General features: G+C 41.5%; 1 protein-coding gene and 3 long non-coding RNA genes across 10 annotated transcripts; 1 reads left to right on the top strand and 3 right to left on the bottom strand.

The window, feature by feature from the left end:
• Positions 1-28656: 28656 nt before the first annotated feature.
• On the bottom strand, positions 28657-44944 carry LOC110364023 (uncharacterized). 2 transcript variants are annotated; one of them, XR_010466753.1, is made up of 3 exons: positions 42675-44944; positions 34180-41072; positions 28657-32007 (listed from the first exon to the last, which is right to left on the bottom strand). It is a non-coding gene; the product is annotated as an uncharacterized LOC110364023 (long non-coding RNA). The 2 variants fall into 2 exon arrangements; XR_010466752.1 differs by lacking the exon at positions 28657-32007 and having other exon boundaries at positions 34090-41072; positions 42675-44871.
• A 240-nt stretch (positions 44945-45184) lies between these two features.
• WNT7B (Wnt family member 7B) lies at positions 45185-142803 on the top strand. Of its 6 annotated transcripts, none has more exons than XM_005509524.3 (4): positions 45185-45753; positions 100025-100251; positions 127997-128268; positions 139392-142803. In XM_005509524.3, the coding sequence occupies exons 1-4, from the start codon at positions 45683-45685 to the stop codon at positions 139869-139871; spliced, it is 1050 nt and encodes a 349-aa protein (XP_005509581.1). In that variant the 5' UTR covers positions 45185-45682; the 3' UTR covers positions 139872-142803. The 6 variants fall into 6 exon arrangements, with proteins under 6 accessions (XP_005509581.1, XP_005509580.1, XP_064889341.1 ...); XM_005509523.3 differs by lacking the exon at positions 45185-45753 and adding an exon at positions 52953-53479; XM_065033269.1 differs by lacking the exon at positions 45185-45753 and adding an exon at positions 52954-53726.
• Positions 50624-52373, bottom strand: LOC135575626 (uncharacterized). Its single transcript, XR_010466755.1, has 2 exons — positions 52185-52373; positions 50624-51189 (listed from the first exon to the last, which is right to left on the bottom strand). It is a non-coding gene; the product is annotated as an uncharacterized LOC135575626 (long non-coding RNA).
• On the bottom strand, positions 125960-137195 carry LOC110364024 (uncharacterized). Its single transcript, XR_002422479.2, has 4 exons — positions 136836-137195; positions 134801-134896; positions 134331-134444; positions 125960-126555 (listed from the first exon to the last, which is right to left on the bottom strand). It is a non-coding gene; the product is annotated as an uncharacterized LOC110364024 (long non-coding RNA).
• Positions 142804-144179: the final 1376 nt, after the last annotated feature.

Raw genomic sequence — 144179 nt, 5'->3', positions numbered from 1 at the left:
CTTTCAGTCGTAACTTGGTGTGCCACCAGGAGCTGTGCAGCGAAACTGTGGGGTGCAGAGGTCCTCACACTACTCCTGACCAGGAGAGGACCATCATGGGCAGCAGCAGAACCCAGCTGTGCCCACAGAGGCACTGCATCCCATGGGAACAGACCTGCTCATTGTGCTTGGTTTTCTTCTCACTATTAGCTTTCTCTGCTGGTTCACTCTACCAAAGCAATCAGGATCACAAAAAAAAAAAACCATCATGGCACTTCACTCCAGTGTAGATATACCATAGGCCTACAAATTGGACTAGGCTGTTATCAGTCAAACACAGATCTCCTAAGTACATAACACTTACTTCTGTCTGTATTCAAGAACTCCTCCAAATCTATCTGCCTGTCTCATCAGCTTGCAATGACGACTCACTGATTACGTTAATGAAACATAAGAGGGCTCTGTCACTTCATGAACAGCTAGGAAAATGCAGCTGACTACAAAGACATTTTCCATCCTTTTTTTTTTTTTTTTTTTTTGCAACAGATTGAGCAGGTTTGTGTTATGGTGCCTGCTTCCAGGACAGAAAGCTCAGGCTGGGAAATGTTTGTCTTCCAGGTTTTCAATCAGTCTCCTTGTGATTCCAGATGTGCCAGGACAGCTGTTTTTGCAACCTTCATGATGAACAACATCACATGTGTTGAAGGAGGATTGAGACTTCGCTTGGATTTAGCCTTGTCAGAAATACTTACACTAAGATAAATGGCTTTGTTCAAAGATAGCAGTGGTTGCCATCTATTCTCAGGAAACTGAACACTCTGGGTTCTGTGACTCCCAGGCTACAGCTCTCCTTTCGAGGAAGACCACAGGATGGAGCGCTAGGGGAAAGCTGATCAACTGGACACAGGACAAAAAATAATCTCTCTCTGCATTAATAATAGTATAGCTTTGGGTCCTGTACTGTGAAAGCCCAAAGCAGGAGCAGGATGCTGAACGCCTTATTAATGTGGCCAAAACAAAGCTTTAACTCAGTTTTCTGCAGAGAATTTATGTACTCTTATGTACACTTATGTACTCTTAATGTAATGGCTACTTGTAAACAGAATATCAGCCAAGAAAGACGTCCACCTACTCTGAATTTTTTTTGTATTTATATCTACTGTACATATTTTTACTAGAGTTCCAATGGATCATAGTTCTGCCTCAAAGCACATTGATTTTGCATTGGCAAAGTGTGGGCAAAAAACCAAGCCTGGATAAAAGCGTCTGATTCTATTCCTTAAGTTTTGTCATTATACCATTTAAAATAACCTTTGTAAGGTTTTTAAATTGACATATGTATATACATTTGCTTATTTGCAATTGCACGTAGAAACAATATGAGACAGAAATGTCTTTGTCCTTCCATGAACTACAAAGGGAGCTTAGATGGTGAGATCATCTGTCAACATCTATCCCATAAATGTTTAAATATGGACAGACGAGAGTGTCATTGATTATCTGGTTCCTTTATTCTGTAGATTTGAGACTAGATGGATAGCATTATGCCAGGAGCAGCATGAACCCAGGCAGTAAGCTGTCAGTTGCATCCAGTCAATGGAGAGCTGGAAAACTATCTTTGTGCTTCATAAGCAAGTAAGGAGGGAAGTTAAGGATTGGTTTTGTTGAATACAGTATCATTCCTTTTCTATCCTGAGCTGTTGTACTGCACTGTCACCCTTGTATAGACTTCACAAATTCTTTGTGTGCTTCGTGTATTCTGAATTTTAAAACTGTTGTATAAATGGCAATTAATTAAAAAAAAAAAAAAAAGTAGTAGAAAAGAATGTTTTCTAAGGCTCATAGGAATCAGTGTGCAGATGCCAGTGACTTCAGAGGGCTCTGGATAGGGCCCTATGCCTTTAATTCTGTTCAAGGTGAGAACATGAATCTGAAATGTTTTACAAAAGAAATCACTTCCTATGCCAATGTGATAGAACTTCTAACATGTGCCTGCTCAGGAAGTTTGGCTTTTTGTGGGACCAAATTAACAGCTTCTATCCCTAAATGAAAAGCTGAACAGAAACTCCTTGTGGAAGACTTTCCAACTATTTATTAAAAGCATACAGAGCTGTTATGATAATATTCTGCTCCAATTCATTGTTTCTCCAGACTACTGCACTTTTTTGCTGTCCCAATATGTTTTCCAGGACTGGTCTTTTCCTTGCTCTTTTCCTATGCTGGCATCTTTTGGAGGTCTGTTTCCTCCATGCTACAGCAGTACACATCTGCGCTTAGGAACATCATATCTTGCTAACTCCATTCTAAACTTCATTAGTAAATGACACCCATCGTCAGGAAGTTTAAATTACTTGTAGACATCAAGAGAAATGTGCTTGGAAATTCTGTGGAAGAAAATGAGTCTAGATGCCAGGTTCTTATGCTCATATAAAGAAAATAGTCACTGGCTTCAGGTGATTTCTCAGTAATGGTTTAGCAGTCTATCTGCTACGTCTCAGAGTTTTACGGTGGCATCATTCACATATAAACCTACAGACTGAGATGTGCAAGTAGAAGTATTTGGACTACGTCTATGAAGGCAACAACTTAAGCCTTCTTGCTCATTCTCTGCCCATCTGGAATCAAATGTCTGAGGAGAAATAAATTGAAAATTTCATCTATAGAGACATTTTAACTACAGAACCCCTAACTACAGAACAATCCAATGCTTTCACATGTCCTCCCTCTTCTTGAACTCCGTCTACATAATAGCTTTTACCACATCAGAAAATCTTTTAAAATGCTGATTAAAAAAAAAAAAAAAAAAAAAAAGTGGTTTCAACTAATAAGTTGTTCTGGCCACCACAGAAAGAGCAATTTTTCTGTTAGTACTTCCTCCGCATTCCCCTCTCCACCCCCAAAACCCACAGTGGGATCACTATATGTTTGAATGTGGTGTAGCCTATAAAGCACAGACACAGAACAAGCAAGGGCAAAGAAATAAAGGAGCAAGGAACTGTTTGAAGAGACAAAGATCATAAAATCGTTGGCTCTGCAGCTTAAAGATGTAGCAACAGGTGTTGCTGTAGCAACACGCATGGAGTACCTGAAGATATGTGTGGACTGATGGCGATTACTAGTAATTTCTCAAAGGATAGAGCACAGGAGCTATGCATTACTACAAAGCTGATGTTGTTGAAGATGGTATCATGAAGTGATACAAATATGCTAAATAAATATTTATTAAATAAGTATTTATTTTTGTGTTAATTATATTTATTATTATTATTAAAGAAGTATTTCTTTATTTCCAATCGTAAACACTTAAAAAATAATAGGCTTTTCTAGAAGGAAAAATTATATTAGTAACTCTGAGATTATTTAAAAAAAAAAAAAAAAGGAGAGAGAGTTTTGGGATCTTCTTTGCCATCTTTTTTCAGATGTTAGATTTCACATACCCAACTTTCCTTGAGAATCAAAAATGGTTAAATGATGGAAGCTGCAATTCTGCTTTCAGAATAAAGTTTCTTTGACAGGAGATGCAGAAAACCAGTAAGTTTAAGACCATCAGGATTAACACCACTGTGAGTAATTTGGTTGCTTTTTCCAAGTGTTCATTGTAAGGTTCCCATTTTTTATTGTATTTTGTTTTAGCCAGCCATGATTTCTGTCCCCCAAAATGTTCCCCAAATGCCTGTCATTGTTTCTGCCTTTCTATATTCTTAACCAGAAAACTTCTCCCACTCTCATTGGGTTTTACCAAGTAGGGGGGAGTGCCTCTGCCTGCCAGTCCCTCTAGTCTGGAAGACTTTGTACTGAATAACTCCAAAATGAAGGGAACGGTTGACTTGTGCTGAGTTATACAGGAATTGTATAAGTACGTACAAGTATTAATAACATAAGGAGTATAATTACATACAAGTAACATGAGGGGAGGAAAGCACACAAATCTGCTTCTCTGCAGTCATAATTTTGTCGGAAGCCAACGAAGGGAACAATTCCAAATTGCCATCTATCTTTGTCACTGCCTCTGTATCAGAAGTAGATCAAGTACTGCCTGCTGGAGAGAATATACAGCAAAAGGTTCAGTCCTACTGACACTCCTACTAATAATAAACCATTTATGCTACTGTAATGCGAACCAAAAGGGTCTAAAACCAGAGCAGCATGTGGCGATCACACTACTTGAAGTTTGACTTGTTCACGCAGTCACAAGGGCTAAAAAACAGAAGAGAGGGCTGAGCTATCACATGTTGATGGACCACCCCAGTCATCAAGCCTAGTGCAGAGCATCTTTAGATACTGCTGCTTTTAGATATTAACACATTCCCAGCTGGGTGCAATAAGTGAGATAATTTTACCTGCTCAGAATAAACAACCTTTTGGTGTCCATGAGGTTACACACTCATTGGCAGAAGCTTGCAATAAATCTTGGGTAACAAACTAAATGATGATTGCTATGTATAAAGGATTTTTTAAAACAAAATCCACACTTAGAAAAGTAAGTGTAATCCTAGGTGCTTAGAGTTAGGCATCTTTTAAGAAGAAAATAATCATGGCTTCGTTTTTTCTGCTGATAAAATGGGAGTAATACTACATAGCCATTTTCTAGATTACCACAGGATGTTTAGTTGGGAGCCCATTGGGCATGATGATGCTATTCTCAGTCTCTCTCCACACAATATTAAGTGCAATGCTTCCAAAAACATGTCCTGCCTACAGTACCACATAGTCAAGTCTGATTTTAAAAAAATAAAGGAGAGTGAGTGATCAGGCACACATTACAGCTGTGCCACTGGGTCAGTAAGTGAGAAGTTAAAATAAGAAGTTCATTCAATAAAATATTGATTCTGGAAACAGATTACAGGAAATCATGCCATACCACTAACTTAATTTATGAGTATTTATATTGCAGGAATTATACCAATATATCAAACACAATGCCTTCAACCTTAGTTCAAAAGAGAATTTTATCTCTAAGCTTTAACAACAGGGCTGAAAATAATTCAGATTATATGGGCAGCATTTTAGCAGCCCATTTTCATCTTCTTTAAAAGCAACACTCTAATGCATGATGGTTAAGGATCAAGTTGGGATTATGTGGAGAATGTTAAACATATACCAAATAATACATCTGTTTTGAATAAAAGTTGTTGCATAGAGTTCCAGTTCATTTTTTTCAGCTCTCTGCTGTACGTGTTGTAGCTGCTAAGTGAAACCACGCATCAGATAAATACATCATTTCAACAACAGATTGCTAATCAGTTGTCTGACATGTTCTAAAATATGGGGGTTAAAAATACTTGGGGGCAAAGGTCTTTCTAGTTTGAAAAACAAAAAAAAAGTTTTATCTTCTCTTGTGGTTCATTCTTCCATCTCTGAACTCCTAGGAGTGCTACCACTGTCTCTAGGCTGGTGTGAGATCTTCAACACAGCAGATCTTATACAATGTTCTCTGCACATTTACAAAAGCTAGTCTGGCTGCAGTCAATATTTGCTGATGTGTCAGTCTCTGGCTGACAAACAGGTTGTTCCCAGTAAGAGAACCACTAATATAGCCTGCTTCACTGCTGTATCTTATGACTTGAATATAATTATGAAGCAACCAGTTCTTCAGAAAATTCATTTAGAAATTCTGATACTTGAAGTTTCATTTTTTTGAAATCTTCAGTTGGAATTGAAAACTAAAAACTTGCCGTAGCACACAGTTTGCCAAAAGTACTGTCTTTGACTCACTAATAATTTCATTTCAACAATGTCAAAACATTACGCTATAACATACAGATGTTAAATATCTAAATTATAAAATTTGTACTATGACAATATCAATAGCTAGCATGACCAGTTCTGAATATTCAAACAAAAATACTTTTAACACTTCAACACTTTCATTGAAACAACCATGCAGCACTTTTCTGGTCTTTGCAGGAGGCAACCAAAAAAGACATCACCTGGCATCAGGGCTGCTACTGCGGAAGACCACCTGCTCCTCTGCTCCCCTTCCCCTGCTGGGTGACCTTTGTGTCCAGACCTGCTACCCGCCTCCCTGGGCACAGCCATGCAGAACTGCAGACCTTCATCTCAGGCACAAAAGTAACAAATACAAATCACAGCCGGTGCGTGCTTCTCTTGTGGGATTAGAGGCCCTCTCTAACATCTGAGAAGGCTGCCACTGGGCTGCTGGCCAAGACCCTCCTGAGGACAGGCCAAAGGCTACAGCTGCTCCAGCAGCACAGGCTGCTGAGAGAGCTATGGAACCGTGTTTGTTCCCATCAGCAAGGCCTTAACAGCGATGGTCTGTGGACTGGTGGAAGTGTGTTCTGTGGGACTGAGTGGATTCCATGCTGCTCGCCCAGTGCACTGTATGAGCAGCGACTGCATCTCCCACAACTTACTCTAGAAGATGAGGGATGCTTTGAATCCCTCAATCTTCTTTCTTGGTTGACTCCTGTGCCATAGCTCCTCTACCTCATGAACCTCCCTGATCACTTCCTACCCAGCACTATCGTAAGCCCCCATGATGCCTGTCCAGTGCACCTTCACACTGTGCCCCCAAGACAGTTGTACAAGCTCATATTCCTCTCACTGCCTTTTCCAGGAACTAGACCACCACAAGAAGCTGTTCCTCTTACTATTACATGACTGGTGAGGAGCTTCAGTTGGCCAGCTTGTACTCCAAACTACAAGCAACTTGGTTCACTAGGGACATAAGCTGGAGGCTTCTTTGTGAAGCAGTAGCTGTGAGCACAATCAGAGAGCTCCTGGACCCACATCACTTCCCAATACAAGGGAAAATGGATGCACATGAACAGTGTGTGTGCTGGGCTGCAACCATTCTTCTGATTCCTCCAGAACATCTCATTGCATTTCTGGCAGCATTCCTCTCCTTTTCTCATTCTTGATACCCCCCCCCATCTGCAGCCTCACCTCCTTGTCTTCACAGAAACCCTATGTCAGCCTTCTTCAGGGTCAGAGTAAGAGGCGGTTTAAGTTTTTTATTTCCTAATGAGGAAAAAAACTGTAGGAACAGCTGCCCTGCAAAGGCCTAGAATCCAAGACCAATGCAATTATACAAATACTTGCCCTGAATACTGATCCAGCCTCCAACTGACTCCACTCAGGAGCCATAGATATTTTCTATGTATTAATTTAATCTCTATTTGACATCCTCCACTTCTCACACTGGGAAAAACAGTGAATAATCAATGCCTCTTCAGTTTCTTCACTCATACCTATTGTATCACCATTCAGTGACCTCTTTTCCATGCTGAAGTGTTTTGAACAGTTGATTTTGATAATCAAACAAGTCAATGTACACTGAGGGGTCCTGGAGCTGCCTGCTCCCAGGAACACAACCATTCCTCCATCAACACATATCAGAGCCAGAGAGCCAAGTAAAAACACAATAATCACCTGTCACCCAGACTGATCCTGGGCTGACCTTCAAATATTTCCTCAGTGGTGTAATTCTCTGTGGTTTTCTGATAACCTAAGGCAGATGCATGTGTTGACAGAATAAATACTTTGAACCTGATATACTGCTGGGTTATGGTTTTGTGCAGTCCTTTTGCTGTGACTGCGAAGCAGGCAGAGAGAGTTCTTACTGACTGTAATATCTGCTAAACACCAAGGCCATTTACAGTCTCACTGGAATCTGGATCCTTTCTCCTATCTACTATCCAGCTCCTTTCTACTACACAGAGCAGCCCTCCTAGGATAGGCTCTTTAGCATAAGAAATCTGCCAGCACAATGTCATAAATACTGAGGCAAGGAAAAACCTAGTTATATCAGCAGATGTTCATGCAGCCAGTAGAAACTGGCACATGCAAGAAATGTAACTCTTAGCAGGGGAAAAGAAGTAATTTATGGAGTGGGCAATTGTCAAAGGGGCTCTTGCAGTCCCAAGGGACACCTACTACCAGCCCTGCCAACGACTTTTGCTGTCTTCTCAGCATCCCATTCTCAGCATCTTTATCTCCTCCTTGTTCTTACACAAAGTACATCTCAGCTACTGGTGTAAGTAAGCTTCAGACCAGGATCTGTCTCCAGGTAAAGTCACCATGAGTGTCACGCCAGTGCAGCCATGACAGCTGAGCTCTCCAGCATGGGTGCAAGGTTTGCCAACTGACGGAGATTTTGAGCCATTGTAGTTACACTAGGTGGTGAACCCAACAGGTTAGTCTGGCAGCAGCTTCCTCCTGGTAGCACAATTGTGTCCACAGCAGGAACTTTGCTGACTGTGCTCCACTGGACAGGTGAGATTTATGTTTTTTAGATCCTGGCTAACACTATCATGTGAGCAAAGTTGTCTAAAGCAGGCCTGGTCCTAAAAGGAAAATCTCAACACCAATCTGAAAAACTCAGTTATCTCTGCATGTATCAATAAACTTGCTTGCCCCTCAACTCCAACCATTAAAAAAAAAAAAAAAAAGAGAAAAAGAAGATGAGAAGACTGGTGACACTGATGGATCACAGGAAAAGTCAGAACCGCTTCACTAGTTTTTCTGTGGTAGCAGCATTTGATTGCTGCAGTAACAAGACAATCGGCAAAGCTTCTTACTGCTGGTATGCGAAACCATGGGATCAGGATGCACATTAGAACAGAATCAGCTTCAGATTCTGAAAGCAGAGAATAAATACTCACTTTTTTTAGAGCCTATAGGACCACTGCCATACAAAGTCCTTTTTTTTTAAAAAAAAGGCATTTAGTTAATTTGTTTGATTGCTGGGCTTGCAGATGTTCTACTTTCAATTCCAGTACTGGAAAGTTATACAAAATTAATATGCATTTAGAAATGAATCAACACATTGAACATTAATGCCAGATTATCTGTTTCCTTGTTGATATTTAGTATCTTTTTGCTATAGGGCCGCTTTTGCCTTGCTGGGGGGGAAAAAAAACAAAACAAAACACCCCCCTCGCCCAACACCTCTTTGTATGAAGCTCCTCAGAAGAAATATCATAACCTGGAGATCTTACACTGTTTGATAAACAGCTCTGAGTAGGAAAAAACATGATGCAAGAGAGCTTTTCTTCACGTGCCTTGTCTTAGAGATGACAGTTTGTTCTTCCTTATAGTTACACGTGGGTTACTTCAGTACTTCATTTTGAAAAGTCACAACCACTTCAGAGAGCCAGATATAAAGATTAGTAAAAAAATATCCCCAAAAAAAGAATAAGCAAGCAATGTGTCATCCCTATGCACGTGTCAGGCTCATACCGATTTACTCATCCCTGTTTTGAGCTTCTGTCACAAGGTGCATACTCCACAATCCTTAAGTGTCTTGTAGCCTTTTACAGGTATTTTTTTTTCTGATTCACTTGATTTGAGAAAAAGGAATCTTCAATGAAAGATATTCTGTAACTCCTGTGACAGATACCTGGAACAAGGACAAGTCACGTGTCAAATAAATAAACCGGTGTCAATAGTAACACTGATCATTTTATAAATTAGGAAAATCAAAAAGATCTTGAAATAGAAAATTAAACTTTTTGTATTTAGGTGGTACATTACATGTCTTTGATTACTAAATGTGTGCATTGACCTGATGACTGTTATTTCAAGGGAAAAATCATTACATGTACAGGATATGTAGAGCATAGTTAAAGTCACACCTCTGTAAAAAGCCTATCTTTTGCATTTCCTGACTTAAAAAAACACTTGAGAACTTGATACCTTCATAAAATCCACAATATGGTACACTAATAATAACTCAGTGTTACATAAAGTTAAGGTTGTTATAACCATTATCATGGTGGAGAGTTTTTCCTGGGTAATAACCGAGTTATGAAAGTGCAGTTTTCACAAATCAAAACAATGAAAGAGGAAATGCGTTGATTTTGTCTTCTAGTTCTCCAGGTAACTATTCACTGGGCTGCTAGTAAAAGGAGGGAGAAAGGAGAAATAATGAAACCAAAGCATCATTTGTTTACCTGGGTTTTTTTGTTTGGTTGGTTTTGTTTTGTTTTAATCAATATCTCTAGTAATGCATTTTCCAGGTCTCTCTTCCTTTAGAAAAAGCTGTCTTGCAGAACACTGCCACATCCAGAAAAGCAGAACACAATCAAGTATACCCAGGTTAGAAAAATCTCGTTGCTATGCATATGAAGGAAAGGAAAGGAAAGGAAAGGAAAGGAAAGGAAAGGAAAGGAAAGGAAAGGAAAGGAAAGGAAAGGAAAGGAAAGGAAAGGAAAGGAAAGGAAAGGAAAGGAAAGGAAAGGAAAGGAAAGGAAAGGAAAGGAAAGGAAAGGAAAGGAAAGGAAAGGAAAGGAAAGGAAAGGAAAGCTGAAACAATACTAACAATCAAAAACTAAGAGAATTAACACACAGCCTAGCTTTTACTACAAAACAGAGGTTACAGGTGCTATAGGCAACATATTGAACACATTAAAAAAGCAGATTTTTATCAGTTAGAATGCTTCATTTCCAGATGCAATACAATTAAAAAATACAGTCAGCATCTGAACCGTCTGGACTAACTACATGGTGATCGATCAGACCATCCACCTTTGCTGAGATCAGCCTCCCTGAGCAATCCTTCCTCAGCTGTGTTTAGAATTAATCCCAGATGATCCAGATTAGGGGAAGCTGAAACCCGCATTAGATATCATTCCCATTTAAAATATAAACTCAAGAAAATTATATTAGTATATTTTAGAGGCTTCTAAAACAGTCCAAGTCCATTTAACTGACCAAAGAAACTGACCAAAGAAATCACAACTAACAAAGAAGGGACCTGGCTGGGAACGTGTTTTTCTGGGTTTTGTGGTTGCCTTACTCATATCACTGTTTTCTTTTCTTTTACACATTTTCTGTTTTAGACCTGTTAAGAAAAAAAATGTCTCTGAGATGTAAAAAGAAAAAAATCTTCTCAAGAATCAGCAATACTCTCTAGGGGTTGTTTTAGGCAATTCTAATTTTACGGTTTCCTCTTCACATTGGATAAGGATCTGGGATAGTGTCAGAGATTTGGTATGTGCACAAGATCTTGGCCCTGGAATGTTAAGTTGTCATAGCTACTTTGGATGGTTTCTAAACATGACTGAATCCTCCACAGCATCTTTCCCAAGTTTAAAGGGCTCTTCTGCAAAAGCTGGTTCTGAGTGTTTCAAAGCAAGTCTCGCTGTTTTGCCTATGTATATCTTTACAGCTAATACAAAGAAAAGCGGTCTCTAAATCAATGACAAGGCAAGCTGAAAAATAAATAACTAACTAAATAACAAGAGTCCAGGACTGCTTAAAAGCAGGATTCCTCATACTTGAACATTTTCAGGATCTGCAGGGGACTTCTCTTGAAAATACAAGAATTTGCAAGACTGTGTGTAACACAGATTTCCAGTTTGTAATTGTTCTTTTACATATACAACCTTTAAAAAAAATATATATATAATAGGAAAAACAGAGGAGAGAGCAACTATAGACCAACTAAGAGAAACTCATCTTCTGAAAATTCTTTGATGCAGAATATAAAATAAATTCTGGTTTCATCACAGTAATGTAAAACTGGAATAAATTCATCAACACTAGAGGAGCTGAGCAGGAATTATACTGGAACAGCTGAGAGCAAAACTAGGCCTTCAGTTCTACATTCTGTTCAGCTCTCTGATAACTTGAGTAAACCAGCAGCTTATCATCTCTGGAAGTATACAGGAAACCAAGCCATTTTCTTCTGGGCCTAAAGATGGAAGAATTGTTTAATTGGCTTTAGCTTCAAAGCAATAATCTTGATTTGAAAATATGGTTATACTTTAGAATATGGTATTATAAACCCTCTGACAAAGGAGAAAGCAACATTTTTCAAACTTTATTTTACCCTATATCTTCAGGTTAGTCTCCATTATTTTCCATTTTCAGTGCAAGAGATAAGAGCAGAATAGATGGTGAACCTGAATTGTTAGAAGGAGAACAGAGATTGTTGATTCCAAAGGTAGCTATGGGGCAGGTTAGTAGCAGAGCAGATAAGAAGGGAAATCTAGTAAATGGAAATTAGTTTGGAACAATCTCTTCAGCCATGAAATACTACTACTGAAATACAAAAATAAAATTAAATAAAACAAAACAAAACAAAAAAACAACAACAACAACAAAAAAAAAAACAAAAACAAAACAAAAAAAACAAAACAAAACAAAACAAAAAAAAAAAAACAGTTCAGTAGGTTAGGTCTACTTTCAGTAAGAGATTGGACCAAATGACCCCCAAAGTCCCTTCCAATCTGAATCATTCCATGATTCTAAACAAACTGAACTTTTTCTTGTAAACATATTTATTCAAGAGATTAAAAGAGATTTTAAAACTGATATTGATTGGATAGGTAGTTACTACCATAGCAAAACTTACAAATAGCTAAATTATTGCTTCCTTGGAAATACAAAAAATAATGACCTTATGGTTTGATTGTTCAAGTAAAGTCTGGTCAGAGAAAAATACAATGTATAACTCTTTTAAGGTGTTGCGTGATTTTCATCATGTACATCACTGCTTCTGTCTCAATCACAGTCCTCTTGCTGCATTCCAAAAGACCTTAGGAAACAATGTTGTTGAATACAAATTTTTATTAATGTTATACAGTAAAGGCCTGTTGGAAAATGTTTCAGTGTATAACTTCTAGGAAATTTAGTCTTAATGTGGGATATGTATCACTTATGAACAGGGCACTTAATTTTTATTGCCTTGTTGGTTAAGTTAATTACATTATAACTGCTAGCAATTTTTCATCAAAACAGAAGGCTGTTTTACCATATTTTTTTCCTTTTGCTCCACTGGAGTGCACTGGAAAGTATCACAAAGGTAGACAGAGGAGCATTGTTAAATGGTGGCATTTGTGCTCATAAATTCAATCTAAAATAAAGTTGCTGTAAAGCAACAATAAAATGGAATGTAAGGCTGACATTCAGGTAAAGGAGTGGAATTTGCCACCGTGAAGTAACAAAAAGAGGAGTACTTTAGCAGCCTGAGCTTCACATGTATATTAGGCAAAAACCAAGGAATACATCAAGTTTTTTGTGCTGATTCTCCTATTGCACTTGTGTTACTTGACAGTGCTTTGGGGTTCCAGTTGCAGATGTGAACACGGTTAGGTGAGGTACTAAACAAAAGCAGCAACAACAGAGTGGTGGAGGCTCTTCTGATGCCAGTTTGTGTGTACAGGCCCAGTCTTGCATTGCTTCCCTACATGAAAAATCCCATTGAGATTTCTACTTCCATCCCGCTCAACCTAATATCGACAAAGATAATTTTTCTTCCAGGAAAAGGCTAGAGTCAAAATGGACTATGTTGCAATAATTTGAACAATAAATACAATATTTCTTCCTAATACTGTTAGAGTGTGCCCAAGGATCTCTATTGGTAAATAGCTGGTCACTTTTATGCTTGCATATATGTGTAGGTCTATAATCCTATGAGCTGTTTTGGTGTTCATCATACCCATCTCTGTATTTTTCCTGTGTTTTGATGTGAAGCTCAGTTTTTAAATCTTCTTGCAAGTCACTGAATCAGCATCAGTTCAGGTCCTGAGGGCACAACTGGCTGTAATCACTAGCTGTACATGTCAAACTCACTCCTCTCCAAAAGAGAGACTGAATCACCTTCAGTGATTAAAGGTAGATATCAGTAAATACTTTTTAGGACACAACTGTATAGCATTTTCAGTGCTTTGATTGGAGGAAGCAAGCTGCTATTGACTCAATGTGGTTTGAGCTTCTGCTGATAGTTATCTTCTAGTTTGGACCACTTTTGACCCACAACACATGGAACGGTGATCCATACAGTACCACTGTGGTCCTAGGAGCTGTCTGGTTAAGATGTTCTTCAAGTTCAGGCCCAAAGCACAAGGAAAAGTTACTCAACTGCTTTTAAATGCACAAGTACCATAATAGAAGTATTTTCTGCAATAGAAGTATTCTCTGTTTTCTATGCTTTCATCGTGGTTTTGTTGGTACTGTTTCTTTTTTCTCTGAAAAGGCCACAGTTTAAACCCTCTGACAGAAAGATATGTTTCCTTCACATGTTTTTTATAGCTTGAATTTTTTTGCTTTGTTTTCCCTTGTAGTACACCTTTAAATGCTTTTAGGCCACAGACTTCTTAAAAGGAGCAGCAAATGTTGCCTGAGACAATGTAAGTGCAGAGACAATGAAGGTCTCCTTCCTCACCAAGGTGTATACTGCCCTCTCACCTTTTTTTTTTGTTTTGTGTTGGGGATTCCTCTTTCTTAATCACCATCTAGTTGGAAATATGGCTTTAAAAGATTGATCTGTCTTTTCTCAGATGAGGGCAGCTTATCACCAACATCTATAATCCTGGGCCACTACTCAAGATGTTGTCAAGACACCAGCTATAGAGACAGTTTCTCTCCTGAAGAGCTTACAATTAAATGTCTGACAAGAGACTGCAGTTGAACAAAACACACACTGACACAAAAAGAAAGAGAGACCTGTAGTGGCATCTGGCAAAAGGTCAGGTATATTGTGATCTGGACAATACTCCCCTGTTAGAAGATCACCAATAAGACCTGAATGACTACATGAATGCTGTTTTGTTGTGCTTCCCGAGCCAAGCCAGTTCCAGGGAAAAACAGAGACCGAATTTATAGAAATCGTGTTTCCCTCAATGTGTCCCTGGGTGGGAAGATGGGGTGCTGGACAGCACATCAGAGCAACTAAGGAGCAGAGATTCAGTTTTTAACGCTAGATCCCCTGTATATCTGAAGAAGTGTGGCGGATGCACTTGATTCGCGCCCCCCAGCCAAACCAGCAGCAGTTTGGTCCAGGCTCCAGAGGAGGGAAGGGCCTGAGCCACTGCCAGGCCAAGAACTCCTTCCAGGAGACCCACAGGGAGGCAGAACGGCAATGGAACACCAGTGACTTGTGGGCACAGGGAGTCTTGTGGATACTCTTCCTACTATATGCAGTTTGACTACAAGTCAACCACTTCATTCTATAAATAAGAGAGCCTGGATGAGCGCACTTTGAGCTCTCCCTGCTAAATAAGTGAGCTGTCTGGCAATGGTTTTACTACTCACAGGTCAGTGGATGAGCCCAATTCAAGTTCAGCGTTGATCACTTAGCTTAAGTAGATGCACACCAAATGTAATGGATTATTTAGAGACACAAGGTTGTATGATTTTTAATATACTCTTTGATTCATGTTACTTGATAGACTAGATTTGCTAAAATTTTAAGCTTGTATTCACCAAAAGCAACTGCAGACTACACTAAACTCCTGTAAGATAAAGTCTAGCTTGCAGTTTGCTGGGAAAAAATGGAACTGACTGAGAAAACAAGGATTCAAGGCTAATGCAGAGACATCACAGACATCTGCAAAGTGGACCCTATTTTGCAGTTCACTGGGAAGAAAAGATTTATCCAGACAAAACAGCACCTTCAAGGATATGGACCAAAACCACCGTCTACAACTGAACAAAACAGAGGCCCACGTGGAGTCAGGGAAAAAAGGTCCAATGGGGAGCAAAGGACCTGGTGGTGAAATTTTGCTATTGGACTGGATCTTGGTGTGAGTGGTCTGTAAAGAGATAAAAGTTTGTAGTTTCCTATGTTTGGGCAGACCTCTGCTCAGGTACCCAGCTTGAGTCAGCCCTCCTTCTCTTCTACTCCATTAAATTTTTATTTTTCTAGGAATTTTGTCGCCTGGAATTCTGCTCTGCATATGGTTATTGGGCCTTGTCTGAAAGTTTGCTACTGGAGTTCTAAAATGCAGTCTCCAAAGCAGATGGTTATCAGGGAAACAGGAATCCTGACTGTATGCACTTTGACTGATACGTCCTCCCATGAAGGTTTGTCTCCAAAGTTCCAAGGCGCAGCCCATGGAGTGAACGGTTATCAGGGATGGAAAACACCTGAAAGTTTTCTTCATGAATGGATGCAGGCATCTGCAGAGAAGGTAAGCAGCATTCGGCTTGGCATATTTCCCCCATGCAGTAAATAATAAAGTGAACCCACCACCAAACTCTTTTAAGTCACGCTTCTCGCTAAGAAATCTAAACATTCTTCTGCAGCAAGCAGAACCCTAAATTACTCTCCCTGCGACAAGAAGAAAACCTCCCCGACCTTCACAGAGCACAATATTTTGAAGGCTTTTCTGCCAATGTTTCTCTCACTTAAGCCTTTTTGAAGCCACCATCAAGGAGAGAAGAAGATCCAAAGACGAGAACTTACAGTTCTCTGAAGTCCCTCAGGTAGAAGACTTGGCACAGCTGGAGAAGATTATTTCTTCCTTCTATATCCCTCCTCCCTCTTCCTACCCCTGCCTTGCCACATAGTGCCTCTCTACTCTTGGAATATTTTGATTTCAGCTGAACTGTAACCAAACTCTATGCTACAGTCCAGTAAGGCTAAGCTAAAAGGCCTGGTGAGGAAATGCTGCTGGGAAACATCTGTGCTTTGTTTTATGCAAGCCAAGAGTTAAAATTATTTTCATAAATATCATAATATATAAAAGCTGTAAACCCCCAACTGTAGTGTCAGACTTCCAAATTGTATAAATCTATTTGTCTGTCGTATTAGTAAACGTTATTTGAACAGAAATAGCACATTGTAACAGCCTAACAAGAAGCAGTCTTTCTGATGACGTTTGAGACTTCTTTGCTCTGCTGTATGGAAATATTTAAGACTTAAAAGATTTATATTACAACATAGCATTTAAAATGGCTCAGTCCTGTTCCCAGTAAAGTCAAAGCGGGTTTTTACCGTCAGCTTCAATGGAAACTGCATAAGGGCCAAGATGTATTGTAACATTATTTTAATGTTTTTTCTATTTTGCTCTAAGGGATAAGAAGTTTCTCCAAAAGCCTCTTCCTCTCTAAAATATAATTTAAAAAAAAATAATAAAATCAGGCAAGTTATGAAGCATCAGTCACTGTCATGGCCAGACATTAATATCCATTGAGATCTCTGCACAGGTAACAGTCAATGGGCCCTGAATATCAGAGTTCCACCATGTATGGCACATTGGACACAGAGAAACACAGTGTATTTCCAAGTTTATTATTGGAAAGATTCTCTTGCCTTTTAGGATCCCTTCCCACAATGTCTGATACACTGTCTTATTTGCTCCAAAACAAAAATTCTCGCCTTTCACACGTATTTCAAAGATGAAATTCAACACGAACTAGTAAGTAATAAAATCTGATCTTTTAAAGGGAATGAGTATGAGTACACTCAGTAGCTTTTGATCCATTTTCTTTTTTATGATGGATAAATGCCAAATTGAATGAGAATAAACTAAGAAACATCCCATCAATTTCTAAAATCCATATTTTAATTTAAATAACATAAGGACAAACAACATTTCTCTTAAACTGAGTTTTTCCCTACCTCTAGTGTTAAAATGTTTTTCTTCGTTGTTTTTTACATTTTCTGCCTTTTTCAAAATAATTTTTCAGATAATTAATTTTGCATTTATGTTGAAATATATAAATATAAATAGAAAAAATGTATTTATTAAAAGGTTACAGGAAACATGGAAATCACATGTCCTACTATTAAGTCTCTTCTTACTTTTTCTGGTTTGGTTTTTAGGGTTTTTTTTCCCCCCTTTCTTTCTCTCTCCTGTCTTTTAGATGTGCCTCTGCTGCAGCTCATATCTGCCTGTCTTTCTAAATGCATCCACTGAATTTATCTGACTAGAGACATTTATCTAAAACAGCTGGTTTTTAGTTCTTTATATTGGCATATCTAAAAGCTGAAATGAAGAAAAAAAACTGAGGAATTAAAAATGCTGACATTTCTCAGCTGTATAGTTTCCTATATTTAAAGAAAACTAAAGAAAAACTGAACTTGCAATGAAGCAATGAAGTTATGGAGCTGGGACAATGATTTTTTTTTTAATTAGTGGTTTGATTGAGACTTTTGTATAAACTTAAGCATCGGCTAATATGAAATTCATTTTCCCCAGAATCTCAGGTGTGACTAATAATACTTTATTTCTCTTCCTCTTCATTCTGACCATTTATTTAGAATTATAAGCTCAACTGGAAATTACCTGCTGTGTATATGTCCAGTGCCCACCTTGATGAGTTCTCAGTCTAGTTTGTTATTGCTGAATGTAGCACAAATATATTGGTAATGAATGAAGAAAACATGTTTATGCTCTTCATAAGGGAGTCTGAGCATTTTTTGTGATAATATCCTTCATATTAAAACAAGAGTCACCAATACACACATGCATGAATGTTGGTTCTTTTTCTTTTCTCTTTACTGTGTAAGCAGCAAGTAGTTTCTGAAATACTTGTATTGCAGCTTTCAGCTGAGCATATTTTGAAGGGTAAATGGAAGGTGCACAGCATAAGCAGCTAAATTGCTTCCTAAATATTCCAGCGGAAATTAATACTTGAGGAGTCAACTGGTCATCAGAATCTGGAGTATGATGTTTGGAAACAAACTGCAATAATGAATGAGGTAATAATAAAGATTTGCTTACTTTTTGTTATCATTTCTGTCCAATACCTTCATATATATATATATATGTATATATATGCATATCATGTATCAATAAAACAAGTTACATTAAAAAAAAAAAAAGCTAAACAAAAACCACCACTTTCAAATTGTCTTCCTGATTTTTTTTCAGAGAATAATCAACCTACATTGCCATGAAAACTGTGTCTCAGTGGGTAAGCAATAATATTTACATATGCAGATAAACACAAGAAAAGCTCCTGCTGAAGTTCAGGGTTTATAATCCCCTCTCACTGGTAAAATCCTCTGTAATTTCCTGAAGCATGTGCTCTTTAGGCTGAGGTTACTTATTCTTATACGACTCTACGAACTGTGGCCAACGCCTCTAGCCTGATCCTTCCCTCCCCCCGGTTTAGCAGCGGGCAGGTGCTCATCCCAAAACACAACGCAATCTTGTATGTGTGGAGTTGTGCATATGCCAGCCTATGGGTCCAAAATTAAGGATATAACAACAGCCTCAGAAACAGTCACTAAGGCACAGAAACACGTCGGGCATAAATATAACGTACTTGTAACGTGCCCCTGCTACAGTTGCCATGGGAAATCTAACTTTGAATTTCCTTATGCTTCTGTTTAAAAAAAAATTTGACCGTGTAACATTAATAAGGGGCGGTGGTTTTCGCACCCATCGGGCACAAAGATAAGCACTGCGGGTGTTAAAGTGAAATCGTTTCAAGCGTTTTACTCTCTTCTTTCTCTTTGGCGTCCTGCTTCACTGCTGCTCTGTTTGAAGAGCCCTAAATGACCCTTTAAGCCTAAACACAGTCAGACAAACTTTTACCCCAGACAATTACGAGGGAAAACACGGTAATGTCACGCAAACGTGATCCGGTGACTTAATGAGAACCAAGTCAGCGGAGACGGAGAGAAGCTGTAAATCTCCTGAGACTCCTCGGGGGGGGCTGTTGCGGCGCTGGGAAAGGGCAATACAAGAGCGGGAGAGGGAAGAAAAATAAGATCGGCGTTTTAGAGAAAGGAAAAAAAAAAAAAAGAAGTTGGAATGAGGCTGTATATTTTTAAAGAAAAAGGTTAAAAAAGCCGTTAGGGAGAGAGCCTGAAGAGTTAATTTCCAGCGGCACTGGGAGGCCTGGGCGGGCTCCCGGCGCCCTCTGGCGCCAGGCAGCAGCAGCAGTGGAAATTTCCTTTGGAAAGACGCTTTGTTTCAAAGTTCAGACAGATTAAAATGATTCTTAAACGTGCCGACGGGACGAAGGGTAATTTTCCCGAGTGGCGAAGCGGACAAGGGGAGCGTGGCTTAGGGGAGGCAGCTTAGTTTTGGAGAGACGGCGAGAGAAGGGGAAAGGTTGCTTTCTTTTTTTTTTTTTTTTTTTTCCCTCCCTTATAATGATTATTTTGTCTTGATGGGTTTGCTTTTTGGTTTTGTTTTTTTTTTTTTTTTTCCTTATTTCTGCTCCGGAGTCTCAAGTTGAGCTGGCTGCGATATGAAGAAAGGAGCCTTCAAAAATGGGCGGTGAATGAAAACATCGCAGGCTCCTCGGAATAATGGTTGCAGCGTGACAAACATATTTAAAAATAAATAAATAAATAATCCCAAAACAACTATGCACCCCTGTTTCCCTCTGGTCTGGAGTTTCCCAGGGAGGGCTAGCCTAAACCGGCACGAAGGAGAAATGTCTTCATCCTACATGACTTTAATACTAAACGGGAAGTGTCTAAATAAAAAGCATTCTCGATATCAAGCACCTCTCCCTTAAAACTGAAGATATTGCAGGCGACACCCTTATTTTAATTGCCAGAAGAGTGAGAGAGTGAGGAGCCTTCTCTGCTATCAGGCTGTGAACTCAGATCAGATTTTTTAAAACGCACAAAAACGCAGAAACAAAACGCACAAACACACACACACAAGCCTACCTATAAACGAAAAGAGGCCGACAGCAAAAAAGCGGGAGAGCAAACCACAGGGTTATCCCTTTAGGTGTCTGCTGGGGCAAAACATCCTGGTTTTAACCTCTAAAAAAAGGGGGGGGCGGATGGGTGTGAGTGATCGGGCGCGAGAGGGAAGCACCTTCCCAGCTGTTTCTCCTTCATTCCTAATACCTCCCAAAATGGCCCATCTTCCAGAAAATGTATCTTTCATCACTTCAAGAGACCTGACAAAAAAAGCAGGGACCGCTTTTTTTTAGTGTGGGGAGGGGTTAGGGGGGACCTGTAGCCGGGGCCCCCCATCGCAGCTGCCCCTCCGGGTTGGGCGATGATCCTCGTCGGTACCTGGTTCCAGCGGTGATGTTAACGGGGTTTTTAGGTCGCCTCTGCACGCCTCTCTTCCTCTCGTCATCCTTACCAAGGGGGCAGCAGGCACTAGGTTTCTCCCGCAGTTAAGGATAAATTCACCTTTTTAAAGCTGTGTTTTCTTTATTTTATTTTTTTTTCCTTAAGGAGGCTTAAAAAAAAAAAAAAAAAGAGGTTTTGGTGGTGGTGTTTTTTGTTTTGTTTGTTTGTTTGTTTGAAATGAGACTTGAAAAATAAGTACATTCACCTCCCGCCCTGAAAACGCTTGAGAAAGTTTGGAGAATTAAGCGACAAGCCCCTGACGGCCGCTCTGCTTTGTGCATTGCAACCGAAATACATTTCCTTGGGGAAAAAAGATAAAATTAAATTTAAGAAAATAAACACCATATATTTAATAAAAGACAGAATTCTGTTGCCGAGGTGCGGGCGAGTCTCCGCACCTAACCTGGTTTGTAGACATACATGAAATGCGACTTTTCCATCCCAAGTTCCCCACCGAAATGCCGTAAAAAGGAAAACAGATTTTTTTCTTTTAGTGAAAGGACCCATTTTGCAACCAGCGATAAGTCAAAGGAAATTGTCGCCGAATATTTGTAGGAAAGGTCATGTGCAGGCGGATTTGTCCTATTAATAGGACACAGGAAGAGCCGAGAGAGCAAACGCCTGCCCTGAAGACAACGTGGGACGTTATTTGTGGTAATAAAGACAGACATTGGAAATCAGTACGTCGTGGATGCTCAAGCACGTCGTTATTTCACGTTAAATAACATTTCAGAAGAAGCTCCCCCGGCTTTACTGCTGGATCATTTGAAAGCAGTAGTAAAATGGGGGGGAAAAATAATAAAGACGAGAGCTCCCTGTTGGGAAGCCAATCAACATTATAGATTATAAATGTTCAATTATCAAGGGCTACTTTGCAGCAATTTGTTTTAATTCATAAACATATAAATACAGGATCTAATTAATAGACCACATCGGAGTTTATCTGGAAATGACTGGAAAGTAACAGACCATTCCCGAAAACTGCCGGTACCTTCCAGGGAAGCCTGTTGATGCTGAAGAATTGATAGCCGGCGGCAAAAAAAATAGGTCGCGGGGGGACACCAATGTCCCCGGTGCTTGGAAGGCAATACACGATACGTTTATAAAAAATCCCGAACACCTAACAGTTATATTTGTAGTTAAAATATTGGGTGAAACCGTAGAGGTTTAAGACTTGTTAGTAACACACTAATACGGACGTGCGGAACATTTAAAATATGACCTTAACAGTTTCAGAAGTAAGCGTTTTAGGTAACAAGGCTACGATAGCTATTATTTTTCACTTATTATAAATAAGTGACTTTTAGTTAATTATTCTTAGAATAGAGATTTCACAAAACAAGATTTCGGTATTTTTACTCGTAATTAGTTTTTGGTGTTGCTGATTTGTTTTTTTTTTTTTTTAATTTTGGTTTTGAGGGTTTTGTTTGTTTGTTTGTTTGTTTTTAATTCGGGCTTTTACTGTTTTGGGGGTTGGTTTGTTTGTTTGTTTTTCCACTTTGTGTCTGTGTCTATTACCGTTAATAAGAATTTCCAGAAGGAAAAAAAAAACAAAACAAAACAAAACTTGAGGCGACGAGGAGGGCCTGCCTATATTTCTTTAATGCAGTGAAAGACAAAACTCCTATTGACTTACAGAATGAAGCCCCACCAGAATTAATGCTGGGTGTCCCCTGTAGAGGAACCACGTTTGTTTTCCTTTCTCCTTTCAAGCCTTGGGACAAGGGCTGGACACGGACGCAAATACACACGGTTTCGTTCTCCCACGCCGCTGCATTAGCGTCAGGGGTCGGAGCCGCCTGCCCTTTCGCCGGGAAGGGCTGTTTTTCCCCGAGGAAATGTACACGGGTGGCAGCTGCCCGCTGTCTGCAGTTGCCGCGTTAGTTTGCTGGGAGCTGAACCAGGACCTGCGGACGGCAGGACAGACTGACAGACGTGTCAAGCAGGCTCCCAGCCAGCGTGCCCACTCGTTTCTCGGTAAGCGAGTATTCCCACGCAGCAGAAATAAGCCAGGGGCTTGGCAAATGTTCTTTCCACGGCGGAATGAAAGGAGTTTAAACTGAATTATCACGTTCCCCGAAATATCCTGCTTTCATTCACGTTTCAAATAAATTATTTTATTAACGACCCATTAACTGTTTTAACGACCCATGTTATTTAACCACCAGTGCTTCACGAAAGTTATTATTTGTTTGAAACTTCATTACAATTTCCAGTCACTCTCCGCTTACCGTGAGTATAATATGCACTATTAGAAGAAAGCGAGAGGGCTCTCAAATAGAAAAACACAGAATTGGTCACACATATTGCAAGACAAACACCACACTTAGGCACCTATTTCCATTTTTAATACAAACAAAAGCATTTTCTTACTTGCTAAGTACTGTTTGATCTCTCTGGAAGGTGCTGGGTACTGAAGCGTTAGGAGAACACAGACCACCTTTCAATAAAGGCCTAACTATGGATTTAAATAGCCTAACTTTAAGCACCTACATTAACAACCAAGAAGCCCTACGACTTCATTTCAATTCCCAACTCACTGTACCTCGCTCCAAAGATGACATAAACAGATGTGAGCTCTGTAGAAACAGCGTGTGAAAGTTAAAGGAATAAACAAAACAAAACAAAAAACCCGCGACAAAACCAACTACAAAACTGGCTACCATAAACCAAAACTGATTTTAGGGAATGTTAGCACCGGAGCAGCCCCATTTCGGAGAACGATCTGCAAACTCGTTTATTCCCTCTGGAAACACAGCCAGTCCGTTCCTATTGCCGTTCTAACAGGCATCTGGGCAGTGTTAAACTCCTCTGTAAATCCCTCTCCCCGCGGAGAGGGTAGTTACAGAGCAAGGGCCACCAACTAAAAACCCTGTAGCAAAATTACCGGGGGACGAGAACCGAGCGATGCGTCCCGACACCCACGGTGTCTTTTCGTCCGAGTCCGGCCTTTTGCGACCGATAAGAATTTTGCTCCGAGGCGGGAGCATGAAAAAAATAACCCCCACACAAAAACCACCTCGGTATCCTAAAATTTAATGGTGTTGTGTCTGAAACCCAGCTCTGCGCCTAGCTGGCAGAGTCCAGAGGCAATGGAACAGATGAAGCCCACGCGGGAAGCGAGGAAACCACGGCACGAAGAGGGGAGTGCCAGGAGCAGCAGCCGGGCCTCCCCGACGGCGGGGTCGGGCAGCGCTGCGGGATCGGGCCCGCACGCTGCGCTCCCTGCTCGTTACATTGGCAACAGAAACAGTTGAAAGAATTACCGCAAAACTAAAAATCAACACATTGTGGATACATCAGTAAAGGAAAGGAAAAAAAAAATAAGAAAAGGAAAAAAAAAAAGAAATCTTAGGACGGGTAGTCAGCAACACAGCAGATGTTCCTGATGACCGAACTGTCGCTCGGATGTTCCCCCACGAAGCTCCCACTGTGGAGGGAACAAACCTTTTATTATTTTTTTTTTTCCTGCAATGTCTCTTATCTTTTTTGCAGAAAGCAGCAATTCCGTATCTCTGCGCTAGGCCTTGTACAACATCCTGAACCAGCTCAGTGTCAAATAAAGTGTATGCCAAAGATTTAGATATTCTGATTGACATTCATTTTATGAAAAACTGCATCTTTAAATATAACAGGGACAAATTAGACCCGAGGTAATGCAAAGTCAGTAGCAGAAGCAGCTTTTCTAGCCAGGCATTGTCTTTATGTCTGGTTTATACAGTGCTTAGTAAAATGGATTAAACAGAACGATCCCTCGGTGAATCTAAGCAGTATGATAAACCACAGTGATAAAATCTGGCCGTACCATTCTCTACATAATACCTCCGGATTATTTTATAATGGCACATTCCCCGGTTATTACCTCTGATCATGACTAACGACCACGGGGTTGGCTGCCAGGATTAAAATGTACAATCTAATCCGGGGAAAGTTTTAAATCCCAGAACTGACCTTCCTCTTCACAAACAGTAAAAAATGCAGAGTTCAGGAGGTGTAGCGATAAACTCTCATTAAAAACTGTGACACGGGAGCAATGTCTCTATTTTTAAATAATCGGTGTGATTACTTTAAAATAATCAATATGATTTCATCAATCTTGTCTTTAAAATACACTTCGGAGGCCCTGAATATTATGTGTTCAATCACCTGGGAGGCAAAAGGCAGACCGGGGCACTCTGGCTGTTCGCATTTTGGCAGGTTTTTTTTTTAATATAAATAAGGCAGTACAAAACGAAAGGAGACCAGAAGCAGGGACAAGCGGCACGCAGACATCCTCGCCATTTTAAACAGCCACCACGAAGGCCCCGGTTCCTGCCCATTAAAAAAGGACAGTGGAGGATAGGATTGCATCAAATAGTAATAGAAGCATTAACTTGGGGGCCGAGTAAGCGCTCAGGGGACGACATCATCCCTCCGCGCTCCCTCCGGGCGCCTCCCCGCCCGCCTGGGGACCGGGGACCGCGGCCCGGCCCTGCCCCGGGCGCGCCCGAGAGGAGGGGGCCGCTCCTGCTTGCGGGTTTCCCCGCACAGGCTTGGCGATAGGAGACGGGGCGGGGGTATATCTCTGTTTAGGGTGGTGACACTGCTGTTGGGCTCCCAGAGCGGCAGTCGCAGCTCTGCGCCCCGCCGCACCGCACACGTTCAGCGAGAGCGCTGGGGTTCAGAGAGCCGAACAACTGAAAACAAAAAGGAATCGCAACCCCTTCGAGTCCGTATTCCCAGGGCCCTCCAAGAAAATCAACCAGTCAGCCAGCACCCCGCCCGACGGAGGGGGGGGGAACCGAAAATAAAGATGTCTGCGTGCTGCCCGTCGAGTCCTCCCCCCTCCCATAGCGAGGGGCCAGCGGGGCGACAAGCCTCCGCCTCGCAAGCCCGGCGTCCCGCTGGCCGGCACCTGGCGGGCCCTGTCGCCCTCCCGCGGCACCCGTGGGCCGGGACAGCCATCAGACTCCGCTCCCCGGCCCGGAGGAAAAGGGCGGGCTGGGAGCGGCCGCGTCCTGCCCCTGCGTGCGTGCGGCCGAGCAGGGGGAGACGGGGACATGTGGCTGCGGGCGGCTGCCGGGGGAGGGGGGAAGAGGAGAGCCGGGAACACCGAGGAAAGCCCAGCGCCGCAAAGGGCGGAGAGAGAAAATGGAGGGAGGCGGGAGCCGGGCCGTGTGCCATAGGGGCCGGGCAGAGCCGAGGCGGCTGCGCCAGCACTCGGCAGCGGCATGGCAGCGGGCGGGGCGGGCAGCTTCGTGGCGAGGGGAACGGCATGGAGTGGCGCAGCGTTTCTTTTCCGCCTCTGAAGGCGGAGCGGGGAGCCGGGCTGGCACCGGAGCGACCCCAGCTTCGTGCCAAGGAGCGAACGAGCGAGCCTGCCGCCGCACTGCCGGGAAACTACAACAACCGGGTCGTGCCGGGCCAGAGGGTGCCCGAGGGGGTCAGCGGCACGCCAGTGGCCACCCACTCGGCCGCCCCTCACGGAGGGCACCGAGCCAGCGGGCGGAGACCGTAAACAAGGCCCTTCCAGAACGTTCTTCCCGCGCTGAGTGACGGGCCGGCACAGCCTGCGGCGGGCGGAGAGCGCCCCCTGCTGCCGCCCGGGGAGCGCGCCGCCCCGCAGCCGGGAGTGACGAGACCCACGACCGCGACGAGCCCTCGGGGCACCGAGCGAGCAGGGGGCGATGGTTACAGTTGAAATGGGGGAAGAAAAATCTTTTAAAGCTGACTTGTCATCCTGCAATATGTGTTCCCCCCCCCCGTTTGTGTAGTTTTTGTCAGGATTTTGCCGAATTTATTTACAGCCGGAGCGTTTTAAGGCAAAAGTGCAGAGCTGCTGAGTAAAACTAAAAGTTGACTTAAATTCAGTTGATGAGCACAATACAGATTTTTTTTTTTTCATTCATTTAAAAAGTACATTCCTGTTTTAACACCACTTTGTGGTGGTTTATAGTTCCTTTAAACGTCTCCGAATATCAGATCACAAACACTGAAAATGTAAATCCGGCTTGTCTAATCCAGAGTTTAAAATATTCTTGTGATGTCACAAAATGAAGGCTTATAAAATATTTTCATTTAATTAGGAAGCACTAAGAGGATTTCTGTGAGGGAAAAAAGAAAGCGAGGAAGCTCAGTTTGAATTATTTATGCGCTGTGAACTATCATGATTGCTGCTGAAGCTTTTCAAGTACAAAAATGCAGGCTTTGCTTGCTTTTCATTTTTAGGCCCTAATTCTTTAATTATTCAGGCATGCAAATTCCTGTGAAAGGGGATTAATTATGCAGGTAATCAAGGTTTTATTCTAAGTTTACTTTTAAAAAGCAAAGATTTATCTGATACTACATACAGTGTTGCTGACACCGTGTTCATACCCTAAGGTACTGTTTTAAGGTATGATAATGTTTGGGGATTTTGTAGAAGTAAAAAGGTCTGGATGAATTCACACCTTGCCCAAACCAAGGAACGCAATCATCAGCAGGCACAACTCACTGGCCTGCAAGAGAGAGGGATGTTCTCCATCAGGATGAGTGCTCACAGTCCCCTTCCCATGATCAATGGGCTGAGGCAAATTGTATGAAGTACAACACGGTGAAGTGCTGGGTCCTGCACTTGGGTCACAACAACTCCAGGCAGCGCTACAGGTTCGGGGAAGAATGGCTGCCTGTTGGAAAAGGACCTGGGGATGTTGATTGACAGATGGGCGAACATGAGCCAGCAGTGCGCCTGGGTGGCCAAGAAGGCCAACAGCATCCTGGTTTGTATCAGGAATAGTGTGGCCAAGAGCACTAGGGGAGCGATTGTCCTCCCCTCACAGCACTGGTGAGGCCCTACCTCGAATCCTGTGTTCAGTTTTGGGCCCTTCAGTGCAGGAAAGACATTGAGGTGCTGGAGAGAGTGCAGAGGAGGGTGACAGAGCTGGTGAGGGGCCTGGAGCACAAGTCTGATGAGGAGCGTCTGAGGGAACTGGGGCTGCTTAGCCTGGAGAAAAGGATGATATTGCTGTCTACAGCTACCTGAAAGGAGGTTGTAGCTTGGAGGCTGTTGGACTCTTCTCCCAAGTAGCAAGTATAGGACAGGAGGAAATGGCCTCAAATTGCACCAGGGGAGGTTTAGACTGGATATTAGGAAACACGTATTCACAGAAAGGTTTGTCAAGCACTGGAACAGGCTGCCCAGGGAAGTGGTGGAGTCACCATCCCTGGAGGTGTTTAAAAGATTCATAGGTGAGGTTCTTAGGGACATGGTTTAGTGCCAGTGCTAGGTTAATGGTTGGATCCAATGATCTTGAGGGTCTTTTCCAACAAAAATGGTTCTATGATTCTATGATGTGTACAAAAAGATGTACTGCAGCTTTTGCGGTGAGGTCAAGAGGTCAGAGACTTTTCTGGATTGGGAAGAGTGGGCTCAGAGCTCACCTCAGTTCCACCATGTTGTAAAGCTGAGCTGGCCTCTGTCAGAGTTGCCACTCGGTGCCTTCAGGGGTCTGTCCCCTCCAGGAAGGTGCTGCTTTCATTACACAGTGTTGTGATTCTCTATTTAGCTGCCCTCTTTCCACTTAGTTCGCCAGGGCTCGGACATTTGCATGACATTGAGTATCTCGGTTTGGGTGCCACAACACACCATCTAGCAGTAGCAGTCCGTAACATGGCTGTAACACTCAACTTCTGTACCTAAATGCTGCACTGTATCATTTAATAAACAATACTTGCTGTCAGAAGTACCACAATATAGCACCAACAGCGAGCACTGTTTACATCTAAAAAACCCCCTGAAAACAGTGAGGCTCAGGGCAGGGAGTGATGGGGCCCTGTCAGGCTGCTGCCATCCCACCCCAGGCCGTATATCCAGCCATCTTGTTTCGAGGTGGCAGGCAGGTGGCCAGTGCCTGTTTTGGGGGTTGCTCACAAGCTGTTGATTCTTTGGTGCTTCTGGCTTTAAGGTACTGTGAGTTATAAACTCGGGATGTCTGGATTGGCCTGATTTGGGTACTGCTTAAACATGGGTCGCTTCAATCAGTTAAAGAAATAAAGCCATACCCTACAAAACACCTTTTTGGAGTTGGAGAAAGTGAGTTGTTGTATGCCTCTGTCAAAAGAGCTGGATCTGAAGAGTTAAGGAGTAACGTTACTTTATGCATGCTCCGAGGAGAAGAAAATCAGGTTTATTTTAAATGCCAGAGGATTATTTTAAGGTGTTAGAACAAGAGCTAGAGGTCTGTGGAATGGGCAGCCCGAGTCCTTTGGCGGCCTTGTGGCTTTTTCATCTTCCCCCCCATCCGGAATTCCCACTCCAATTGTTTGCCTCTGGGCAGCAGGGAGGGATCCGCGCCATTAGAAAAGCTATTTCATTTCAGACTGACAAAAATATGCTACAGCATCTGTCTCATGCACATACGGCAACTAACAAAATCTTTTAGCTTCTTCCTACCAAAGCGGCTTCCTCAAGCCTCCCTCAACAGCCACTCCTTACAGCAGGAAACAGAAAACTCAAGCCCTAACCACCTTTCCCCCACCAACTAATCTGCTGGCAGATACTCAAAAGGAGAAATGGACCCCCTACTTTCATTGAAGTTTTGTCTTTTTAACTCACTGACAAGACTGGTGATTAAGCAGCATTTACAGTGTGGCAGTTCTGACAATGCTAGCGGGAAAAGACAGCATGGGGGATACCACTACAGCAGGGGAAAAGTCTACACCAGTCCCATCCAGTTAGATGAACATCATAATGCAATTAATTCTGTATAAAATGTTACAGAAAGGTATAGTAAATACACATTTACTATTTACAAATAGTAAATAGCCACCTCAAAGAACAGAAATAGTAGTGCTCATAATAATCAGGATTAGCATTAGTCTTGGCAGTGTTTTTCAGCCAGCTTGAAGGAAGACTTCCTGTGATCAACAGAACATCCAAGTTCAAGCTCATTCTTTGTTCTGAAGATGACTTCTGCAATCTGAGGAAAAACTGCTTAGAAAAGGAACATGATTAAAAGAAATCATGACTAGAGAACCTGCATGCTTGCATCTTCTGGTGACATTTACTTGAGACAGGAAAGGAGGGGAGAAAGAAAGAGAGGAATTAAGCTCATAAAAAGATCTGATTCACCCCCTTATTTTGTCAAAACGTGACGAAACATGAAGAAGAAAAAAGCCCATCATAAAAATGCACACAAAGGAGAAAACCATTAGCACTTAATAATGGAATTAGGACATTCTATTTACTTCACTGTAAAAATAAGGTATGATATATTGTTCTGCTTTTAGGACAGTTTACAGAATGCCCACACCCAGGACTCGCAAGCCATAGGGTTGCATGCTGTGCTGTAGTTACATCAACATAGCCATCATGGGGCAAAGTCCTTTGTAGATACTGTGGTATTGGTGAAGAAACTGGCTGCCTAGGGACAAAAAGGGGTGGGGGGATCAGACATCTCCTCTTCTCCCTTATGTTACATTCAGTTTCTCAAAGCATTGTTTCTGCTGCCCCAGGGGTGGAAGCCACTTCCAGATTTGGGTGGCTGGAAGAAGAAAGGCCAAGGAGCTGATCTTCAGTTGTATGGAGTGAACAGCAACAGATGGAGAAGTAGGAGACAAATGAATTTTTCCTTCCCTTTCTGGATCTCTCTCTGGATTTAATTATCCAGTGATTTTGTAGCTGTTAACTGATGGATGTGCAGTCTACCACTGCCTGCTGGCTAATCCACTTTTGGGCTGTATTAGATTGGTTGAAAAATTATTGAATTAGAATAATATTCTGCTGTAACATAGAACAATAGTGGGAGAAGGAGGAAGTCTATGGGAAAAGTGTAATTTGTATCAACAGAAGAAACCAAGTTTCAACTTCTAAGGGCTAAATCTGAGTTTTCAGTTACATTAGTGCAGTACCACAGAAAGAGTTTGGCTTGTTCTTATGAGATTGATAACTACATAATGAAAAAATAGAAAAAAATTATATGGTCTTGTGGTTTGGTAGGAATCCAAACAGAGGATATTAAATTTGGTTTGTGTGGTCAGTAGTAAACCCAGATGCAGGACATAGAGAGTGGTAAAACAATAACAACTGGAGAAAGAGAAATGGAAAGTTGTATACCTATCAAAAGAAATACAAGTGAGCTCCTTTAAATGAGTACTTGAGGTCTACATAGCTGAAGATTTGTCTTGTGCCACAAGAATTCTGTGTATGTGTAAATTTGTTATTCAATGTATCATGATCAAATGTGAAAAAAACCCACCAAAACCCAAACAACAACAAAAAACCAGCAACACCACCAAAACCCAGAATAGTGCATAAACCTGAGTGTGTTTTGACACTGTTTGTCTATTCTCATGTTCTTAGCTCTGAGTAATGGTTTACTCTTAAAGTAGTGATTTGGAGTTGAGCCCTGAGTAAAACAAGGGATTCTCTGTATAAGTTAAGGTTCAAGGAAACTTGTTTAATATAACTTGTTTTGTGCTTAGTGCAACAAACACTGTGTGAAAATTGTTTCTGCATCGACAGTATGCCTTTATCATCCTGAATTGTGTCCTCTTAGATATATCTACATATCAGTATCACCATTGTCTTGGTTGAATTGAATCTGACTCAATCTACTCTTCCATTTTGTGTGAGTGACTGGAAAAGGAAAGTATTTTTTTCATATAGACTGCATACTGGGAATAGCATAGCATAGCATAGCATAGCATAGCATAGCATAGCATAGCATAGACTAGACTAGACTAAACTAGACTAGACTAGACTAGACTAGAATCTTTTGGTTTAAAGGAACCTACAACAACCACCCAGTTCAACTGCCTGACCAGAAGTTAAAGCACATCATTAAGGACATCATCCAAATGCCTCTTAAACACTGACAGGCATGTGGCATCGACCACCACTCTAGAAATTCTGTTCCAGTGTCTCTGGAAAATTCAGTTGTCTTAGGAAAGACAGTGCCACTCTTTACTGCAGGGTGACAATAAACTGTGGCAGATGTGCTCTGTTAACCTCCTCCCCATCCCACCCCCCACTAAGGAAAAGTAATAGGAGGAAAAAAGAGAGAGACTTGCAAGACGGAAAAGGTTAAAAATGCTTTACTAATGCTACTAATGAATAGAGAAAATAATACAAAATATACAAAACCAATCTTGAATTTCCCAGGCAGTGCAGAGCTGCTCTGGTGGAGCTGGCACGGTTCCAGGGCAGGCATCCAGAAGTCCTGGGCTGGAGCCCGCAGCAAACTGGAACTGGAATCAGGGATGCAGGGTCTGGAACCAGGCCTCAGATTGCAGGCACGACAGGCAAGGTCCTCTTCAGATGCTGACTATGGTCAAAGAGAGCGAGAACCTCATGATCTCCCACTTTTATAGGGTGTATGACATAGTTGGGATGGAATACTCGGTCAATTTTGGTCACCTGTTCTGTTCACCCCTCCTTGCAAATACGCCCCTCTCACTTAGGGGACGTGTGAAATTTTATCGGCAACCTTGGCTGCCATAGCAATTAGTCTAAATCTGGGTCTCTTCTGCATTCCATTGTTTCCGTTATCAGCTCTTCTCTGCAAAAATATGCAGCCAAATTCAGAAAAGTGCAGTTACCTAGAAAAATTTAGCTGAAAGGAAAATTCACTAAAAGAGAAACTGGTCTTGTTTTTAACAAAACCAGGACAGATAGGTAAATCATTATTTTAGGATCCAGTGTTTATGAAGGGAGTAGAACCAGACACTGAAATCAGGGGCCTTGTACTTCCACAGAAGTCCCTGAAAAAGCCAAATGTGGTTCAGGGAGTATCAGTGTATCTCACAAGATACATGTGGTGTTTTCAATAAGATAAACCTTATCTCCTTACTTGTGCTTGCCCCTGGGAGGAAAAAGCCATTTTTCCCTGTTTCATCCATATCAGTAGTCAGATAAAGAAAAGAAGGCTTCGTAGGTGAGAATACCAATAGCAATATTCCCTATAAGAAGCAACAACTGATGGAGTCACTAGCACCTACAAATAACTCCTTCAGAAGATCCTTCATTAAAAATTGTGCAAGAGTGGCCAATACCCTGCCCTTTATGTAAGAAAGTGTTAATAATCTTGTCAGTAATAACATCCAAAAAATCTGTGTTGCTTTTTGCAAGCCATGAAGACAAAGGTCTAGCTTGCAGTTTTTGTATTTCCCATTCAGGAACACTGGCTCAAACATCCAGAGAAGGTGGTATATTCATATTCTTTGCCTTTTTTATTGCTTCTTTTGTATTAGTCAAATCTACTGTGATCCATTTAGATTTTGCATCACTAATAATACCACCACTGTCTTCCACAGCACTATGAGCAGATAGAGAAGAGTATGTAGAGAAGGAACTAGCATGAATGTCCCCATCTCCTTGCTGAGGAAGGAGTCACAGTGAGGAAAATGACTCACGTAATATCATTCAATAGGCCAGTGTTGCAGTGATGACTAGCACTAGGCATTTCAAATGCAGTATACTCAAATTTCCTAAATGATGTGACAAACTACATGAACAATGACTAGCTGAAGAAACCTGTGACAAAGAATTAAAAGACAGAAGGCACCCACTTGCCTGTTGTTAGATTTCTATGGGTAAGGGTTGTATTATTTCACATTATCAGCAGGATGCCTTGACAGACAAATGATGTGATACATTTAGAAACAACTGGAACTGACTTGGTCTGTCAACATCTACAGGGAAGACCATCAGAAAAGCCAGACCAGCCTGAAGGAGAGAGGGAACAGATGCTAATTTCAAAAATGGAACTATAGCCATGGAAATTGTTAGTAGAAACATGATCTTGTGGATTCCAGAAATACTATATATGCTGTAGGATTACACTCTTGAACCCAACTTTCATTTTTATTTTCAAAATATAGTTGTTGAGTCACAAACAAATTCTTAGAAATACCAAAGAAATGTTGTATTTCCTGTACGTTTTTAATACAATGGCCCATTTTGCCAAAGTGCTTCTGTTTTGTTTGGTTCAAAGCCCCTTATTTCCTTTACTCCTGTTCCAATTAACACATCTGTTCTTTTTTCATTGTGTACTGATTCTCTTCTGCACACCATTTTTTCTCTTATATCACTGTTCTTTCCCAGTTTCTCTGGAAATTACTACCTTACATTTTCTGTTCTCTTACAGTATTTTTTGGTCAATGTTTGAGTATGATACATATCATCCTATATCAAATTATTCTGAAGTGTGTACTTACAGAAAACAGATTGCTCTGTATTATGACACCAAAAAAGACAGATTTTTTTAATAAGGCAGTCATTATAAGAGCTGACACAATGCAGTTCTAAGGAATGACAGACAATTAGGATTTGATTTCCACATTACAAATTAAAAGTACCCATACAACAATAGGAAAATTGAAAAGAACCTTCTAGAAAATTGCATGTCTTTTTTTTTTTTTAATTATTATTATTTTTAATTGCCTAAAGCAAATGGACATCTACAGCTGTCAGCCAAAAGAAGGGTTTTCCCCCTTACCTTTATGGTCTGCTGACATTGTCCATAGACAAAGTGGGACATTGCCTTTAGAATCAAACCAAGTTATGTCTTTCTAAAAGAAATAAAAACGGAGTGAAAACTATAATAAAGAGACTTTTAGCCAATAGCCTGTGTTTGGTAAAAGTAATAAATAGGTTCTCAGTTTATGGCTCATGGAGACTTGGTAGACAATAGTGTAACAATCAATTGTTGTATGAAAGATCCCTGTTATACCAGTTAAAAAGCAAAAAGACCATATTAGCTGTGGCATGCACACAAATGAGCCCGTAATGATTCTGTGAGTAAAGATTTCTATCACTTTAGAGGGAATAATTTACTCAGCATAAAACTCTCCTGCATCCAGAGACCCTGCAGACACAATGTGATGTGGTGAGGAACATCTCACAGACTGGTACTAGATTTTGGGGATCTAATCTGGATCTGAAAGGATGTTGGGGACTAATCATGTAAGGTTGGGAATCAGCAATTCTGTGTTGTCATGCCAGCTTGGGGAGGAGGAAGAGGATGTCTAATAGGTTAATGGAGGAACCAAGAGACAGTACGGTAGTCAGGATTTCCAGAGTCTTGACTGCCTTTATTCTCTAGCTAGACCACACAATAGACAACCATTAAAAAAAAGGAAGAATTATCATTGGCTTACGTGCATTGTCATATAGACAGAGACCATATAAAAACATTTCCTGGTGTGAATTACATTACCTTTATATTGATGCATTTTCTTTGTTTAGGACTCTATGAGTTAATATAGCTGTTTTACAGGTACTCTTCTTTATATAAAAAATCTCCATGGACAGATTATATTGCCTTACCATTTCCTGCTAGCACAAATAGCATTTATTATTAATGTTTATATAATAGTGTCACGTTAAGGTAATGAAGTTAGTCTCCAGTTTGCTAACCCTTGTAGGAACATGTAGAAGGAGTCCTTGTCTGCACTCAAAGAGGAGTGAAGAATTTAATTTGTACCTTGGTGTGAAACCTGTCTGTCCTACAGGAACTGGCTATAATTTCTCCAAAGATGCCCCAATTCTTCACTTTTCTGGAGGCACAGGTATGGGTGCACAGGTACAAGCACTTATATACTTATTTCCTCACTTCTTTTAAAAAAGCAGAAAGATGAGTTGATTATAGAAGCCACAAGGAATCAAAGACTTTGTACTAAGGCAGGGTCATGGAGACTTTGTTTGCTTAAGACATTTAGTAACTGATTTGTGCCCCATGCTTTATGTGTTTTGTCATTGTGGATGGCACCACAGGAGCCCAGCATCTGCCAGCCCAGTGTCTTACAAGAGTTGTTTTCCATGCTTCCTTGCAGCCTTCAGGGAGCACACTGGAGGGGGAGGAGGGAGTGGGAATACAGGGGCTATGGCAAACACACTATGGTTTCAGATCATGCAGGAGTGCAGATGTCACACCAGGAAGGCATAAGGGGGAACTTACTGCCCTTTCAGGCCCTTGCTTGGTAAGCCTGCGCTTAGTTTGGAAAAAGTTTTCTTAACGTCTTTTATAAAGCATGTAAGCTATGTTAGAGCCGCATCCAAAAAAATGCTGAGAACCTTCAGCTCCAATGAAGGTGATGAAAGAGTAGAGGCAGTCAACATCGCTTAAGATTTAGACCCTCGTCTCAACAGAATTTTTGTACTGAGATGAATCAGACACTGGATTCAAGCAAAGAGTTAAATCTGAAAACTAAATTATGCACTTTTAAACATCTAATAAATTGCTTATAACTGCACAAAATACCGCAGGGTGCATGTGAGCACCCCCACATGAAGCTGAATTGCAGCCAGATAAAATATCCTGCAGCTTTTGCTAATAATCCTGATGAAAGAGAGGCTTATTGTAATAGAAAGAAAATGTAGGAAAGATTTGTAGATAAGTGATCATTATAATTCAGTTACCTGAGGGAAGACATGACACAAACAATATTATTTGATGAATCGTTGAAAACTGTAAAGGGAAGAGTGGCAAACCTTGCTAGACTGTTTCCAAAGTCTGGCAATTTCTGTGTAACTAAGTTAACATATCCAGTACAATTATATCATAGAACTGCAGTGCGACAACATAGCCAGGTTAGTCAAAACCTGATACACAGAGGCAAAGATTAAAATATCAGTATAAAAGGGGCAGATATATTGCAAAGCAGACCCAAGAGTGGGCATAGTAAATTTGCCTGGGCACAGCTTTATAAAACTACTCACTAGGCCTTGTCTTCGCCTGAAAACCTCTTTAATGGGACAGGTTTTGTTAGATTTAAGGGAGTAGCAATGGGTCAAACTCTTAAGAAGTAGGCTAATTAATGGACATAGATCTCAACACTGTTTTTACTGTAGCTTTAAATGAAATGCAGTCCAGTAGATGGTCCTTGATGATGGCTGGGTGGAAGAGACAGGAAGCTAAACAAACCAGTGTTCTTACATTTAGATTGGCAGCTTTAGTATCATCAGTCCTGTGCTTTCAAAACTAATGCCTGGAAGCTTCCCTAATGCCTCCCCTCACTTCCATTATTAGATTTACGTTAAAAATCAGGATAATTTTTAAAATGGCAATTTTAGAAGAGTTTTCTTTTCTTAGAAGGCAACAGTTTGTGGGAGGAGGGAAAATAAAATTCACATTTAGGAGTTTTTTTTGGCATGTCACATTTATGCAAAAAAAAAATCCAGAGGTTCTCATCTCATCTCTTATTTAAAAATAACAAGCATTGTAAGGCACGCGGTTAGCTTTTGAAATCTGGCAATGAAGTCCTGTCAAGTGGATATAAACATGGATCATCAGAGTCAGTTTCAAAAACAACATACACAAAATTGAGAGACAATACTTTAATTCCAAATAGGAGAGCACCCATTCACACAGATTTATCCCAAAATCATTGGCAGTATACAATTTTAAAAGCTAATAATTTCAGTATTAATAAAGCCTTTCAAGTCCTGCATTTTTATGCAGAGATAGTTATCAAGTCCTTTAATGAATTAGTCTTAGGAAAGAATGAAGTTTGAAAGCTCCCTTGCAAGATATAAAATATGACCAAAACATATGGCTGCTGTTATAAAGTTTCTTACTGGTTCTGAAATCTGTTTGATATTTTCTTAAAATAGAGGTTAAAAAGTTGCCATTATATGGTTTTCTTCACTTACTGTTTGCCTTTCAGGGTGTTTCCCTAACAGGCAATTACACCAGACAGCTGGAGCTGTTAAAGCACAAGACAGGTGTGCACTTTGATTCTACACCTGAGATTTCTGGGAAATGTAGTGGAGAAATCAGAAATTAAAAAAAAAAAAAGGCAGGTTTTTATATGGTTATTTGCAATTAGTGATTTTTGTATGCTTAAATGCAGTGATTATTTACTGGTCTGGTGGCAATCCCACAGAGGCGTGTGTTCCTTGTGATGACAAAAACGCATTTAATGATTTATCTGGGAGATTATGAGTAATACCTTTGAAACCAATAAGATGAACTGCTAAGCAGGATTCACATGATTAAGCTGTATCATCGGTGATGTATTGATAAATTAAAAAAGGGGTAAACTCATCCATATTGTGGTCAAGCCAATGGGAAGTGAGTAATCTCCACGCAGCTCAAACTAGAAATGAGTAAATTCTCAATCACTGTCTGGGAATGGGACCAGGGCATGTACGGACAGAGATGGGGCAGAGTAGGTGGAAACCTCACTATACTTTAGAGCTTCAGGTGTTGACATCTGACTCAATTGGAGAAGAGCACCACTGTATCATTTTGTTTATCACTAATGCTTCCCCCTCAGTATTTCTACCACTTCCTTTATACTGAGTATTCCCACTGTATACTTTTGGTGATTCTTACCAAGATGCCTCAGCTTCTTACAATGAAAAGTACCTCTGATGAGGGTTGCCTGAAAAAGGCATCAAAAGGACCTACAACTCTAGACTCCCAATCTAGCTACACGTAGCAGGGAATGAGGGGACAGCTACGGTGGCAGAAAGGCTTCTAGGTAGCGCCTGATAGAGTTTTCTGGTTTGTGATTAAAGAGTAAGAATGTTTCTCTCATATTTCTGCAATGAAGCAATCACCCCTAAGGACTGGTAGAGAGTGTCATGCTCTCTGTCTATAATCTCATCCCATAATTTGGTACTGTGGCCTACACTGGGATGCTGCTCCTGTGACAAACACCTTGTGTGTCTCTCTGTATTGAACCAAGACAAAGATACTCTTTGTCTTAGCGAGATTTCAAGGTTTGTTCCTCTGATGCAAATAATAATTTCTAAGTCATCTTTGAGATCTACAGTCATGCCATTTCACTGGGGCAAAACATCAGGCCAAATACATAGGCTAGGCATGGCTTTAGTCTTTGCAGACTGATTATCAATGCTCATTGGTTTGCAACTTGTAGAAGCCAAAAGTAATTTTTGCAACAGATAATGTAAAGTTACAATAGAAAATCAGTTAGGAAAAAAGACTCTCTCCTATAGAGTCCTTAACAATGTATCGCTTCTCTTTAATGCTATAAACACACTATAGGCAGAAAAAAAAAAGCTGAATATATAATTCAGATGTCATAAAACTATTCAGACACCTAGCTTTTGAAAATATTATTTTAAGATGTACGTGTAATTTTAAACCACCATAGTATCTTTTGTACTCACTGTTTCAAAAAGATAACCGAAAAGTTGTTTTAGAAAAAAAGAACCTGGACATTTCTGAGAATAGGATTAGAAAATATGACTGGAGCACGTAAACCACAACAAAAATAACTCCCGAGTCCTGATTTTCCTTTGTGGCATCATAGGTATAACAGTTGTTGACTTAGAAACCTGCAATGCCTTCTAGAAAAAAAGAGAAGAGGAGGGAGTCCTCTTTAAATACCACAAAAACTAAAATAGAAGATTGTACTGATTACAGATTAAATCACAGGGCTAAATTTGTTTTATCGTGATTCCAGTATAAACCTTGCTGAACTCAGTATTAGGATTGCATTCATTTGGGCTGCCTTGGTAGGGCTACCTTAGGCAAACAGCAGGCCTGAGTTTAATGAGGTTGTCTCACCCTAATACATTACGTGAAGGAGGGAATCAGAGTTTTTCACAGAGTTTCAAAACCTAAAGTTTGAAACCCTAAGTCTCTGAATTGCTGATCTAATTAGAAACGTGCAGAGACTCATTAGATTTTTCGTTTGGTTGGTTGATTTGTTTTTGTTTGTTTGTTTGTTTGTTTGTGTGTGAGAACCAGTAGTAATGCTTGTTAATGTAGAATTTGGGTGAAATGTGTCCCTTCATGAAATACACCCTAGACACAACTGCTTTGGGTGTTCCTCTGAATTCCTGGATACAAACTACATCTCCTTTGGTCAAGACAGATGCTTTCCAAAACTCTTTCTGACTAGGTCAGAAAGGCTTATTTTTGTCTCTCACCATTATGGAAAACAGAATTTTTACATCACAGTGACTGAAAGCAAAGTCACTGAATCACAGGCATTGTAGCTAAAAGGGACCTTGTTGCTTTTAGCCTCCAGTAGGAACTTGTACTACTAAACAATCTGTGTAGATGTTTACTGAACCTTATCTTAAATCTTGGGAAGACTTTTCCTGCTTCTTAGCCTAATTTTGTCTAAATGCTGCTCAAATCCATTTTTCCCCTGTGTCTGTAGACCACAATTTCTTACCTTGCCATCTTTCCAACGTATTTTTTCACATTTGAATACTATTATTCTCTCTCTGCTCAGTCCATATTTCTGTAAAATAAACACACACAGCTGATTTGACTGTTCTTCATGGATCATGTCTCCTGCACATCTTTCTGTTTTTCACCTCTGGGTGACCTTCAGTTAATATATATCCTTCTTGAAGTATGCTGCCCAGAAGACACAGTTCATTCCTCAGTCTGAGCTTCCTACTGCTTCAAAGAGTAAAATAATTAGTTCACATGGGCCATGTACATATGACACGGTAGTTTATTCATATTATTTAACTTTTTTTCAGCTATATGATATTAGTGACTCACATTTCATTTTAACCACTGAACCTTCTTCTGCAGAGAATCTTTCAGACTAACATAGCCAATGGAGTAAGAAGCCAGTTTGTGAAGAACAGGAAAGAAGATCTAAAATTGTATTTAGTGCAATGCAGTGCAACAAAGCCAGTAAATATCCACTTAGCAAAGGAGGAGTTAGTGAGAAAGTCTCTTAATGCCATTTCATGCTGGTACCCCAGATGTGTAATGTATCTAATTACACATTTCTGTGGCTCGAACAATGGCTTTCAGCTTTGATGAAACAAAAGGTAAACAAAAATTTTCAAACCAGGATTAACCTGAAAATATGAAATACATGAAGCAACTGACTAGGGACTCCTATGTTACTTATTAATCTAATTTGGTGTCTGTTAAAGAGACAAAATGTGATCAGGCTTAGAAATTACAGGAGGACAGATACCCTGAGAAGCAGAACATCTTCCACGTAATGAGATGTAAAAGAGACAAAAGAAGAGGGAACAGAAAATGGAGAAGGGAGGTGTCTACCAAAGGTGTAGACAAATGCTGTTTTGTGTAATAGCGAGTGAGAGAACAACTAAAAGCAGCAATGAAAATTTTAGCTATTACCAGATTTAGATAACCAGATTCAAACCTTGACCTCGGTCCAAACTTTCTGTTTCCGTTAATGAGCACTGTGCTGGACATCTTGCCAGGTGTATGCCAAAAAAGCATAAGTAGCATGTAATTTACCCGCTCGCTCTCATCAAATAAGTTTCATGCCCTTCTGCTGAATCAAAGCTCCAAGACCAGATGACTGAGAACAGGGCTTGGCATCAGAAACCCACTGAAGGATATCCAGATTCTCAAGAAAAGCTCCAGAGGCAGAGAGTGCATTTGGTAGTCTCTCAGAAAGAACAGACGTCTTGGACCTAGGAAGCAGTTGGGTAAATGAGAGAGAATCGTTTAAGAGAAAATTTCATGTGTGAAGGCCTGGTAACACAAATACAAAATATGAAATATTTTGTATATGCATATATATGTATACATACTTAACAGACATTTGTAAAAAACACCAGTGAATTGTGTGTAAGATCCTGGTCAGCTATGAGATACTCATCATTGTATGCTTATTTTCACTTTTCTTCTTTTAGTTCTTTTGCTCTCTTTCTTTTTCAACCACATATGCACTGTATATTTTCTCTGAGGAACATTTTCACACTTTTATTTTCTTACTGTTAAATGGGGGGGGGGGGGGCGGGGCGCGGAGCACGGATCTTCATTTACAATTGCACGGAGCAACAGTGCCAGACAGTGGCTGGCTGGGATAAATGCAGCTGGATTTTCCCTTTAGTTAGCCTTTGAGACCTATGACAAGCACACTAGTTACCAGTAATTGATTTGAGCAGTACAGAAAGAAGAGAAAGACATATAAAGAGTTGCAGAAGAACTATCCCTGTTGTCTGCATTCCCCAGAAATTTCATGGGATTTATTCTGATTTTGAACACTAGGCTTGGAAATAAGCTCTAGGGAAGATGATGTGAGCTGTGACCGACAGTTTAAAGTTCCTTTCCCCTTCAGCACTGTTCATACTTCCATTTACAGCACTTTACAACAGGCTTTTCCGTCCTCACACCGTGAGGACTGTTCCTCCTGCTTGGACAGAGTCCCATATCTGTAAGGTCCTGCAAGCTGCAGTAGCCCAGGTCAGACTCACAGCACTGTGTCCCTTGTGCCATAGCATGAGCGATGTGCAGTCTGGAATAAAAAGAGACCCATGCCCCAGCCAGTGAATCGTGTTCCTGTAATCTCCGTTTTTTAAGAGACTGACACCCGAGTTACCCTTGAGTAATTACCTTCTGTTGACTAAGCTGTCAGACAAATTCACAGCCTGACTGGTGACTTCTGAAGTTCACTTGGGTTCTCCTGCCTAGGTGCTGGAAAAGTCTCTCCACTTGAAGGAGGGAAAATAAATGTGTTTGTGATGGACTGTGAAAGCTGAAGCCCAACAGGTCTTTGACATATTTTACCACGGGAGCCATTCTATCAAAACGCTATGGGGAGGTAAGGGCACCAGGCAGTGGTGTGGTATAGATGACCTTTCCTTCTGTGGGTTGAGAGAAGTGAACGTTAAGCTTTGTCAGCACAAGGTCAATGGGTGGAAAAAATGAATCACTACATTTTCAATTGACTGTATCACCTAACGTGCCAATTATTTTGGATGAGAAATAAATAATGATTGTGTACTAGAAGAGCATTCAGCAAATGGTTTCAACCCACATCTACCAATACTTTGGTGAAATGAACATCACCTTACTTTCTGGAAGCCTTTTAGCATTACTAAGGTAGTATTTGTTTAAAGTACTTTAACAAGCTTTACATATTTTGCCTATAAAGTTGAAATAGCTACATGAATTTATGGATACTAATGCCCTGAAAATTAGACTATCTCCAAGCTAGTTCAGACACAATCTAGTTTCGTTTCTTTTGCTGAAACTTCTTTGTTTTGTGTAGAAACACGAAAAAGGCTTACTAGTTCAAAGAAGCAAGTAGTACTGGTCCGATGGTTAGCACACAGTCATTGAGGACACGAAGATCTGCCCTACTTCGATGGCTTTTGTAAGAAAAAGAAAAAAAACCAACAAACCCAAACAGGTGTAAGTGATATGTAGAGAAGCCACATAGCAACTAACAGCTGTGTTGCTGAGCCTCTCTTTCTTATCTCCCTGGCTCAGCAAAGGCCTAATTCCTGCCCACGCAGCAGCACAGCTTTACAGCAAGAGAAAGGGTGCCCCGCCACGCTGGACTCAGCCCCACGCCCGGGTTTGTGCGCGGATGTGGGGTACGTGCAAGGGAAAGGAAAGCAGTTCACGGCGAACACCCAGATTTTGCGCCGTTCAAGCCAGCGGCTGCGGCGAGGGTCCGGGACGGAGGGCACAGGCCTGCGCTCGGGAACCGCCGTTTCTGATCCCATCACAACCCGGTGGGAACGTGGAGCACCCCACTCTCGCCCCGCCGCCCTCGGACCCCACGACTCCCCGCAGCCGCCCAGAGCCTCGCCCCGGCCCGGCCACCCCCGCCGGCGCCACCGGCTGCCGCCCCTGGGTGGCGGTGTTACCCCGCGGGACGCAGCCGCGCCCGGCGCCGGGGCCGCCCCGGCCCCGCTTTCCGTGGCCTTCGCGGGGTCAGAAGCTGCCAGAGACTGCCCGCTGCCGCCGCCTCGGCTCGGCAGCCGCGTCTCCTCCCGCCGGGGCTGGACGGAAGGCCTGTGCGCCTCCCACGCCCGCGGGCATTGCCCGCTCCGCGACCCGCGGGCGCCCGGGGCTCTCGGGAGGGAACCTCGCTTGCAAAAGGCTTCAAACAGCGGGGAAAAAGAGGGAGGGGTAAGGAGAAAGGAGGCTGCATCTGGAATGTCCTCTGTGTGTTGGATGCCATTTGGATGGCAGCTCTAGGTAAAGTCATGAGGCTCTTGGGGAAATGGGTTTGCAAAAGTGAAACATGGTCTCACCTGAAAGTCCTTAAAAAATAGTAGGGATGCAAGAAAAAAAAAAGGTGTTTGGTCAGAGGGGGAAAAGAGTAAAGGACATTTAAATACAAGGAAAAGAGCGTGAAGGGAAAACGCAGCATTTTGAAAGGACACATTGATCATAGTTAAGTATTAGGAAAAATGTAGCAGAAGCGGTCTGGAGGGGGGCTGGCTGCCTGCAAGGGCCGGAGCATTGAGTATTAAAGAATAAAACGTGAGGAATGCGGGGGGAAAGGCAGAGCCACACCGATCAGCAGGGAGAGATAGCGGAGGGCGGCCGTGCGGTGAGCAGGCTCGGCCGTCTCCGTCCGTCCCAGGGAGGGGCCTCGACATGAGCCGCCACACAGCAGGGCCCTTCTCTGTCCCGTTACCCTCCCGCTTCCCCCTGCCAGGGACAGGCTTGGGATCTCTGCGCCATGCCCCGAGGAGACCCTCTTTTCGAGAGCTGGGTGGGTGACGGCAAGGTGCGGGCAGCGCTGACTGTGGGAGTCATCTAAACACGACCTGCGATTTCACACTGCATCTCTTCAACCACGGCAGCCTGGCTGGGCTTTAAAAAAAATCCTTTGTTTTCTCCATCAAGATAGAGGCTTTCTGATGAAGTTCTGTGTTCAGCCTCTTTTGCTTGCTTGTCACTGCCTGCTTTCCCTTCAGCATTTACTGGTGTGTGTTTAGCCGATTCTCTTTGAAAGATGCCTAGAGCTATCCATGTTTACTGTTACTACATGTATATAAATGTATGTGTGTAAGTGGGCATAGGTGCGCGGGTTTATCCCTATCTACATAACTTACCACAGCCCACAAACTTGTATTTGAGTGCTATTTAAGCGTGCATATGCATGCAGATATATGCCTCCAGACACGCACACATTGTGTAGAAGAGTGAAACAGATAATTCCACATAATTCAGGAATAAAATGGGCAGCTCAGAAATCGGTGTGAAAGAAAGACAGAGGAAGAAAGAAAACACAGTGAGAAAGACAGAAAGAAAAGGAAGCCTTGCTTAACTGTCTGAACACAAAGTGAGGTTTTCTCTCACCGATTAATCTCCCTAGCAGCGGCAAACTGAATATCCTAAACCAGTGTTAAAAGCCAAGTATATATGTTTCTTAAAAAAAGAAGAATGTTTTCTTACTGTGGAAAATGAAATCAAATTTAGTGTCAGGCATTTATGTTCAGCAAGGTTGAATGGCCAAAGAGAAATAGTGTGGACACACACACACACATACACATCGCTTTCTAAGATATGGGGTTGTAAGCAAATGTGGGTTAGAAAGAAAAAAATTTTGATTAGAAAGAAAAAATTTTTAAAAAAGGAAGAAGAAAAAAATTTTTTTAACAATCTCTTTTACGAAGTCCATACATTGCAAATCCAGCCGCGTTACCATACTAGAGGAAATGAAAAAATGCTTCGGTTTGAGAGGACGAATCCTTTATTTCCCTTATTGGATACGTTTCATGTGTTTCCCCCAACACTCCGACTTAAGGACATGCCTTCTGAAACACAAAGACACGCATAACTCGCACACGAACATGCACAGAGACAGATAAGATATGTATTGGATCCTGACACATACGGGGAGGAGGGAAGAGCAGGAGAGAGAGAGAGAGTGAGAGAGAGAGATCCTCCTACCTGGAGCCACAGATTGCAAGATACGTAGTGTTACCTGGGGAAGTCAGAACAAGTAAAAACACATTGAACTTCAGGGCTCTATGAGGCAGTTGATCAAGATCAGTGCTTGCTCATTTTCTCCCTCAGACTGTCTGTCTTGGGTTTTTGTTTTACCGTTTTGAGCAGCTCTTTCTATTTTTTCCTCCCTCATAGCTTTAATATCGTAGCCGCTTTCGGTCACCATGGCTCTGGGAAGAGCTGCTTACCTGCACGGTGCTGATTTTTTACAGTTCGGCCGGCTTTGCTCCTGGGTAGCTTCAGCAATGCTCTTGACTGGGATTTAACCGACAAGATCAGTTCGACTTTTTGTGCAATTTTTATGGCTCAGTCCATTCCCTAGATCATGCACAGAAACTTTCGGAAGTGGATTTTCTACGTGTTTCTATGCTTTGGAGTCATCTATGTCAAATTAGGGTAAGTCCTTGTGCACGACAAATCTCCTTGGCTTTTGGGTCACGCTATTACAGAGTTGTGAACAAAATGTTGCAAAGGAAAAAAAAAAAAAAAAAGAAAAAAAAAAAAAACAAAAGGAAAGAAAGAGGTGATTATTTCTCTCTGTCGTCCCCCCTCCCACGGGTGTCCAAGCGGTGGCAGCTCCCACAAAGCACCCGTGGGTTTCTCCCGGGTCCCGAGGCTGCGGGGCCGCTCAGCCACGGGGAGCTCCAGCAGCCCCGAGCCTGGAGGGAGCCGGTCGCGGGTGATGACGGGTCCTTTTATTTTGTACTGCTTAAGCGAACTTAAATATTATCTCTGGCGTAGTGTACCCTCAGGAAAAAAAAAAAAAAAAAAAAAAAAAAGGCAAGAAAAAAAAGCAGCCTGACAGAGTTAACTCAGCCGCTGCTGCTGGGACAATAGAGTAGAGCTTAAGTATTAAAAAGGCGAAAGGGGCGGGAGGAGGGGAATCCCTGCTCTGAACCTGCACTCAGGGATTTGTTTTATGCAGGCCTAGACACAATTTGCGTTTCTATCCATCACACGGACGTGTTGAAATTATCTTGACAACTGGTCCGGCTACCTCCGCTCTGAAGCGCCCGGGAAGCCGAGCGGGCTCCGCCGACGGGACCAGCCCGGGGGCCCGCAGGCCGGCTGGCAGCGGGGGCTCCCGGGAAGCCCGCTGTTTGCTCCTCGGTGTTTGATCACCGCGATCGAGATCACTCCGTTCTTTTAGTTGCCAAGTTTTCCCCTTTCTCCCTCTTCCTTTCCCCACCTCGTACCTGTATGGCTTTATTAATATTGCTCGTCGCAGTAGGCTGACTTGAGTTGAATTTCCACATTCCTGAGCCCCAGCCGAGTCCTTACCTGTCGAGCTACAAACTCTTTAAAGATTCTGTCTTTTCATAGCTGCGGGATTTTTTTTTTTAATGATCAAGAATGCATAAGGTGAGTTGCAATCCAGAAACGCTCGCTTCTCACCTTGAAATCAATGCGGGCAAGACGAGGGGATCCAAAGAGCAGCCCCCAAAGGCGGGAGAGCCGGGATAACTCCCCAGAGGGACAAGCAGGCCGGCCGGCAGCGCTGCGCGGCGCAGCACCCATTCCTGGAGCACAGCGGGAGAGCAGAGGCTCAGCGACAAGCGGGCAGCTGCCCGGCCCTGCCCGGCCGGCTGCCGGGACCTGCTGGGGCCGCAACAGCCCGGCCGCCTCGCCGCCTCTCCCGCCCGCCCCGCCGCCACAGCCGCGGGCGCTGCTCCGTGCAGGGTGCGCGACGGGGACAACCCCGTCTCCTCTGTCAGCAGTCCGAGCAGCGGTGGGGAGGAGGGGGCTGGCGGGGGAAAGGAGGAAATATGCGAAAGGGAGCATGCCAGAGGCGAGGATTAAGGTTACTCCGGGAGAGGGGGCAAGAATTAAAACAGGTTCCTCGGGGATGAGAAGAGAAGCGACGGTTGCCCAAGCAGGGTCGGTGCCCACCCACCGGGAACTCCCCTTGCCCGCTCCTTCCCTAGCTGCGGGCAGCAAGGGCTGCCTCGTTTGCAGGGCGCCGTCAAAAGCCACGGGCCACCTTCCGGAAGGTCACCAACCGGGTTGCATCCCTATGTATGCACGCCTGTTTATTTATTTATTTATTTATTTATTTATTTAATTAATTTTGGCACGGTTCTCAACCCGCCCCAACAGCCACAGGTGCCGCCGCGGGGGGGCTGGCGGAGCGCGGCCCTGTTCCGCGGGCGACCCGCGGAGGATGCGCGGACGCGGAGGGGGCACGGGAGATACCTTCCTCACCGCTCCCTGTCCTGGCTGGCGAACACGCCCGGGGATAGCCCTAAATCGTGCCTGCTGGAGACATTGAGGTAGTTATCAGTGCTCTAACCTCTGCAGGGCCAAATACCTGCGCCGACCTTTGTCGTAGCTATGGTCGGCAGCGATGGGCTGTGTCGTCCTCCAGGCTCAGATTGACAGGGGTTTGGATGAGAAGTGAATTTGGTGAGGCTATACATCCATAAATGAAGCTATGACGGGGGGCACTACTTCAATAGCTGGTGGACTTCGTACAACACATCCCTCACAGAGAGGCAGGCGAGCTCAAAGAAAATGCTTTGCAAAATAAGGGTAATGATATTGCTGTTCGCTTTCGCTGCGGTTTTATTTTTAAAGGGAACAGAAGCCTGGGCACATGTTACAGTCTGGAAGGCAGATCTCTTTTCGAAATTGATTGTGGCTGTTTTAGAAGGGTATTCAAAGCAGAAATCACAAGAAAGCTGTTGGACTGAGCCTGAGAAGTAAAACTGAGTGGACAGCAGATCAGTAAAAGCCGTTACAGAAACCCCATCAGATCCATCACCATGCCTGTAAAGCGATGGAGACACTTCACTTTCTCTGAACAATAGGAGAGAAATTTGCTATGAGATCCAGGGCTACTTCTAGGCTAGGCATGTGGGATGCAATTATTTCCTCTTTCATCAACCACTGGAACTACCATTTTGTTGAAACCATATCCTTTGAGTGTAATGATACCTTTTCTAGTGAGCTTTTTGCATAGAACAGGGAGAGAGATGAAGTGAGATAAAACGTAGTTTGTCTTCCAGTGCATTAGGTTTATTTTGCAGCGTCAGGGAGAGAGCCATTGTGGCTGCGATAGCAAAGAGGTTAGACTTGACAGGTTTGCTTCTTTCTCTTTCTCTCTTTCTCTCTTTCTCTCTTTCTCTCTTTCTCTCTTTCTCTCTCTCTTTCTCTCTCTCTTTCTCTCTTTCTCTCTTTCTCTCTTTCTCTCTTTCTTTCTTTCTTTCTTTCTTTCTTTCTTTCTTTCTTTCTTTCTTTCTTTCTTTCTTTCTTTCTTTCTTTCTTTCTTTCTTTCTTTCTTTCTTTCTTTCTTTCTTTCTTTCTTTCTTTCTTTCTTTTCTGCGGAGCACGTGTTCATGTCTTAATAGAACGTGCTAAAAGCTCCATTTTCAGTGGCAAACATGAGACCGACGGGAGAGAAAATTACGCAATAAATACATAAGTATTCACTCAGCGGTTGGACGGGGCGGGGGGTGTCCCATGAGGTGACACTGCAGGATACCGTAAAGAAGCCGCTATGTCCAGCCAGGAGGAGAGAGCGAGATATGGCTCAGGCTGTGTTCCCTCAGGGAATTCCCATTGTTCCCGTTTCTATTTCCTATCCCCGAGTTTGCCGGAGGCGTGAGGTGAAGCATCCCTTGATATTTCTGTCGGTGACGTTTCCGGCCGTGCACCCAAGCGTAAAGGGACTGCAAACCTGCTGGCTCAATGTAACCCCTCGCGAAAATAAATCACATCAAATATTGAGACCGGCTAGCAGCAGGATTGAAACAGAAACGTTTCCTGCGAAGATCGCAGAGAACTCGGTTCCAGTTTAATTAATAAATACATCGGAAGTTAAAAATCACAGCTGTACCGCAGATGCAGATTACAGCGGATGCTCTGGGGATGAGGGATGAACGGGGCGGCTGCGGGGCCGGGACCGGGACCTCCTGACACCATCCCCCCGGTGGAACGACACTCTCCCCGGCCACTCCACGGAGTTAAAAATCACAGCTGTACCGCAGATGCAGATTACAGCGGATGCTCTGGGGATGAGGGATGTGACCTTTGGAAAAACGGAGCCGCGGGGATCAGGGCTTTGGGGGCAAACCCCACTATTTTCCTCTTAATCTTTTCTGAAGGGAAAGCAGGGGGGCAGCCGAGGCAGCGCCAAGGGGAGCGGAGAGGGCTCCTCTCATCCCGTGGGGCGGAGGACAAGGTGCGGTTCGAGGGATAGAGGCAGTGGGACCTGGCGCTGCCCAAGGGAACAACGAAAGGCGCCGGCACCCTTTCGGGGTGCTGCGCAGACGCTTCCTCCTTGCCCCTGCAGCAAAGGCGATCCGAGCTGGGGGCGCACAGGGCTGCGGGCTCCGGGCACCCCGGCCCCGACAGGGAAGGCTGGAGCACGCTGCTCCCCTTCGGGACTCCCGGGGACCGTACGGCGGGGACGGGCCAGCTGACCCCGCTCCCCGCCCCTAGGGTGAAGTTCACGCTAGCTTTGCTGCTTTTGGAGCAAACGAAATCCCGCTCCCTTTGCCCATCCCCGGGGCTGCCCGGCGGCGGAGAGCCCGGGCACCCGGGCCGGCCCTGCCCGGTACCCCCGGCCCGGCAGCAGGCAGCAGCTGGGGCGCAGCCTCGAAGGCGGGCACCACGTGGCAGCGCCAGGAGCCCCGGCGAGGCCGCGGGCTCCCCGGGAGGAGAACCGAGGGATTTACGCTCGGAGCCCCGAACGGGGCGGCTGCGGGGCCGGGACCGGGACCTCCTGACACCATCCCCCCGGCGGAACGACACTCTCCCCGGCCACTCCACGGACGCTCTCCGTTGTGCCGCTACCGCCGCCACTCCTCGTTATACCCACCACCAGATGTCCGCGAAATTTAAGAAACTCATAATTCCTTCCGCTTCTTTCCCCTGACACTAAACTTGCAGCTCGACGAGCTACAAGAAATACCCGTTTCCGATCAGAAAGGAGGGCAGTATGTTCCTAACCGGGCGGACCTTCAAAGCTCTTACTGGCTTCCGACGTGCTCTTGTGCCGGACACTCCGCAGGTTTAAGGAAAGAAAGAAGCTGCAACTGAGAATAGACAGATAAAAGGGGAAAGAAAAGATATATATATATACACACATAAATATTCGTGCCTGCTCTGCTTCACCTACCCGACGATGGTGTCGGCAACCATTTTCGGTGCCGTTCTGCCTCTATTTTGTCAAAAATACACGTGTTTGTGGAAGGAGGAACGACAGATGCTGAAATGCCCATATTAGGCGTTCCCGACAATACCCTCTCCTCCAGTGACACACGACTTTGTTGAAGGGAATATATTCGGCTTCAATCAACAAAACAAGTGCACTTCTTGCTACCCCTGGCTGACATGCGTATAGAAACCTTTTGGATGGAATGTAACGGGTTATTCTTATAATCATACTCATCATTATTAATTCTCCGAAGTAACAACCAGCCCGTGGTTTTAGAATAAAATTTAACTTCCGAAAAGAAACGGCACGTTTGGTTTATTTTTATACAAGTTTCCTCCCCCTACGCAGCTAAACTGTGGATAAATCAGCTTCGATCCGAAAATTGCGGAGCTTGGTAAACCGTCTTCGTTTCAGCTGGACTGGGTCAAACTGCCAGCACCAGTTCGAAGTTTTCCAGCACCAGTTCGAAGTTTTCCAGCGCCAGCATTTACTTTTCAATTTTACAATTCACTTTTCTTTTTCTTCTTTTTCTTCTTTTTCTTCTTTTTCTTCTTTTTCTTCTTTTTCTTCTTTTTCTTCTTTTTCTTCTTTTTCTTCTTTTTCTTCTTTTTCTTCCTTTTCTTCTTTTTCTTCTTCTACTTGTTCTCCTTCTTTCTTCTTTTCCCCAGGCACGTCTTTAAAAGCAGATGCACATTTTAAAATATATCCGAAGCCGAACAAATGTTAGAAATAAAACATCAAAAGTGGCTACCCCTTCTCCCAGTTCACGTTCAGCGCAGCTGCCCCAACCACAACCTGCATGTCTGAGAGGGAGAACGGGGATTACAGGAGATACGCATCTATATGTCTGTATATATAAATACCCACACACATACGTACATAAGTACAAATACGACGATTTTATAAACTTAAAGAATTATAAATAAGATTATTTTGGGATGCAAATAATCGTTGAGATGCTTAAGCTTCTGTCCCTTGTTAAATGAGATCAGCGTTTCTCAAAAGGACGTTGACGGTACCAGCTTCTGCACTGAAGTTGTAGATGAAAGTGGTTAAATGAAACCAAACTTCGAGAAGATTTTTATCGCGTATTCAGCGGCAGACAACGTTTTACATCAATTCTGCAATTCCCATTCCATGTGGAGGAATATTTCGTTGTGTCACGGGGACAGCTGCACCCATGTACCGGGACTGGTTAACTGGAGGAGGTGTTCCCAGAGTGTTGAGAAGAACTCTTGGCCAAGAAAGCTCCTTCCCTCATTAGGAAATTAACCTGAGACGAAAGTTTACAACAAACTCTACGGACAGAGGACACTTCGGAGTCCGGTTCTTTCTCATTTCGGCTGCAGTTGTGCTAAATTATCTGCCGCGCACGTTTCTTTTTCGGGGTTCGTTTTCAAACCCTAACCCCTGCGTCCACAGCGCACGTCTTTACACCACCTCTTCCACGACTAACAACTATTCAACCCCCTCCCCGAAAATAAGGACGAACGCACAACGTAGCAAAGAGGAAGAGTGACTATCTTCTGCACGGCTGAGCTACACGGGGTGAAGGGCTCCCTCCCGCCGGAGCGGGGAAGAGTCGAGCATCCCTTCGCCCCGGGGCGCGGCGGTGCCGAGGGGCAGGAGCCACCCGGATCGGGGGAAAGGCAGGGGAGAGGCAACTAACCTGCCGGGAAACGTCTCTTCTGACTGGCATCTTCTCAGGAAGGAGAGGGGGAGAGAGAAGAGAGGAGACCACAGTTCTTCCTGCGGGAGCGGCGAGAGGTGCGGGGTCCCGGGAGCCGCCGGCAGAGACTGCGGCACCGGCGAGGCGCTGCGCCCCCTGCTCGCCCCCCCACACCGGCTGTTTCACACCAATCCTTTCCCTCCCCTTTCTCTCACGCGAAATCCAATCTCGCCAGGAAGCTACGAGTGTTCATGTTTTTATTTCCCACTCAGGCGGGTTACGACAACATATATGTGGGTTTTTTTGTTTTTTGTTTTTTGTTTTTTTTTTTTTTTTGAAAGATCCCCTGAAACCGGAGCTTAATTTTCAACACCGGGGACAACAAGAGCCAAAACCCTGCCGAGGCTGGAGGGACGGCCGTGGTCTTCGGGGAGAAGTCAGGCAGCCGCCCATAATAAAGCAATTAACCGAGAGCGGAGCTGCGAGCTGCCAACTCCTTCAGGATCTCTCCAGGGCGAGCTGAAAGGGTGCCGCGGCAGACACCGGGACCCCGCCGAGCGAGAGCTGTGAAAATGCAGTATGAAGTGGGTGAGGAGCGCCCTCGGAGTGAAGAGTAGGGAGAAGGCTCAGCCAGGGAGCGAGAATTCATTGCAGCCCGGGCGAGATCAGTGTCTCTCCATTGTCAACCTCCCCTTTAGAAAAAAAAAAAAAAAAAAAAAAAAAAAGAAAAGAAAAAAAAGAGAGAGAGAGAGGGAGAGAAAAAAGTAGGCGGATTGCAGTGACTGACTGCCCAATGGCAGCCCCGAGTCTCAGGAGAGTTACAGAGAGAGGGGGGGAGAGAGAGAGAGAGAGTCACTTTCTGCCATCCAAATCCCTTAAACCATCCTCATTCCAATACGAGAACCCACTGTAACAACTTCCAACCACTGAGACATGACAGGCAGGAGCCCAGAGGCAGCAGCAGCAGCAAGAACAGCGGCAGCAGCACATACTCTGCCCAGGGAGCAGCATTAGCACCAGGGGAATACTAGACACAACAATACAAACAAACAAACAAACAAACAGACAAAGCCCCCCCAAGCCCAAGGGACTGGATTCCAACTCAGATTCAAGCCACAGCTGACACCAAAAAGGGTGGGGAATTACGACCAGGGGGGCCCAGAAAGGAATAACCAAGGAAGCGAACTCCAAGAGTGTAAACGGGATTCAGCCATGATCCTTTTTTCATCTCGCAGTGTGTTACTCTCAGTGTATTACCCTCAGATTTTCCTCATCCTTACCAGTGGGAGTTACCTGTAAGTGATCCAGATTTTTTTTTTATTTTATTTTTTTTTTTTCAAAATCCTGTTTGAAATTACCCCGCTAGCAGCTACCTAGGGGGTAACGCGCAAAGCAAGCAGAGGGAGCCGGGAGAAGCCAGCACGGGCGGCAGCTCCGTGCAGTGCGTGGTGGTGAGGATGGTGGTGGCGGAGGTGCTGTGCTGGTGGCGGTGGTGTTGGCGCCGCTGCTTGAACGCTGCCGGGGGAAGGTGCGCACCGCCAGGTAACTCCCGGGGCTGTCCCTCCGGCGGGGCCGGGGCTCGGCGTGCCCGCAGCGAGGGCGGCGCACCTTGGAGGGCGGCGGGGCACGGGGCACGGAGCGGCCGGCGTCTCCCCTGGGGACTCCGACCCCGACTCCTCCTCCTGCCAAACCGGAGATGGGCATCAATTCGCGCTCGTCGGGGGAAGTGTGTGTCTGCGCCCAGCCCCGCAGCCCGGGGACAACCCCCGGCCGTGGAGGCCCTTGCTAGCCGGCTGCTTTTGCTCCGGAGGTATCTCCAGTCCCGCAGTTAGAGCTGGCTCCAGGACCTTTTCCTTGTGAGGAAGGGGGTGGAGGTAGGGGTGGGGGAAATGAGAGTCGGTGGGTGGGACTGCAAGGAGTTTCGGTCTCTCTTTTTTTTTTTTTTTTTTTTAATATCTATATCTGTATCTAACGTTGCGGTGGAAAAGTAGCGGCTGGGCTAGTCCGTGCGGGCTGCGGAGAGAGTGTCCGCCGTCGTGCTCCTGCAGGTCCCCCGGCAGGTCTCTGTCCCCGCCGAGTGCCGCGTTAGGGGGTCGGGGGTGGCGGGCCGGGGGTCCCGGAGCCGGCCAGCCGCGGTGCTGAGGGGAGCCGGGCCCGGCCGGGGCTGCATGTCGCAGCCCGGAGGAGCTGCCGGAGAGATGTCAGAGGCTTCTGCTCTCCGCGCCCGGGGCGAGACCTGACCACGCTTTGGGCCAGCTGTGGGGGGAGGAGGGCGCTGGGGGCGGCCGGTCCCCCGGCCGGTGGAGCCGGTCTCAAATCGGGACCCTTCTCCCTGCCTTGAGCATCCTCACAGCCCCGGGGCACGGCGTGTTCCCTTCTTGCCGGGACTCGGGGATCGGGCCCGGGGGAGCTCCGGGAAGCGCAGCAGGCGGTTCGTGTCTGGGACAGGCGGCCCAGGGGCCACGGCAGAGGGCCTCACCTCGGCTAGGGCGAGATCTGGTCGGTGATGGGGAAAACCCGCCTCGGCATCCCCGGCCTTTCATTCACCTCGGCTGCGGGGTCCGGACGGATTTCCCCTTCTTTCCCACCCCCGTGCCGAGCTCAGACCTTTTTCACTCCGGCGGGTGCAAAATTTGAGCTCCTACCCCTGAGCTGTGTGTGGATTTTTATACCCATAGATCTTATTTTTTTTTTCTCTGTATGCATGCAAGGAAGCACATGCACATAACAAGCACGTGTGTGTGTTCCTCTATGTGTGTGTGTGTGTGTAATTTCTGTGGGCTATGGAAAAATATAACCCACCGCTGTGGAAGTAAAGTAGGAATAAACACACCCATAAAAAGAAACTAAACGCCTGTTTCTACATTCTTAATTCTTAATGAAATGCACATGCCTTGGCTACCGATTTTTAAAGACTCTTGATTTATGGAGGCACGTTAGGTTTAATTCGGTTGGATGCTACTGATTAAACCAAATAGCTGTCTGTTTCTGTTCACAGGAGAGATACGTCTGTTGGTAGGTGACCAACTGCTTGTAAAAAAATTGCAGTCCTATCTTTTTTTTTTTTTCCCTAACAAGAGGAAGGAGTCGTAATAAATAAATAAATACACCCTTTTAATATAAGCGTAGCCATATTTTTCTCAAAACCGTAGGAAATTACTATCCTACAAAGTTTTCGTTCTATAAATAGTTCAAATCTTGAAACAAAAGTTTTAAACCGCACACCAGATGCTGGGATGCTAGCGGTTTCCCTTGCTGTGTGACATAATTATAAGGTCCGAAAGCAAAAGCTATAGAAGTATAATAATAATACTAAGGCGACTGCTGAGGGGAAATACAAGGGAAGCAATGCCTGCTTTATTTAGAGCGAACTGCTTGGGGATCTTTTGAGCGCTGCCCCGCGACAATGAGAGACTGTTGGGGATAAATAATGCTCCCTCGCTTTTCCCTGTGCCATCCCCAGTTCATCCCCTCAGCGGCAGGTCACTGGGAGCTGGACCCGCGGAGCCGGAGCCGAGATGGCTATTGCAATCCAGCAGAGCAGAAGGGAAAGGGATCAGGAGGTGAAACCCAACAAAGCAGAGCCCCAAACCAAACGCGCACCTCCCTCCATCCATCACTCCGGAGGCACGGAGCCTGTTGCCTTCCCGGAGAGAGAGAAGCGCACCCGGCGCCGGTGGGGACAGGCTGCCCGGGGTCCCCCGGCTCCCCGCCCTCCCTCCGTGCCGTCCTCGGCCCGGCTAGCTGTGTCTCAGCTGTGTGCCCCTCCTTTTTGCCCCCCCAAGAAGCGGGGAGCAGCGGCGGAGAGAGCCGGGCGCGCTGTGATGCTTCGCCTTGCTCCCGTTGGAAGGTTAAAAGAAAGAAGAGTTATTTCAGTGCTTAATGGATAGTAGCCTAGCGAACTTGTGGTGTTTATCTTGTGGGTAAATATACTTCTCTGGCTTACTAATGGTAGCTTTTGAAGATTAAAGCATAGTAGAGCCTGTTCGAGCATTATCTTCTGGTGTCTGTTTCTGCTACCCGCGCTCTCTGGAGAGGAGGATGCTTCCCAAGCTGCTATTTAGCGAGCTCTCATGCACTGTCAATGGTTACGTTAATTTTGCCTGAGATCTCTATCATCTTTTGGCTGTGGGAACAACTCCTCGGCCTCGGAGTTGCTGGTCCTTCAGGGATAAAGACGAACCTATCGGGGGAAAGATGTAGTGGATGAGCAAACTGAGCACAGGGTGTCCATGCTCTGTCTCTGTTGGTGTGTGTGAGTTGGGGCGAGGCGGGGGGACATACAATGCAGCTCGTTTATTCTGCTAGAAAAGCTGTAAAGCTAAAATCACATTGTGATGAAATGGTATTTTCAGAATTAAAAAGGCAATGATGAAATTAAATTTAATTTTTAGAATAAAAAAGGCACCGGGACTCAGTGTTTTGTGTGCACTAGCTGGGAAGAAAGTGAAGTTATAGTAGACTGCATCCAAAACTAGGTTAAAGAACCGACTGCTCTATAAAACCAATTTTTATATTGTAAACATGCTATCTGATAAAGTAATCTTCTTTGGTGTGCTTGCCCAGTAACCTTTGGCTCTCTGAGACACTGTAGACATTTTTACAACCAGAAGCAATTAGTGTCTGACTTTTCAAAAAATAAAACTGACTGCAGCTAGAATAGCTGGTAGTAGGATGATTGATGCATTTTAATGCACTGGACATATTTTGGTAATCCAATTACATATTTAAAGTATAAAACTGACATTTAGTAACTTTGATGTAATTAGTATAAATGTCTAAAAACCAGGATTATATATAATACTGTCTGGCACTGTTTCTGGCAGTGCATGTTTGAGTGTGCATGTATATGTACACATATACATATTTAGCTTCTTCTAAAGGAAATGGTGATAGTCCAACTTTCCTTCTGTGTACTCCTTTCACTGCTCATCTTCTTTAGAGCTGGATGTATTCACCAGCAACATGAGAGTCGGTTCTTAAGAAGCTTATTTCAGGGATTATCTGCTGGTACATAGATGGAGTTAATTCAGTTATTTGCTATAAAGCGATTTGGAATAACTAGTAAGAGAGAGTGTGTGTACGTATTAATAGCAGCATAAATCTTCCAAGTGGTTATGTATTCTAGTACCACAATACAGCAAATAATTTATTACAGTGAGTAGATATTACTGGCTGGTTAGGAAATGTATAGAGAGAAAAATCCTCTGCATGTTTTTCATCTGTTCTGCTGATGCTTCCATGTCCTTACAATTTCGCGTCCTTTACAACAGGGATTCTCTGCACTTGTGGGAAGCAGTTAGAAGGAACGCATCTATTTCATATACCTACAAGAAAGTACTCGTACCTATATTGCTGAAGATTAGAGCTGCTGGAGACAGTCCCTAAGTCTTGTCTATTAGTCTGTGTAGTGTGGGAAGCAGCTACGCGAGCAGAGAACACCAGCCTGCTCTGTGGTGCAGACCCTTCAAGGGGATGACAAGCACAGCTTTCCTATTAATATAAACCTGTGTGACTGGTGCTCCTGCATTAGTTGATACAGTCAGGGCTACACACTCTGGGTCACTCTTCCCATCCCAGTTACATCAGGGCTGTATTGACCTTTGCGATAAAACTGGCTGTTATGGGGACAGGATTTTCCCTGGTTCAGTCACTGGACTGCGGAGTAAATACAAAATTCCCCTGCTTTTGCACCTTATTTGTATTATAACTAAGACTGCACATGCTTCAGGGCACATTTGCTTTCTCAGTCTCCATTTGTGCAGCATCCTATGCCCAAGGAGAGCTCTGCTGAGATCTTTAGATACTCCTTTTACATAGTACTGTTGTAATAGTCATCTATGAGAGGCTTTGGAACAGGTCTTCAACTTTACTGTCCCACAGAGATGTGTTTGCTTAGAGACAGGACAGGTGAACCACCGAGGAGTATGGACTCTTTGCAGGATCACTTAAAATTAATGCTGTCACTCAGCAGAAACAAGAAAGACGAAGAATATTTGTGTGCTGGGCTGTCATAATCACAATAAACTTAGCTTACCTGCCTGATACAGGCTATTTCCATGTATTGAAGATGTCACACAAAGATGGTAAAGTTACTGTGATATGACTTCTCAGTAGCTTTAGAAGATAAAGGCCATCATTTCTCTGAGAGACCCACACTAAAATCCCCTGTCTAAAACTGCAGGGCTTTGGTAAATGTGTGACTGGCCACCCCTCTCCTTGCCCTGGTGCAGGCCGAGCACCCAGGTTGTGAATATCCTTGAATCTAAATGTATTTGGATGTAGGCACCTCTTTCAATCTTTCATGGCAAGCAGGTTCTGAGAAATAGATGTCTAACACACCTTAAAGTTGAAAACAAAGTAATTACTTAAATAATTATAAGGAAAGGTGGCAGCATCCAGAATTCGTAGGATGACAGTGTGGAATTATAACGTGCTGCATTACTAACTTAATCTAACAAGTGAGTATAAAGCAACGTGAAATATTCAGGTGAGTAGGTAAGATTAAATGTAGATAAGCTTACATATTAAACAAAGAACAAGGCTAATCCCTCAGAAGACAATCTTTCAAACGAGGTGTTAAAGAGCTAAGCAAAATGAGCTGCAATTATACAGTTAGACTGGCAAACACATTTTGTGCAATGGAAAAAACGCACTGTGCGTACCTGGCAATATAGCATGCTAAAGGTAGAATGGTGCCAAATGTTTTCTCAGTGCATGGGACTTTGTAATTTGGATTGAAATACTGTCAGAGAGATTCCTAATCCCAAAAATACAGTCTAACCCTCTAGTCCTCCCAAGTTACCACAAGCAACAGAAAGCTGGGACCAGCTATAGACCAAGGAATTTCTGCAGGCATGCTGACGCCATGCATTACAGAACTGGTTAATGTTGCAAGCCCGATTTCTTCAGCCTATAACCTTTGTGTGTCATTTTACCCTTGCTGGATTCCCGAAGATGTCTTTCATGCTGGCAAAACACCTTTATCTGCTAACTACCTGGCAGATGGCTTTTGGCAACTCCAGGTTCGTCTGTCTGCTTGATTCTGCTTATTATTTTGCTCTTTCCTTCTGGAAACTTCACTGCCCTCCTGTACAGCATTGTCCCAACCTGCCCCAGGTATATCACTTATATACTATTACAGTAGCACTCTACATGAAAGAATTCTATGGGAACCAGCCAGACCTCTAGGCATGAGAACCATGACCAAAATATCTACACAAATGTGAAGTCTCCATGACTTCTGGTTTCTGGGATTGTGCCGTGTGCATGTCAATACCCTGGCAATGAGCTAAACAAACTTGTCTCTGAGAGTTTCAGGTTTATAAGCCCAGACTTACTTGTGAGGTTAAGAAAGACCAGGAGCTCAGGCACAGGAGTGCTCTGGAAGAAAAACAAAGGCAGACAGGTTCCTGAAGAATGTCTTTCAGTCCTTTAAGGCTCATTAACATCCTCTCCTTCTCCCTTACTCTCCCTTCAGGCCCCCCAAAAGGCGAAAGGATACGTTTTCCCTGCATTGTGGAGAGCTGCATAGGACTTGCTGGCTACTTCTTGTGAAGACAACTCCTATGTATTTACTTTTGCTACAACACATGCATAAGGAACATTGCAAATACTTCAACTAGAGCAAATGTGAGGAAATGCTAGAGACAGAGACTTGAAGTCTGTTCTCAGTAGGTTTTTCTGTCCGTATGCAATATATTTCTATGACTTCCCACTTCTGTTACTGCCTACATGTTGTTAAGACAAACCTTTAGGTAAAGTACTGAGTTGTCTTTTCCATGTTTTCCTTTTGGGCTTTATTTCTGAAAGGCAGTTTTCTTGATAGTGCAATGGAGTTGAAAGCTGCCTCATTCAGTTTTATTGCAGTACAGGCAGCTTTTCTGAAGTTAAGATAGTTAAGGCCTAAAATAGTTGTTCTCATCATAAAAAAATCTTTCTTCTATAAGGGTCTGACAGCAAGATGATTATCACCTATTAATTATTTTACAGCAAATCATACCTTCTTTAGAAAATCTGAAGACAGGCTAAATTAGAGACCTATTACAACTTTTTTTCTGGAAATAATTTTAATAGTGCATACAGTTTGTACCCACGTTGTAGTTGCAGTTTTGAACATTTATTTTCTTTTCAGCCAATGCTTGTGGATCAAATTTCCCTCGTGGCAGGAACCCACAAAGGATAAAATTCACGTTTATGCAAAAATCCCACTTAATCATCATGGTGACATAGTCTTTGTTCCAGCTCTTTGTCCAAGGTCAAATTTCACCCTGAGTTCCTAAGTAATAAGAGAAAAGGACATCCAGTGGTATAGTAAGTGTGCAAATGAGGGCAAAAGCTAGCCTCAGATTTTTAAAATGTGGCAGAAGAATTTCCCACTGTGAAGTGGCATCAAGTCCGCTGGTCACTGTACTGTGTGTCCCAAATTTTTTATTTGAAGGAGAGCTACCCTGTTGCTAGTCAATGGCACCACTTTCAAAACTGTTTGAACTCCAGGGATTTTACTGACAGATTTGTGGTCCAAAGATAATGCTGATGAGTTGTATCTTCCACCAGCACGTACCTGGAGTACACAACAAAGGCATATAAAAATATATATATTCTTCTGGATGGCCATCACTTTAGATCTGTGCAGCATTTTGGGAAGCTCTTACATCTTGTATTTTCAGCTCTGAGGGCCTCCCCCCTTGGGCTTACCTCCGCAGATCAGTAAGTTAATAAAGCAGGAACAACTCTGCTGCAGTAAATGGAGTGATTCTGGTGCAAGTGAGAGGAGAACAAAACAGAAAGTCAGCATAAGCCTTGTTCTTCCAGTATCCATTTGAGTACAGCCTTGGCACAGGCTGCCATATTACGCAATTTGAAGAGAATGTGGCCATATTTCCCAAGAACATACAGCAAAAGCAATATTAATAGAAGGCCATGTCAGACAAAACCCGAAATCAGTTCTATGGGCTATTGAAAGAATCATTATGGCCTCTGATGCCAGTAAGAGCTGACATAACAACAAAATGTTATTTATTTTTTGAAGGGAGAAGCATTTCAAAAGCACTGAGGCATTTGCTCATTATGTGCAAGGCATTGTGGGGTAGCCCAGCTTTCAGAGCTGAAAGTAAGCATAAGCCATAAAGATATAAACCACTGTCTGCCTGGAAAACAAATTGAGGTGCATTTAATTTAAAATTGTTTAAGTGCTTCAGTACTGGGACTGGATATCATATCCACCCTCCTAATCTGGCTAAAGTGAGACATAATTATGAAATGTGACTACTATTTAATAATAGTTTCTTTCATTCAAGGATTGTAAGTGAATTAATCCTCCCAGTATTCAAGTGAACTGGGCAAGGATCATTTCACTCCCATCTGGGGTGGAATGCAGCAGCTACTATGTAGCACCCCGCAGAGCTGTATGGGCATGCAGGACCAGCACTGGTCCTAATATCCCTGGCAGCAAGGCAAGAAAACATCTGAAAAAGCCCAAGTGCATCTCTAATTGATCCAGACCCCAGCCAGGGCAGTGGGATATCCCCTCTAAAGAGTGTGCTTTTCCATTTGCTCTGTGGTGATGACAGGTGAGGTCCAAGATGGGAGCGATGCCTGAGATGCTGAATAGCAGCATCCTGACTTCTCCATGCCTCAGTTTCCCACAGCTTTAATAGGGTAATAACAATGTTGGCATGGCTTGGAGGTCAGGGAGGGGCAGGAGAGTGAAAGCTGCCACAGCACTTTGAAAACAGAATATGTGGCGTCAGTGCCATGTCATTACTTTCAGTGGCTCTTTTCTGACCACAACCAGCGGAGATGGCATGATTGCATCTCGTCTGAAACATGGCATTGCCATCACCTTCTTCACCACCATGTCCAGTGCAGCCTTGAGGAGAGGGCAAGGGGAAAGTGCCACTTATCAAGGTCATGAGCATCATTTCTGACAGTGCCTCCTCTTTCCATGGTAGCCAGCCAGTTACCCATGGGCACAGCCGAGCAAGGCTTGGCCAAGGAGAGCTGCTGGCCTTGGGGTGCAAGATGGGTGGTGGCAGGCTGGGTAGCAGGCAGGACACGGTTAAGGGAGTGCTGAGGGGAATGGCAGCATCTCTCATGACTCCTTTGGCTGCTCGCCAGGGAGCCATGTGACTCCTCGGTGAAAAGAGTCCTCTCAACCATGAGACACTTTTTTTTCCCCCTCCGGTTGTACCTTTTATTTTCTGAATTTGAAAGAAAACAAAACGTACCCACAAAACTTTCCACATTAAAGTTATATTGTAGTCTGGTGTGACTCAGGGTGAGAAATTCAAGGGGAATGAAGAGGAAGGAGAACATTTCTGAATCAGACCTGTTGTGCTGAGTCTTAAAGGAGAGAAGGATTTTGCTGGATGGAGAACAGCACTGCTGTACAGCACAGTGAGCAAGAAGCAAAGGACGGGGCTTAAATCTATTCCCTACTGCTGTGGGCTACAGCTAAGTCTGTTAGGGTAGCTTCAAATCCAGTGGACTTTGATGCTATCAAAAGGGCCAAGGAAGGGAGTGCAAATAAATATGGCTTCATCTGATTCACAGTAAATTCCTTTTTCTCCACTCCCATGGCCTAAAGGGTACACCATCTAGCTTTACAGTTTTTGGTTGTTTTCTTTTATTGGCACCTCTCATCACAGTATCTGAGCACCACCCATAATAATGAGATTGGCACATCCCTAATAGACTTCCTGGAGTCTTTTGTTCTTCTCCCTTCTCTGTCTCTGGGGAGCTCTGCCCAGGGTAGGTGCTTCTGAGGGGAGGGATGTGGGTCAGGTTATTGTTGTTAGTGTCACTCTGGTTATGTTGTAAAAGGTGTATCAAAGAGGAAGTTCTTGCACTATGACCTAAAGGTCATCAGCCTCTGGATTAGTCTAATCTCCGAAAGTTTTTCACCCAGACAGATCCTTTCGACCGAGAGTAACTTACCTCTGGGCTTAGAGCTTTGTCTTGTGTTTTATGATTGTCTTTGTTCCAGAGGAGCTCAACATCCCTGGTAGAGGCAGAGATTTGGTCTTCTCTTGCTGGGCTGTGACCCACTAATTGCTGCATGGTGGTTATGCTTCACATCTCGAACTGGGGATGAAAGAGAATAGGAAAGATGAAAAGGACTTGCATGCAGAGGCAATATGCACAGCATAACCTCACCTGGACATGTGCTATCTATTTTGAAGCTGGCATGTTCTTTTCATGGTCAGACCACTTTGCAAGTCATGGATCCTGTGTCTCACTTTGGCTATGTTCTCCTGTCTTGGGAGAAAAGGGCAAAACATTTTGAAAATTGCCAGCGGGGCAATTTTTCAGGCCCATTCATCTGTTTGGGTCTCTAGTAGACTGCACTGAGTGGCTGGAAAAGCCATGGCTGAACAGTAACAAGTTCAGGGATGTCCATTAACCAGTAACACACAATGCAAGCTGTGCTGACAATGTTATGGGTGCAAGACAGGATTTAGAAACAATAGCTTCTTCTCTATAACCCCCAAATGCAGCCATGTGTCTGAGCAGAACCAAGGCATCATCTCAGTGTAAATACTCAGTTTTAAGGAATTCGCTTGGGACAAGCATGTGTGCCTGCTCCTGTGTGCACCTCTCCTCTCCCCACCCCACCCCAACTACATGGTGTGCCAAAGCGAGCTCCTCAGCAACAAGACTTGGCAGGTGGCACCTGATGAGATAATCGTGCCCTTGGGACATTAGGAGGCATGAGGTGCAGCCAGGTGCTCCTAATCTGTCCATGGGTGTGATTTTCTGTGGTAACCACACCCTCAAGTGCTGTCTTACTGCAATTAGGAAATTTGTTCAGTTTAGGTCAAGTACTTCTATTAGGGTGCTCTTCACATCTAACGTGTTGGCATGGCAGGAGCAAGTGGACGTCCAGGGTCAGGCAACACACTGTGCTGAGTGGTGCTCCTGCAACTAACAGGGAGAGATCCTACTTCTCACCACTTTGCTCTCTGCTTGCTTCTGAACCCAGACCTTTCCTTCATGAAGACCCACTAATCTGAGCATTAATTCAAGAGCAAATAAAAATAAATGGAAATGGCTCCCTGGGACAAGACACTCTGTTTCAGATGTGTTGCAGACAAGGAACCATTTAAGAGTTTTCCACTTTTGCTTCCTGGGATTTCCATTTGCAAGAAGCGCTTTTAAAACTCAAATGTATTAGGGCTGTGCTGCAGCAAAGATCAAACGACAGTTTCTTCTTGTAGGTAGAAAAATGGCTTGCATTTCAGTCTTACTACAAGCAGGTATGGAAGCTAGGTGTTAAATCAGCCTGATAGAGAAGAATACCAGGTAGATACACAGGTTCCTATCTTCTTCTGAAAAACTTGGTGTAGTAATCACTGGTAGATAATGAGGCTGTGGCTAGCACAGAGGTGAATAAGGGAAGGGTGGCCTCCAGCTGCTTGAAGAATTTGTTCCCACATCTTTACTTGAGCAGACCTGTTGCTTGCCATGAATGCTACAATACTGTAAGAGGTATAAAATGAAACAGTGGCTTCAACTGGTGTCCAGGTCCCTCAGTGTGACTTTGGGGAAGCCTTATCTGCCTGCATGTTGCGTTCCTCTTCCAACCATTCCTGCGTAGAGTGCAAGGGGGAGAAGATCTCTCTGTGCCTTCACATAGAGAAGCATGTGCAAAATTTGTGCTATTTGCTCTTCACTCAGCCAGCCTTGTTGCTGCCTAATTTTCAAGTTGAAATGCTGGCTTCATCCAAGCATTGTCTGCATAACTGCAGGATTTAGCTTACAGTATTTTGTTAGGACAGTGCTGTTTATTGGAAAGAAATGGTAAAATCTGTCAACTCACTGGAGCAGGTCTCTCATGCTGGGTAAAGATAAATCAGAGGGACCGGTATATTTTACCTCTCCAAAAATGAAAAACACTTCCAGTGCCAACAAAAGTCCTGCTTTTCTTCATATCGCACAGGTATGTTTTTTGAGGTGTATCAGATCTTTGCTTACATGATAGATGCCATTGTATACCTAATTAGAAATCAGCTTGAGCTTTCTGACAATAGCTGGCATGGATTATGTTCTCTCTAAGACATCTTGTGAGATAATTAAAGCGATGACTGACAACATAGCACAGCAAAAGGAACGTTTCTCCAAGTACAGCTGCTTTACAGGTTGCTTGTATGCATTTTGTTAAATGCAGCCCCAGTAGAACTACCCTGATCTTGATGATTTCCCCAGAAATAAATCTGGCCCCTTGTTTTCTGAGAGTACATCCTGAAATTCTCTCAGTTTCTAACTCCGTTTAAAATTCGTTCTTAAATGCATGGACATAAATATACTGCTTATGAAGGGTGCCTGAATCTCAGCCCTGGAAAATGAATTCCTCTCCTTGCCCACAAAACCAGTACAGCACAAGCAGAGGGTGTGTGAGCTTCCCCACTCCACCCCATCCTTGTGTCTCATCCATGACCTAGAGGGGCAACCTCTAGCTAGGCATAAGCGGGTGGCTCAGTCTCTGTACTTATTTAATCTTTGGCCAACCTGCTAAGGCTGCCAATAAGGGTGCCAATTGTGGTGGTGGTTTCTGTGATGTGGATAGTCGTCCACTGGGAACTGGATTAAGACCATCAACTCATTTCAAATACTCTAGGCCACAAAGCATCTGCCAAACGGTAACCATTTTTTTTTGGTCACTACTAACTTGGGTCATGTTTGGATCAGCGATGATAGGCTCCGTATCCCGATACTAATCCCCTGAGCCATACAGTTTCCCAGAATAAGTTTTTTAAAGAAGGAAAACATTATGTATTGTCCTAGATTCTACTTCGATCTGCTGATTTTTAGTGTGCGTATTGGTCCTTTAAAGTGCATAATTTTCATTACTTGACTGTAGAGAGTTCACATGCTGGGAAAGATTTTTGAAGGTGGCAGGTGGCGGATTCATGTGGTGAGATCCAAAAAGAGCTCTCAAAGATAGTGGTTATACACTCTGGCATTGCAGTTGACACTATATTTGGACCTAAAACTGACCTTACACCTTCAAACTTATCACACAGTCCCCCAGCAGGGAAATGGCCATTAAACTGAAGAAGATCACATTGCTTCCTTCGCTCTTGTTCTTTTGAAGATACCTAGGTATCTGTGTAAGCTCTGTGGTGTCAGCCAGTTTTGCTCGCAGCTTTTCCAGCAGTTGGTTATGTTGTCAGTGGTCCCTGCTGAACCCACCACAAACTTTCATGTGTGCTCACTAGCACCCAGCATTGTCAGGAGATTACTTATTTCACAGATGCTGCAGAACTGCAGCAGGCAGAGACTAAATCATTTGGCTCAAATCACACAACCCAGCAGGGCAGGGAACTGGAGTGGAGTTTTGCTGATCTCAGCCTAGCTCTCAAACCATTAGCAGTCCTTCTCCTCAGCAGAGAGTGGAGCTAGGGCCAACTGAAATTCTTACTTTAGTTGGCCATGAATAATATTACTTCCTGTGGTCGTGTCTCTTGCCCAGAAGAGACCCAGTCTCAGAGAATGCCTAGGATGAGAAGCACATTGCCAGCATGCTGAAGGAATGTCTTTCTGGCCTCTGGATAATACAAAGCTGCGCAACATTGCCACCAGCAAATCCTAAGAGGTGACTGAGTTTTTCTTTGCTGGGGGTGGTATACATTTGTGCTAGCACAAAGGCACTACTTTGCTTTAGTTCCACAGAATGGTGAGTCACCTACCTTCTTCTCTATTACACATGGAAGTGAGGCATGCTGTGATATCAAAGGACTGACTGTTAAGATGATAGAAAATTCTGAGCAAATCCGTTACAGATCCAGATGTTCAGAAGCAACAGATAGAGGAAAAAATTACGGTATTGAGTTGATGATATTGTGAGGCTGTGGTATAATCTCTGTTCTTTTGCACAAGAAAAGTATCAGGAGCATCTTACCAGTAGATATCTCACAGTGTTTTTTTGGTGTTAGATTGTGAAATATGTATTTTTGATCTACTTTTATTGTATGTTCATATTATATTTAAAATAATAAACAAGAAATTATTTAATTTGATGTATTCTTCCACTGTGAAAAATTGTTTCTGTTAGGAGAAACAGAAGAAGCTAGAAAAAAACTTGGGAAAAATTGTGTTTGAAAGGTTATAAGCAGTCATATATATATATATATGTATAGAGATCATAATTCTTAAAAAAAATGCATCACTACAAAACTCTCTTTTTTAAATTTTCTCTGCTTGTTTGTAGCCCTTTTATGTATAGTTTCTCTTTGCAGAATAGAAACTTCCCTTTCAATAGCAGCCAAGACTTAAATTCAAGAAAACACATGGAGAAATATAAGCATACTGGCTTAGAAGAGCTTGTAGTTACATGCATATATTCAAGCAGACCACGTCCCAAATGTAGAAAACATAGGACATATACAGTTCCTGGCACCCTTGTGTGTTCCCCAAGCACAAAGAGATTCCAACACATGCTTAACTCTTTCCTAAACCAAGTTCTAAATTCAGGTGATAGCTCTCAGTTTTAGTTTTTCACTAGCAAACCCATGAAAAGTCATCTGAAAACATACAGTGTCAAAGTGTCAGTGAAATCTCAGCTTTGGATGTGTGCATTGATATAAGAAAATCAGATTTTTCCTGTCAGTCTATTGGCTGTGCATGAGGACCAAACTTACTGTCTCAAGGGTTTTGAGATGAGAGGTGATGGGAGGTGATGAGTAGCAAGGGAGGGACAGCCAGGGCAGGGCCCATGTGCTCCCTAGGGAGTAGGAAATGCAGGGATGTGTGGGGTGGAAAACCCAATGGGAAGGAGAGTGAGCAATCCAGGAATTGGAAAGGAGAAGGAGCCAAGCAGATGGAAAGAAGAAAGTGAGAAGTCAGGGAAGGATGGAAAACAGAAAAGATGGAGCTGAAGAACAAAATGGGCTTCTGGATGGTTGTTAGAGAGGGGGGCTGTTCTTGGGAGGTTCAGCATTTAGCCAAATCATCATTCAACCTGTCTTGTTGGTCCAAGTCATAGCCCCATTGGTTCGTCAGAAATTAATCACCTGAGAGCCATTTTTTTTGCAACTCAGCATGAGGGCCACAGTCTGGAGAGGAGCATAGCCTGGAAGCAAACGAGTGTGGAGTTAGGAAGTATGTTCAGAAAGCAGAGCAGCTCAGGAAACCAGCCTCAGTCCAGAGACACCCCCTGAGCTGCCTAGGCTCATTTGTCCCCAGAAAAGATGTGCCTGACCGTCACTGGTAAGGAAGAGAGACAACAAAGAGCACAACTCATAGCTGGCTAATTTCAGCTAGCAGAGGATGATCCCCCTTTTGAGGAGGGGACAAGGAGGGGACAGGGGGAGAGGTGCGAGAGAGGGAATGTAAAAGAGGTAAGAGACAAAGCGCAGTTTACATCAATAAGATAATTTGGCTTTGGAAGAAGATTTTCTGCATGGCTGCTCCATATAAATTGTGCTTAGCTCTACAGTTGTGGGATTTTGGGGTCTCCGATGAGGCTTTTGAACTCCTAAGGACAATTTTTCTGTTTAGTATCCCAATATGCTACCATGCACGAAACCTAAAGCCTTGTGTGGGTGCACTTTTAAGTTTAGAGATTCAGAAATGCTGTAATACTAATGGTTAAAAAGGACATGTATTAAAGACTCTCTTTACAGGAGCTCATTTGTGAGCGTTGGGGTAGACGTACTCTATGGCCTGAGAGTCCACAACTGGAGTGTATAATGACAATACACAATATTACAATTCTTCAGTCACAGCAAATGCTGTGTAATACCGGTGTGCAAGGCTGAATAGAGACAGTCACTGCTGAGGGGACACTCAGCTTTTCCTTCCTCTAGAGCATGAATTCATTTCAAAAGCCAAGCTTTCAGGGGGTATAGCATTGTTTGTGTGCAGCCAAACCAAGATGGATTTTCTTCTCAGATTAAATTCAGCTCTTTTCTTCCCGTCTCTAGAGCTAACTCTTATTAATATTTCAGCTGACTGGGATCCAGTTTTTAAAATATATATAGAAGCTATTGCTTGGCACAGAAGAGAGAGCTTGGCTTTTATAACATCTATGCACTACCAGGGCCTAATTTATTACTTTGTAAAGTATTTTTGGGGATATATCTTTGTTTATACAAAACTAAGTCCAGTGCCATGCACATTTCACATGTCTCTCTTATTTTCTATTGTTTTCTTCATGGACACAACACATATAAAAGGTTTATAAGATATAGAAAGACTCCAGAGAAGATCCTTTATGACTGACTATGAACAGTTTTGTGATCTTCTTTTTAGCTTTGTTTAGATCTCTTTCCAAACTTGCATACAGTTTTAGTTGAAACTGGTGCCTCATACACACATAGATGGTTTCAACCTGTTCTCACAAACCTGATTCTCAAAGTTTCGCTCAGCAGTTTTCACTAAGGACATATATACATAGATCTAAGGCCAGGCAAGAGTTAATGTAAGCTGGCTATTGCATCTCATCCTTCTGAAGAGCTCACATTAAACTCCTTAAGACGAACAGAGCAAGATTGTAATCTGAAGTAAACTATTATATTGAAACTAATCTCGGTGTAGCTATGCTGGTTTCAGTCTTGTCATACAATCACAGAGCTGTACTTTTCTTTGTCTCCCTCTCCTCTATTCCCCCCATTACTGTTTCTAAAATGAAATGACTAAGGAAGGGGATGACTGATGGAGAAGCACATGAAACTAAAAGGAGGCTCAGAAACCACCCACTTTCCCTGAGATGTGAACCCAAAGACAGGCTTCCCAGGGCCAGGAAGCACCTGGCAAATACCTGGAGAGAGACTCTCACTTTTGCAGCAGCACATCCTGGCACACACATGCAGTCACCCAGACAGAAGAGTGAATGCTAGCTCCAGTGCTTCCAAGTTGAGAACACATATCTGGGCAAACATAGGTTATTATAACTATAGACAGCAAACCACAAAGGCATTCAAAGAATCACCACCACAACATTTTACAGAATATTATTACAACTGTCACCAGTAGTTCTGTCAGAAATCTGAAAATTGCAAAGGACAAATTTAACTACTGAGGAGCAGGGAATTCTCAAAAATTGTCTGACGGTATGCTGGCATGTTTCAGACCAGAGAGAAAAATGCTGGGTTTTGCTGCTAACCATCCTGCAGAGCACAGGGGGAAAACTAATATGAGAACAATACTCGTCTACACCTTTTACTTTGAGATCCTACATGCATTCTCATTAGTATTTTTAGGTCTGCTTACTCTCCCACTCTGTACTACACCATCTCTGAAGCTGGACTAGCTCCAAGGGTTAACTTGAACAGTTTCTTTATCAAAATCTCTGATCTCAGTAGAGCTGTGACTTTGGAAACAAGTTTGAATTTTATGAGAAAGAAAATAAATGGAGCTGTGCTCATCTGGCCTATACCTGCACCAACAAAATGTGTCACAGCAACATCACAGTTAAATTATACCGCTGAAGTCACATAAAACATCTGGTTAGGCATGTCCTCTTGTTGTTAAAAGACTTATTTTGTACTTTTATGTATTTTGATATAAAATACGTGGTATTTTTGTTTTGCTCCAGATTTTAATTATGCAATATTCTTTCCCCATGACTCCTTAATTCAAGAGATTGTCAGAGGAGAAGTAGAGATTTGAACACAAGAATCTGAAAGCTGGTGACTTTGAAGCTTGGGAAGCTCTCACAGATGTTGGTGGCTTGAAGCCCTGGGATATCTTCTAGACAGGATGTGGAGCAGGGCTGTTATGCAAAGGTGCAGAGCTTGAACTCCTTAAGTCCCACTACCAACAGTGGCTCTGAGGAACCTTCTCCCTGCTGCATCCATTTTAGCTGCTACTTCAACCAAAGGTGATCCGTGAGCACATTGCCTAAAAGCTCTTGCTTACATTAGCAGGAGTGAAAGGGTAGAGCACACTAATTGCTATTTTCACCAGATTTCAGAGTGTAAGCTTCTGCCAGCAAAGCCCTGTTGCCTTTGTTGTCATGTATTCCAGGAATGGTTTTCCTGAAGCCCCACACAGGGCACAAGCAGACCCTGTGGGTGCTCCTGTATGCTGGGGTGTGACTGCAGCCAGACAGTGCCCAGAGTGGTGCTCGGTGGTGCCTGCCTTCTGTGTTCTTGTGTGATGCCCTGTACAGAAAAAGGATTGAACCTAGAAATACCTGAGAGAGTTATATCCTCAGGGAAATGGTGGATTGCCCAACATTGGACACTGAAGACTCAGCTGGACAGGGTACCAGGCCATATTATCTAGAATGTGCTTTTGACAAGAAAGGTTGGACCATGTGATCCTTGTGGTCCCTTTCAACCTGGTCTTCTATGAATCTATGATTATTCTTTTTACGACTTGCCATGCCCGTCTCCCTCTAAAACCAGATGCTTTTAATATGAGGAGTTCAAGGACTTGTCTGTAATACAGCACCAGTATTTGTGGAGTTGTGAAAGTATCCACTTATGAAAGTGTCCAGTTGTGAAAAATCCTTTCAGCCGACACTGCCCTAATGACTTGGCAGTTGGTGTAGATCTGGAAACTGAAGTTCAGCATCATGTCCTCTCAGTTTGGTCCCAATGCTGGATGGGATGTTTTGTTATCTAGTGTAGTTATTTGCAACCAGGAGAAAATGTGGTGTATTTTTCTAAGTGTAAAAAAGCCTCCTGCTTTACAGGCCAGAGGGCAAATGAGAACATGTCCTAACAGGAGGGGTTTTTAGGCAATGTGAGGCCACTATCTACATAAAAGTGCAGATTGCTCCACAGTAAATGGGATTGTATAAGGCCTAGAAATGGACAGAAGACAAATCCTTGCTCCTCAGTGTTACAGCGTGCTCCTTTCTAGTGATAATGACTTATAAGATGTTACACATGAAGCCTGTCAATCATCCAAGGCTCACTGTTGCATCTCTGACGTAGGAAATACCGATTCTGGGGGGAAATATGTTTATTTATGCACTAGTGGTTTTATAACTGCTTCTTAGGTTTGGAGCTTCAGAAGTGGCTCCAGCAAGCCTGGGTTAATGGACTGGGAGTATGAGAGGTGCAGGATAAGTAACACAGGAGGCATTTCCGCAGCTTACCAGCTGATATCACCACAATGTAAGTGATATCAGTGTATGTGCTGAACAAAGCAATCTGTTGTATTGGGTTCCCGCCTAGCTCAGTTCAGCAAAAGGCTTACATTTTGTGGCCTAATTTCACTAAAGTACTTAAGCCTGGGAGTATCCCACTGGCTCTGGCTTGAACTCAGTGGGAACGTATTCATGTTTAAAACTTTCCATACACGCTTAAGAACATGTCTAAAGCCCGTGCCTGGTGTGCTCCATGGGATGAACACTGAAAGGCTGAGTGTCATCAGCAGCCACTGGTGACGTGTGTGCTTCGGTCACAGCACGTTCCCTTGGGTGGGTGGTTGCTTCACCAGACTGTTTTCACTTACATTTTTTTCCTGACCAGAGTTGTTTAGTTTGTCCCTTTGCTCTCAGACCTTTGCTTGGACAGTTTGTGTTGCTTTTTAGCAGCTGCCTTTAATGCAGGATCTCAGACGTCTTTGGGAAACCTGCCCATAATCATCAAAATCGAGGGATAAATTTGCATATGGAACATGCTAAATGTGTAATGTCACATAGATGCCTAAAGGAGATATGAGCTCTTTAGGAAATCAGATTGCTTCTGTGCTGGAAATCTAGCTTTCGACTCTTTGGAGAATCGGGGTGTTGGACATATTTTCTTTTAATTATCTGTCTCTGCTGTCATCCCTAGCACTGTTAAAAGCTTACTGAAGGTAATTACCTGCTCATACAAAGTAGCTTCCAGCAGGGCCAATCACCAGCACCAGCAGAGTTCATAATATACCACCCATCTCTTGGTCCAGCAGAGAAGGAAAAGGAAAAAACATTTACACAGGCGAGGTCCTGCGCAGGACAGGAACAAAAACCAACAACAGTCATCACCGATACTGACCCTGATTTCCTATATACATATTGCCAGTGAGAACAGTAATTTCTTTGGAGTCCCCAGAGACTCTTGTAGACTTAAACGGACTTTGGCTCAGGCCACCTTTGTTTGATACAATCATTTGCTTTAATGGAGTCAGATTACTACAGTTGCATCCCAGTTTTATATACAGCTGATTGAAGAGGAGAGTGTGGAGTGGGAGGGGGGAAGAAGGAATAGTGTCCTTTGAAAGCAAATAAATGCTACCACTTCTGCTAATTGCATGAAAGTCAAAAGCTAAGCCATAAATGGTAATGCAAGTCTGACATTACTCGACAGCCCTGCTATTCCAATGCAGAATGCTGTATGAAGCAGATATAGAAGAGCTTAGTGTTAGAAAAGGCTCTTATCCTCACTTGTTAAACCACTCATGTGTTATGACAGGTCATCCCCAGCCTAACAAATGTAGATTAGTGCACCACCAGCAGGGCTAAAAAGTATAAATATTAGAAATTGTAAGAGTGGACCCAAATGACCCCTGATTTCTGGAAAACTGACACCTCAGTCCGGTCATGGATCATACCCCTTCCTCATGAAACATCTGAAACTCACCTGTCTGTCACATATACATTAACATGCAAAGTAGTCTTTTTTGATATGAGGACTGACTTCCCAGTCCAATCAGTCTAGTGAAAAGAATCTTGCTCTTTTCAATAGGCTTTGGATCGAGACTAGAAGTGGCTGATAGGGCACACTGAGCACCAGCATGGGGCCCAGAAAGATGGCAGATATGGCAGCTTGTGCTCATATTTGGTAGCTCCTGTTAAAGCCAAAGCATACCAGAATGGCTTCTCAGAGACGATACACTGCAGAGTGGCAGAAAATTGGCTTTGGTGTTAATAGCCAGAGTTGTTTTCAAAGTCAACTGGAATACATATTTGCATGTAGGATTTTTCCTTTGAAAAATTCAATATGCAGAAACCACAACTGCTCCACGATAAGAGGTAAACAAAGAGAAGAACAAAGTATCTGTGAAAGGCAGTGGCATGTTGCAATCCATTTGAATGTTTATCTGCAGCAACATGCAAAGGTGGATTCATACACCCAAATTTAAGCAATGAGGAGAGGCTCTCAAGTTAGGAGTCTGGTCTCCCTGGATGCCTCCTATAGTTAATGGAGAAACAGGCAGGTCCATGGAGTAACTCAATCCACCTCCATTCTGAGTCATGCTGGGAGGTGGCTGGCTCTTTCCTTGATGGTATAGGGAAGCTGGGGCGCCTGGTTACCTAACTCGGGCACCTCTGGCAGCATGGTGAGTGACACAGAAAATGGGGCAAAGTGAAGAAGGCTACCAAACATCTTTAATTCCCATTAAAACAAATTACATCTACTTTGTCTGCCTGAATGCTGAGACACAAGAGAATTAGGAGGGAGCAAATGGGATGGATGCTAAAGAGGCAGAGGACCAAACTCTGCTCATACTCCCATACACGTGGGTCACAAGTAGTGCAAGCAAAAATGCAGCACTGGCAGTCTTTGTGTTGCATGGATTTTCAGATTGATGAACGGGAGCTGTGGGAGCTGCTCATAAATTAAAATAGTCCTGAGATCCTGTAGCAGTGGTATGATTTTATAGGCTGTTGGACTGAGTAGAGTGATGGCACTGATAGACAGCGACAGTTCTTTGAAGGTGCAATAGTGAAGACCCAGTTCTACTGATACACTGCTGTCCCTGAAAAAACAAACAAACATCTTCTGAAACTTTCTTATTGGTTATCGATGCCATGGTCAATGTACAGCTGAGGAGGAGGCAGAGCAAACCCATTTTCTAATTCAGGTAAGGGGTTCAGCAGCAGTTCGGGTAGAGGTAACACAATCTCTAGAGCTGCCAAAGTGTGCTTGGGACTTCCAGGCAGCAAGAGTGAGTCACAGGGAGGGCCAGAGAGAGAGAGAAAGAGAAGCAAGCTCAAATCTGGGAGGGTAGAGAGTGTGGGTGGAAGGCAAATACCATGAAAGAGCAGAGGGCTGCTGTGTGAGTCAACTGAATCCTATAGATACTAATATTTATCATAAATACCAAAAAGGTTTAGCAACCACAGACTCTCAGAAAGTAGTAAATGAAAACTGTTTCCTGCGGTTAGGAGGACCAGAGAAGAAGATGTGAGTGGAGGAAGAAGAGGTAACAGGACTGTGAATGCATGCGAAGAGGTATTGCGGAGTATGACATAATGGAATATGGATTAGCAGCAATTATGTGGCATGGACAAGAAGGTCAGATGATTAGCTTTTCCAGAAAGATGCTGTGTTGTTTTTCCTGGTAATCTCTTATTAAAAGGGTGCTAGAATGCATGAACAATGCAAGAAAAACCCTTCTCATTCTAGTGGCTTTTGTTTCCATAACTCCATAAGTTTTGCACAAAAAAGCACTACAAGGTATTTACAAGGTTTTACTTATTTATTTTTTTAAGTGCTGCTTCATTTCATTTTTATGTGTTTTGCCTTGGTTTTCAGATGGCACTGAAATGTGAGGCTTATGATCTATGAAGAAATATTTTTAACTTTGAAATTTGCTTTTGGGGAGCTCTGCCAATGCAGAGATCACTGTTTACTACTTTTACTTCACAAAGAGCTGACCTGTGAGGTGCAATAGCCTGTCAATTATTAGTTTTTCTTCTTTCTTCAGAAAATGCACTGACGGGTGCAAAGAAATGATGAATACTGGAACAGACTTCTTACATAGCTTTCTGATTTTAATAGCAAAAAAGACATTGTGCGAAAAAAAAACAGAAATGCATCTTTGAAGGTAAGGTAGCAAAATAATGTTTGGGAAAATACAGAGTTTTCTTCGACTCTTTTAGAAAGTGATAAAATAAAGCCCAAAATGTGGGCATTCCCAGCGTACAGAAATTATTTTTTTTCTCCTTTGCTGGAGGATAGATTGCAGTGAATCTCAAGTATAATTGTCAATGCTGGACTCTAAACCTTCTCAGATGGTTCCATCTACAGGTTAAGCAGAGCACTATTCAGAATAGATACAAGGGTGTGAAACTGGGCTGCAGTTGATATAAGCTAGGGCTATGCATATAAGCTAAGGAGAGGAGGGAGAATTTTTATCTGAAATTATAGGAGAGATTATTATGTATTTAATTTGGTGTCAAGGCTTTTCCTGTTCTGTGACTGCCTCAGTAATTTCAGACAAAAAAGTTCAGAAGACTTAGAAAGAGGCTGCAGAAAAGGATGCTGCACTGATCTTCATGACTGTTTATCTCATAACCTCTAGAGTGCTCTTGAACAGCATTTTGCAGCTGGTATTGGTATTGTGTCCAAATTTGACATTTGAAAGCTCAAAGTTTGGGCCAAAATTTCAGTTTAGTAGTGTTTTTTATTTGTTTGTTTGTTTTTTTCCCCCTGAGATCTGCTAACCAATCCTGAGTGTGCGTTGGTATGTGGTCTTCAATTTGCAATTACATTTTTCTACAGGATCTCTGCCTCAGTAGTGCATGCTCTGGAACATCTGCCTAGAGTGACTTTGGGTCAATAGGCTTTCCTCCAGGGGTATGATTGAGCACAGGCTGTCCGGAGAGAAATGTGAGTGTCCTGTGAGTCAAGCATTTGAATGTTGCCATTGGGAACTATGTCCTGTTCCTTTCCCTGGCCTGACTGCCTGTGTATTGCTAGCTGAGTCATTTAAACATTTTTTTAAAAATTACAATTTTTAGGTTAGTGGTAGCTGTTCCCTGTATTGGGTTGTTTGATTTGGGTTCCCAAATATGTGACTTGCTGAAGTGGGGAGAAATCCCAGCTGCAGCAGAAGTCAGAAGGATCAGGGTTTCAGACAATTATTTTGTAGGCTGGTGTCCTAGGTGCTGTCAAACTGAACTCCTTGGATCGGCAAATACTTCATAGTTAAATCTTGCTAGATTTCAGGTGAGAGGAATCATGTCTCCTCTCCTCAAAGGGGTATTATGAAATTATATTTCTGTGATTCTCTCACACATTGCGTTGATCAGCACTATACAAAAGCCGAAGTCAAGATCAGAATTCATCAATAAAACGTAGTTTGAAGCACTAATAAATGCTGGGCTGTTCACAGTGAACAAAGAGAAAGCAAGACAGAGCAATTCCTCATCAAGGGAGTGCATCCGCCCTGTGCAATAAGTGGAGTGCTGGGTCCTGTGGAAAAAAGGTTGTGTTACTGTTGAACTGAAGTCTTTATCACTGTGCACACACAGAAGAGAGATAAATTAAAGCTTCACTGTCACTCCTTGTTCTCGGTTTTCTTAAGTTACAAGTGCTTGACCTCATAACCTTAAAATATTAGTGTAGAGTTGCCCTCTATCAGTTAATATTATGTTTAAATGGAAAGTCTGATAGAATGAAGTAGGACATGAAACACTGGTGTAAATTGTTTTTGTTTTCAGGGAAAAGTTATTTCCCTGCTCGATTTTCTGAGGCTTCCTCTATGACACATCATAATGTATTGGTTCACTCACTTTTAAATTAACAAATTAATTGAAGCCTGTTAAATCCTAGAATTTAACAGTTTGGGATTTTAGAGTCATTGGCCAAATTCATCCCTCATGTTACTCTAATGACTTTGGTATTTGGCTTATTGCACCCCTTTCATTTTGGAAGGTTAATCCTGCTAGCCTTACTCACAATGAAGAGATACATCAGCTTGGCCTATTACAGTGGACTCCTTTGTGTCAACAACTCACTAAATGAAGAGACATATTTGGATGCCTTTGCAGGGCGAAAAAAAGAACTACTTTGTGTCTTGCCAAAGAAACAGAAGCATTCACAGGGCAAATTAAAACTTTGCCACGTAGGAAATGGAAAACTGTAAAGTGATAATTTCACACGGCAGTTTGCTGAAGACTACACCCTGCTTATAAGCTCTTGTTTAAATCCATCCTAACTCTTAAACCATAGGTCTTATTAAAACAAAGTGTATTTTTAGATAAAGATGTTAGAACACACTGTAATTTCTACAGCTGATTACACTTTGCAAGAGAAGGAAAGCCAGGTGAATGGCTGGGTGTGTACAAGCATAGATATGTGTATATGTATATGTACGTGTGCAGGTACCTGTAACAAAGGTGGAGCTAACTATTATTTGAAAGAAAATATCAACCCTCTCAATTCCTGTGTTTGCTTGGCTGTGTTAGGTCAGGGCAAATGAGGAAGGGTGGAGGCTGAAGTAGGATATAGTGAAATACAACTGAACTGAAGAGTGGTGGTCTGAGGTAGATCAAAGCTTGTGGAACAGAGATTTCCCAGCTTCATAGTGATCAGCCCAGATTCTGTCTAGAGCAGTGTTGACTGGAAGATACCACACCACAGCTGCTGGATGACTGAGGAGAAAATGGATGTTGTGGCTTGACAGCAGCTCCCCCATGGGTACCACCAAGCTCTTCTGGAACTAGCACTGATTAACACCCTTATTTCCAGTGTTTGCTCCAAGGCCAAGAGTCAGGCCTGGAAAGGTGAGAGTTCTTCCTCTGAGAGGCACCCAGGTTGTGGCTAAACTTGTAGAGTGAGCACTGTAGTACCCTCCAGCCTTTGAACACCCAAAGAGAGTGAGCAGCTGGGAAGAACCTGATCCATGGGAAGCAACGGGTTAAATTTAATATCTTGCCATTTAACTACCCTGAGGACAAGCAGTGAGATTGGTCAGCAAAAAGAGAGAAAGCAACTATAACTTAAGATACTACTGTCATGGTTATAGGGCAGAACTAAATTTTGTATTGCAGAGGTTTCAGTTTTCTTTTTGGCTGTCATTTGCTCTTTTGTGACAAACGTGTTTGAATCAATGACTGGAAGCTGAAAACAGAATAATTCAGATTTTATGACAGCAAACATTAGAGCAGGAGTCACTAGCACAAACTGCTAAGGGGAGTGATGAGCTGTTCACCTTGGGAAGAGCTCGTGTAAAGTCTGGATCCTTTCTGGCACCTGCTTTAGTTGCGAATTTCTCACATGAGTAATTAATGAACTCTTCAGGGGTCAAAAGAGGATTTGGGTGATGTTACGAAGTTTTAGACGGCAGCATGCAGCCACTTGGTTCCTCCAACGTGCAGGAGTGAGAGGCAGCACAGGTATGTGTGTCCCATGGTTGCACTAGCCAAGGCAGAGTGTAGGAGCTTCAGTTTGTTGGTAGGAGCTCAGCTCCTCCAAACCAAGGGGGACATGCAGCAAGCAAGGAAGGAAGGACAGTGAAGCAGGGAAGACATATTATTGCCAAGTGAGGAGTCAACATAGTCAGCATTTATAAATTCACAGAATTTCTGCTGTATTTATGCTTGGGCTGCATCTATGATAAGAATTTGAGATACAATACATTCAGTGTGCCTTCCTTGTCTTTAGTAGGAGATGACTGATACACAAACTAACATTAACATCTTAGGCATGTAACTAACATGTTAGTTAATGTTTGTTTAACATAGCTGAATTTGAAAATGGTCCTTAAGATGTTACTGCTGAATCTCTTAAAGAAGACGTTTAAGATTTGCTGTATTTACAGTCATGTACCTTCTCTGGAGCTGGAAAACACTGACATATATTTGGCAAAATTGAAGAGGATGGTTTGTTTTAGAATTACTACTTTAACCACAACATCAGCTCAGTTAGGAAAAAAACCTGTGGGCAGCTATAAAGACAAAACAAAATCCTGACCCAGCATCTTCCATGCAAATGAATAACAGCAACTACAGCAAGAATGATCAGGACCATTTGAAATAGTTTTAAAAGAATAATTTGGATGGCAGAAGAAAGCACTAAAAATGATGGTACTCTTTAATTTTTTAGTGCCTCCCTTCTTTGTTGTCAGCTTGTTTGTTACTGGTGGTACCTATGTGGGAGTCAGCTGGTATTTGCCTTCTAATTATTTTTTCAACTAAATTAGTGCCTAGCACTGAGTATGTACTGTGGAAGAGCTTATAAGAACAGGCAGTCACCATCCTGGTCCATATACTGTCTAAGAAGGTAAAAAGATGAATGCAAGGAAGCAGGAAAGAAGCACAAGGCAATGAAGTAGCTTGTACAAAGATAGACAATAAACCAGAGCTAAGAGTAGGACAAGATCTTATTGTTTTGATCCAGTATCCGAGCCACTGGCAACGTGGCTCTCCACCTCTCGTCTGTGGACTTCCTGGAAGAATAGATAAGCAGGGAGAGCCAGTGTAGGCTGATGTTTGGGACCAGAAGACCCTCTATATCCTGTACCTACCTGGTGTATCCCTCACGCAACCTGATTCAGGTTGTGAATGTGGTGATATTAACACTCTAGGTGTAAACAGAGCAGCGTGAGAACTGAGTCAGGTTGCCTGATTTTCTATGAGTCTGTGACTCCAGAGAACAGGTTTCCATTTCAAATCCTAAACATATGTGATGGTCTGGCCTATCATGTCCCTGATTTGACATTATAGTGTTAAGGTTTCTTACTCAGAAAGACAACAGGAAGGTAAATGTGGTAAAATACTGCACTAAGTATATGCCAAGGAGGCTTCCTATGCCATTTAGAATTTGTAAGCCACCACAATGTGGAGGGTATTGAGGCAGACAACTAAAACCAGCAAAACTTAATTTTGTGTCCAGAAACTGCTTGGTTTTGATTCTGTCTAAGGGTGTGCATCTGTTGGAAACTGTAGCTAACAATTCTCTACAAACTCCTGTGTGAGGTTTTGATCCCTTTCTTTTGCATTGTGCTTCTATGGTTGGAATCACTCAGGTGCGAAAAGGAATTGGTAATTCTGCAAGTTTCAGAAAGCACTGAGGCGTTGAGTAAGAGTTTGCTTGGCAAAGATACTGCATGTGAAAAATTTCACTAAGTTAAGATGGTAGGGAGCTATTTAAGATATCCTTCTCCAGCTTTTCCATTAAAGTTCATTAAAAGCTTTGTGAATCAGAGAATGTTTTGGATTAATTGCCACATTCAAATTGAAAACAAACAGCTTTTTGCATAGTTCTGTGCCTTGGTATTCGAACGGCTAACAGTACCACTTTCTCATCTATTGCTATTGCTAGGAATTTTCAAACCCTGATTTTTTAAGACCCCAGGCTTTTATTTGTTTCACACAGGACAGGTTTGAAAGTGATTTGGTTTGCCTGTACAATGTATCACCGTGCTCAGAGGAAGGTTCAAAATGTGTTGGATCCCACTGACAGCTGATGCCAATTCAGAAAAAATAATGAAAACAAATGCATTGAAGTGAGGATAAGTGTAGAGTTGCTGCAGTGACACTTAATTCCTTGATAAGATTGCTGTACAGAAATTGCAGAAGTCCAGTTTCGATTCCTGGCTTCAGTAACTCACAAAATCTTCACAGAGACCTACTTCTTGAAGTTTTCTTTTTAGTCATCCATACCAGTGTCAGGTTACAATTTGGCTGCTGTCTACACAACTTTCCTTATGACTTAACACAGGCCAAGACAGCTATAAGCTTGCAAGTCAACAACTTGCAATCAAACTCAAGGATCTCAGCCACTAGGAAGACAGTCTGTCAATAAGACAAAATAAAAGCCACCCAACAGTTTACTATGCTTCATTCTATCCCCTCTAGATTGAAGTATCAACATTTTGAAAATATTAGCTTACTTCTGTGTGAGTTCACAGAACTAAGTGAAGTACAGGTTATATTGGCAGAATCTGCAGTACTTGCTGCAAAATTTTAAACCCACGAAGACATACGGACATTGCAAAGCACTGGTGACCAAGCAGACAAGTTGCTGCAGGTAAATATAAGACAAATTTTTATTTTCACATCATTGATTCAGATAATGATGAAATTAGTAGTTTTGAATGATGTGAGTTTGACTAGCCTTGGGATAATTTCCAGCAGCTCAAAACACCACAGCTGCCACTATCTGCCATTCCCTTGTCAACAGTTTCTACACAGATTCAGGGACTGAATGGTTACAGAACAGGAACCATCTTTTCACCCTCAGAGGGGATTTTTCCAGTTCAGCACTAAGTACTCTTGGAAGAACTAGAGGAGAATTTCTTCTGTAACATGGAAAAAGCCATCAGGCAAACATCCACTACTGAATTATCACTTTTTCTTGACTATGTAGACTTTTTGTTCTTTTGCAATCCCTGTTTTGTCATGCTGAGTCATCTAAGGTTGAGAAGCTCAATCATCTCTGCTGTAATGCATATCTTTTCTGGGATCACTATTGCCGTGTTTGCACATTTAGTGGACTAGCAGTCCTACCAAGCACAGCTTCTTCAGATCAGACTGTGACCGCATTTCCTTCTGCCTCCTTTATATTGCTTGATCTCTTACATAGACCTTCCCATGCTGCTGTCACAGCTGTGACTACATTATGGACATTCGTAACACTCTAGCAATGAAAGGCAGCAGGTTTAGTCTATGAGGTCTCTTTCTCCCAAGATTACCAGTTTTCTCTGGTCTTTCCTATCTCTTCCCTGGAAATCATTAGCATTTCAGTCAGACCTTGCTGTAGAAATTACTTCAGTGGGCTGCAGTGTGTTAGGACCTTATACCACAAACTATTTAATTTCTCTTTTGGGTTTTCATTTTTCTTCTGAGTGACCGAAACATTTCTTATTCTTGAACTTTTTTCTGTGTTAGAGTTTTATGCAGTGACATTGTGTAGACATGGAGGATACACTATGCTGGACATTTGGCAGAACCAAGAATAATCACTTCACCAAGAAACTGAGCATTAATGTTTATGTCTTTCACTGAAATAGCACAAGGGTGGATTTGAGCTAGATAATCAAACTGGGTAGAGGACTGATCATGACATTTCTGGTTCAAAAGGGGTCTATGACATAAAAATTATTATAATGTCAGGCTTCCCGTTTGAAGTCTCTGGTTCTGTGAGTCACATTGTTCTCTAGCAGCAGAACAAGAAGGGTGATCATCCTCTTCTGTGCAGTGTGGATCCATTTATTGCCATTTCTAGAAAGCCCTGAGATCCTCAAAGTATGTGATTTAAGTTTAAAAGTATTAAACCTATTTCATAAGTCTGTCCATACTATAAGCCAGCTGTTTTGCCACCCACAATTCCTCTGTGGTAGGTCATGGGCAAGATCTGTCCTGGCATCACTTCACTTCTCCAGCCAGAGGACATCCTAACAAACACATAAATTCATATGCCTTTTTTTTCTGAGTTAGAGACACATCCACCTACACTTTGCATGTGTTGTATAGACCTAAGTCATGAATATACGATATTTCTGTCCCTTATGAAGAAGTCCTAAAACAGTTGCTGTTCTCTGACACTTGTCCTCAATTCTACATTCATAGGGTTGTCCCACTGGACTATACAGTTAAATACCAAACCATGTCTAAATTCCTAGATAGATTCATTCAATTCAGAACTGGAAAATATGAGCCATTCAGCAGGAAATGGTATCACATTTACTCAAGTAATCAGCAGGTTTCTTGCCCCCAGCTTTACCAGAAAAAAGCTAAGACAGTCATTGTGCAGACCAAATGCAGAAAAACTGTTTAAACATGAAGAGGAGAACACAATATATAGTTAATACTTACAGGAATTTTACACAGGCAAGTATAATTATCTGACTTGCCATCAGTTGTCTGAGTCCAAGAAATGCCAGAGGATTTTTAACACCACAAGAGATCAAGCCCTCTATTTCATCCCTGGGAAGCAACATCAAACTGGAGGACATGCGTCATCATCTATCACCATCTATTTTCAGTGTGAGTTAGGTATTTGGTATCTCCAGAGGAACTGGATTTTGGGTTAGGATGACATTGCATTGTTTTGTTCTGCAACAAAGATGCTGATTCTTGTTAGCTTTTGGGAGTTGGTTTGTGATGTTTGGATTGTATTATCAGGATCATGCACCACATGGGTTAGTTATCAGATCATTCATGAAGCTATAGTTTTCCAAACACTAAACAAAAAACCCCAAAGGGGTGATTTTCTTACTCTTGTATAAGACAGAAAGAATGTTCTGGGTATCTTTTATTTATATTATTTATTTTTTTTTTTATGTGTGGAAAGTTTTGAAACATAACAAACAAGATGCTTAAGAGATGTCTAAGGTATACTTTAAGACTTGGCATTAAGATACTATTTTATAATACCTTTTTTTTGTGAAAGCATTCAAAACATTCTCTTTATTAAAGTTACTGAACAAATATGTATGGTGTTCATCCATTGCACCTATTTTTTTCTATAAAGCAATCTCTAAGCACTTTTTAGAACACACCAGGAATCAGAATAGAAGCACTTGAGTTGGAAAACACTAGCCACCACAGGAAGAACCTTAGGAGGATGGATTTTGAACAGCATGATCCTTGATTTATTTTTTTTTTCCCTGGGAATCTGTGGGGTGGGCTTCCCCACACAGAAAGGCAGTTTGTGTCTCATGGTCAAATTTTTAAAATAAGTGAGATTTCTGTTGACCCTCCAAATGGGTGGCCAACTCATCACAAAGAATTGTCTGTCAACTGAGTAGATTTGTGACAGGGGTGAGTGGTCCTGCTTACAGACTGAACCCATGACCTCCTAATCCTATCTCATATGTAGTGCCTGTTAGACTGTTCAATGGTCATTAGACCTGGGTGAACAAGTTGGACAAAAAAATAAAGTCATTCTGGGGATTAAGGATCCAAAGAAACCAAAACCCAGCTCTCGAAGTTACTTCAGGTTTTCAGCTGCCAGGTAATTTTGTATTACAGTGCTCTCTTTTGCATGCTACGTGTTTGTTTTGTCACAACAGTAAACTTTCATCCTGGATCCTATAGGCTCAGGTAGGAAAGCTTGAGCATATGGTACAAGTCTTTTGTTTTTTAGCAAGAGAAACCTGAGTTTAAGGGTTTACTTTGATGGAATAAAGCCATGGTAATCCATTAAAATAAGGCATTTTGATTTTTACTAGGATGAAACGCTCAGAAGTTGAATAAAAAATGTAAATGCTGGCTTAATTCTAGGGTTGTTTATTTAAAGTGGTATCAGACAGAAAGTTTGATACAACATTCTATAACAAATCCACAAATCATAGCGAATTCAGAAACATCTAGTGATTTGGACTCTTGATCTTAACTCCTAGGGCCCCTTGAGCATACAGACTGGCCTAGAAATGAAACAGAGACTGCATTTCAGCCTGAAACTGAAAGACACTTTTTCACCAACACATGTCATTCCTTACAACAAAAGCTTCTTTGACTTTGTTTTGGGACATGAGAGAAAGACCCAATAAGGCTGGAAGTGATGCCACCTCATTTCTCTTAACCAGTTCATGGATGTCCGACTGGAGAAATTCCTCTGCACGGTTGTTCTGATCTCAGAAGTGCAATTAAACCAAAACACGTCAAGCCTATTTTGGCTATTGCTTACTGGGAAACTAGTTTCCTTTGCTGCGATTCTACTCAGTACTACACCAAAACTTAGTTTATGTTTATTCAGACTGTGTATCAGTGGGAGCTAACATACGCAATATTTCTAAGACTATTAAACCAGATTATTTTAAAACATGACCTTTCTGTATTTTAAGTGTTTAGTGAGGATACTTCTAGTTGCAGGATTTACCCTGTCTCAGACACTAAAAGCTATTAACGTAAATATCAAACATAATCTATGCAAATTGTGTTTCTACACTTCTATGGTACTTCCCCTCCATCTGCCCTGTGTTTTCAAAGTCAGATGCTGCAACTCCCCTTATTTGCAAATCAAAGGAGTGCTGATAACTGGACGCTAATTGCACAGCTGGTACTGTTCCATTAATGAGGGAGTGACACACAAGTTCAAGGAGTCAAAATATTTTTGCAGGGCCCATTTGACTCAGCTACAAGACAACCTTACCCCAACTCTGCTTCTCTCCTGCTTTCACATGTATCTATTTTCAGATTTGGCAGTGTTTTGCTTCATTTTTCTCCTATACTGCTGTGAAGAATACAAAGGAAGATGTCAGTGTTGAGCTAGTATTGGTTTTGATACCCTCAATATATTGTTTCCATATCAATATGATACTAATGATTTATCAGGTCAGCTTATTTCCCCTCACTTACAGCTGTCCCAGAGTGTGGTGGTTAATCTAACATGGGCATTCGGGCAGCCTCAGTATTGCAGGTGGCCTGAGGTCTCTGGTCCTTAATTAAGTCCGTGGAGTCACTCATCCCCCTTGTACAGGACAGCTCAAACCTGATCAAACCTGGATCAAACCTGAGGGGAGCAGCACATCTGCCTTTTCTGCTACATGTCTTTTCAGACTGTGATATTGAGGGAGGGGACACTTTGGAGTTTGTTTTGGGGTGTAATGTTAGAGCATGATACAGAAGATACCCACTGATTACAGCTGTGTTAGGGTATCACCCATATTAAAGCTAAGCCCAGGATCAGTGGGTAGCAGGCAGCATCCAGAATGGCACTAAATGTGTGGGGAAGGAAAACCGGCTATCTTATTGTTGTGCCTCTGTGAGCAGGAGAGGGGAGTGTATTTCCTTCAGTGCCAGTCATATCAACTTTTAGTGCCTTCTTGTGCAGAAAATCATGGACCAGTGAGAGAGAACATGGAAGAGAGCAATAGAAATGATTGGTGGTCTCATGCCTAAGAGGAAAAGTGGAATGAGGACTGTTTTGCTCTGCAAAAATTTCTAAAAAAATGTAAAAGATGGTGCAAGACCTCTGGGGACAAAATATTATCTGTTTCCATAGGGCATCAGAGAAGAAGCACTGAGCTTTAATTGTTGACAATTAGTGAGAATTAAGTTAGAGTGTCTTTATAAATAGTGCTAAGTCTCTGTTGGGGGTGAGAAGTGTCCTGCCTCAGGAAAGGTGGATGGACTACTGTCTCCTTAAGGTCACTTTCTGTCCTATTTACTCCCTTCTGTTGTTAAAACTGTGCCTTCCCATCACCATTCAGACAGAAGTGATTACCACATTGCTTTCTCACAAAACTCTCTCCAGGGAATGCAGCTCATTCAGTCTCCAGCATTTGTGGTCTTGTCATATCCTAACAGGAGCCTTTCAATGTAAGCATACAGTGGCTGGCTCTGCACACTGCTGTGCGTACATATGCCAGTCCAACAAAGTGCTTTGGCATGTGCTTGTCGATCCTTTGATGCACATGTTCTCCTGGTGCACTTAAGGATAAGTGTGCACTTTGTTTTGCCAGGGTTGGCTTAAAACTATAGACAGAGGCATGTCATGTCATCTGGGTACTCGCTGAGAGAAACTAAGAGTGCAGGTTGCAAATTTCACATCTCAGAGCATGTCCATGCATATCCTTGGCTATAATCACAACCCTTTTTAACTAACCTCACCTTCTGAGTAGGGGGTAAGGGCCATAGGGCTTACTGATATTTAGTTTGTAGGATTTTAGAAAAATTTAGTAGTTTTGAGACTTAATTATAGTCTATGACGTTATTGTTAGTTTGAGTTTTTCTTCTCTAGAATGATTTAATGTAATTCAGGCAGAAAGGTTACAATTCTTTATCAATTTTTATTGCACTTACGGGTTAAAAGGTTAAAAAATCACTGGCAAAAGAGTAACAGAATTGGGAAAAAACCAGAGTGAGTGTTTGTCAGCAGTTAAGAATGAGTTATCTAAGAGTGTGAGGCTGGTAGAAGATGAAGACTAGCGTGTGACTCAGATGTAGCTGTTAAGCCACACTTAACCTACTCTGGGTGTTTGCTGACTGACACTGCGTGTGCCACACCATCTGCCTGTATACCCTATAGATTTCATATGCTTCATTTCTTTGTAGCTGTTTTAGTGCCACCTCTGCTGGCTCAGCTGTGAACCCCAAATATTTATTATCACTTACCTCTTAAAATACATTCACTCTTTGGATTACATGGCCATAAAGGGACTTCTTTGATTTGTTAGATTTAGAAAGAGAACTGGAGGAAGAAGGCATGCAGTTGCCCATAGCCAACAGAATCATCAGTTTGAAGGCAGGAAGGAGCTTAATTTGAGTCGATACACACCATAACAAAAAAGCAGGTAAATGCTTCATATGTATGGTTGTCTCTGTGTGTGATCTTTTGGGAGAAGATTTTAGAAGAAGTATTTCATCCAGCTGCTTTCACAAGCTTATAGCGATTTGCAAAAAGCTTGGGACACACCCAGCATTGGCCACTGGGATAATAACACAGATGCACGATTTTTATGGCTGCCTACCAAATTTAGGAACTCCCTCTGGGAAAACAACTCAAAATGGCTTTTGCTAATCCTTCTGAACACCTGGAATAAGCTAAATAAGCCAGGGAACTAGAAGAGTTACTATGTGGTTTACCATGGCGCTTACATCACTCAAAATTAAAATTTTGAAATGAGCAGCTGAAAGAAACCTTAGAAATTCATGGATAGCTCTGTTGGGTGTTACATTGTTTTGCACCAGTGTTGACAGTTCAGTTTATAAAACACATCGTTTCTATTCACAGAAACCCCACATGCTGAATACAATAATGCTCTGAATGTTTGGAAATCTACATAGGAAATATATTTTTATATTCTGCAGTTTTTGGGGGCTTCTCCCCCTTTTTATTTTACCCTCAAGGCATTCTCAAATTGCAGCCATTTCAGAGCAAATGTCCAACCTCTGGGAACAGATCTGAAGATTTGATGAGTCTGGTAGTGTACTCACAACCAAACCCTCTTTCATTCTATTACTAACGTGAATAACCTCACGTACACAAACTGTCTTGCAACTTCAATGGGATAATTCACGTAAGGAAGTTAAACATAAATTATCTCCCCTATGGATCAGAATTTCTCATTGCATGATTATCAAGAGCCAGTGGGAGTTTCGCTGGGTGCAAGGAATGCAGGCCTGCTCCATAAAAAAGACAAAGAGTTTCGCTTACAGTTGGTTATGACGGTGCAGAAAGGTTGCAAATAGGATTGTGCCTGAGAAAGAAATTATCACCAGACAGGGTCTGAAGAGAAAAGGCAAAATTAGCTAATGCACTAATAGGTATGAAAAAAAAAAAAATTACAAGAGTAATGCAGTTTGGTATTTGTTCAAAAATACACTCTTTTTGTTTGTTTGTTTGTTTTTAGGCAAATATTTATTAAAAATATAAAAAGCCTACCGAATGCACTGTTTTTGCACTCTGTATTTCTTAGGTATCCACCTTAGTGCAAAGCTTCTACCTCTTCAATTCATTTTTGGGATTTGATGTTGACTATGAAGTCTTTATGCAGGGATGTATTCGGAGACATTTACTTAGGTTGACTTGCAGTTTAACAACAAATTTCCTGCTGAAGCAAATAGGACTACAGGACCAGGAAAGCATGAAGTGTGTCAACTATGCATCTAGCACATTGAAATCTGTGATAGATCTCTTGTATTTAGTATCTTGCTCTGCAAGATATTATCTGAGCTGTGCAGACTGAAGGGGACTTTCTGGCCACCTCTGTTGGAGGAGCATGCTCACATCACAGTCAGTCTAGTGAGCTCATCTAAAGATACCTGTCTAGCCATAGCTACCTGTCTAGCCATGATGTCCTCATTGCCAAACCTGTCCTGGGAGCAGGACAAGTACCCAGGGAAGTGCTGGGTATGTCTGCACAAGGCTAAGCTCATGGCAGGGTGATGGTGCAGAAGTTCTCTGGTCCAAGAGGTGGGTTAACTGTACAACTTCCCTGCATCACCAGCACCAATGCCAGGAGAGAGACTGCATCTGCCATGTCACTAAAAATTAAAGAAATACCACTCTGTTGGTTCCATTAGCTTGTGCCTGTGTAATTTTCTGTGGATTCTTTCTGGCTGCACTAACCTGCCCCTGAGTAATGTGACATGGCATTTTACTTGCTGGTAGGAACATGACAGTACCAACCACAGAATGGGTGTGGGGCCTCTTAATCAATAGAAAAATATTAGAAGAGACAAAATATGTTGATTGCAAAAGTAGATCACCTGGGAGAATGTAATCACCTGGAGTGATGTAATTAATTGCTCTGAAAAAGGGCAAAGAATACCTGTGTTCATGCCAGACCTGGAGAAGTCAATGAATTCTGCTTCTAGGACTTTGTGTTTCTTTCCCAGTTTTTCCCACATCTTGGAAACAATGCAAATGTGTTCACTATAAATGAGTGTACACCAACTGGTGTAGTTTGAGGGAAAGGTAAAAGTGGGCCATTAAGGAGGAAAAGGTCTGGGGCTCAAGGCTCTGCAGCCATCCTGGGAGTATGCCAAGGAACCAATGATCTACCTGGTACACTTGGGTGCTGTCAAGGATGCGGCCAGTCCTAATGCTCACTTGCTTACCCCCTGCACACCTTTAGAGTAGGGACTGCCCTTCCACTGGTGATGTGTCATCCCAAAGCTCCATCTATCGTTGAGAAAAATCCAGGGAAGACCTTATTCTCTTCATCCTCTGTGTTGGTAGACAATGGTCTTGCCTTAAGTGGAACAATTAGAGCAGATGGGAGCAACAAACGCTACCACTGGTTTGAGCAATGAGCCCCTTCCAGATGTAGAAACTGGCCAGTAAATAAACCTGACAGCATCAAGCCTACGGGTTTTTTGTTTTAATTTCATTTGCAGCTATTTAATTTCATATCCTGATATCTCATGACCCTAACAAAGATTTACCACCATGAATACAATGGTGAGGAAAAGAAAAACTATGTAATGACTCAGACTATGTTGGTGTATTCAATGTTTAAAAATTAAATGTCACTGACAAAGTGAATTTAATTTTGTTCTCTTCTGCTGCTAATTGAAGACCAGTCAGACAGCTTGATTTATGATCATATATCTGTGCACAAATAGCAACCTCCAGTGGTCATTTAGTTCAAATTGGACATTATGTGTGGGATCAGCATATCCCCTCCACATTCCTCACTTAAAAGGACCTCTGAGACTACTTTGTATGGCTTTTCAGGAGAATCTTAAATCCACATATATGCTTTCAAACTCATGAAGAAGAGCCACTGCTATGTAGTCATGAAATTAACAGAAAAGACTAAATTTTCCAACATAATGGCTCATTAACAGATTTTCAGAATATATTCTTATTGACTACTCAGATCTTGGCTAAGAAAAATGAGTTCCTACTTGAACTACCATAGCAGTATAGCCAGATCATTTCCTTTTAGGAAACAGATATCTTCCTTTCCTGTAGACCCACTATTACATGCTTTCCTCTTTTATTTTTTTTTTTTGTCTCATATCCATGAAAGCCCTTGCCATGGAAAGCCAAAAAATTAAGATATATCATATACTTAAATGTTACATGGAAAATATAACAAAGCATATATTTTAAAAAAGATTCTGCCGATAGTCCATCTTTAAGTTTTAAACCCGCAATGCATATCTGCTATTAACTGAATGACATTTTAGAGTGAGGTAACCAAGGAATATATGCTTCTGGGCATAAGAACCATTCTACCACACTTTCAGAGCCACACCATGACTGTGACGCACTTTCATCAGATCTCAGAAGTTAAGCAGGGTATGGTCTTGCCAAGTCTTGGACTTGGCCTGAAGGACTTAGTCTTTCTTTTCTCCTTTTAAGCTTTTCACAGGAGAGAGCAGACTGCTAAACTTAGGACAAAGATGAAATATGCACTTTATTTATGCTTAATTAAGGCTTGGAACTGGTAAAGTTTGGAGAATACCCATATCTATGCATATGTCATGTAAGAGGGAGAGAGTTTATTTATTCTTTTTTGCTATTATATATGAAAAACATAACAAAAACATGGATTTTACATCTTCAAGTGTGAAATTTTTATTTCTCTATAATATTGAATTGCTTTTGTGTAAACACCAAAAATCTGCAGCTTATCTCTTCCAGCTGTTTTAGTATTTCAAAGCTGTATTCCCCCACAGGGGAACTGCAGTATCCCACCATAGTTACTCTGCAAGGTAATTTTGCTTTCCACCGTGGTGGACCGCTATTCAGCAAACAACTCTGCAACTCTCTGTCAGATGTCAGCATGATTCTTCCTAGTGCTAAAGGAAAATAGAAATGGTGTGGAAGGCAAATAGCAGCACTAGTTATCAATACCAACTGCACATGCTCAGCAGGCACCTTGGCATTCAGAAATGGACATATTTGTTACTGATGGTGAAGTTGCTTGGTATTTTGCAGGGCATAACACAGGTGTGTGGATGCTTGCGGAACTCAAATGGCAGGTCCTGTTAAATGTGCTTATACAGCCATAAGAAAATAATTACATGAATGAGAAGTGTTTCAATTTGATTTCCAAATCTGATAAGGTCCCGGGTTTTTAAAAGGAATCAAATCATTTTATATCAACAGCACTTTTCATTAAACTTGCTCAGATAAGTTCAGTTATGCCATGTGTGTCACCACCTTCATCACTGGCGAGACCAAAGCAGGAATATTCCAGCCTTTCATGAATTGCTCTGTGCATGCCAGGAGAGCTGTTGCCTTCCTGCAGCTTACCACACAGGCCACAGCTTGCTAAAGCCTATCAGTTTCCTCTGGTTTAGCAAACCAAGTGCTTCTTGAAACCCAGATTCCTTTGGAATCAGTGTTTTCCACACTTCAGATATTTTGACATCCTATTTTACTGTTATTGATTTTTATATATATAAGATGTGAATGTTTTCCACCATATAACAATATGCGCCTAGAATAATGTGAGTGGAGTCAAGAAAGAAAAAGCTTATTACGCTGTAGTTTGCCATGCAAATTCAGAATCCCTGCTGTAAGAAAGTAAATATCCAATGTAAAGGTCCCGTTTGCCAGTGTTATCTATACACCTTGGTATAAAAAAATTGAATACACGTAAACTAGAGATGTAAAAGGTCTTCGAGATAACCTGTTATATATCAATTATTGCCTCACTGACTAATAAATATCACAGTGGACCAGCCATACACTAAATAAAACATAGATCAACTTATAATGAGATTGGACTGTCATTTTTGGGGACAATTCTCAGAGGCATCATGCCAGAAATATGCCTGAGATGCTTTTGCTTTCTCTTGCTCTGGCACTAGCAGTAAGAATTAGCAAAAGGACACTACCAAGCACTGATGGGATCTGCAACAGCTGGTGAGTAGGACAGTCAAATTTTGTCTCTAACCACTCCTAGCCTTCCTATTTTAGATAAAGCTGTTTAGATGAGGAATAGCTCCTGGGCCTTCTGTTGAAGCTTCAGCTGTCTTGCGTTAGGAAGCCTCAGTGACTACCACTCCACAGCTATCCTCCATTTCAGGCTCAGGACCACTGGTATTCCTACATTTTTCTCGCAGCAGCTAAAGACACAGTGCAAGCTTCAAACTCTGCTTGTAAAGGAAGGTGCTCCGTTGAGTAACGGGGCTTTTGCCATCTCCATTTTGGCTCATAATATGCACACCTGGACTGCTGCTTCTGATACTCAGTGCAAGCTTTTCTTTAGTAGACGCTAGAAAACTAGTGGATGGGGTAAATGGAGCATCAGCAGTTGTTTGCGTGAAAGTGTCATCACTAAGGAGTCAAAAACATGTGGGCCCTGAGGAGACCCTTCATGGAAGCCTGTGCTTGTTGCTGTGGTGCAAGCCTGTCAGCATGGGTCCCAGGGGCGGCACGCAGGCCAGCACCACACTGGTGCTGTGACCTGGGGACATCTCTCTGCTGGGCAATGATGTCTCCCCTCCTTCCTCCTGAAGCCTAATCATTCGCTTCTGGAATCATGGCAGCCATCCTTTGCCTCCCAGCTGGCAGGTAGGGGAGCACGTGAATTCAAGGCTTTGCTGATGTTTCTCCTATCGCTATAATGTGCAGGGATGGGGTCCTTGTTCCCACTCCTCTCTAAAGCAGGTGTTTAGTCCAAGGTCTGCCCTTGTGTGAGTTACCCCTCAAGCTCACCCATCCCACCACTTCCATTCTGGACCATGCCAGCAGTTGCACTGTATAATCTACCACCTTCTTTTTTGGGGGTGACCTCCTCAGAGAAGTCTCTGACTTTCATTTTAATGGGAGTGAACACGTTGCAGACCACAGCCCCCAGGTCTGAAGGCTCGACTTGGAGCTCCAGCAAAGATAGGTGCACTGTAGGACAGTACCAGGCAGGCCTGTTTGATTTACATTTCAATAACGTGTGCCGAACAATGATTTCCCAAAGCCAGTGGTGGAAAACAAAATTGAAAGCCTAAACGTATGCAGATGGCATTCAAAACCCTGGACACAGTTTATGGAACTGATGCATGCTCCGAATTTTTACCTAGGAATTCTTAATTAAGTAAACCATTCAGTAGTGGTGTATTGTTTCAGATGAGTTGCAGTGTCACCACAAAATATCTCAGTGGTTCCCTTCTAACAAAGAGTCTATTATGGAGATTTGTATCAGAGATGGTGGGGTGAGTTTTTGGTACAGTGTGCTGAGGTTTAAGCTTTGCAGCTTCTTTGCTCTTAATGGGATTTGTGCGGCTAAATCCCTTCATTCCTTGCTGAAAATGAACCCCCTGCCAAACAGCAGCTTCAGGTGAATATTGAGTAGCAGGGTTAGGGGGGAGATCATGGTGACCCTATGGGCACCTATTCAAAAGGCTTGCAGTAAGGCTGACTTGGGGGTAATATGCACAGTGCTGCTGTGCAGCCAGGAATACAAATGAGTGAGGGTGTTTGAAGACAAGGTGTAGCTCCTGAAGCCACCCCTGGCCTGCAATAAAATATTTGCCCAGGGAGCAAGGATTGCTAGAAAAGAATTTTTTGGGTGATTTTCTTTTTCTAATCAAAAGGTTAAAATCAGTTTGATTAAGTGCTTCATCTGTATGAAATGTGTTGTTGTTCTTTCTGTGTTACATCTTCTTTTGCTGTACGTTTTTTGGAACTGAATTTTAAGCTCCTTGGAGAGATCTTGGTACACATTTCTGCCTGTACAGGAGCTTGGAGTCAACTCTGAAGACTGGTTAGTTACTGCTGTTTATCTATATGTAGACAGTTATATTTTATAGTTTTGTCAAAATTCAGATTCTTCTAACAACAGTAAAAATTTTCCTCATGTAGTGCATGTTGTTGTACAACTGTCTATTATGAGGATTAACTTTACGAATTTTCCACTTGTGCAGTCTCTATGACCCTCTATAAACTACAGTTAAAGTGATGATGTTTGTATATGTGAAATTCATTTGAAGTTGCAAGAACATAATAACAATTGAAATAAATGAAATTACTAAGGTACTCAAGTTAAGCAAATGCCTACATTTGCAAATATTAGAGACTCAAGAAAGCAGATTATGAATGACGAGTACATTTCTGACAAGCGATACTGCAATATATTTTATGTTCTTAAAACTCACATGTTTTAGGCCTTAGTGTTTAATTACTGAAGAACTTTACTTTTTCAAAGAACTTTACTTTTATGAATTTATTGGAATACATAATTTTTATGGTTGTGAATTTTCATTTTTTCCATATAACTTCGTGAAAAGGAAAGCTATAGTTGTTTAGGTGCTGAAAAGAAGACACAACCATCATAGGAAATATATTTTGAGGGAGAATTTTCAGTTTTTGTGACAGTAGTGATTTGTCTTTGCATAACTAAACAAGCATTATTTTAGAAAATAAGCTGAAACTTGTCTCCCACTGCCATGGACTTTTGCTTGCTATGACTGCAGCCACAGTTATTTTTTCAAAGAATGAAAAACTTGATGCTTCATGATTCTGATGCAGCAACCAGGCCTTCCAGAGCATCATTCCTCCTGTTTAGTTTGCTGGAAGTTCGAAATGCAAGATCTTATCCAAGCCCAGATCAGTGTTTTCTTTTCTTCTTTTTTTATTTTTTATTTGAATGTAACTCTGCTTATAGCTATTGCTCAATTTCAGTGCTGGTGTTTCTCTTGGATTAATGACTAAGTGGTGAAGAAAGGTGAAGGCTCTCCATATGCCAGTCACTACTGCTAATTGCTAAGAAATGTGACATTACTTCGCTAGTGCTGTTTAGCTGGATAACCCATGTGGATGATGTTTGATTGGATAACCTATGTGGACGTCCCAGCATAAAACTCTGAAGCGTATATGGGCTGTTGTGGTATGGGACGGTTACAATTACTGTAAACTGCACCAGAAATCTTAACAAAATGCTGAACTCATGATTTCCTTGTGATAAGAATCAAGGAAGTTTGCACCGCAGAGAAACATTAGATAGGAGAAGGTGCCAAAATGTGGCGTGGGGATCTGCCTTTTGATAGTTATAAAGTGAAACATTCTCCATCTAATAAAAAAATAAATATGTAGCCTTCAACCTGCCAAGAGGCAGGAGCAAGACACAACCCTGCTGAATGTGTGATGGATGCACAGACTGAGGGGTGCCGCAAGAAATAGTGGAGAGAAAGCTTGAAATGCTGTTGGGTACATTTCTTTAATATAAATAAAGTTTTCCAAAACCTCAGTTTCATGATTCAGCATTCCTTTTGGCACTGAAATTACAGTAAAATTTTAAAGTAGGTTAAACAAGTCTGAGGGAATATGCTGATAAGTTCAGGCCAGAGAGGGGAAAGTCCCTGGAAGTAATAATAAAAAAAGACCCCCCTCTACCTCCAGTAATTTCAGTTTAATTCTTTTAATGATGAATGTCTTAAAGCACTTTACAAACACATAATAATTATGATATCCTCACAATACTTTCTGAGGCCAATATAGTCATGCTTATTTTCTGGATGAGTAAACTGACCCACTGTATTAAAATGCTTTGACCAAGGCCTGTTTCCAAAAAAAAAAAAGGGGGAGACACAAAAATGCACTCTTTAACCTAATTATGAGATCGTAGCAATGTGTATGGAGGAAGCAACTAAAGTGCAAATTATACAAGGGGTAGATACTGTAGCCAACTCTTTCTTGCTTTCCTTTGTTTTGAAAGTCAAGTCTCAACTTGAGATAATAGTGGAAACTTGGGGGGCTGAGCACCTTTCAAAAAATTGTGTCAGAAAGTTATCTTGTAGCTTTTATTAGTTTCTTTTTTTTTTATTTAAAAAAATATATACAAATAATTTGTGTATATAATTTTTATCCGTAAGTTAGTTGTGTGGCATCATTACATTAATGACCATCAGGCAGCCAGGGGACCAGAAATGCATGTCTTGTGCATGTGTTGAGCATCATGTTAGATTGTGAAAGTTTGTGCATGTCTGTTTCTGAGGACCCAAGCCTGCATTCCTTCAGGATGGGTTTTCCTAGACAGGTCGGTGTCTGAAGCAGTTCCTGCTGCAAGGATTATGGGATGGGGAGGTCTTGCAGGATGCTTGGGCACCTGCTCTGTCCCAAAGAACTGGAGAAGGCCAGGTGGAAGGAATGGGGTAAGGCTTGGGGCACAGCCTCAGAGGCACCCAGAGAACCGCTGCATGTGCCCAGCTGGAGAGGTGTTGCTGCCAGGGAGCCCTGGCTGTTGCTCTGTTCTGAAGAATGGCTGTAGGAATTCACTATTTCTTCAGCAGGCCCACTGCCTGTGTGTCCCAGCAGAGAGCGAGTGGCTGATCTGGGTTCCCTTCTGTTTCCGTCAGGCGGCAGAACCATGGACTAAGCTGTAGTGGCAGAGTCCCCTGTCCCCACAGTATCCCCAGCTTACTTACTCTGTACAAGATACCTTTCCCTTGCTATAACTCTAAAAGCATGGAAAGACCAGTCTTGGATCCTAACATGATTCGGGAGAGGATCCTAGCATTTTAGAGTAATCAGAGAGTGTGTGTTCTGAATATAACACATCAGCTATTATGGAAAAATACTCTTCTCTGCGCTTTACTATAACATTTTGAAAATGTATGTCCTACTTGATGTGGAAAGTCATTGAAATCAGAGAGATAAAAACTCCATGAGCTATGAAAGAAAACAATACTTTTACTTTTCAGTACTGAGAAGGATGTGATTTTTTTTCAAAAATTAAATATTGATACTTTCCCCTGTGATTTTCATTAACTTTGGAAGACATAGGTTTATATATAAAGTACCATTGCAAAGGTCAGTGAATCTCATTATCTCTACATCAAACTCATAATGCTTTTCTTGAAGACTGTCGTATCTCCTGTAAAGTTCTGATTTGAAGACATCATAATTTAAATATTTTATTCAATTGTATAAGTAGGGGTGAGCCAGAAACAAAACCTTAGCTGAAAACCTGCATGAATCTTGGAAACTTGCTGGTTCCAAAAGATGATCCAGCTTTGTTGCTCAGTACCCAGAGGAACATGAATTAAAGCTACAGGTCTGAGCGCTCCTGTTTCAAACACTGTGAGTGGCTGGAGTTGCAACTACAATTTTTTCTTATTTTTATTTAATAGGTAGCACCACATCGCATGCATGCTCTGTGTTTGCAATGCCTTGTCTCTTTACCTATAAACCTCCCACAAGCCATAAGTGAAAAGACACAATTGGCAAATTTCTCATGGATTGTTAACTTTGGAAAAGATGCACAAATACCTATTAAAGGCAGAGTGAATCACCATGGAATTTTCATTCCACAGTAAAAGCAGTATTTCATTTTGGCTAGTGAAGACTTCTCTATTTTACCCTTTTTGCTCTGGCTTTACTATAGTTTTTTGAAACAGTAAAATGAAACACCTTGATTTCTTCGAAATGTAACATTTGTGCAATTTTTCAGTTACCTTTGTGATGAAGTTGATAACTTCTATAAAATTCTTCAGTTCTGTTTAGTCAGCATTTTCCAAAAGAAGGATTTCCAGTGGGAAATTTTTAACATTAATGAGAAAGGCTTAAGTCAGTGTTCAAGACAGAAAGAAAGGTAATGGGGAAGTTCGTCTGTATCCTGTTACTAACCTGTTTATATATGGTGACTTCTCTTGCTGCAGCAAGAGCAAACATCTTCACATTACAGAGTCAGTCAATAACAGCATTTGATGGGAAAATGAGTTTACCCCCATATGATCCAATACGAGGCTGAGAGATGGTGAAGAGTGGAGAGGGTTTGTGGAGATGCTTCCTTGCAGGTGTTGAGAAGCAGCGATGCTCTCGCCATCCCAGTTTGCCAGACTTGGGGCAGGGCAACCAGCTGGGCAGCATGGCAGGGGCTTTCCCAGGCCTTTGGTCACTTAGCTGTCGCAGGGTCTGTCACACCATGGTGGGCAATGGTTGTTTTGCTAACACAGCTGTACTGCTTTCTTTGCTCCTGCTGATTTGTCCAGAGCCAGTTGAAGCATTTGGCATGGGCCTGGCTGGTATTTGGTAAATGTGACCCGAAGCACCATTGAACATGTACCCATCTTGTCTTGTGTTTCAAAATATTACCACTTAAAATATAGCCTGTAAAGTTGTTGAAAAATGAGCCTGTAAAGATGTTGAAAAGTGAGCTGAAAAAATGAAAAATAAATGCACTAAAGTGAAAACATATGACAGGTGCAAGTTATATGCAAACTTTATAATGAATTCTGAAAATATACTTAAAGAATAAGAACTACAATTGTTTCTAGTCTGGATGGTATGTATTAAGGATATTAAGGATCACTCTTAGGTGCTCCATGATATTTGCCAGGACTAGAAGTACGATTATGCTAGTGAACTTTAATTAATCACTCAATACCCTGAATGTAATAACAGGCAAGGGGGTAGGTAGCATGAAGTCAATCTCCAAATTGTGCCCAAGGGTTTCACATGTGGGATGGATGAACTGGCTGCAGTAACTGAAATGCTAAGCCTGAATTTATGTAGGCCATTCAAAGCAGACATGAGCTCCAGAGATTTGTGAACAATCAATTATCACTATTTTTTTTTTTGAACATGTCTTGCTTCCCACATCTCATCAGCTGATGGCTGCGTGTAGGAGTGGAAGCGAAAGTGCCAAAATTCCATTTGTTTGTTGTTTCTGGCACAAATCAGATCAGGAATTACTGCAAGATTTCCAACTTCATTTGCCAGACCAGAGAGGTTGGGATAAGTCTGCATAATTCTAGGAACCCAACTTCCAACCCGTTCCCTTTTGCCCAGCGTCTTGACTGCCATGCAGCAGCACATGGCAAAGGCAATTAATGGCCTCAATTTGGTTATAACATGCCTTTCTGCTTTTTTCTTTTCTTTCTTCAGAGCTTTGTCATCCGTGGTGGCTTTAGGAGCTAATATCATCTGCAACAAAATCCCAGGCCTGGCCCCTCGGCAGCGAGCGATCTGCCAGAGCCGCCCTGATGCCATCATTGTGATTGGGGAAGGGGCACAAATGGGAATCAATGAGTGTCAGTACCAGTTTCGGTACGGGAGGTGGAACTGCTCTGCACTGGGAGAGAAAACAGTCTTTGGACAAGAGCTTCGAGTAGGTAAGGGTGTCTCTAATATGGTTCTGAAGTTATATGTTGGGGCTGTGTTTCTTTTAGCTTTCTCACTGTGGTCCTGCAAAGGTTTATATACCTCTGGTATTTGCATACTGGAGTTGAACAGTGATGCTCCCAGAACTGTGCTCTGTATGTTTTCACTCATTGAAAAGTAACTGGAGAGTGACAGGAGGTGTCTAGTGATCTCTAGATGAAGTCATTCATATCTGTGCAACTTCATACCCAGCAATGGCTGAGATGCCTGTGCAGGTCACAGTCATCGCACCCCATAAAAAAATATTTCCAATTGCCATCCTTTTAGAAATTGCCATGATAACCATGCTGCATGTTATGATCAGTCAAAAGAGAACTAAAATCAGCTCCAAAAAGCCCTCTGCACACTTGCAAAAAACTTAGGTAATGGGAGAGTCCCAATTAACTGATGGAAGTACAGTGCATATGACTCTGACCTTCCAATATACATCAGCGACACATATCCATTTTAGTGTTGCTATCATATTGTAAAGAAAACACTGCAAGTGATCTGAGGCAGGAAACTTATTCAAAGAAAACAATACAGGACCTTGGCCTGATAAACTGTTAGCTGGCAGAAGTTAAATTAATCACTTTCAATTTACCCTATGTCTAATATTATTTCATAGGAGAGATTATGCAAATTTTTCCAGCACTGAGGTAATTATTTTCCTCATCACCCAGCTGAGTATCCTTAGCCTGTTCCTGACCTTCCCTCTCTCCTCCAAGGGCTGTCCACTTATCATCCTCCATCCTGTCTCCTGCTCAGTATTGGGACAACATTTTGTGGTGTGTGGCTCTCACAAGGGCCATTCAGCTTCTCAGCCTGTTAATATTGTGTCTGATTCTTCTTTGGGTGACACCTCTTTCTTAAGTTCAATTGTTCAGGTGAGTCTTGCATCCCAACACAACTGAATGTGATCAGGCATAAGATCTCATCAAAACTGTGAAAAAAAAGGCATAATATTTCATCCCATCTGTGCAAAGAGGAAACAACTTATATGATTCTTTGGTTGCTATGGAGATCAAGGCTTTGGGGTTCTTTTCCAACACCTTTGTGAAATGGATGCCAAAAGCTGAGGTATGCTTAACTCAATGATAGAACTAAATATTTTTTAAAAGAACGTGTGAGTCTGAGCATCTGGCTGAGGTCTGGGCTTTTTAAGGGCACAGTGGCCCGGCGGTCAAGTGTTGTAATTGGGTAAATCCATTAGCATCAGGGGAACTGACCTACAGCTGCTGAGAATCTGTCATATTCTGTGAGAATTACTCCACACCAAATCACAGAAGGGGAAAGGGCTAAAAATAATACTAAAAAGACCCAGTAAATCAAATTAATGGCAAGAGAAAAGTCCAAACTTTTTGAACTTCAGAAAAAAGTTCAGTAGAATTTGATTTTGATGTTGATAAGCTGGTGGTGATGAATTTGCTCATCGGAGTCGTCCCCCACATTTGTCTTAAGATATTTCTAGTTCTGTTAGATAACACTTCTTGCCTAACTTTTGTTTCTTAAGAAGAGAAAAACATCTAGTCACTTGTCTTGACTATTAGAAGCACAGGTCTGGTCCTTCTTGGTTGGTCTTATGCTTGTTTCTCTTAATTTGATGCCCAAAATGATGTTGCCAGAAAATTTGTAGCTGCCAAGCATGCTAGATTTTACTTCTTCATGCTATGTTGTCTTATCTACAGACGCTTGCAGGCATGGTCTGACCCTTCGACAAGTAAGTCATCTTAACTTTTGTGAGATCATTTATGTCCTTGAAGAGGCACACTCTGGAAGGTTGTACCAGAGTCAGTGTCATCACTAAGCTTCATGGTGAAAATGCATTCTCCACTTCTGCTTTCCTCTTCAAACTAGGAATCTTGTGACACCTCATCAGTTCTATCCTTGTACTCATGAGCATTAATCCTCTTCACCACTGAGACACTCCTTTCATTCTCAGAAACCTTGTGAGCACAGTCCAAATGCCTAAAGAGGACAGGTTGTGCCTGTGCTTTCATTCTGAATGTTTCTATACAAAATAATAGCTACAGAGAACAAAAATTGTTTGGCATAAGGATGGACCAGGTAGGTTGGTCAGACTACACAAAGTTTGAAAAAACAAGGTTTTCTTGAGCTACTGCTCAAGCCATTTTTGCCAAAGTATTTGCCAGATTTTCGACCTCTTCACTGAACCTGGGTGGTTTCTTGAAACTCTGAAATGACTGAAGTGGAATTTGGTGGGTTCTTTTATGGCTTAACCCAAACACAGATGAAACTTGGCAGTTGCATTTGACATTTGTTGGGTGTGAAACCACACAAACTGTAACGGATGGAGAAGGTTTACATGACCCCTGCCAGCTGAGCCAGATATGTTCCATGCAGGTCTATAAAGGATCCCATAATCCACATGTCTTTATTTGTTTTATTAGTGGAGTAGCACCCAGAGACGATGTGGTCAGTATCTAGGAAAAGGACATGGTTTAGGAAGTGGTGTTATTACACTAGCAAGGGGAAAAAAGTAAAAAAAAAAAAAAAAGAACTAAGCTAGAAAGAAAGAGTTCTTCAAAGGTACAAAATACTTGTAAGCATAAATATTCATTTGTGTAACAAAACACATCTGTGTTTGACACATGCAGGAACACTAAACCAGGCATTTGGTTCTGCCTGAATAGACTGAAGAAAGGATTAAGATTAAAAAACTCTTAAGTACTTAAGTACTTCACCCCAATTGAAAGTTCATCTAACTTTTTCCCAGAATCGTTTAGGAAGATGAACAATGAAGGCTAATTATTCAGGACATAAGGAGGAGAGGCCAAGTAAGACATGATAGCATGATATTAACTGCTCTCTATCTGTATGGCAAAGAGAGGACCTACTCTTTAGCCACTGGGCCAAGGTTCTACCATGAGCGCTGACAGGTGCAGATTTAGGGTTATTCTACTATAATTTATATCTGGTGCAACACTCCTTCTCCCCAAATTCAAAGCGAACTCCCAGAATCACCCAACATGAGGTTTCTCCAGCAGCTGTTTATCTGTTGCCAACACCACCCCTTGGGTGCCATTGTGCTCCAACTATGCATGTCTTCCTGCCACAAACAAGCGGCAGCCCGAAGGCATGACACTGGAGCAAATGTGCACTCTTGTGACTTCTGAGAATCCTACTGTGCCAGGGGAATCCCCAGTATGTTAGCTAAGCTGGACTGGTGCTGAGATATTTTTTTCGAAGAGGTACATCAGTGAATGAGGGCTGTACTACCTATATAATACCTGGGAGTCTGTATTAAAAACAATTGAAATAGTTCAGAGGACAGAATAACAACTGTGGAAATTATGTCAGGCATGGGGCATTCGTGTTGGTGTGAAAGATTTATAGAAGCCAGAAATGAAAAATCATGGAGAGATCCAAACTAGTAGCATGAGTGAAGGATGTGGCATGGGATGCATTAGCCAAGGATTGTGTATAGCTTTTTATGGTATATTTATAGCTGGGAACTTTTCTATAATCATGCCATCCCCATAGAAAATTCACTACTAAAATCACTTTACTCATATTTTCCCTGTACATGTATTTGTCACCTTCCTGCACTCATCTCTAGTTTTCATGTCAGTTTCTCACATAAAGTCATCTCTGGCACTCTCCACTCATTCTTCTTGCTATAAGCCTCTTTAACAAATGGATTCAAAAACTAATTTGTTAATGATATATCAATTGCTATTATTGATAACCACTGCTGAAGGATGATTGTCCTAACTTTTTGAAGGCAAGAACCCTATCCCAGCAGAGTAAAGCCTCTGGCCCTATTGGGTTATTGATGCAAAAGAGCTCCAGCTCTAGGGACTGGCCTCTATTCCCCCAGATGATGGTTGGAGAAAACAATAATGGAGATACCTCTAAAAGTTACAGATCATTGATAACAGTTGGAAGCAAATAACTCCACACACACACAAAAGTAAGCAGTGCAGACTTTGAAGTATGCAGTCAGAATCAATAATGGAAGTGAAATTTACTGTTATTCTTTGACAATCAATTATTCTGGCTAATTACTGTTCACTGACCATTTCCACTGGGATTCTCCAAATGGAAGTGCTTCTGAAGAGACTACTTTTACTAGTGCTAAACACAGGGCAAAAATTAGGTGTTTTGAAAAATATATTTGTCAAGATATCAAAAGTATTCTGTAGATGTCTCCTTTGTCAGCCTCATGATGTGGGAAATGGTAATGATTTACTAGTATTCATTTGACTGTGTCATCGATACAATGACTTGACAAATCTTTGAACTGGACAACTGACAGGGAAGAATAAACAAATAGGCAAAAGCAAGGGAGTTCTGGAGTTGTTGGCTTTTTTTTTTTTTTTTTTTAAATCTCTGATCTTTTGTATTGATCTGTTGCTTTCTGGCATGTTGAAAGCATGCATGTGAAGTGAGGTTGAAGCCCTGCTTGCCATGCGAGGTTGAGGAGGACATAATCTTAAGAAGCTTCTTGTTGCCATGCATTTACTTAACTTTTGATCCACTCTCCAGGCAGAAAGGGAAAGGGATGGGAGAAAAAAACTACGGTTTTAAAGACTAACAAAATCTGTATGGGGATTTTATTAACTCACAGGTGAAGGAGGCGTTACAAATTATTTTGAGAAACACAATCAGAAAATAAAGTTGATTGTCATGGTTATTTACAACCACGTGTTTGTACACATGCACACAAAAACCACTAAGACAACAACATAATTTCAAACAGGAGACTAAGAAAGTGAGAGGAATATCTTCCAAAGGAAAGATACTAATGAAAAAAGTGATTATTTCTATATTTGTACCAGAAACACGTAACTAAGTCCACATTGGATCCTGGTGTTTTAGCTGCAGGCCTGAAAGAACAAGGGAACTGGGCATGAGAGATACGTAAGTGATGGCATCATGGAGAAATGGTTGAAATCTTATTATACATGCTCAGGGGGTGTCAGTCAGTAAATTATTCTTGGTTCATGCCATATATAGGCTTACTTGAATACAGATTCAGACTTACATACAAATCCTGTCATTTTTATTCTGGGCTATGATGGTGGTTTAACCATGATGCCAAATGTTCATAAAAACTTCCTACCAAAAATGGGAGGAGTAGAGAAGCTCATTATTCTCCAGAAATAGAAATTTACATCCAAGCAGATACATTAATCTAGCACAGTAGGGTCTAGTATGGTATGAGTTGGCCAACTTAGAAAGCTTGGCTTTCAGTATGAGCAGAAAGCTTCCAATACATGAAGAGAAGTGGCGTTCTTAGGAATGCTTTACAACCATACTTGTGCTTTAATACTATCAGCAAATCAATTGAAGGGAACCTTAAATGAATCCAGATAGTTTGCCTAAAGTAAGTACATTTCTATTACACTTTTTGCCTTTCTTTCCTCCTGCCATTTATTTCTCTGTTACTTTGTAATAATTTTCCAATTTTTAATCAATTTCTATTGTTAGCTATATATTTATTAATGCTTTGTAATATTCATAGATCAGGTTGACTGTATGTTTATTATTCTAACATCTGTGTATTTATTATGGGAAAATCTATCTTTACGGACTTGTGTTATATCCAATAAAAACAATATGAGGGAAAGAAAGGAATCATACAGCTGGAAACAATTTGGAGGGGAAAAATGAGTTGGAATTAGATTATTTTAAATATGATACAGAGCAGGGTATACACTTCACTGACGGAAAGGCAGTAATTATCTTTGTCATAGCAGTAGGTGCTATGATTGGTTTAGGCATTTGTCAGTTATTGTGAACCTCAATTGCACAGTGGCTTTTGGACCTAACGTGGAAAAATTCCTGGTTTTCTTGTTATTGTCATATAGCGTGGTCCCAGACAGCAATGTCCTTTGAGCATTCAAGCAACTGATCAGAAAGAAACTTGTTTTCAGCAATTTGAATTGGCTGTCTGCGTTGGTGCTAGGATATGGTAAAAAAACCATCTCAGTGTGAGAGGTGGCTTCTCAGGGGACTGGCATCAACTTCCAACTCCTAGTGTAGGCAGCTGCCTGGGATGACAGGAGAGAGGTGCATAGGATGCATTCAATCAGCTGAAATCAGTCACATTTCTAAGGCTGTCTGTGACTTCCAGAAGACAGCACAGGAACAATACAGACTGTGTCTTTATTACTTGCACGGCTACCTTGGAGTGACTGTTAATGTCCATTTCACAAAATGTCTTGCGGAGACATTGCATTTGCAAGTGTGATTCAGTTAAACTAGTAGATACTACAAATACAATGGCAAATGTAATGATCTGTGGCTTATGCAAGGATAGTTTTTAATAGAAGCACAGTGATGTGTAACAAGATGCATAATTCTTGGTTATTTCAAGAGAGAATTTTCTCTTTATTAGGCTAGTTAAAAAACATTAACAAGACATGCATAGTGGACTACCACCCCTACCAATTGGGTAGCTGATAGGCAGGCAGACAGAGGCAGTCGGTAAAGAGGAAAAAAGCCCCAAAATCTGAGGACTACCTCACTTTGCTTATTTTGCAGGAAAGATTTATCAAACTGCAAATGTTCACTGCAAAGTCTTCTCTTAAAATGCCTCAAACAGTGCATTTCTTTTCACAAGTGACATGTTGTTGCTGGAATTAGAAACAAAAATATCCTTAACCTTAAGGATATCCAGTATATGTGTTTTAACTTATTAGATACATATTATTACAGAAGGATTTCAGTTGCGGCAGTGACTATCCCACAAGTTGCCTTAAAAAGGCAGAAAGGCCATGCTGGAACAGCGCTGGGCTATTCCACCTAAAGACCCGCACACTTGTATTAGTTACCATACAGGCAGTAGGGTAAGTAGTATAAGGCACACAAGCTGCCTTAAAATGACAGTTTTCCAGTGCAATTCATTTAGATGGAAGACTAAACAGTGGGATAAAAGCTGTAATATTCTAGTAGTTACAAGGTAAAGTTAGTGAGAGAACTATTTTATTTTTCATTATCAACTTTGGAGGAAATCGGTTGATTCAAACAGTTCATACTTTCTGACTGTAGAAGGGTGGATAAGCTTTTTACTGTCACAGTAGAAAAGCAAGAGAGTAACCCAAACCAGAGTAAGAAAATAAACTTCCCAGCTGGCGGCAGCTGAGGTTGGGAAGGATTGGTAAAAAAAGTTATGAAACAACTACTGTGCTAAGAATTTATATTATTTTAACTGAGGAGACAGCCTATTGTGAGAGTTGTAGGTTCAGACTCCTTCATTTTACTAGGTTTCTGTTACTTGGAGGTTTTTAGAAAAATAAAAATATCTTTCTGTTCTAAGGAAGTACAGTCATATTAAAGACACGTCCTATTTTGAGAGGACGGGGATATCCAGCTTAGTGAATCAATTCAACAATTTGTGGGTGATAATTCATCTGTGCTTTAAAAATGTATTTATATGCCAGAGCCTCATAATGATCCAGTGAGGCTTAATTAATGTTTTCAAAACACTGCAAATCATAGATGAAAAGATAAACGTGTGGACAGTACCATTTGTAAATTATGAGTCAACGGTAATAAATTTTGTTTGACGACATTAGAAAAAATGTTGCTTTGCTACATTAATTTTATCATATCTATCTCTTTTCTTTGTATTCTAATAAAAGAAATGTCTAGCATATATAATCTGTAGCATATAATGATTTCCAACCACAAATAGTCAAATTATTATTTTTCCCAATTTATAATCTCTATGGCCTAGTGTTTTTGTAAGGTACTACTGTCCAGTTCAAGTGTAGCTCAAATGTGTTTGCTTTTCCCTCAAGGAAAAGTTTGAAGAAAAGTATGAGTTCTCTTAAACTAAAACCTTATTGTTGTCATTTAAAGATTTGCCTCTTTGGCAGCAGGCTTGCTTTAAAAGGCAGACATCCTTATTCTAAACATAGCACTAATATGTTAGTACAATTACTTAATGAACTCTGCATGGCCTGCAGCTGGAGGAGAAATGGTAGATGTTGACCTGAATGAAATCTGGAATATCCATCCTGAGGGAAGTGCTAACTTTTTAAACTGATGTTTCGTTTGATTTTTACAAAGAAAAACGAAGATTATTTGGAACTGATGTTTTACTGGAGATGTTTTCAAACTAAAATATGCTGATAGGCCTCACTCTGGCCAACTTTGTTTCAGTTTGTTAGTGCACTTAATTTAAATCAGTTAAGTGCATTGATGTAAACTGATGCAGGGAACTGTAACTGGGGAGACTCAAGTCTCTGTATCTCATGAGCTCTGGTCTCTCATGCTTCCGCATGTATTCTAAGCTATATTGTTCCATAACACACTGCACAGCTTGACAGGAGACATCACATAGCATGACACACTGCCTTCCTGTGACCCGAAACCTCAGGTTAAGAAAAGGCCATTATGCTCTCAAAACAACAATGGACTGACATGAGGATGCAGTTTAATATTTTGTTTCAGTGGCTCAAAACAAAATGGAGCTGCATTTTATTAAACGGAATATCTCCATTTAAGTATTGATGTGGAAAAGAAACACTTTTTTGGAGAGGGGTGGGTACTTATGGTATTTGGCACTCTGCAATTGTTACAATAAATATGTAATTAGCTGTGGTGGAAAAGGGTACTGTTGTGTATAATGTAGCCTTACAGGCTGAGTCTGATCATGTCCTCCTCAGCACTGGCCAGAACAAAACCCCTCCCTTTCACTTGCTTTTAACTTTGTCTTAAGCTACTCAGGATAACATTTTCCATTTTGCTTTTCTGGTCTGCATTGGGATGAGTGAGTCAGAGGTCCTGTGGAAAAGATAGTATGCAAATTCTAGGCTATTATTTAATTGAATACTCTTCTAAAATTTGGACACGACAGCACTAAGTTTGCACAGCAACATTAAGTTTGGCATTTCATTTCTTCCAAGTGCCTCACTAGGAATGTTAATATTCCTTTAATGTCAAATTTTTAATGTCACTTTGTAATAAAATTGCTGGCTAGGAAGGATCCATGGCATGTTGACTCAATTAGTTACTTCCAGTGTCCCAGTCCTATTGGTTAATGACTTACAATGTAATGCACACTTAAAACAGGAAGGCAAATAATATTTAACGTTAAATAAAGTGGTACTGGGCTTAATCCAAAATGACAGAGGCCAAATTCTAGCCCTATTGCAGTCAGTAGAAATTTTGCCACTGCTTTCACCAGAGCCAGGATTTTACAGCCACTAAAAAGGCTCCTGGCTTTTGGGCATCAGCAGAAGTTCAAATTGGAGCTGAATTTCATAGCAAGGACTCAGCTAAAACCTAATTAGTTAAATAGAAATCAACCATAAGACACTAAGATTTTTTTAAGAACAGAGCAACTTTGTGAACAGGCAGTTGCTGTCAAATCTTGCCACGGCAAGGAAAGTTCTTTACGTAAGATGGCAGGTGGCACAGGAGGGCAGCTAACCTGTTGGTACGTGATCCTGTAGTAACTCGAGGTTCTAATGACTTTGGAGATTCTTTGAGCTTTACTACTGCGGTTCACTATGCTGTCAAAATCTCTTCCCTAGAATTACAGATGATAGGTTTGGTCATCTAGTTCAACCTCTACATCAAGCAGGACAGGCTAAACATAACATTAGACTTGAGAGTTACATGTGTAGCAGCATCCCTCCCTTTCCTTCTCTGTTCTCTGGGATACACTCTGTTTGGTAAACCACCTGTTTCTAAATTGAAAAGCTTGAAATGCACTGAGAGACATTTACAAACATTACAAAAAGCACAGCATTTGTTGATCTGTACATTTTGGTTTGCAAAGAAATGTTTTAGCATTCAGGCTTAGATTATCGATCCATACAGTTTGTTGCCTGTTCTCTAGTCACGAGCAATTTCTTTTTCTAATGAAATGGCTGGCATATTCCAAAATATTATGTCCAACAAATATCTTATTTTCTAATTGATAAAATTTCCTTTCTGGGTATTGTGCATGACTTTTCAGCATTGGATTAAATCACCCGTGACTGTAATTTATTACTTACCGACATATTGTATGTTCATAACTGTGAAGTATAATATTATTGTTACTGATATAAGTCAAATTAAAATGAGAGAAATAAAGCAAGCAAGAGAGAGCACTTAATTATCTACTATTTGGAGGCTTGAAAAAATAAATCTAGCATGGTAGTTGTTAAGGAATATAGCTAAGGTGGCTGTCCTCTCAGGATTCAAACTGGCCAACAACTTTAGTTGTGCTGTTTACCCAATATGCGCTTAACTTTAAACCCTCCATTTTAAGTCCTATTAAGTAAAAGAGGGTTTAAAAATGTTTCACTTTAAATGCATGCCCAAGTGTTTTGCAGAATACAGAAGTCATAGTGAAAGCCAGCATTCAAGATGGTGAGGACAGTAAGTCCTTCAGCTAGTAAATGTTGTCACACCTATCCAGTTTTGATCAGATTTGGCCTTAGGATTTAAGTGGATCTGTGAGACAACTTTTAGGCACAAGTGTAATCTGTTGCAATCTAGAATGCTGTGGCCACTCAGAGGTTCAACCTCCAATTTCGGGGACTGTGAAAGAAAGATGATTTCTAAGACTTAACCAGTGTCAGTGTAAATTGTGGGCTTGGATGGCTGAGGAGTCTTTAAGTAGACTGCTCCCCAGAAAGCTCACTGGTGCACTGGGAGAAGACACTTCTATCTCTAGATAGATGATCAATGTGCATGGACTGAATTGCTGTAGACGGGAGAGCTATATTCAACTTGCTAAAATGAACAAAGTTTACACATGGATCATGATTTGTTTATACGCGTTCTCTCATTTCCTCATGACACTGTGGAAAATTGTTTTCTGTCTGATTCAGCCTGTACCCATTCTGTTCAGAAGAGGCCTTCACACAATGTGCCATATGACATGGTCAGTGAAACCTTGCATTTTCTGAGGGGAACGGCACAAGAGGTAGTGTTGGTTTCTGTCTCTGTTGTTGAATGAAAGGACTTAAAAAAACAGAGGCAGAAAAATGGGGAGCTCCTTCCTCACTTTGTTCCTTTGGCCCAGTTGCATACCACATAGCTCCAGGCATTTGCATGAGATGTCTAAGAAACCTAGTGAACCTGTACTCCTTGTATAGTCAAAGAAGAGAGAGAACCACTTCCAGGGTGTGATTTGGACCTTAATTTGACTGCATGACTGTCTGGAGGTCACTGTTGACTATCCTGGAAGCTTAGACTCCCTAATTAGGTATCAAGCTTGTTGATATCTAATTTTGGTTTGTCGACGAAATTTTTCCACCTCTCCATGTATCTCAGGGAGATATCTTTCATGAATTTATACCTGCTTGCCTTACATAACAGACATAGAAACCTGATCTTCATTTAAAGTCCTAGCTATTCTTGGTACTCATTCACCAGCAGTACCTGCAAAAGTTGTCTTAGCTGATGACTTTCAGACAGATACTGGAAAAAAAAATATGCTCCAACCACAAGCTTAACTTCACCACTGCTTTTTGGAAATTTAAGAACAAGTGGGAGTCCAAAATTACCACCAGATGGTGCACCTATTTAGTAAGTGACAGAGACATGTTCCACAAGAAAGGATAGCCACAACCTCCAGCAACCCACCAAGTTGTTTCCCCTGCTGTTTATTCTCAGCTGTGATATAAATTGAATGTGTTTGAAACATGGACCTGCTGGTGATACTATTCTGTTACATTTAGTATGGAGTATGTTTTCAATCTCCGTGATGGAAACCTGTCAACTGCCTGGCTAGAGACATGAGGAAGTGGGAAAGAGCATAGCAGGTCTACAAATGCATGTAAAGGGAGCAGGAAAGACAAAGAAATGGGCCAGGATGAGGCAAAATTGGTAGTGGTGGATGGCAATGAACAGGCTCCAAAATCAGAAGCCGTCAGCACAGAACATCTATGCCTTGCTGTTTCATTAAGTTGGGCTAGTTCTGGCTATTAATGGTAGGCAGCCTGGAGAAGGTTGAGGTCAGGACATTTCTGAAGGATAGTCTTGATGTATAAGTCAGTATTTTGGAAAAGCATCACTGCCAGTATCCCAGGAGAAACACATGGGATATTTTATTAACTGCATAGCAAGGGTGGTGAACTTTCCTAAACAGTGAAGTGGTTTTTATTCTCTAACTGCTTCTCATTCCTAAGCACTTGTGGTACTCCACACTCAGAGAAAGATTAGCACAAGTTGATAAGCATGTATTTTCTGCCATATATCTCAAAATGTCACAAGACCATGTGATTCTTTCAACTAGATTTGCTGCAAATCAATACATTATCATGCGTAACGTGAGTCAGTCTCTTTTCCTATTCTGTTCTACTTCTTGCTTTAAAGAATATTGTAAAGTAATATGTAAGTTCTTGGCAAGACTCTTCCATGAGCATTACAAAACTGATGCAGTAAAAAATATTGTGAGCATCTTATTCCTTTGTATAGACGTATCTTTTACTGCTTCCTGTTGTTTTGGTGTGTTTTAAAGGTTGCCATCCATAGAATTTAATATATTGCTAGCCAATGATTAATTAGAAAGCTTGCTATTTCAATTACAATTTGACTAGCAAAGAAATGCCTGAATTGAAATTTTCCTCTGAGTAAAGAGTGAAAATGTTTGCATATTCTTTAACATGAGAGGTACTCATTCTGAACAGACAAAATAATTTTTTGTTCTCCTTGTCCAAGCTAAGAGCAAGGCATCCTTGAGAAGCTCAACACAATTCCTGTCCTATCATTTTTCACATACCCTGTGGCTCCTAGTTCAATGTGAAAACTATCATTTTATGGTTAAAGCATGGACCAGGAGATAATGGACTTGGATTCTGTTCCTAGCTGGGCCATATACTTTTCTTGTGACCTTGGGCAAGTCAGTTCATACCTCGTTGTCTGAAGACTAAAGATGAGTAATTTCAGTGGGGAATTGAAAGGTTTAATTAATGTGGACTAACCTCCACTTAAACTTCTGTGAAGTACTCTGAGATCCTCAAACAAAAATGGTTGCTGTTAAGGTCTTCTTATCCAAACAGGAAACAAAGGACAGAAATGTCATGGAAGGATTTGTTCTTCTAGAAACTAACTCCAGGCCTGAAAAAGACAATACTGAAAAATCTTGATATAATAGGCCTGATGAGATTATTAGCTTATTATGAGAAAATTTGGAAACTTTAGGCAGTTGTCCACAAAGAGCCTAAACTCAAATTTCACAAACAGAAAATACGTACATGTTCAGTACTTACACGTAATATTAAACAGAGAGAATAAAGCCCACAGGAAGAGTAACCACTGCTGGTTACTTATTATACAGTCGCTGTATGTGTGCTGTGATTCTTCTAGTAAATCTTTATGTCAAAGAAGAAGCTTTTTCCAGCTACTCGTGCACAGTGTCATCCTGACACCAGTGATGGGTTCTCTCTTCTTCCCTTTCTTTTTCTCCTGTCTCACATTTTCTTTTACTTTGGTAGTTCAGTAATGCTGAAACCAGGTTCCCTTCCCTTCCCTTCCCTTCCCTTCCCTTCCCTTCCCTTCCCTTCCCTTCCCTTCCCTTCCCTTCCCTTCCCTTCCCTTCCCTTCCCTTCCCTTCCCTTCCCTTCCCTTCCCTTCCCTTCCCTTCCCTTCCCTTCCCTTCCCTTCCCTTCCCTTCCCTTCCCTTCCCTTCCCTTCCCTTCCCTTCCCTTCTTTGCTTTTCTCTTGTCCATTGATCAACTGAAGTTTCTGCAGTGGCACTTTCTTGTCTGTTTTCAGGGATTAGTGGCAATATTCCACATACTTATGACAAAATGAGGCATAAAGGTCACTCAAGAAAGGCAAGACACTGATTTTTAAAAGACCCTGGACTACTGCGCTATGAGGGATGGGCATGGAAAGTTTGGAGGCAGCAGACTACCCTCAAATCTGAGAGGCAGTGAGATTGCTGATGGGCTTTACACAGCATGAAGTATTTCAATTGTCCTTCTCAAAGTCAAATTCAAAGTCTGATCTGCACGGACTATCTCATGCAGCAGCACGTGCATGCTGTCACTTTGTGTTAGCCAGAGGAACATTACATCATGTGACAGACAAAAACACTACTTGGTACCATATAGCCTAATCCAAGACTTTTCACGTGAAACATTTGTTTTGTTTTGGTTTTAAGATGTTCTAACTGGTCAGTTTTAATTAGAGCTCAACCTGAACCACAAACGATAGATTTGAACTTTCCCAGAGTTCAGTGGTGTTCAGATCTGGCTTTTGGTTTGGCCCATCACAAAAACAGGGGTCAGCTTCAAAGTTCAGATCTGGAAACGGGCTGCTACAAAGCGGGGGGCTGAAAAGCTCATTTAATGAGACCCACATCTTGTTTTAATGGCAGATTTGCAGTAGAGACACTTGCTAGTGTTTTCTAAACATACTTTTATGTAAGCAGTGTCTCGAAGACTGGTGTTAATACCAGTCTATCTATTTAAATACTCTTGTATTTATACTGCAGAAAGAGAATTGTCCCTGTTTTCTCAATCACAAAGCCTGGATCCTGGTCTGAAGTTGGAATACCTTAAAAATGTATGGATCTTGCTTCTGATCTTTTTTTAAAACTCATCCTTCAGCTTTAGGGTATTGCACTTAAAAACAATGAAAGCTCTTTGTGAGCTAGAAATTTGATCTTTTTATCCTCATAATATTTAGTGTTTTCAGCTGAACTCACCTGGCCAGAATCCACCCATTTGTCAAACTCTTGCCTGTGTGAATCAGTATCTTGGGGTGAGTTTGTTCACTACTTGGCAAAACACAAGCTTAGCACAACAAAGAAAATAAATAACAACTAGTAGTCTACTGCAGAAGACAACCTGACTGGTAGGGTTAGCTGGAGAGGTTCAGATTAAACACTGATTTGGCACCATTCTTAATATAATTCTTAATTTAATTCTTCCTTGTTTATGTGAGTCTTGTCACTTCCCAACTCCTATAAGGATCAGAAACTCCAGAGCTGAAAAAAAATCTTTGCTCTTGTGATGTTTCCGGACTCAATTTGCAAACCAGAGAGGTTTGGACCAGAATCTAAACTTTGTGTATTTATCCAAAACCCTCTGAGCTCTTTACTCATTTAAATCTCTTTCATATGTGTGATTTGTGCCGTGTCTTGTTCACTGGGGTTACAAGCCTGACTACCAGGGAAAGATCCTTCAAACACCAAGAAGTGCAGACATCATTACTTGAATCTAGCTCTCCTCCCAGGAAGACTGTCAGGCAACTCAAATGTATCATAAATGTGAATGCAGCCACACAAGTAGTGTAAGAGCATTTGGAAAATATTGAAGTGAATTAGAAAGCAACTTTCAACCCAGTCCTTTCACCAGAACTTTCTCATTTGCTTTCCACAAAATCTGAGCTCTGACAGGGGATGCCAGTGATTTATAGGGGTAGTGCCCGGCTGTTTGCCCTACGCCTTGAAGACACAATCTCTGCAGCAAAATTAGCAGAGCACAACGCAGGCTCATAGTCGTGATCTGCAAACCCAGCCTCTCCACCACTCCCACAAAGGAAGGGCTGGTTTGGGCTGGACTGTAAGACATATCCATGATGCATGGTCCTTCTGCTACCACAGGAGTGGTAACGCCCTGAACAGTCGCATCAGGACGCACCATATCACACCTGTCAAACCCTACCTTGCCAAGAATGCACCAGAGAAACACATTAAAGCCCTCACACCTAAAGAATGAGTGGTCAGTCACCAGCCATAGTGCTCACGTTATGATTTGCTTGTGAAATTTGACATGTTGAGTTGGTCTTCTAAGGTGTCCTGCTAGGCATCAGAAACCATGCTAGGAATTTATGTGAGCAAAAGATATGTTAGGCAGCCTTAATGAACAATATATAGAATTTTCCTCCAGGAGACAATCCAACAGCAACTCCCAGCAAATACAACAAGAACCTCTCTGCTATGTCCTTGTGCAGAATTTTACAGGTAAAGGCAACAATCTAGTACACTATTTGACACTTTTTTTTTTTTGTCAAGCACAGGGAATAGACTTTTTTCTATGTCTATACAGTTTTGAAGAATATCTTGAGGCCACCTTGAACAGCAGGGTCACTGGACAAGATGAAAGCTTAATAATTTCTGTGCCTGGAAAGTTCTATCTCAGGCACACAGGAACTGTTTCTCCATGGCCTGTAGTCTGAAATGCTTTTCAGAGCCTCCAGCCTGGCTATCACCATTTCTGAGGTTGGGTAGTACTTCCTCCACATTCATTGCTATTACCACAAAAGGGTGAGGAGGTCAAGGTATTTCTAAATATCACCATTTCATAGTTGTTTAACACAATACTCCTCCTGTACTGCTGTTGCAGCAAAAGTTACAACATGATGGATGGTTATGCCATTTAATGATATTACTCTGAATTTAGATCGGAAATCAGTCAAATAAATTAAATAAATGTTTATTTATGAGGTCCTGTCTAGACCAAGTAGATGCCTAGTATAAAGGATTCAGTTTAGTAAATGATACTGCTACTCTTCATAACCTTTATTTTACAAATGCCATTACTAATTAGAATTAATACCTTATATAAACTCATTCTAATTCTGTACTTAATAGAATCAAGTTAAATGATACTCAAAAAACCCTAGAAAAATACACTAGAAGAAGTTATATGATGTTCAGTAGAGTATCTTTATCCTAATTAGTGAAACCAACAAAGTCATCTTCTGGCTTTTACTGCAACACATTTTTTTTTTTTCCCCAGTCAGAATATAAAACAGGATAATGGACTGATAGTGGAATATTTTAAGGGTGGGATCTCCTTTTTTAAAACCACTGTATACCCTCAGCAATTACACTTAGATGACTGCTGCCAGCATAGTTGGAAAGGCTCTCTCTGAAGGGAAATCTAGCTTAACTCTACAATGGGATAAGTGTAGATGCTCTCCTTTCTTTGCATTTTCTGCTCCCAGTTTTGGGGCTTCCCCATCCAGCTTGATAGCTTCTGGAAATCTTGATTTTTGGTGTCTAACTCTCTCAGTGCTTGGTAAGGCTGGATGCCTATCCCGGCCACACAGAAAATACTAGGTGGCAGAACATCTGAAAGATAGACTTTAGAGCCAACATTCCTTTGCAGATCTAGCTCTAGGTGTCTAGCTCTTGTCCTGTAAATGTAATAAATCTTTTTTACTGTAAACATTGGCATCTAATCTAAACCCAGTACCTCATACCTACAAAATGTCTTGGGCTAGTTTTGCTTGATACTGCTCAAGTTTTCTACATGTTTCCAAAAGGAGGTTTATAGATTAATACATACATATATATATATATATATAAAAATTGTGTTTGCTAACATAAAAAGTGAGTATGAGAAAAAAGACTATACTGACAAATTGAAGAAGCCAGCTTTTAAGATCCTGCTCAAAGTTGCACATGTCTTACTAGTTGTCAAGAAATGTCATCAGCTCCAAATGGAGACATGAAAACATTTAGCATGTCTCTGAAACAGAAGCAAATACAACCTCAGCAAAACTTCTGGCAAGACATTTAAATTTGTTATTTTTTCAAATTAAAAGTAAAGGTATGATGTGGATCTAATGCTATGCAGGTATGGCATGTGAGGAGATGTGAATGCAGAATGTTAGGAGTGGACTCTGAATACCGTGTCCCTCTCTGGCAGGCATGCGGATGCTGAGCATTGCTGTGTCCAAATCCCTTTATAGCTTTGGCAGTAATGACCAGTTCCATACTGTGCTAGAACAGTAGGTGGAAGCGCACAAGAGAGAAATCCTAGTCCCAGGACCTGCTGGTTCTTTCTTTCCATGCAGCTGCATGGGCATCCTACCTTAAAACAGGGTAGAATTTGTGTTTCAGTTTCTCGTTAAGAAGTCTACAGCTAAATTCCTTGGTAGCTCCCCACAAAGAGAATCCAACAAGAGGACAGCTTGCTCTCTCACAGGTCCTCCTGACCTATGGATGAATTCCTTAACCTCCTTGTGCCCCTGTGAAAGACAGGTAATTGTATCTCTTCTGTTGCTCTCTCCAGCTGAAAGATGCAGCTTCTTAAGGCGAGGACTACCTCTTGCAGAAACAGATTTGTGTCTGACACCAATTTTAGCTAGGTAGTATACCTGTAATTCAAGAATTATGGCACATTAATAGGCTCTGCACAATGTATTGAGGTAACATTCATGATTTAACTAAACCGCCTCAAGAAATTCTGAAGCAAGTGCTGAAATTTCATTTGTAGCATACACAGACATCTGCACCCACAGCACTCACCCTCAGACACTCTGACATGCCCAGGTATAGGAGCTTGGTGCTTACAAGTACTCATAATTCAGTGAACCCTTTGAAAGGTGTTATTATTTAACATGTTTCTACAGCAAAGCATAGGTGTGCACAGTGAATTACAAAAGAATACAGACATGACCACTGCCCTCAGGGATTTGTTATCTAGGTTAGAAGTGACATAAGATAACACAGGAAAAGATGACTTCATGCAAATGGCAGTGCAGATTTATTTGAAAGAGTTGTTCTTCAACATAGTTATGTCAGGCAACTGAAATGATTGAAATGAGTTAATTAAAATACTGACCCAGCAGAGAGTCCACTGAGAAGGTCTGATACTGCAAGGCGATGACTTCTTAATATACATGAGCATGGTAGCAGGGATGACAGAGCATTTATGAAATTGAATCTATAGCAAAGTCAAATATAAACACAGAATCATAGAATAATTTAGGTTGGATATGTACTCTATTGACAGCCAATGAGAATATCCATTCTGAACAGATTCACCGACTAAACGCTCAAGCCTATACAATCCACACACATGAAAATGTCAGTGACTAAAATGGTTTGGTAGCAACCTACCCTGTTGTTGTATCCTACTAAAGTGAGCATTAAACTGACCTGAAAACAATTTTTCTTTAAAAATGTGGTAGTACTGTCCTCCCTTTCTCTGACAGATTCAGAGTGGAGGATTCTTTTCTGTTGGGTTTTGTTTTGTTTTGTTTTTCGATAATATGGCAAGTATATTTTCTATTTCTTAAATCAGAGCAGACAACATTTCCCTTGCTGAGCACCATGCAGGTATCTCAAAAACTTTTAACAGGCCACATTGTAGTGTAAGAACACTATCAAGACTAAGCCTAAAAAAAAAAGAAAACTATGTGCCCACATAGCTATAGATTCCCTTCCCTATTTCTTAAATGTCATTTTATTTCTCCCTGTGAAATGCCCTTAAAAAAAGACACCACAGTGCATTGGCAAATCCTGCACATAAGAACTGCTATAGTGAATAGATTGAGGTGGTTGAATTAATAGACTGGAATATAATAGAATATATGACAACATCTGATTCCTCGTAGCCCCATTTAATTTAAAGATGTTAGCATACTTTAGGACCCAGTTTCTCCAAGGTGCTTTCAGGAGTCCATGCTTTCTGAGGAAGTGTGCAAAGAATTAATAGCCCAGTACACTGCAAGGTGCCTCCAGCTGAGCTTTCACATATTATGACATATGAAACCGCTAGTCATCACTGAAAAGAAAAAGCAGACAACATTCAGCAGGGAATCATTAAGTCCCACAACAGGATGTCACTTAGTCCAGAAGAGAACGCAGGCAGGAGACAATCTCTCTGCTCCAGCTATTGCTTCCCACATACTACCGTGACAGTATGAGCAGCAGCATTGTGAAAACACAGCCGGCTGTGACACTGCACAGGCTTTTCTCAATGGTACGCAGTGTATCTGGGAACTGCCCCTTTGTGCTTTGTGCACTGTGTATTTCTCAAGCCATGCTCTTGTGTGTTCTTTAAAAGAACGCATAGCACCATGTTCTGACTAAACCTTGACAAAAACAAGCAGTGGTTCTTTTGGATTAAAACTCAATTTCCCCATTTTCTGTTAAGACTGAGATACAGATTGTTTTTTACAACAAACACAGTTTTACAGGGGAGAGCCCCAAGATTCCATATTTCTCTTGGCATGTCTAAACATCCTTTCAAAGATCACAGCTAACTTACAAACCTCACAGGAGCTGTCCCAGAAAACTCCACCAAGGGACATGCTGCCAAAAGACAGTCAAAAACACAACAGAATTACGCTCACTTTGGAACAGAAATGCTGACTATTGTTCATGGTTGCCAGGAGTTAACTGAATATGTTTTGGGGGTAAATGAAGTAAAAAAGCCCTGTAAATTGTTGGAAGCCTCATTACAGAAACCACCGTGGAAAGTACCACCAAGCCTTTAGAAAATAACCATGAAATTGGAAAAATGCTTGAAAAAATGTGAAAGGCAGAGGCATAGTAAATGGCTCTTTTTTATAGACATACTTCTAAAAGTATATAAATAGTGCCAGCAAGGACCTGCTAAATGGCAAGTGTGAAATGTGGCTCATACACAACTCATTCTAAAGTAAAATTTGACTAACCCACATAAGCAGCAGAAAATCCAGTTAACAGAGTGATTCTAAACTCATGGCCAAAATTCTGGCACCTCCAACCATAAAAACTTAGTGGGAGTCTAGAGATGAAAATTGCTGAATAAGAGAAGTATCTGAAAATAAACCATTATGTCACAGCACTACACATTTTCAGCTTTGAAATCTGCTCTGTTCTGCATTCCAACCAAGTGTAGTTGGAAACAGACATCAGATACAGCCTAGGAAAAAGCTACTGAAATCATGTGCAACTTCTGCTCTAGCTCTAGGCCAACTAAACAGACCTGTGTGGATGAAATAAAATTAAACAAGAGAATTTTAATTAGACCATAGTAGAAAAATATGTTTTAGGGAGGAAATGGGAAAAAAAATATTCTAAAGGGAACATTAAGTAATGTGTCCATCAGAAGACTCCACCAGATTTGACCAGAAAGTCCTGCCAAGGTAACAGGTATTCAATCTGCACCAGGTTCATCATTCAGGAGCACTTCTAAGCACAGGTTCTACAAGGGGAACCTCAATACCATGGATGACTATATCTGTTTTTTTGACAACAGGGTACACAGTAATAATTCACTCAGTGCTTTGTCAGTGAGTGGAAGATGAAGAAAAAAAGGCTGGTCCACTACTCAGTAAAGTGGACCCCTCAGGAGAGTGTAAACCAAGGACAATGTCATCATCATTGACAAATTATGATAAAGCTAATATCATTGATAGAGGAATGCCATCTCAGCATTAGATAGAGAGAAGTATTAATATTTGGACAGGTTGAATCTTTCTAGTTAGGTGTCCCTCATCTCAGAACATTTAATGAAGCCATTTTAAAGCCATTAGTCCTGACAGCCGTTAGCACTGAACACTAGTGGAGAATTCTAATTAAGAAGAATTTGAAAGATGAATTTATTGCTTCTGTTTAAAAGAAAAAAAAAAAAAAAAAAGAAGAAAGGAATTATAGGACCAATCTGCTTAACTTCAGTAAGTGAAAACATGTGGGAACAAAAACCCATTTGTAAGCTCATAACCGAAAACAAGGAGATGACAGTCAACAAGGATCTGTCAGGAGCAAATCATGTTAAACCAATCTAATTTCCTTCTTTTGCCACCCAGAGCCTCAGAAGCAGAGAAACAGCAGTTTGTACCATATATTTTGGACTTCAATGAAGTTTTTGACACTGCTTTATATGACATTCTCATAAGAAAACTAAGGAAATGCCAAGTGGTTACACACTGTCTGGAAATCGTACTTGGAAAGCAGTTATCAAAATGAAAGGATGTACTAACTAGGTTTCCATTGTAATCTGTGCTGGATCTAGGACCTGTCAGTGTTATACTCTTGACTTGACCAAGGGGAATAAGCTTTGCTCTTTCAATTTACAACTGATAACAGTCTGGAAAGGACTATAGGGTAGTTGGAAGAAGTTTGGGTCAAAATTGAAAATGATCATGGAGAAATGGTCTGGAAAAGAAGCAAAAATAAAAAATAGAAAAAAAAAAGAAAAAAAGAAAAAGAAAAAAAAGAAAAAATAAAAGAGAAAAAAGAAAAAGGAAAAACAAGAAGAAAGAAGAAAAAGACAAAATGAAAATGTAAAAAGAAAAAGGGAAATAAGGAGAAAGGGAGGAGAAAAAAGAAAAAAGGAAAGAATAGAAGAAAAAGAAAAAAAGGAAAAAGCAAAAAGTCAAAAAAGGAAAAAGAGAAGAAAGAAAGAAGAAAAAAGGAAAAGGAGGAGAAAAAGAAAAGAGGAAAGAAAAAGAGAAAAGAAAACAAAAGTAAAGAGGAGGCAAATCGGAACAACAAACACATAGGGATCTATACATGGGAATAATCAGCTGCACAAATGCAAGATGGGGAACATCTGGTGTGATAGCAGCTGCACAGAAGACAACTGCAAACTGAGCAAGAGTCAAAAATGTCCTGCTGCTGTGAAAACACCATGCTGGCATGAGTAAACAGGAGTGAAACATAGCAGACATATGAAGAGCTCCTTCTGCTTTAGCCCCAAGCAGACAAGGCCTCAGCCAGAGCTCCCTGTCACATCTCCAGCACCACAAGGCACAGACCAACCTGTTGGGAGAGCCCAGTGAGAGCAGGGGGAAAGATCCTGAAACCACTCTGTAAGGACTAACGGTGTAACACATCTAGAAATGGATAGAAGTCTTTAAATATTTAAGGGCTGCTGCTAGAAGAAGGGAGAAATGAGTTCTTGGCATCTGTAGAGAAAGCAGCAGTGGGTTTGTGTTCAGAAAGACACTTTCAGGTTAATATTACTAAAATGTGGACCAATAGGGGTCCCAAGGCACTGGAATAGGTTGTAGAATCCCCACCACTTAAGATCTTTAACAGCAGGGTAAATAAAAAGCTATTGTGAAGGACACCTGTGTTATTAGTCTACGTTAGGTTTGTGGGATGGATTAGAGACACTCCTGAGGGTTCTGCCTGCCCTGCTTTTCTACAGTGCTTTTTTCTGCTTGTACAAAGTCATTTCAGTAGTCTATATTTCTGACATGTAGCATCAGGTGTAGTAAATTAGAGGGATAGAGAAATTAAACCAATCCCTGCTTTTAGATTATAATCGAAGAAGACCAAAATTAATTAAACTGAAAATGCAAATAGAGAAGGGATCTGCTCCAGACAGTGAGAAAACTCTCGCTGACTTGTGTTGCCCTTGGATAGAACCCAAAGAGAAGAGCCTGTACTATTTTCCTCGAGAATTGCTAATGAGTGTGTTGAATAAAATACAAAACTACAAAGGAACTAAACTTGTCTGTGAAAGTCTTCATCCAGCCCTACTTAGTTGTCTGAGTTTTAGTTTACTCATCTAGAGGTATCTATTGTGTTTTGCCCATAAAAAATGACTCAACGTGTCCTCAGCTTTCACTCGCAAAAGAAGACTTGTTGAAAAGGATAGGTTTGGCAAAAAAATCAAACTTCTGTGGTGGTTCATTTCTTCTTACCACTGGCCTATGTTGTATTGTGTCATATAATCAATCTGGTGTCTTGTGTAAGTACATGAGGAATTTGTTGTGTTTAACAGCAGCGTGCAGTATTTTTTTCTATCATTGTTGACCCAAGATTTAGCAAATTGCTGGCTAAACAACATACATTCTACAGTTTAATATTTCAAGTTAAATTACAGTTGTAATAGCTGACATTCAGTGGCAGTCTTATTCAAGTAGCTGCTGACATAAGCTATTTCAGAATGATGTGTGGAACAACAATATTCTCATCTAGTTACTCAGAAAAAATTGAAGCCATGCTAATAACTATGAAACACTTAAACCTTTAACCCTGCACTCACAGTTAAATGATCAAAATCTGTATTTAGCATGCACAATTCTCAGCTGATAGTGGTTACATGCTGAAAATACGCTGCTGTATATATGTGTGCTGGAGTATAGTAAAGGATAGCAATTATGTAACTTGTAATAATTTCCACATCAGACCATGCTAAGTTTAGTGCTCAGCTGGCAGTCTAAAACTTAGAGATGACATCTAAATTAGAGGTAAAGTGTAGGCTGCTCCATGACTCCAACAACGGATTAATAAGCTCCTCTCACCCTATCTGCCAGAAATCTCTCATTTTAGGAAGCAATGATCAAATATCTGTCTGTCTGAGCAGCAACTGCCTCCATTACTGGGTATTAGAGGACTTTAAAAATACAGCCCTCAGAATGCAAATGAACTCAAGCAAATGGCAGCAACTCAGACCAGTAGACGACAGGCAAGACTTCACTTACGGCCCAGAAGATTGCAAGAAGTGACTTTCAGCACCTTCACCACAGACAAAAGGCTTCATTGCAATGAGTACTGGTGATGACCCACTATTGGAATTCTTAGATAACACAGTTATTAGATCAGAAAGAGTAACATTCACGTTATTCATGAAAACAGAAATTCTGTATTTTGGAATTAAATCAGATCTGTTTTTGAAATCGGAACAGGCATGTCTAAGAGGGAAATGGATGAATTAAAGGGTCACACAAAAACATGTATTTTCCACCAAAATAAAATCTCCACAGGTTTCTGGTCTACATGATAGAAAACATTAAAAAGTCAAACAAGATTTTTTCTCCTGAGACATGGATAGTGAGCATATATAGTGTCAAATAACCACGTGGCTAGGATATTCCCTGGAAAGAAACCCCAACAAACTAGCTTCAAAGTTGGGTCAAATCCCAAATCTTCTCATATTTACAAACTTTCTCCATGAGTGTTCCTGGAAAATCTTGTCTCTGTTCTGTTGCAGAACAAAAATGTTTTTAAAATCTTAGAAAATTCCATTAAATGAGATTATTGTTCTCCATTCAGATATCACAGAAATAATTACTTAAATATTTTTAGCTGTCTAACAAAGACTTGCTTAGAACTGTTTCCAAGAGATGACATGCTAATGGAAAGCTTTGTGTACGGCAGACACATTATTTGGGCACAGGAGTTCCCCTCCCTCCTCCATCAGCATTTTCTGATAGACTCTACTGATCCTAGGACTTTAGAGAACTGCTGAGGTAATGCTTACACTGAAGTTCAAGAGAAGTTTTGGAACATCCTCTAGTAAAAAAAACCTAAACCCAAAAAAACTTAAGTCTTAGCAGGACAACTTAACTTGCAAAAGGAATCTGATTTTCAAGCCAGATCTTATTTCGGAACCCTTCTTATGTTAGCGCTGCATTGAAACAGAAGAGTAATATCTTCAGAGAATCAATTCCATTGGTATTGACTCCAGAGTATCTTCCAGAGTCAATTCTAAAGAAGCTTCCATTTTGTATTATCCCATGACCTGAGGTAATTCCATGACTGCTATAGCTTTCAAGTGGGTGCAGGAAAGATGTTTTTATCTATTTTTGAAGGTAATCAGGAGTGTAACGGGAACAAGGGGCGGCAGAAGGCAGATAAATACAGGATATTCTTTAGTTTTACAGAACTGCTCAAAGGAAGTGCCACGTGAAAACTCACGGACAGGTCATGGACACAGCGGCCATGGTAAAATGGCTTAACTTGTCTGAATACTTGTGGAATACATTGAGCTTAAACATACAATGTAAGCAACCTCTGTCTGGTTAATCTCTGAGTAAATCTACTGAACTGTAGCTCACAGCTGCTATGTTGCCCAGCAGGAATATATTTCTGCTTGTTTATAAGTATTTCTACCTGTCTTTCAAAGGTGTTTGAACTAAAACATTTTCCTGGGTCTCATTTTGCCCCCTCATTTATTCTTATCCTGAAGAGGAAGGAAAAATGTATCTATATATGTAGTTTCTATTATATATAATATCTCTACTCTTCCAATTTATAGAATAAGCAAAGATTATTTTTTTTTGGAGGGAGGTAAAGAAAGAAATCCTGCAAGCCAACAGGATATATTTTAAAACATAGGCCTTGGCTTTGACTTCAGCTAGCAGGTGAAGAAGAGAGGAGTGAATATCAATACACGTTTTTAGAGAACACACTAGGAACTACAACAGAGGTTCCCAAACTTTTTTGGATTGCTATCAACCCTCACAATTTCTTGTGGACCACCAGGCATCATTATCCTCAAACTTTTAATTGAAAACACTATTTAAAACAGTGTTTAATATGGCTCTGTGGATTAGCTGCGAACCCTTTACCATGGCCTCCTGGACCACCAGTGTTCTGTTGACCACGGTTTAGGAACCACTGAACCAGACTACACACATCGTAGACCCCAACAAAACACTTGTGTGTCTGAAAGCAAAGTGAGTTGTTCTATTGCGCAATGTACTCAAATAACACACATGTCAGTTTAACCTGCTTGGTACCTGAAGAACATAACACCCCTTTATTTTTCTCTTACCTTAAGTTTCTTTTTTATTGCTTTGGAGAAACAAGTAAATGGTACTAAAAAACGCTTTATGATTGTTTCTTGTAGGTTCTTTCTCATATCCAGCAGTGGTGTAACCTTTCAGGAAGCTATCTATGAAAATAAGAAACATAAAACATAAAAACCTCCACACTGTGAAGTGATCATTCCAGAACAGCTATGATATCTGTGAATCTGAAATGAAAAATTTAAAGTAGTTTCCAAGCTTTTTTTTCCTTTTTCTTCTCTCCTTCCCAAATCAATTAACAATATTAAAGCCCTGTGTGTGGTTATTAAAGCATTTCAGCAACTTTCTGTAAATTCTTTACAGGTGTTCTTTGGCTGTGGTATTATGAGATTGTCTGCTTATCACCAAATAAACACACAGAGGAAAACAATGGTAGCACTGAGAAGGGAACATGTAGGGAAACATTATAAATACGAACAGCAAAACACCAAGGGCCGATCCAGCCCTACATTAAGTCAGTGACAGAGTGTGGTCTCACATGAGAACTGGAATGGGATGTAGCATCCCTTTCAATTGTTCTGCCTCTGTATCTCCTTGGATATGTGCATCCCACAGGCAACTCTGCCAACCAGGGTCTAGTAAAGAAAGGGGGTTAATTTGCCTCTCTTCATATACTCAGTGTCAACAGGTATAACATGGCATTGGGAATGAGGAACCTTGGAAACTACTGGCACCATAATAATAAAATTTAAAGAACTTTTTCCTAAAAAGACTTTTTTTCTAAACGGGACTGCTTCCATGACAGTATCTCACTAGTTTTGGAGAGGAAATAATGCTGCCACAGCACTTCCATACTGCCTGTATGCTCAATAGCCAAGGTAGAGCAGAGGTTTGAGTCAGAGTGGGAATGCAAAAGGGTCATTATAGCAAAACTAGTCTGCAAGAGAAGTCAGCAGGGGAGAGGGGTAGCCTCTACTTTATCTTGAAAAAAACCAAAATCTACCTAACTGATGTCTACAGACCTCCCTTGCAATACTTTACACTTAGCATCACTAATGGATACTACTGGAGCATTTATAAAGGTGGATTAATAATCTTCTACATTTGTGTCCTAAGCTTCTTGCGCATCTGAAAGGGTCTGGTATTTCTTATATTGTCTGAACACTTTTCTTTTCCCATGCACTGCCAATGATTAAAGGTAACTATTGTTTTCTGGTGAGCATTGCTACCAGTGACTCATGTATTATTCATCTGAGACAGATAAAGTTCAGCTTACAAACAAAACAGTGTAAAATAAAACTACATTATGTTGCCTCAGCACTGCCCTGACTTACTGCCAAATTCCCTGGTGAAGGGGGTTAGATGGGACTGTCACATGGCTGGTGCTGACCTGGGGTAATATGCTTTAGTTGAGCCAAGCGTTTTAACTACATATGTAATTCTGTAAGAACGAGAAATAACACACCAGAAGTAATGCCCTCCTCACATCCCTGCCTGACACCTTTGCTGTAGATAATGTGTGTACTTTCTTTAGCAAGTAAGTGCTGCCTTTCTGCAAACCCATCAGCTTTTGGCTTCTCTCCACAGGAAGCAGGGAAGCTGCGTTCACCTATGCCATTACTGCTGCCGGGGTTGCACATGCTGTCACGGCCGCCTGCAGCCAGGGCAACCTCAGCAATTGTGGCTGTGACCGAGAGAAACAGGGCTACTACAACCAGGAGGAGGGCTGGAAGTGGGGAGGCTGCTCTGCGGATATCAGATACGGCATTGAGTTCTCCCGGAGGTTTGTTGATGCCCGAGAAATCAAAAAGAATGCACGGAGGCTGATGAACTTGCACAACAATGAGGCTGGAAGAAAGGTACTCCAGAAAGGACGAGGGATGGGGAAACGTGTGTGCTGGAGGATGGGGGGAGGCTGGTGTGGTGGCAGGAGGCATTCCCTGAGAACTTACCCTTCTCTCTGCTGCTATCCCACACCCACATCAAGTTATCTGATGGCATCTGACGTTTAACGTTTTGTTGCTCTTTCTTTTTATTCAGAGCTGGCCATGTATTACAGGTGTTCTTCTAAATGTTTCTGCTTTTTAAGCCTTCTTTCCAGTCCCACTGATAACAGAGAGGACTTTGCTGGAGCTGTTTGGCCTAAAGATAAATCTTTGCTCTTCATCTCCTGTGCAAAAATCTAGCAAGAGATGTTGGGGCTTGTGATGGGACAGAACTGAGTGTCTGCATTGCTGAATTCCCACAGCACTTGCAGTTATTCATTCCATCCCAAACCAAAACACTACTTTGACCACAGCTCTAATGAAATAAACACTTCATAACAAATGCACAATTGTCTGTTTGGCACTGGCAGGCTACAAACAGCTATATGACAAGTGTCACTTTGAAAGAAGAAACAGTTTCATGCCTGCAACTCTGACTAGAGTTGCTTGCACTGGAAACAATTAACATCAGAGAGCTACATTGTTTATGTCTATTGAATAATAATCCCTATAGCTCTCAAAGCTTACTCTTTAAAAAGTGAAATAAATATTTCTGCATAATATGTACCTCTCTCAGGAGATTTTACTATACCCTTTGAAGTGTTTTCACCCAGGTAAAAAAATGTTGCTTCTACCCTCCAGTGTTTGTAGGAGACTCCAATATACCACTCCTCCACACCTAGCCCCCAAAGTTAGACTGACAATTTCTCTAAAACAGTGTGTGCTTTCAGTCCTACACCAAGCACTAGCTGCTGAGACGGGCAGAGACGGCTGAATCAGTGGTGACAGAAGCACTGCAATTATCTCACTGCCTGTGTTTTGGAGAATGCTTATTAATACCCAGTGCATGCAACAAAACCTCCTGGGATTACTGTTGGCTGTGCACTGAAACTGAAGGTGGTACATGGACAGTTACGCATTGGAATGGAAAGACCATCTAAATTCAATGTGGTGAAAGAGACCAGTTCTGGGTCATAACCTCAAGTGTAGAGACAGGATTGATACTCAGTTGCTGCTTGATACTGAGGTTTCCAGATGTGAAGGAGACAGCTGACTGAAGAACCAGACAGAAAAAACATCCTTGAGATGGGAACAAACTTTTTTCCCCAAACTTGCTGCCACGGCTGTGTGAGAACCTCATACTGCTGTAAGAGCTGCTCTTGGAAAACCAGCAGCTTGGAAGACCAGCTCCAGGTCTGGTCACTCCTCTTAGCCTGGGTGTTTCACCTCAGCTTCATGCATTGCATTTGGATGCAAAAGAAGACGGAAACCACTTGTTAAACTTGCAAGGGAGTGTTTATTACTGCTAGATACATTATCATCCCTGCCTAAACTGGCCGTCCTCTGTGGTGGGCACAGTGCCACTCCCACAGAGATGCTGATGCATGTCCTGTTTTGAACATGTTACAGTCTACATGTGAAAGAAAGTCGAAAGAGGGAAAGTGGATGCGTAAATGGAGAACAGTGAGGTCCCTTGCCCAAGGACAGAAGGCAGCTCAATATATGAGCCAGGCACTGATCCCAGGTGTCCCAGTTCTAAATATAGTCCAGTAACCACTAGACCACATTGCTGATTCTTATTAAGCAAATTACATTTTTACTTTTCATCAGAATTTCATAAGTAGGGGGACATAAGCAAACCAAGGAAGCCTGTGTTTTTACAGATATTTCTGGTAGCAGCATCCATGCAAATGTGTTTCTTTCAACATTTCTAAAGCCTTCATTTTCTGCAAATGTTCTTGCAAAAAACTCGAACACTAACACTCACTTCAGTGTTTTTGAGATAGGAGTAAAAAGGCTTGTAAATACTGACAACTTAGTTTTTTTATTGGTTTTGTTTTTGGTTTTCCCCCAAATATACTGTTTCATAAACAGCATTTTGGAATTCCCACACTTTTTTGTTGCTGGCAGTTTTAAGTTACTATTTATACCCATACATTTGCATTGTAATAATTAGTGCATAATAATGTTTTCAAAAGCTAGAGATGACTGAAAGGATTTGGTGCAAATTTTTGGTTTTGTTTTTAAGTACAATACAACAAATCCCTAGGAATGTGCTAATATAAAAGATGGTTTGGGGGTCATGTTTAGATGTAATGTTGCTGACATACATTCCCATGAAATAAATATGCAAAGTTGTACAGTATATAATCCTTAGTGATTTTGGTTCATCTGAGATCATCGGTTATTTGTATAAATTAGACATTCTCAATTTGAGACTGACTGAAACTTAAGGTTAGAACAAAACTCTGGAAACTGGGATATGTTTTCTTTGTTTCTTGGTTGGACCTTTAGAAAAGCAACCACAGAGTTTTGTGCAATCCAATGTAAAATCACAAGTGCCTTCTGAGAATACAGGTAAACTTGAAATCTGACCTATATTCACCTGAAATTTGACAGTTTTGGGGGTCTTGGTTAAACCTGGATTGTATTGTGAGCCTGAAACAAAATCTGAAGCCAGCAGATTTTTCTTATGTGTGAATGTCATTCTGACATACTGCACGCAGTCATTCAAACTCAAGTCAGAAATAACTGCATTCATGTCTATACACTTGCTGAAGCACAACACTGAACCTCCATCTCTCTTATTTTCCCTTCCAAAAATCTCACAATGCAACCGGGAAAAGCTTGTACCTCTCTGAGTAACACTCTGTCAGTACCATCTTGTTGATCTGCATGCAACTTGTCTTAAAATTTGGAACCAGTTTGGAGCCAAACTTCTGGTTCATGACTGCTATTATTAAGGACTAAAGTAAGGATATTTTTCCTTTGTGATGAATAGGAATAAAAGGTAAGAAGGACACCACAGGCAAGTCAGATGATTTTTTTACTTCTTTGTTTCTTCAGAAGTTCTCAAGTAATTATTTCAAGCCTAGGGAGGGAATGCAGAGATGGTAAAGTAAATATATGCTTTTGTAGCTTCCTACAGGGATTTCACAGCACTTTCGCTACTTAAAAACCCCTACATTTACATCTGTAATGGTAAGGCTCGCAGTTCTTTTTCAGTCATACCAAATTGGCTTTTTGAGTTACGTAAGAACAATATTTATTCAATAAATCTGCTATCTTCATTTTAGTCTTCTCTTTAAATCCCAGAGCCTCCTAAAACAGAAATATGAGGGAAACAGGAAGCAAAGAGCTTGCAGTCCCACCTACAGTTATCTCAAACTCGCTCTGAAGTCAGTGATGGCCCCTCATGACCTCATTAGACCTTCACCAGGTGGCCAGAAGATCATTGCTAGCATTAATATCTGGGACTCTGACCAGCAGTTTTGCCCCAGAACAATTACTCGGATGCTCTCTTACACCATCGCATGGACTTTTTCATGTGCCGGGGCAGGAATCTTGCCCATCCTCAATCTCTACCAGTGCTTGACCCAGACATGCCTGGGAGTCAGAGGCATTTGTAACTATAGCAGCGACTATAATGTTTTGCTCTTGTAGGGATGTTCTCAAAAACTGGCCTGCCAGTATTTCACTGTTGTTAAAAATAGAGTCCTAAGGAATTTATCTTTGAGGAAAAAACAGTGAGCTGTATAAATAATTGCAGAAACCTAGCAAACAGATGGGGGGCGGAAAAGTTCCGGAGGCTCTTTAACTTGAGTCTGAGGTGCTCAGCACAACACTCTAACAAAGTATCTCTTTGTAAAAAAAAAATAAACATTATATTTAGGATTTTCAGGGAATTTCTGAAGCCCTTAACTGCACCACATTGCATCCCCTAATGGCTCTGAATTGCATTTCTGAGAATTGTTTCATCTAATGGCAAGTCTGTGAAGTTTCTAATGAATTTGTAATGAATAGCACCAGTTACAAAATATTAAACTTGCCATTGGTGCCATTTGGAAGACATAAATGCTTAGTGATTCCTGGCAACATGAGACGCCACTGATGGAAGATTTATGCTTTGTGACAAAACAGCGCTGTGCTGTGTAAAAGAGCAAAGTAGTTAACTTCACCATCATTTCTTAAATGGCCGCTAGGATTCAGGACAGAAAGTACAAATGTAAATAAAAACAAGCCCCCAAAAGAAGACTAACGTAATGTTACTAACTAATGTAACTAACGCAAATGTTACTGAAAGAATGGCTTGTTGCAAGTCTGAATCATTACAGAGAGATCTGTGGGCAAAACTTTGATAGAATAATGAAAAATTAAATACCAACAAAACCAAGTTAGTTTTGATGCTGTTTTATGAGACAGCTTTCTACCATGTATTTTTAGAAACAAGTATCTTTATTCTGGGATAAGTGGACTTAAAAAGAGTAACAACTGGGAATGCACACCATTAATCTTTACTTTTTGCTGAAAGCTTCAAAACAATGACTGGCTCTCATGGGGAATCTCAATTATAAAAATGGGTTTTTCTGTTTGTTTGTTTTGAAGGCAGGAGGAGGAAAAGAACAAGCTGACAAATTGGTAGCAGATCACAGCTTTTACCAAAAAGAATAAAAGCAATGCTTCTAACAGTTTATCAATTAGAGTCTTATGACAGACAATGGCTGTGGTTATGAGGAGAAAAAGCTGGCCTATTTCTTTCCCTTCCAGAGATACGCCCATCACACTGACTGTCAGCAAGCCAGCCTGGTACCATCCCCATATTTATTCCTTTGTAATGTCAATAGGTTTTCCTTGTTTTTTTTGGGATGCTTGGAAGATAACAACGTCATATCTTACATTTAAAACAATAAGAGTGTGGGGACAAAAGAAAAAGTAAGACTGTCTTCAGAAGAGATTATTCAATTACTTGGGACAATATTTCCTTCTAAGCCATGGCTCATTCTCACAGTTCCTGGCACCACAGGACTGTGCTAGTGGGAAAGGTTTTTTTGCTGACATGCTTTGTCAGTAGAACAGTTAGTGAGGTGATTTGTTGGTCACCATTCATTATATATATACATAAACACACATTATATACACACACACACATATATAATATATATAGATACATACACACATATATATGTATGTAGAGAGTGTGTGTGTACATTATTATGGATATTTATACATATATGTTGTCTCTGCATGAAACATGTAAGAAAGTGTTAGCTTACTTCACCTCACAGGAAACATTTAAATTAATAAGCTCACTCTGCAAGATGCACAGCATGCCCTAATATGTTGCAGACTGCCCCCACTGTCTCCTAACAGGACATAGAAATTAGAAGCAATCCCTAGGAAAAGACTCTGGATGAAATGCTCCGAAATTGCAGTGGAGGCTGAATCCCAGTTTCAAAAGTGAGAGACAACTAATTTTGTGCTTCTGTAAGCCTAAAATATTCTTCAAAATGTGACTTTGTTTCCTAAGTCATTTCAGTGATTCAAAGAATGTGACTTTCCAGGTTTTACAGCCCTGAGTCCATAATTTGCTGAAAGTTTCTTTCTCTAAAAGAGACAAACTATTTCACCGCACATCCCTTGTGAGAACACTCGTGAAAGAAAAGCTTTTGATAGTTGTGCTTGATGGCATACTTTCTGCTTTCCCACTTAAATTGATTTGCAGACAGATATAAATCCAGTTTCAAAAGTTTGGTGTTACAGCTTGGGTGGGTTGGATGGATAACTAGTGCTTATCCATATGTCCTGAATATGCAAGCTTCAGCTCAAAATCTCATGAGGATAGTTCTCCTGCTTCCAGTTGAGCTGGCTTTACTAGCCTGTTTTTTTTTTTCCTTCCAGAAACACACCCTTAACATCGACTGCCAGGAGCTACATCTGTTACTACCCTACTTTTTGAACACTTTGCTTTAAAATTAGAGAGGGGGAATAGCCAAATATTTTAGGACTGCTAAATGGTTTTATTCTAGAAATGAGCATGCCCATGCATACCATGCAATGTATGGAAGACAGATATCATCCATCTAATAAAATATTATTGCACCCCTTCAAACCTGACATCTCTTTTCATCCCTTTAAGATGATATTTAAAACCTTACCTTCAAGCTTTACAGCAAATTTCATAGCAAAGAGAGTGAAATACTGCAATCATCATTGGTTTTGGGATGATTCGAAGGGTGTTTCTCAAGATTTTTTCTTTTTGAAACATTATACTGTAAAAATAAAATTCAGAAAGTTTTAACTGATTGCAGCAGTTGATTGCCCAAGCTTAGCAGCTATTTTGTCATCTTCTAGAAGGCCAGGAAGAGGCACAGATTGGTTAGGCTGTGTAGCCCATCCTCATAATGATAGGAACATTCATCTGATGGTAAGCAGGTCCCAAAATCCCAGACTTATTTTCCTGCCAACGAATGGGAGAACAGTATGAAAAACAGGGATGTGACAAGAGAGGGAGTAAGTACAGTAATTCAGTTCCTCCTCTCCCATCCCACAGACTGCAAATACTGTTTTGATGGTTAATGGGGCAGCCTCACAGAGGAGCAGAAAGAAAAATATGCAGATGAAGCACCTGTATTCTTCTCTTGCTGGCTCAATGTCTTTGCATGGCTGGACACAACTGAAGGAGGCATGGCATGAACTGCTCACTTTTGGCATCTGTGATCTGCTGTTAATGAAAAATATTTTCGGGACATCTGTATTAGAGGAGTAGCACTACACCCTACTAATGTTAGTTACACCCCTGGCTATGAGAGTTAAAAAAATCAAACCCAGACAAACCCAACCTTGTTTCCCAGATGGGTCCATGAGATCAGCATTTTGTCAGCAGTGGTGGAGACTAAGGTTTGCCAGTGCCCACACACCATCGGCAAGCCATCAGCTCTTGTGGCTGCAGCCGCTCAAGTATCAAAGGGGTGGTGACATCTTACGACGAGGATCCATTTCTTTTGGTACTGGTATTACCCCAAACAAAAGTTGATCACTTGCATATTTGATGGGGGAAAACTCCTAAAGTTTTCTGTTTCTTTTTGATACTCCAGTCAGAAAGTAATATGGATTTTGTTACGTTCAACATCTGGTCCAAAAATGTGCATTTCCACTAAGGAAAACACAAACCAGAAAAGGCAAGCCAAAACAAACACACACAAAATGTTACTATTGTTTTTACATATTTTATCCAGATAGGATTTTTAATACGTACAGAAACTGTATCTGATGTTATGCAGTTGGGTCTAGATATGGAACTTGAAAAAATGAATTTCTTTTCATGCGTATCATTTTGTTTTATTTCAGTCTTTGCAAGTCTTTTTCTACTTAACTGGCAGCGGACAACCCTCAAATTGCATTTTCAGTGTATGATTTATATAGGTATAAAAATATGTGGAATAAGAAAGCTTTAACATTATATTTCACAATTCATTTAACAAAGTAGCAGTAGTTAGAACATTTTACTTGGCAAGATGATACTGGGGTGGGAGTGGGCCCGTATGTGGAAAGGGGACCTAAGGAATGTTCCTACAATTAGTCTGAGGCAGCACAGTCCAATGATGGGAATTTGCTTTGGGAGGTAGATCTTGCTGTAAACCATTCAAGATTAGATATGAGGCACTGACATATGACAAATGAAACTGCTGAGAGTGTGGGTCATATGAGCTAATGATTTTCAATCTATAATCAGGCACCTAGCTTGGCATACTGTATTAGAGTTGAGTAAATTAGTACCTTTGAGGCTCAGGGTCAAAGCTTTGATGGGAATTTTGCTGAGGAAAACTGAGCTGGAGGGACATTTAGGAAGAAAAACATTAGTCACTCTTCATTCACAGCATTGAGTGGACAGGATCTAATCCTACCACTTCTGCCAGGTCCACTGGCACCTTGCTGGCCCAGTGGGAAGCTGCTCGAGATACCACGCAGACAGACATAACTCTGGGAAAGCCAGAGGGTGCTGGCTTGTCAGCAAAGAGGAGCGCTCTGCAGCATTTGGGTAGAAAGATGGAAGAAAAAAAGAGAAAAAAAAAAATCTTACTTAGATTCTGCTTAGTTTGGGCCTTGTATTCCCTGACCTCCAAGTTTTTGGGCACAATTTTATACCCACAGCTGACTGTGGGTACACAAATTATAGCATTCAGGAATTTAACTACCTGATGATTGGGCCTGCGCTCAGTGTTGTAACCCCAAGCATTCCACATTCATGAGAGAAGCCTCCAAAAAAATAAAAAAAACCTGCGAGGTTGGCTTTGGGATCATGAATTAATACTTTTTTAAACGTCTGTTTTTTTGAGCCTGCGTGGCTTGCATTTGCAAGTTCTTCCACCATCATAAACAGTGGGAACCTTTGAAAAAATACAGCAGTGAAAAAGGCTTCTATACAGCAAAATGACTCACAAAACTGGACCTTCCGAAAGACAACGACAAAAAAAGAAATCAAGACTTAGCATAAAGTTACTGGAGATTGTACTACCGGAGGGTGCCAGGCAGTGCTGTATATAATTGGCAGCATCTCGACCAAAGGCAAACACACACAAGCAAATGTATATATGCACACACATCCATATATAAACACACAGATACAAAGATATCACCTAGGACAGCAGAATGGGTGATACCTTGTTTTTTTTCGGGAACACCTTCTGTTGTATCAGGGAAGCATGTCCACCAGTGAGATGGAGGATCCTTGGAACTGTGTCCAGCGCTGAGCCCCAACAAGAACAAGGAGCCTCACAAGCATCACCTCCTCCCATTCTCTGAGCAAGTTACTGACTTGGCCTTTTCAAACTAAAAAATGTGCATCACAAGCACATGCAGAACCTGACAAAACATGTATTTAACCACAAACCTGCTCTTCACCAAGGTTTACTACTTAGGGAGAAGAGGAGCACAAATCAGGTGTGGCAGATCCATCCCACTGGTAATGGTCTCCTGGAAGCCTTTAGATCTTAGTGCTCTTTGGTGAAGGTGTAGATAAGGTTGCCTCCCTCCACCCTTCGTTGTGGATTTTGCTGCCAGTCTTGTGGCTGCAGCTGCATGTTGATGCATTGTTGAAACAGCCATAGAAATGGACTAGTTTTGTTTTGTTTGTTTGTTTGGGTTTTTTGTTTGTTTGATTTTTTGTTTGTTTGTTTGTTTGTTTTGTTGTTTTTTTTCCTTCCTTTTTTTTTTTTTTTAAAATTCAGCAACATCAAGCAACACTTACAAGCAATTTTTTACCTATCCACATGAACTTCTAAATACCAATAGGTTATTTTAACTTAGATTAGAATCTTGTTTGGGAGTCTTTGAAAAAACATGTCCTTCTGCAAAGGCATGAAGTAGAGAAAGAGGAATCCTGAAAAACCGTGGGGTGTTTCATGAGGCATTTTTCTGCTCACTGTCACTGAGATGCTGCTGCTGGAGCTGAAGGCTCTCTCTTTTTTTCCATAGGGAAGATAGGAAGGTGATACAGCTTGTTGGAGACCAGTGGTCTTTCCAGTGTCCACAAAAAGCTGCCCATCACTGCCTTGCCGATTTTCTTTTTAGAGTAGTTGCAGCTATGGGAACTTCTTCTCTAACCCAGCAAACCATCCTAGAAATCACCTTTTCTGCCTCTGAAAGGCTAACTTGACCTTGACCTGGGAAAAGCCTGTGGTTCCAGAAGGTCTAAGGTTTTTTTTTGAATAGGATGGTCAGATATCTTGTACTTGCTACTGTGTGTTGGCAAGGGAGAATCAAAACCAAATATTCTCTTTAATATTGAAACCCCAGAAATTCGGGAAAAAACAAAACATACAATTTAAGTGAAACTCAAACAACTCAGGAGGGTGCCCTCTATTTGCAGGGATAACCAGATCTGTATAGCTTTTATTTTAAGGCCAGTTTCTTAAGCAGTAAGCATTTTTTACTTCCCTTCTACTTCATTATGCCATTGTACTCAGATTTCGGCTCTTTTATCCCTTGCCCATTTCAGTCATGTTCTGGGATCTGCAGTGAAACCACTACAGGAGATGGTCTGCAGCATCAGTAATACTTTAAGACAAGCTCGGTAGCTCGTATTTCTTTGTTAGCATCCCATTGCGAAGGGGAAAGATCCGCTTGCTTTGTTCTTAGGCCTCGATTTTCATAAGCTAATGGTGACTGTGGGTGTAATTGTGGTCAGGCTTAAGTGGTAGCACGAGGGCAGAAAAACAGAGAGGCGCTTCCGTGAGGCCGGTTTCCCCTCTGCTGCAAACATGGAGCGGGAGGGCATCTGCTTGTCGTCCCCCCGGGCATCTGTCATGTTCAGGGAGGGATGGACGTGCCAGTTCTGGTGCGGCTCGGCTGCAGCCCAAGTGGGAGCTTGGGAGTGGAGTGCGAACCCAAGCACCGGCCAGTGTTTGGGTCCCTTCTAGGGACCATCTGATGCTGGGTTAACCTCCTCAAGCCATAGCAATAATAAATACTCCCACCTCTCTTTGGCTCACAGCTGAACAGGACCTTTCAGTGGATTTTATTTCTTCTAACACTGTGCAATCATTGCTCTACTGCTGAAAATGCATCTGTGGCTGAACATTTGGTCAATATTTGGGTAGATACTGCAAGGAGGGCTGCTTCTAAAAGCGGATGGTATGTTCTGTGGGTTAAACAGTTAGTAGGTATTCTGCTATTGCCTCTGCCAGCATAGGCAAAATTTTTCATTATGCAGTGAACATGGATGCGTATTCAGCCACACAGTACATATTCTTCTGTGATATTAAAGACGGTGAAAATTTTAAAAATATTCTTTGAACTTTACTTAAGGCAATTAAGGTTAAACATTCTGAATCTTAAAACATTTCTAAACCCCATATTTTTTCTGTTTTCAAAATGACAATAGTTTGACTTTTTTAAAATGCCCCTGGAGTCCCATGAATTACTTTGTCTCTAAAGACATATCTTCCGAAATTCGAGTAAATCTTCTCCAATATTTGGAAAGGGAATGAAAATCTTTTGTAATAAAATGACCAGACACTGCATTTCTGACCAGGCACCATGTAAAACAAAATGTGTTATGAGCATTCTGCTGGGAAGTGAGAAGATTTCTAAGCATGCCTTCGAAAAATTTCAACCAGTAGCAATTAATATTCATATGAACTAAACAGACTGAGATTTAGGGAAGTTTGTGATACCATTTTCCTGCAGTAACAACATGCAAATGTCTGTATCCACAGGTTCTTGAAGAAAGAATGAAATTGGAGTGCAAGTGTCATGGAGTTTCAGGTTCCTGTACAACTAAGACCTGCTGGACCACGCTTCCTAAATTCAGAGAGATTGGATATATTCTGAAAGAGAAATACAATGCTGCAGTGCAAGTGGAGGTGGTACGAGCCAGTAGACTAAGGCAGCCAACCTTCCTGAAGATCAAGCAGATTAAGAGTTACCAGAAACCCATGGAAACAGATTTAGTGTATATCGAAAAGTCACCCAACTACTGTGAGGAAGATGCTTCCACGGGGAGCGTCGGTACCCAGGGACGACTCTGCAACCGTACCTCTCCCAACGCGGATGGGTGCGACATGATGTGCTGTGGGAGAGGGTACAACACACACCAGTACACCAAGGTGTGGCAATGCAATTGCAAATTCCACTGGTGCTGCTTTGTGAAGTGCAACACGTGTAGCGAGCGGACAGAGGTGTTCACCTGCAAATAATGGCATCACGTGCAAATGAACAGAACAAATAACCACGAGTGAAGAAAGTGGAGTACAACAAACGACGACAGCATCATTTTGCACATCTAGTCTTCTTCGGGGAAAAAAACAAAAAAACAAAACACGAACCAATACAAAACAAACAACACTACAACAACCACTCCCTATCCTACTACGTACACTTCAAAGGATGGTGCGTTTTGGCTGGCTGGCTGTTGTAACTGATTTGGAAACAAGGGTAACAGGATTAAGGTGATGTTGACAACCACATGAAACTTTCTCCCTCTCTCTTTTTTTAACTACAATCTGGGTGTTGCAGAGTTCTCTGAGTATGTGTTTTAAGTTATACATATCAGAGAAGCTGATTGCACCACAGCTACCATGAAATTCAAAAGAAAAAGACATTTTCTCTTATTTTACAACAAAAAAAACCCCTAAGCCCTGCGCAAATAAAGACTTTTTATTTTTTTTTTTGTTTTTTTTTTTTGTTTTAGGTAGTGAAACCTTCACTGACTAGAACACAGCAGTCTTGCTGCAAAAACCTGAGTTTCTAAGAAAGCAGGTAGAAAGAAAACAACTGGTAGGGAGAAAAAAATCTATGGTGGAAATACTCCACTATCAGTTTGGAAAAAAATAAAGTTAACAAAAGTACATCAGCTGCCAGTGACACTGGAACTCTTTGAATGAACATTGAAAATAATTATTTATGTTTTTAATAGTATCAAAAAATTCTAAGCACTAACGGGTAGCTATGTCTTAATTCTGTACTAAATGTAAACTTATTGGAACTCTGACTTTATGATTTTTGTATTTGGTTCTCCCTAAGTTCTTCAATGCTACTGATCTGTTGCCACTCCACTATTAGAGATTTCAATTACTGTAGGCCTTAAGCAATTACCAGACTGAGCAGAAAGATCACGCGAAACTGTGGTTACAAATGCTTGATAAAGACTTTTCCCGCTTGCCTCCTGAATAAGAATGACTCTTTTTAGACTCAGGCTTAAGGCATGGAGCACCTGCCCTCAGCTCCTCATAGAGTTTTAGGATATGAATACATGCTTCAACAAATGTCAAAGGTTTTGCTTTGCTGACAAATGCACTGGCAGGATCTTCCAAGCATTGCATTTTGCCTTTAATGGTTGAAAGTTAATATTACATATAGTTTTAAATAACTTATGCTCAGTATGAACAGAGAAGATAATACAAATATGGTAGCTGAGCTCTAGGTTGCTGCAACCTGTGAGCTGTGGTGGCTTCATGAGCATAAGAAAGCTAGTATTTGAGTTAGTCTCTGTTGTTGTTATTCTAAGGCTGGCAATAACGTACCCCCTAGTAAATACATGTATGTTGAGAAAGAAGCTGACTTTTTACACCAACACTCAATTCTAATTCACACACCTTTTCCCTATGAGAGATCAAAAAAAAATTCCTCAGATACTTTACTACTGTAAAATCTAGTGTTTTTAAACCCCAAAGCCAGATATGCCCACTTAGTACACAGAACACTTAATCCTATGTTTGCTTGCAGCAAGGGTCCCTACCTGATTTTCTGAAAACTTGGATTAAAAATTTCCTAAGGTCTGCGTATCTGCATTTCTAGCTTTTGTTTCATTTTATTACTTTTATCGAGGGTCTGCACAGCCAGGGACACGGAACACGGGAGCACTTCCCATACCACACAGTGCTCTTGGCACTTTGGGGTGGTGGAGCTACTGCTCTGCCAGCTCCCGTGCTGGATGTGTGAATGAGCCAGGATTACCTCCAGAATTTATGGACCTGTACTATCAAAAGTAACTAATCACCTGGGGACCTTCCTTCAAATGCTTATGAGGACCTGTCTTACCAACCCCAAGCACTTACCCTCTGAAAATCAGACTCCTTTGATGAGCCTCCATGGAGCAATCCAAAATTGAAGAGCTCATTTTTTCCCTTGTTGCTGTTGATTTCTAAATACTAGCTAGAAATTCAAACTCAGCCTTGGCGTGAACGAGTGCAACTCCACAGAAGTCAGCAGGAGCCCCCAAAATGCTAGAGTCACTCCATATAATTTAAAAATCCCTTTGATTCATGGGTATTGTTGTTGAATAATAGTGATATACTGTACTTTCACTACATTCTTGACAGGAAGCAAATAAAGCTCCCAAGCACAGTAATGCACAGTCTTGTGGTACTAGGTACTGTAAATATATTAGAATAGTATTTGTTAAGTACAATTGAGGAATCCAATTAAGTTATATTATTGTATATCATTTAAATGTCTATAGAGTATTTTAAATTATTGTGAACTACACTGCGTTAAAAAAGAAAAAAAAAAAGGTTATATATTATAACACCAACCACTCTGAAAAGTGGACCAAAGTGACACTTTCTCCTTTTTTTTTTTTTTTTTTACATACCCCTATTTCAAATACCTCTGTCAGCTATTGTAACACCATGGTAACAGTCCTACAATTGGATTAGCTCTGTTTCAGAGCATCCTATAAAAGCTTTGCTTGTGTGGGGGTGCAGCATTCAGAAAGGTACTGTATTGCACAAAGCAGAGGCTGACCACAAAAATCCATGGACTTTGAACTATGTCCAAAGAAAAAGCAGTTTTGGTCAGGAAAACACCATTACCAGTAATATACCGAAACATCCCCCCAAAAGGTCGACCTTTTAATGAAGGTGTCTGTGAACAGAAGTGGATTACACACGACTTTCATTTTTAAAAATGTAGACTGATGTCAAAGAACTGTGAGAATAGAGGTTTGAATGCGACCAGCAACACAACGTGGTTTAACCATACCTTAGCCATGACAAAACTCAAAATACTGTATGTTATTAAAGAATTTAAGAGCAAAGATCAATTTGTTTACTACGTTAATGTTTTATGGCAAGCAGAAAACAAAAAATGAAATGTGTTTCCATTAAAACTTATTTTTTTCCCCTTCTAGTCCCCTTTCTTCTCATTTGTTATTCATTTAGAAAAAAAAGAAAGAAGGCAGCAAGCCCTTATGCAAAGGCCATTTGTATACAGGCTTCTCTGGCTGAGAAATGGTAGGTAGATTCCAACTCCAAAGCAGTTTTTATGTTTTGTGAGAAACAGCAATGAACGTGCCTGTGTTTGGTATCAAAGTCATATGCCTACACCAATGATTCAGAGAAACTGACACAAGCATCAGCCTTGCTCCTACCAGAGACTTTGGTTGCCTCAAATGAGAAGGTGACAAATGTTTTATGATGATAGAAATGTGGCATTAGACTCCAAAACGGTTTTCAACCTTGAACCTCATGTACCAGATTAGCAAAAAGAGAGAGGAATAAGAGGCATAGAGCAGAGGCTTGCGGGCCCTGACTTCAGCAGTTGCACATGCTCCAGCTTATTCAAGAAAGTTATGGGCACATCTGGAAACCAACCCAAATCTGAACCTAAAATATTTTGGAGCACTTACCTTGGTCAGAATAGTAGCAACCCTCTTGATATTAGAAATAGCGTCTTCCTATATGAAATCTAAAGAAAATGTACAACCTTGGTTGTATTTGACTCTCAGGGAAGATATCCAGCTATAGATAAAGGTATAGCCAAATTCCACATGAACTAAGTCCAAAATAACTTAATTAAAATGAACTGAGTTGCCCTGGGTTTCTAGCAGCATAAGTATGCACAGCATTTTATCCACAGATGCCAAAGAAAACACTGCACCTTCTTTCTAATTACATCATGGGAAACTTGTTAGTAGAGCTCCACAAAGTTTTTACAGCAAATCGTAATGTTACATTCACTTCTACAATGACATCTGGAAGTAGATGAAACTCATCAAAAGGTCTGCAAATCTTTTAACAAATATGAAACTTGTTGCAAGTAGGTCACTTGAAGTTTCAACCATATTTCCATAGATTTCTTTCTTAGTTTTAGGTTAAAACCCAAAAGTGACACTGAACATAACAAATTAAGACCTTCCATTATACTAGTTTTCCCATGTAAATTACTCGATATGCCTTTCACTGTTGAAGGCACTATTGGCATGAACAGAAAACTCATTCTATAACGCTAGAGGTAATTTGCATTCACAGCAATTTTCATAACTGGACAGAATGACTGCATGTTTCCTCTCCAGTCCTTCAGACCTTTTGTTGCAATGACAGTTCCCACAGCGAAGGCGGTACAGTAAGTGGTACAGTAAAGACCCAACATTCTTCTCTCCAAGTGATGGCCACAACAAGATGTGGGATGTACACAACTTAAACTATGTGTAAGGGAAAGAACATTAAAGTGAAAAGGCAGCGGAAGTTGTAAGCAATTTCAGTTTGTGACATTGATATTGTAAG

The sequence above is a fragment of the Columba livia genome, chromosome 1, assembly GCF_036013475.1.
Source record: "Columba livia isolate bColLiv1 breed racing homer chromosome 1, bColLiv1.pat.W.v2, whole genome shotgun sequence".
NCBI lineage: Eukaryota > Metazoa > Chordata > Aves > Columbiformes > Columbidae > Columba > Columba livia.
Note: the sequence above shows the minus strand (reverse complement) of the source record. Positions and strands in the feature narration are given on the sequence as shown.

Coding starts and splice junctions, on each gene's coding strand:
- WNT7B (XM_005509523.3), top strand. CDS start 53,397: ATGATCCTTTTTTCATCTCGCAGTGTGTTACTCTCAGTGTATTACCCT. Junction 53,480..100,024: donor CTTACCAGTGGGAGTTACCT/GTAAGTGATCCA, acceptor TTCTTTCTTCAG/AGCTTTGTCATCCGTGGTGG. Junction 100,252..127,996: donor TGGACAAGAGCTTCGAGTAG/GTAAGGGTGTCT, acceptor TTCTCTCCACAG/GAAGCAGGGAAGCTGCGTTC.